General features: G+C 53.6%; 6 protein-coding genes, 1 long non-coding RNA gene and 1 other non-coding gene across 17 annotated transcripts; 5 read left to right on the top strand and 3 right to left on the bottom strand.

Annotated features, from left to right (window-relative positions):
- Positions 1–20,179: 20,179 nt before the first annotated feature.
- NPPB (natriuretic peptide B) lies at positions 20,180–21,852 on the top strand. The gene is made up of 3 exons (XM_027568758.2): positions 20,180–20,584; positions 20,835–21,090; positions 21,657–21,852. The coding sequence occupies exons 1-3, from the start codon at positions 20,462–20,464 to the stop codon at positions 21,671–21,673; spliced, it is 396 nt and encodes a 131-aa protein (XP_027424559.1). The 5' UTR covers positions 20,180–20,461; the 3' UTR covers positions 21,674–21,852.
- Positions 21,853–30,184: 8,332 nt separating this feature from the next.
- On the top strand, positions 30,185–31,968 carry NPPA (natriuretic peptide A). The gene is made up of 3 exons (XM_027618773.2): positions 30,185–30,479; positions 30,583–30,909; positions 31,653–31,968. The coding sequence occupies exons 1-3, from the start codon at positions 30,360–30,362 to the stop codon at positions 31,662–31,664; spliced, it is 459 nt and encodes a 152-aa protein (XP_027474574.1). The 5' UTR covers positions 30,185–30,359; the 3' UTR covers positions 31,665–31,968.
- A 1,708-nt stretch (positions 31,969–33,676) lies between these two features.
- CLCN6 (chloride voltage-gated channel 6) lies at positions 33,677–64,109 on the bottom strand. Of its 3 annotated transcripts, none has more exons than XM_027568319.2 (23): positions 63,842–64,109; positions 62,988–63,047; positions 58,973–59,038; positions 58,552–58,617; positions 56,157–56,223; positions 53,228–53,334; positions 52,522–52,648; positions 51,826–51,893; positions 50,528–50,586; positions 49,579–49,711; positions 48,829–48,942; positions 48,324–48,490; positions 47,670–47,796; positions 45,059–45,185; positions 44,611–44,764; positions 44,347–44,506; positions 44,147–44,253; positions 42,760–42,946; positions 41,762–41,919; positions 41,400–41,556; positions 39,409–39,516; positions 39,155–39,280; positions 33,677–36,706 (listed from the first exon to the last, which is right to left on the bottom strand). In XM_027568319.2, the coding sequence occupies exons 1-23, from the start codon at positions 63,926–63,928 to the stop codon at positions 36,626–36,628; spliced, it is 2,613 nt and encodes an 870-aa protein (XP_027424120.1). In that variant the 5' UTR covers positions 63,929–64,109; the 3' UTR covers positions 33,677–36,625. The 3 variants fall into 3 exon arrangements, 2 of the variants coding, with proteins under 2 accessions (XP_027424120.1, XP_027424111.1); XM_027568310.2 differs by lacking the exon at positions 33,677–36,706 and adding an exon at positions 38,640–38,981; XR_003515383.2 differs by lacking the exon at positions 33,677–36,706 and having other exon boundaries at positions 39,186–39,280; positions 41,400–41,522.
- A 99-nt stretch (positions 64,110–64,208) lies between these two features.
- MTHFR (methylenetetrahydrofolate reductase) lies at positions 64,209–78,546 on the top strand. Of its 6 annotated transcripts, none has more exons than XM_027614153.2 (12): positions 64,209–64,314; positions 66,731–66,976; positions 68,721–69,019; positions 69,787–69,897; positions 72,355–72,548; positions 73,261–73,511; positions 73,805–73,939; positions 74,149–74,329; positions 74,607–74,789; positions 75,621–75,722; positions 76,636–76,755; positions 77,062–78,545. In XM_027614153.2, exons 2-12 carry the CDS (start codon positions 66,744–66,746, stop codon positions 77,302–77,304), a joined length of 2,052 nt encoding a protein of 683 aa, XP_027469954.1. In that variant the 5' UTR covers positions 64,209–64,314; positions 66,731–66,743; the 3' UTR covers positions 77,305–78,545. The 6 variants fall into 6 exon arrangements, with proteins under 6 accessions (XP_027469954.1, XP_027469972.1, XP_027469937.1 ...); XM_027614171.2 differs by having other exon boundaries at positions 64,294–64,314; positions 66,734–66,976; XM_027614136.2 differs by lacking the exon at positions 64,209–64,314 and adding an exon at positions 64,429–66,462 and having other exon boundaries at positions 66,734–66,976; positions 77,062–78,546.
- On the bottom strand, positions 78,532–97,994 carry C4H1orf167 (chromosome 4 C1orf167 homolog). Its single transcript, XM_027614184.2, is given in 22 exon segments — positions 78,532–78,691; positions 78,693–78,763; positions 79,243–79,353; positions 79,651–79,786; positions 80,005–80,164; positions 80,250–80,337; positions 82,191–82,446; positions 83,029–83,418; positions 84,341–84,485; positions 85,385–85,593; positions 86,291–86,445; positions 86,556–86,742; positions 88,379–88,565; positions 89,137–89,312; positions 90,970–91,156; positions 91,580–91,674; positions 92,993–93,129; positions 93,805–94,012; positions 94,497–94,540; positions 94,735–95,950; positions 96,321–96,355; positions 96,953–97,994. Coding segments are annotated over 22 exon segments (4,389 nt in total). The 5' UTR covers positions 97,019–97,994; the 3' UTR covers positions 78,532–78,561.
- A 4,443-nt stretch (positions 97,995–102,437) lies between these two features.
- LOC113937615 (angiotensin II receptor associated protein) lies at positions 102,438–120,960 on the bottom strand. Of its 2 annotated transcripts, none has more exons than XM_027622177.2 (5): positions 120,808–120,960; positions 112,832–112,866; positions 111,138–111,243; positions 110,105–110,279; positions 102,438–108,622 (listed from the first exon to the last, which is right to left on the bottom strand). In XM_027622177.2, exons 1-5 carry the CDS (start codon positions 120,832–120,834, stop codon positions 108,507–108,509), a joined length of 459 nt encoding a protein of 152 aa, XP_027477978.1. In that variant the 5' UTR covers positions 120,835–120,960; the 3' UTR covers positions 102,438–108,506. The 2 variants fall into 2 exon arrangements, with proteins under 2 accessions (XP_027477978.1, XP_027477969.1); XM_027622168.2 differs by having other exon boundaries at positions 102,439–108,622; positions 110,084–110,279; positions 120,808–120,959.
- On the top strand, positions 114,721–120,794 carry LOC113937624. 2 transcript variants are annotated; one of them, XR_003524658.2, is made up of 4 exons: positions 114,721–114,841; positions 115,010–115,104; positions 115,796–117,333; positions 119,877–120,794. It is a non-coding gene; the product is annotated as an uncharacterized LOC113937624 (long non-coding RNA). The 2 variants fall into 2 exon arrangements; XR_003524657.2 differs by lacking the exon at positions 115,010–115,104 and having other exon boundaries at positions 114,734–114,841.
- Positions 120,961–126,128: 5,168 nt separating the features above from the next.
- LOC113917517 lies at positions 126,129–126,311 on the top strand. Its single transcript, XR_003518261.1, has one exon. It is a non-coding gene; the product is annotated as a small nucleolar RNA SNORA73 family (small nucleolar RNA).
- Positions 126,312–130,686: the final 4,375 nt, after the last annotated feature.

Below are 130,686 nucleotides of genomic sequence, written 5' to 3'. Positions count from 1 at the left end.
TTGTGCGGAAAACTGCTTTGTTGGGGTGCCTGCCTGGCTCAGTCGGTGAAGCATGTGGCTCTTGATCCTGGGGTTGTGAGTTCGAGTCCCACGTTGGGTGTGGAGTCTGTGGAAGGAAGGAAGGAAAAAAAAGAGAAAGAAAAAGAAAAAGAAAGAAAATTGCTTTGTTTCCATGCTATAGTGATTAGCCAGCCTTCCTCCTAGCCTGGCCCTCAGCTGCAGACACACCTCTATCTATCCATCCACCCGACCATCCATCCAATCCTCCCTCCCTTCCTCCCTCCCTCCCTCCCATATCGCCCCCACGCCCCCACGCCCCCACGCCCCGGGGGCCAAGGAGGACTTACTCTGGGGATACGGTAGCTGCTGCTACTGTATGTCCAGCAGGGGGCGTTGAAGGCTCTCTTCTCACCTGGGTGACGCAGCCGGCTCCGTCATCCTCGCTTTGGGAAGGAGCCAGTGGGTCAGACTTGGGAGGAAGATGGGCTGTGACTCAGCCAGAGGCCAGACTGGGCTCTTCCCCACTCCCTACCTCAGGCAAGCAGGTGAGGCAGGGGAACTCTTCTAAGAGATCTTGGTCCTTGTGTGGGAGTCTCTAGGCAGTGCAGGAGGGCCCGTCCCCCTCTGGTCTGGGATAAGCTGCACAGTGGTCGAAGCCAACCTCTTTTTGTCTCCACTGAGAGTCACGCTTGGTGCATTGGAAAGGGCATAGAACTTGCAGCAATACGGACCTGAGTTCAAATCCCAGGTCTGCCTGTTGAGGGCTGTGTGACCTTGGGCAAGTTGTTGGATCTCTCGGAACCTCAGTTTTACTCATAAGTAAAATGGAGTAACAATGCCTAATGCTCAGGTTCGCATCAGGGCTAAATGGGTCCTGCCCCCAGGCAGAACTGAGGAGTGGGACAAGGAAAGTCCCAGAAATTGCCTCCTCAGGTGCACTTACATTCACACTAATATCTGTCCCCCTCTTCAGGGGACCGAGCTGGGGCACATCATCCTGATTTTCCAATCATCCCTGTTTTTTTTTATAACAGGGCTGGAGGGAAAATTCTACTTCAACAATACTTGCTTTTCTAGAAAAAGCTTGGCAAGACGAACATCATAATGTCTATATGTGACCTTAAAACTTAGGAGAAAGATCGGGGATTTTTAAAAAAAACAACAAAACCGAGTCCTACAGGTGGGGGATTTTGGTTTATGTTTCTGAGCAGGGGGCAGCAGAATGTCAGAGGCTGGGCAGAGCCTCCAGCGTTGGGGGGAGCAACAAGACCCATGCCCTGAAGCCCACAGTATCAATGGGCTGAGCTGGTGGGGAAGGTGTGTCTTCGGTCCCAGTGGTGGCTTCCCTTGGGTCTCCTTTCCAGCACCAGCAACACCAGCTGGTTTCCAGTAAGGCAGGGTCTGCAGCAAATCAGTTTGCTCCTGCCCCATGGGATGGATGAGTCCAGTGGGAGCCATCTGTGCTGCCCTTCCCCCATGGGGGATCTTCAGTCTCGGGGCTTTGGAACCCCAAGAGGCAGGCAAGCCCCAGGGATGAGAGGACCCTCTGGGGGGTGAGGAGCCGGGGTGAGGGAGACACAGGAAGCCTCCAGATGGGGAAGGTGGCCTTGGAGGTAAGGTGGGTCCCAGCCTGGAGCTCCTGGGATTGACACTGGCATGTGCCCATCACTGACGCCCTGTCCATCACCTGACCCTTCTTTTCTACATTCCACCAGCCAGACCCAGGGAGGGTGGGGCTGCCTTCCAAGCTGCAAAATCTTCGTGTCACATGCCCCATCAGCACCTCCGCAGTCTTATCGCCATGCTTAGCTTTTCTGGGGTGCTGAGAGTGTGGAGCCGGAACTTCAGGTAACAGGGTAGGGTCAGCTTTCCAGACAGTGGCTCCCACACAGAGCCTTGAGCTCTCCAAGCAGAAAGAGCACCCTTTTGGAATCAGAGAGATCGATTTTAAATCCATGCTCTGCCACGCTGTGTGATGTTTGTAAAGTGCTTTACTCACCCAGGCCTCGGTTTTCCTCATCTGTCAGATGGACGCAGCCGACCTGCCCAGTCTGCTTACAGGGTCGGGGTGATAATTACATGAAACCATGTGCTTTGTAAACAGGAAACACATAAGCTCACAGCCCAGTGCTACCTCCCCAGCCCTCCCCAGGGCTGGCTACCACCTGCAGACACGTTTTGTTAGAAACTCAGCAGTCAGGAAAGATGTTAAAATGTTTGGTCAAGATTAAAAAATCAGATTTTTGCAGGAGATTTTGAATTTACTGCTGCATCTGATAACACAGGTGCAGTCGCCCAGGAGAGTACTCAGGAGCACGGAACTCTCCCTCTGAACAAGGTTCTCCAGGTCCCTACAGGTCTCCGCGCGCGCCCTGCTGTGTCCCCAGCACTGAGGTCAAAGGTCAAGTGCTGTTTGTCACCTGGCTGGCTTTGGTCCTTGCACTACCCATCTGGCCTGGTTAGATGGGTTTGCAACAATGGCATTATTTACCCAGGAAATATCATCAGTCCCTCTGGTCGGGTGTTTTGTTTTGTTTTGTTTTGTTTTTGAGAGAGAGAGAGAGAGAGAGAGAGAGAGCATGAGTGGGGGCGGGGAGTGGCAGAGGGAGAGGGAGAAGCACACTCTCCACTGAGCAAGGGAGCCCCACATGGGGCTCCATCCCAGGACCCCTGAGCCAAAGGCAGACACTTAACCGACTGAGCCATCCGGGAGCCCCAGAGGAGTGGCTCTTTATCTACTTTTATCTACATTGCCTTTCCCTTTCCTGAAGGTCAAGGCTGCTTGGATGAACCTAACACTTGGGGGGTTTGAAGGAGCTTCCCAAGGCCCTGAAGTGCTCTGGTCTGGCTGAGTGGAGCGGCCTGTCCCGTCGGACTCAGTGCGTTGCCTGCTTCCCTGACTCCACCCTGGTCCACACACAGCCCGGGAGCCTGGGACTCGGAGCCCCAGGAAGGAGCTCCCACCACTCACAATCTCTCTGGGGAGCCCCTGGATGTGGCATCTGGGCTCTGGCTGCAGTGAGAGGAGACTCAGCAAGGCCCACTCCGGTTTCCTAGTTTGTGATGTGTCTACTCCCAGCAGGACTGTGGGTCCAATGGGGAGTGCCCCGGGAAGCCTGCTGAATCATGCTTCCCAGCCGCCCGTCACAGCCTGCTGGTGCTTCTTTAGAAAGCTCTTCTGCCTCTGAGCACATGGACCTGTTCAGGAAAGGGCAGCTGGCTGAGCTGGGCACGCCCCTGCCTGTTTCCTGGAAACACCTTCCTGGTCTAGGTGTGCGCCGATGTACGACTCTCTCCCTTGACAGGGCTGCCACCTCCTTCCTGGGATGCCGCCTGGATCTTAGAACTTTGGAGCCAGCCGCCTTTATCCAGCATTAGTTTGCTGTGTGACATCAGGCAAGCAGGATGACCCCTCTGGCGGGCTCGCTTGGGAAGCCTCGAAGAATCTGAGTAGGGTACTCTGGGACGGGGCCTGGGACAAAGGCAGTGGGGACAGGGCTGTTTTGAAGATCCAAGGAGGATGTCTGGGTCGTGACACCATGTGAACAGTGAAGCCAAGGCTGAGGGTCAGATGTCCTGAGTTCAAATCCCCGTTCCACCCCTTGGCGGCCCCACCATCCTGGAGAAAATAACAGCATCCACCTCAGAGGATGGCGGAGAGGATGAATGGAATCATGCAAGCAAGCACTTGGCACCACAGTAAGGGCTCAGGAAATAATAGTAATAATTGTTATTAATGCAAGAATGGCAGACCCTACTAAAGGGACAATAGGGGCTCCCCTGGTTCAAAGGATCAGCGGACCCACACTCCCTGCAGGTAGAGACTGGGGCGTGGGGAGTTAGGCAGGCTTGATTTACGGGACGGTGGGGACCTGAGTTTGGGTCACACTTGAGCATGGCGGGGACAGGGAGGGGGCAGGAATGAGCCCCCTGGCTGCTGCCGCACCCCGGCCCGGTGGGCGCTTTGAGCTGCCCTCTCCAGAGGTCAGTCCTCTGGGTTAGGTCACAGGGAACCCACAGCAGGGGACCTGGGTCCCTCCAACGAAGCCCATACAAGGCTTTGCGCCTTTGCTTACAACCCCAGATCACAGGGACGCAGGGGGTTCACCTTCTCCAAGGAAGGGGCAGGGAGAAGAGGGAAAACAGGGAGCTATTTCGAGAAGGTGTCGAAGGCCGGGACACTAAAATTAGACCCTTGGTTCCTAAAAAGACATTGGCGCCAACCAAGACCTTGGAGAGGGGCTCTTCAGCGTGGAATGTGACCCCAGGAAGCACTCCTGCGGGCCTGGGCAATGAGTTCAGCCTGCGGGACCAATGGGGCCGCCCAATGGCTAGTGGTCATGGGCACCTCTCCCCGCAGTGTCCCCGCCTGCCAAATTCTGGAGCTGGTTCCAACCGCTTCCTGTCTGCGTCAAGTGAGCATGAAGGCGAAGGGGCAGGGCCTCCCATTCCCAGTGCTGCCTGACCTTCCCAGCTGTGTTTTTCCTTTTATGACTGTCCCTTTGTCTCCTGTACTTTCTGCTGCGTTCTGGGTGTGTGTCGGGGGCGGGGAGGGGGGGCAGGGTACTCAGGAGAACCAGCTATCTTGGAGCCTGGTGCTCCAGGGGCCTAGCTGGGAGTGTGAGCCAAAGAGAGGCCTGGGCTTCCAGCCAGGTGGGCCCAGACCTCTGCTCTAATCCCCAGCGTCAGGAAAGCCCCATAGCCCTGACTTACTTCCCCTGTCTCCTCCTCAGCCCCCACGCCTCACCCCACCCCTCAGATATCTGGCCTCACAGGCAGCTGGTGAAGTCCTATGAAGCCGCTTCCTGGATGGGGCGCAAGGAACCCTCAGCCCCACCACTCTGAGCTGGCGCCTCTCTCCCTCTCCAGAGCCCTGGCCTGGGGTCCAGGACTTGCTCATTTACCTTTCCCCGTGTTTTCCATGGGGCGGAAGGTGGCACATGGGATCCTGTCACCACACACATGGGAATTCCTTTAACTCCTGCTCATGGCCCTCGGGCTAGAATCTCGAAGGCCCCACAAGGTCCAGCCTGCTTCCTCTCTCCCCACAGCCCAGCCCCATGGCAATCTCTTCCATTCTCCAACACGTCACGTTCCTTTGATGGAGCCTGCCTCCCTGCTCTCCCTCTCCTGTCACCTTGCCCAGCCCAGCCCTCTCACACCTTCAGAAAGACCTGCCCAGGCCTACACCGGGTCAAGTCTCTTTTCTGTCTGTGTCCGTAGGGCCCTTTCCCCTTTGCTCATGTTCCTCATGCCCGTGAGCTGTGCTCCCCACCAGGATGGAAGCTCTGTGCACACTGCTCCCTGCTGCAGGCCCGGTGCTTGGCCCACAGAAGGTGCTCGAAAACACATGTTGAATGGTGCTGAGGTGGAGCCTAGAGGGCAGTGCCCTGGTCGCTCTTGGGCAGCAGGGGCCTAGAGACCCCGGGAGGTACCTAGCCATGCGCCTCTGGAGACGGGCTGCCAGGGCGAAGAAGAACTGGGCCCCCAAGGGAGGCCGGAGTGGTGACTCGGCGGGGAGGGGTGCAGCTGGAAAAGGGCCTGGGGGCATTGTCCACAGTGCTCCCCACAGTGGGGACTCGTCACTTACGGGCCCACCTGCAGCCTGGGTTCTGGACTCACAGAATAGACAGAGCAGACAAGCAGGTGGGTCTTCGATCAACACTCAGGGAGACTGATGGAATTTTTGAAGCGAAAGTGGGAGAAAGCCATGAGGAAAATGACAGGCACGTCTTCCCCAAAGCCCGGCACGCTAGGTTTCCCCGGGAGTCTCTCAGATTCGAGGACGGATGAGGTGAACCCAACCTGAGGTGAGTCCTACCGCCAGGCCCGCCTAGAAAACATGGGGAAGTCTCAGAAAAGATGTGTTCGATTGTCCAACCGTATCCAATTCAGCTTTAGCCGGGTCACTTTCATGACTCCGTCTAAGACGTGCTTGTTTAGGGAGTCCTGGCTTGTGTCCACTGCCTGATTCTTCACACCAACCCATTTCATGCTCAAAAGCATCCTGGTTTGGACTTTGTGACATGATTATGCTAGGAGGTCTATCTACTAGGTCTATATGTCTGTATAGAATTGTCTCTAAGATCATGTACTTTAGGCACAATTGCTTAATGATTTAAGCAACAAAGCAGAAAATGCACAGTGCTGGGTGAACATGCATGTGCTGGTGTGTGGCTGAGCAATCCATGGACAGGGATAGAAGAAATGGATCAGTGCACGGATCAGCAGCAGGCCCGGGAGGATCTCTTGGGGGCACCGATCCTTGGCTGCCCTTCCACCTCTTCTGAGAGGTTTCTCTAGCTCTCCTACCAGGACGGCAGACACGTCCGTCTTGTAACGGATTCTGGTGGCTTGGTGGCAGTCATCCCAGGCTCAGCTAGCGGAGCCTGCCGGTCTACCACGTGCGGGGTGGAGGTCATCCTGCGTGGGGCAAAGCCATCCCGTGTGATGGCCGCTCAGGCTCTCGTCACTCTTGCACACTTTTTTTTTTTAAGATTTTATTTATTTATTAGACAGCGAGCGAGAGAGAAACAGCATGAGCGGGGAGAGGGTCAGAGGGAGAAGCAGGCTCCCCGCTGAGCCGGGAGCCCGATGTGGGACTCGATCCCAGGACCCCAGGATCATGACCTGAGCCGAAGGCAGTCACTTAACCAACTGAGCCACCCAGGCGCCCACGCTTGCACACTTTTGCACACCGCCCTCGGTCCCACATGGGGCTAAGGAATCCCCGGAATGTGGCAAAGCTGCTTACAGCACCTCATGCTCCGCGTGTGACCACCCACATGACTCGCTCAGGAACTGAGTGAGGGGAAGCGTGCCAGGTGGGCCCCAGCACCCCTCTCCAGACTCCCCAACGTCTTGTGAGCCCAGCTCTGAGAAACACAGAGCGAAATTTAAAGGGGAAACCACTCTTCCTGGAACGGTAGGACAAAACCATCATAATCATGGTAATCGTGGTCACAAGAACACCTAGTTATTGGGGGAATGCAATGTGCCAAGCGGTTTATTGTAGGCAGCATTTCACTTAGTCTTCGGGAAAACCCCATGAGGTGGGTACTATTGTTATACCCATTTCACAGATTGGGAAACCCGAGGCTGGCAGACCTGGAGTGATTTGCCTAAGATCACACAGCTGGTGGGCAGTAGAACCAGGATTTGAACCTGAGTCTGTCATTCAGACCTCCAGAGCCTGGGGTTCTACTCCTAATTACTCATCTATTAGTTTCTACTACCTGTGTGGCCCAGACGAATTATTTCTCTACAGTAACAAAACAAAACAAAACAAAACAAAACAAAAACCCCAGCACACCTTGGGATGGTGCTTACTTACACTGATTTATTATTTATTATTATTTAGTATCATCATCATCATCATCATCATTTAGTAGCATTATTTTAGGTGTTATGAGCAGCAACCAAATGAAGCTTCTGGAAGCTGAAGCCCTATTTCAAGGTTGGGTGCCTGCCCAAATTTCCCCTCTTTATAAGGACACCAATTATATTGGATTTTAGGACCCACCCAAATGACCTCACTTAAACTTGATTATCTCTCAAAGACCATTATCTCCAAATAAGGGAATTCTGAAGTACTGGGATTTGGTACTCTACCACGAGTGGAGTGACCAAGGTCATGGCAGTGACCTTGGGTAAGTCAGTTAACAGCTCCGAGCCTCAGTTTCCTTGTCCATGAGATGAGGTTGGAAGCGATCCTTTCCTCCCCACATTGCTGAGTAGAAAACACCACAAGGAAGGAAAATGCGGGGGCGCCTGGGTGGCTCAGTAGGTTAATCGTCTGCCTTTGGCTCGGGTCATGATCCCGGGGTCCTGGGGTCGAACCCTGCATCAGGCTCCCTGCTCATCGGGGAGCTAGCCTCTCCCTCTGCCCCTCTCCCCTGCTTGTGCTTTCTCTCTCAAATAAAGAAATAAAATCTTTTTTAAAAAGAAAGGGAGGAAAAATGCTGGTGCACTGCCCAGCTCCTAGTTGGTGTTCAGGAACACAGCAGCTGCTACTTCCTATGGTGTTCCTGGGGTGAGCTCGGCCAAGAGGCTGCAGGGACAGGAAGTACCTCGGGGAGTTGCTGGCGTAGTCTGGCCTTGCCAGGGGCATTTGATGCCTGAGGGCAGGGCCCTGCCCTGGCGCTGGCCCATGCCCAGGCTCCCAGACGGTTGCTGGACTTGGCTTTTGCATCTCTGGGTGAGGGATTTGGAGGCCCCACTGCCAGGCTTACTCCCCTGTTGTCCAGCTGGGGTTCCTCAATCTGGGCACTGTTGACATTCTGGGCTGGGTCATTCTTTGTCGTGAGGGCTGTCTTGTGCATCGTGGGATGTTTAGCAGTTTCCCCGGCTGCTACCCATAGACGGGGGAGCACCTCTTCCCTAGTTATGACAACCAGTGATGTCTTGGACACTGTCGAATGTCTTCTAGGGGTCAAGACCCTGCTGGTTTAGCTGGCGGCCTTAGGAAAGGCCCTGATGCTGGTGCTTCGTTTGGGATCCCACGCCCACCTCTCTCGAACCACTGACCCTCCCCATCCCCCAACCAAGGAAGATTCTGGACATAGGGGGTTGGCCTGCATTTGGGGCAGAAAATCTCTAGTGCCGTGGACCCACTCCATGTCCTGAATGAACCGTCCTTCCCAATCCTGCTACTGCCAACCTGGCTGTCTGGGGTCACCTCAAGGTGACTGTGGCCTAGCCTAGGCGCGGTGGCCAGGGCTTGGCTGTAAACAGGCAGCAGGAAGCCCAGAGCAGGGGTGGGCCCAGGGAGACTGTGCCAGAAGCAGGTGTGGACAAGCCTGCTGACAGGCCAGACTTATCAGGACCAGAGGCCCAGGCTCCAGAGGAGCAGGTCGTGGGGCTTTATCAGCAGTTAGCGCGACAGAGTCTGCAGCCCTCCCGCGGGCCAAGGGCGCTGACAGCCAGGAGCTGGTGGGGCACAGCCTCCCGGCCTCGGGCCTCCCGGTTCCCAGCACGGGGCGCAGGCGCACTTTGCAGGGACGTTTGCAGGGAAGACAGGATGGCCGGCGGGGGAGACAGAGGGAGATGAGCCTTGCTTTTTTCCCACTTGCCTTCAAAGATTGAAGCATGTGTTTAGAATTTCAAAGCTGATGCCTGCTTGCTGCAACAAGTTATTTTAAAAGGGGTGGGGGGCACGGGGGTGCCTTCGGGGAGAAAGGAGGAGGTGAGCGGGAGAAAGGCAAGGAGAGAGTGGGGGAGCCGCACCAGGACCAAAATCCGGGCTCTCTCCCACTTCCGCTGCCAGCCGGCCCCTGGAAGAAACGACCAAAGGACCAAAGACGCGCTGGCTCAGAGCAACACGGCTCTGGAGGCCAGACATCCGAAATCCCCATCACTGGGCTGACAGTGAGTTGTGGGAGGCCCTGGGGAGAGTCCATTCCTGGCATCTTCCAGCTCCTGGCTTGTGGCCGCAGGGCTCCAGCCTCGGCCCACGCGGTCACACAGCCTCCTCCCGTTCCGCGTGGGCCAAGTCTCCCTCGGCCTCCCTTTTGTAAGGGCGCCTGAGACAGCATTTGGGGCCCAGCGGATGGTCCAAGCTAATCCCCCTACCTCAAGACCCTCCATTTAGTCACATCTGCGACGTCCTTTTGTGCCCATGGAGGGTGACACAGGGTGCAGGGATTAGGCTGTGGGCATCTTTTGGAGGCCTCTTTTTTTTTTTTTTTTAGATTTTATTTATTTATTTGACAGAGAGAGAGAGAGAGAGAGAGAGACAGCGAGAGAGGGAACACGAGCAGGGAGAGCGGGAGAGGGAGAAGCAGGCTTCCCGCGGAGCAGGGAGCCTGATGTGGGGCTCGATCCCAGGACCCTGGGATCATGACCTGAGCCGAAGGCAGATGCTTAACGACTGAGCCACCCAGGCGCCCCTGGAGGCCTTTAATTAGCCTCTCTCGCCCGCTGCCTTTCTGCCATTTCTCAAACACGTCACCCCTTCCTTCTGCAAGCCCTCAGCTCTCCTCCTTCTGCCTGGATTGCTCTTCCCTGGACTCTTGGCTCCGTCTCATTCTTCGGGGCTCTGCTCCAACGTCACCTCTGTGGAGAGAACTTTCCTCGTTGCCCCCTGTGGCTGGCACGGAGCAGGTGCTCAAGGCAAAAGTGTTGAATGAAAGAGAGGGACCTAATGGTCCTGAAGAGGGAGGCTTCCTGAGCCTCCTGAGCCTTGGACGCGTCCCTGAGCCTTCCCTGCCTGTGTTCTCTCACATCTGGGCAGAGGCTGAGCCCCTGGCCCCAGCCTCCCCAGCACCAGGAACGCCGGGTCCATGTTGGTCAGGGCCTGAGGCTTCTGGCTGCCGCGGCCTAGGTCTCTGGGGACAGGGCCTTGGCCTTTCCCTGGCCAGTGCCTCCAGACAGAGCAGGCTGGGTGGGGAGGGGTGGCACCCATGTCTGCCGCAGGGCCCCCCACCAGCCAAGCTCACCCAAAGGGCAGCCCGGCCTGGCAGCACCCGCAGTCCACACCGCCCAGGCCTGTCCTTCAGGCCTGTCTTCCCTGCTTGTCCCGAGGCCCCTGAGGACTGAGTGGTGGGCAACAGCAGACCTGGTTGCCACTACTCACCCACCAGGGCCTTTGGGCAAGGCATCTACCCTTTCCATACCCCAGCATAATAAAAATAAAAGGCAATGTTCATGGAGTGCTGTCTTGGCTCCAGGCTCTGCTCATTTCTTCCTCACTCTAAGTGAGATGATGAATCCCTTCAGTGTGGAGAACCACTCACGGCCCCCGGCATGTGCTCAGTAACATTAGCCTGGCTCCCAGGGCCCCTTAGAGCGCTCCTGGTGTACATATCTGAGCACAGGAGGGAGGGAAAGAAGGAAGGAGGCGGGGGTGGGGGGGAAGAGGGAGAGAGGGAGGGAGGGAGGCAAGAAGCTGGCCTCATACCCTGGAATGATGGCTTTACCTCTCTGGCCTCAGGGTCTCTTTCTATTTAAATATGGGGGTTGGCAATGGATGATTTTCCAAGTCCTCTTCATTCATTTTTGTACTTTTGAGGCTGAGAGCATCTGAGCTGTCCTGGTCGCAGAGGTCAGCCCAGGGGACGTGAAAAGTAGCGCTTACATCCACAGAAGGGTGTGGGTCCTACGAGCTTTGCTCTCAGGGCACAAGTGGGCACCTCTGTACAAGTGGGCTGTGTGGTTCTAGAAGGAAAGACTGTTGGTCGCCTTTATTCCCTAAATGCTCCCACCCTGGGGACATTCTTGTCACTCTCCTGCCTCACCAGAATCTCCTCTCGGGTGGCAAGTGCCTGACCACCCCCCTCCTGCATACCCTCCCATCAGAGCAATGGGGGTGAAACACTGCCCAGTTCCCAGGTTGCACCCCTGGATGGGTCTGCACCTCCATGGGCAGTCATCTCTCTGGCCTCCGCTTCGGGAGGTGGGCAGTGGGAGGTGAGCACGTTAGCCTCCAAGGAATCACTCTGTGCATGGGGGGTAAGCTCTGGGCATTGGGGTCACAGAATTAGAGACGGATAGAAGTCGAACCTTGGTTGTGTCACTTTGCTGTGTGTCGAGACCAAAGGACTTAGTGTATTCACATCCCGTGCTCTGTGAGGAGGGGAGGCCTGTGTCCCTTGGTTCCTGTTTGGTCTCAGTGCTTAGACAGTGCTGCGTATAGTAGACACTCCATAAACAGTTGCTGAAGGGATGAATGAATTCCTTACTTTCCTCATCTCTAGAAGAGAGACCCTGACATCTACCTGCATTATCTTATACCTGTATTAGTTATCCGTTGCTGCGTAACAAAGTAGCCCAAACTTACTGACTTAAAAAAATAGGCATTGATGAGCCCACACGTTCTGTGGATGAAGAATTTGGGGTGGCTGAGCCTGGTGATTACCGGCAGGATGTCAACAGGGGCTGCAATCTCTGAAGGCTCGACTCGGGCTGGAGGATCACTTTTCCTGCCCCCCAAAATGGGTACAACTGATCTCTCGGTAGAAGTTATATATAATAATTATGTTATAAAGTTCTAAAAAGAGTAATAATAATTCTAAAAATAATGGGCATGATTGCTCATTTATTTTATTTTTTTAAATAAAGATTTTTTTTTAAGAGTTTATTTATTTATTTGACAGAGACACAGCAAAAGAGGGACTACAAGCAGGGGGAGTGGGAGAGTGAGAAGCAGGCTTCCCGCGGTGCAGGGAGCCCGATGTGGGGCTCGATCCCAGGACCCTGGGACCATGACCTGAGCCGAAGGCAGATGCTTAATGACTGAGCCAGCCAGGCGCCCATGATTGCTCATTTAAATCGAGTGTTTACTTTGTGCAGGTCAAAAACATCTTACATATATTATTTCATTTAGTCTTTCAACCACCCCATGAGGTAAAGGCAATGGGGGGCTAAAGGAGCTTGCCCAAGTATACAGCTAGCATGTGGTTGTCAAGTGTTGCATAACAAATCACCTCAAAACCTAGTGGCTTAGGGCAACAGAAATTGTTTTATTCTCTCTTATGGTTAGGGAAGGGCTTGTGTGGTTTCGGTATAGGGTCTTTGATGCCACTGTGGACAGATGGTGGCTGGAGCTGGAGCAGGTGGGTCTAGCCAGGCATTTCTCTCTCTTCACATGGCTTCAGGGATTCAGAAGCTGCTTCACCTTCCATGACCCAGCCTGTGAAGTCAGTGTTACTTCTGCCATAATCACGAGCCTGGCCAGGTTCAAGAGGAGGGAACATGGACCCCCTTTCAATGGGAAGGAGAGTTAAAGTCCCGTGGTAGGAAGAGCACGTCACGTGGGAGATCTCGTGGCCATCTGCCACAGTGGTAAGAGGTGGGACTGAGATCCAATGCAGGCAGGCTGACCCCCAGAAACCGAACCCTACCTTGCTCCACTGCGTTGTCCCATTAAAGGCTAAGTCCCCCAGATCCCTCGGCATAAACCCGAGGACACGGGAGCCCAGACCCAAGACCCCTCGTAAACACAAGATGCCCGTGGGTTCTTTGCTATGGTTGCCACAACACGGCACCGCAAACCGTACGGCTTAAAATAACAGAAATTGATTCTCTCCCGGTTCTGGAAGCTGTAAGTCTGAGATCAAGGTGTTGGCAGGGCCATGCTCTCTCTGAAGGCTCTAGGGGAGGATTTCTCCGTGCCTCTTCCCACTTCTGGTGGCTGCTGGAATCCAAGCTCTCCCCCTGCCCCCGGTCTGTTTGCATGTGTCTCTTCTCTTCTTCTAAGGAGACCAGCATGTTGGGTTTAGGGCCCACCTTATTCCAGTATGATCTCGTCTGAACCAATTACATCTGCAAAGATCCTATTTCCAAATAAAGTCATATTCTGAGGTTCTGGGTGGACATGAATTTTGGAGGGGGTGGGGACATTGTTTAGCCCAGAACAATGCCCCTGTCTGATTTTCCTGTCACACCCTGGCTACTTTTCTAGTCCCTCACATCATTCCCTTTTAAATGGGGGAACATGGCTCCACCCACGGGGACAGGTCCCCAGACATGTCCAGGAGGATGCAGCTAGCTCCAGAGGGCCTGGAACTCTGAGCCTGCATGGGGACTGGGGACGGCCCCCTTCACTGGGGAGGAATGTCAAAGGAGAAAAGCCAGCCCGAAGACTTTGGCGCCCTGCCAGCGCCTTCCCCACTTCCCACGGTGGGAATGTCACGGAGACACTTCCCGCACACCCGGCCCTGCTCCTGCCTGACCCTCCGCAAGCACAGAGTGTCCTCTCCTCCAACAGCTCTATTAATATCCCTCATGTGGATGTTCTGGGGCGGCCATTCATGATCTCGGCCTCACGTGTGCGCCCCACTCCAAGCCATTCATGAGTGTGACCCTCTGGGCTTGGGTGGCCCCCTCCCTCTCTCCTGTGCCCTTTCTCTGTTTTCTGCCCCTTCCCTCCCTCCCTTCTCTTCTCCATTTTCAGAGCCAGCAGGATCTAATCCACTAAGTGCTTGTTCTTCGGCGTGACCCCCACTGAGTTAGAGGCTGCTGCGCTCACATTGTACTGGAAGAGCACAATGTCTGCCTGGGGATGTGCACTGTGCAGCCCTCCGCAGGGACTGCAGTGTGAACAGCGCCCCCTGCAGGTGTGCGAGCAGCAGGAGGAAGCCATTCTTTCCCTGCGTGTAGAGTCCCCTCTTTTGCAGACACGCCCACTGCTTCAGTGAGCCTCCCTGACTCCACTCTCCTGACCCTTGGTACAAAGATTGTCAGCGGCTATAGTCCTGTTGGGGGAGGGCAGGCAATCATCAGCACTGAAACCCCCAAGTATGCTCATGCTTTCAATTCAACAAATCTTTCTTGAGTGTTTAGCCTGAGTAAAATTTCTAAAGAAGTGGTTCTCAACCAGGTACAGTTTTTCCCCCACAGGACATTCGGCAATGTCTGGAGACACCTTTGGTTTTCACAATTTGGGTGAGAGGGACGTTACTGGGATGTCGAGGGTGGAGAACAGGGATGCTGCTAAGTATCCTACAGTACACAGGACAGGGCCCCTGACCCCAACAGGGAATGGTCTGGCTGCAAATGTCTATAGGGCGGAGGTTGAGGAACCCACATCTAAAAGGACAAAGGACAAAAAGCCTACACATGTAAAGATTTTTATAGCCACCTTATTTTTTTAAAGTAATCTCTACACCCAATATGGGGCTCGAACTCACGACCCTGAGATCAAGCCTTGCATGCTCTTCCGACTGAGCCTATAGCAGCACTATTTAAACTAACAAACAAGAAATCTAGGCATTACCTATCAAATTAGAAAATAATTATATTAAGAATATTAAATTCAGGGGTGCCTGGGTGGCTCAGTCGATTAAGCGTCTGTCTTCAGATCAGGTCATGACCTCAGGGTCCTGTGATTAAGCCCGCAGGGAGTCTGCTTCTCCCTCTGCCCCTCCCCCCTCATGTTCTCTCTCACTCTCTTTCAAATAAAAAAAACTAAAAAAAAAAATTAAATTCAGTGGATTATAAAATGACCATTTAAAAAGATAAATGCCAGCTCTTTGGCAACATTGAGAACTATATTAAAACTTATATATATATATATATACAAATTCCTCAAATGATTGAACATAGAGTTCCTATATGACCCATCCATTCCATTCCTAGGTATATACTCAAGAGAGATGAAAATGCATGTCCTTGCAAAAACTTGTGCCTGAATGTTCATATTGGTATTATTCATAATAGCCTAAAGATGGAAGTAACTCAAAAGGTGGATGAATGGATAAACAAAATTTAGTATGTCCACACAATGGAATATTATTTGGCTATATGAAGGAATGAAGTTCTCATCCATGCTGTAGCATTTATTTTTAAGTCATCTCTACACCCAGTGTGGGGCTCAAACTCACAACCCTGAGATCAAGAGTCACATGGCACCACCAGCCAGGTGATCCCTCTCCATTTTCCTTTCTTAGCTGATGTTTTTCTGCCAGAATACTGTGGGTTGTTATTTGCCTTGAGTTGAAAAATGGTTTGCATTTATCCCTGTACATTTATTTCTCCTTTTAATTTATGTAAAGTTTTTGCATGCGATTCTCAATTCTTTAAGAGATGACCAATTTTGGTTTTCTACTGTCACGTGAGAACATTTGGCCCCAGCAGTGAATCATTGTGGGAGAGAAATAAAGTGCTGCAGTAAATCAGAAGAATAAAATCAGACAGCGTTCAGCACTTTTGTCTGCAAAGGCTCCAGACCTTGGGCTTTTACTAAGGGATGTCTTTTAGCCTCAAGAAATATTTCTAAGAAAAAGGCGTGCAGTTTCTTTTGGGGACTGGGTCAGTTAGGGAGCTTTGGGATGGAAGTGACAGAAATCTAACTTAAATTGGTCTAGGCAAAAAAGTGGGGGGGGGGCAGATTTATCAGCTCGCATAAATGCAAAGGCCAAAGTAGATTAACTTCAGGCATTTATGAGTCCAGGAGCTCCAATGATGCCACCAGGATTTGGCTGGAGGGACAAAATGAGTACAGGCCTTTCTGGAGGTAGGTGGGAAGGAATCTGACCCATTCAGATTTCGTTTTCCTTATGAGGTTATAGAAATGAGAGGCAATCCCTCCATTACACTCAGATGCTTCAGATGTTGCTTGTGAGGCTGGACACAGGATGGGAAGAGTTAATAGCTATTTCTTTCCAGGCTACCAAGCTCAGCCCTCCCTCTGATAACCATCAGTTTGGAGATTCACTTGAAGGGCAGAGAAGAGCTGCACACTCCGGCTGGTTTCCAAAGCACCCCCAACACACACACACACACACACACACACACACACACACACACACCCCTGCGCGTGCATCTGCATTGATGCCATGCTGTGAAGTATCTGATGGTCCTTCTGTAGGTGTTGTCTGGCTTTTGAGAAAGTCTACAAGTCATAGAAGATTGAAGTACTAGTGGGGGTTGGGAGCTGGTGAGCAGACCTAATCATGAACTAGGGGCAGCTGATGGTTACAGGGCTTCTGTGCGTTGAGAAATCCTCGTCTAATTCCTCCATTCTACATAAGGGGAAACAGAGTCCCAGAGCAGAGAAATGACTTGCGTAAAGCCATACCATGAGATAGCAGTGGGCAGAGACATACCACCTGCTGACTCCTTGGGCAGTGCTCCCTGCTTCCTCCTTCCTCTTTCCCTAGCGGTCAGTGCTCTTGTGTTGCCCCTATGGCTGCCCATGGCTGGAGGTCAGAGTCAAAGGGGAGCTGTAGCTCTGCACACTTGTCCCAAACCTTTCTTTTTCTGCATGTTCTTCTGCCAATAGCCTAGATACTAAAGACCAAATGTCTGTGTTCCCTCCCAACAAATTCATATGTTGAAACTTATTTCCCAAATGTGAAGGTATTAGGAGGTAGGACCATTGGGAGGTGATTAGGTCATGGGGGTGGAGCCCTCACAATGGGATTAGTGCCTCTGTAAAAGAGAACTCAGAGAGCTCCCTTGTCCCTTCTGCCATATGAGGGTGCAGAGGAAATAGCGGCTTATGAATCAGTAAGAGGGCTCTCATCAGACACTGAATCTGCCAGGACCTTGATCTTGGACTTCCTAGCCTCCAGAATTGTGAGAAATACATTTCTGTTGTTTATGAACCACACAGTCTTTGCTCTTTTGTTATAGCAGCTCAAACGGACTAAGATACTAGTTGTGGTAGTTGATCAGTTAAGCAGCCCCCACCTCTGCCCAGAATGCCCTCCTCATCTTCCTTCTCATGGCTCATTCATTCTTATCCTTCAAAGCTTTAGCTCAGTACTACCTTCTCCAGGAAGATTCCCCCTCAACTGAGTGTTCCTACTATGCTTACAGAGTGCCCAGGACTCACCCATATCCGTCACCACATCATCCTGTGGGGCTGGGGGGTCTGTGACTGTGTGTTTCTCCCTGCACTGTGAGCTCCCCAAGAACAGCATTTGTCTTGTTCATGGTGTCCCCACCTCCTAGCAGAGGCTTAGTTTTACCTGAACGGTCCCATTCCCTCCTCATGGCAACCCTGTGATACAGACATGAGAAAACATGAAGAGAGGTGAAGTAACTTGCCCAAGATCACATACATAGCAAAAGGTTGAGGTGGTGTTGAATGCAGGCAGTCTGATTCCAGAGTCTAGACTGCAGACCGCTGTGACCCCAAACCTTTGATAAAGGTTTGTTGAATGAGTTAAGGGGCTTATTTCTTTCTCTGTAGCCAGCACCTAGCACCTGAGGTTTGACCCTGGTAAGAACCAATACTGCTACCACAGCCACCTTTGCTTATTAATTATCAGGCGCTACGCTTAGCATTTTACATACACTGTATTAATTTCGTGTTACTAATGAAACAAATTGCTGTAAACTTAGCGCCTTAAAATAATATAAACTGATTTCCATCTAGTTCTGGAGATCAGAAGTCTGAAGTATGTTTTTTCAATGGGCGAAACTCAAGGTGTTGGCAGGCAGGCTGTGTTCCTTCTGGAGGGTCTAGAGAAGAATCCATTTATTTGCTTTTTCTAGCTTCTGGAGGCCAATTACACTCCTTAGCTCATGACCTCTTCCTCCATTTTCAAAGATGCCAGCAGTAGTGTAGACGCTTCTCTTATCTCTGACCTCTGTTTCCATCCTTCCGTTGTCTCTTTCTGACCCTGATCCTCCTGCTTCCCTCTTATGAGGACCCTTGTGATTACATTAGCCCTCCCCCAGAATCCTGGATAATCTTTCCACCTCCAGATCTTTAACCACAGGTGCAAAGTCCCCTTTGCCTATGTCAAGTAACATAGTCACAGGTTCTGGGGATTAGGATATGGACATCTTTGGGGGAACATTGTGCAGCCTACCACATATACCATCTCATTTAATCCTGGTGCAGTAATACTGTGACATTGATGGTCTGATTAGCTCCATTTAATAGGAGTGGAAAGTGCGTGGCGTACAGTAGGCACTTAATAAATGTTTGTGGGGATGGGATTTGGTGTGAGAACTAATTGATAATATATTGTTCTTCACTGGACAGAAGGTCCCGGAGGATATATTCAATCCTGTGCCTTCCCTAAAATTTTTTCCACAATCCCTTCTGCTGGGGCAAGCGGAGGCTCTGTCAGAGTGCTTCGCACTTAATTATTTTCCCTGGCCTGACTGTTTCCCTAGTGGGATCACAATCTCCTTCAGTGCAATTATATTTCTAATTCTTTGTCTCTTTCCATAATGCCATGGGCTTTCACAGACATCATTTTCTCCCTTGTAGTCCTTGAAAGGGGGGAGCATATGTCCATTTTGTGGAAGAGCAAAACAAGGCTCAGGTTACATGCAGAACCATTTTTTAATAGGTGCTGGTTGATGGACTCTGTCTTGCTCCTAACACTTTTGCCATTCAGCATTAGGGACTCGACGTTCTCAGCAGCCCCTGACCCTCTGACTCAGCTCTGCACTGGACTGGATTTTCTTGTCTCTTTCACTGACACTTAATCTTTGGATATTCTTTCTCTGGTGCATGTGCGCGCACACACACAGCTTTCTGTACCTTCAGAGATGACAGTGGATTAATCTAAATTTTTCTTTTAGTAGGAACCCCTTGCAATCACCCTGGCAGTGATTAAGAGAGTCAGCTCTGGAGTCAGACTGCCTGGGTTGCAACCAAGCTTTCCCACCTGTCAACTGAGAAATCAGATTAATTCCTCTGAGCTCAGTTTCCTCGTTTGAAAAATGAAAAACAGTAACAATCTTTTTCTCACATATCAGGCAGATGCTATTTTTCTAAGGTAAGATTTGCTTTGAGGTCACAGCTTCTGCCCCTTGCTGCCTTTTCTTCATCACCCATATCCCATTCTCTCATCCTGCTGCTCGTCCACCCAAGGCATCTAGAAGGGGTGGTGACATAAGTCATGTATGCTTTAGGGGGGATTTAATCTGCTGTGTCTCTTTCCAAGGCCATTTTTCTTTGCAGCCTCATTTGTAATCACAGGCAGGAGGTCCAGACCATCTGCTAATAGGAATTAGGTCATGGATGGTCAGATGAAGGAGGGCACTGGGGAGGGGCACTCTTCACACTTCTAGCGTCCCACCAAATAGATAACCATCTTCCAGTCATCTTTGCTTTTTCTGTCCCATGTTGGCTTGGTGGGGGAGAGGAGGTGTTGGCACCTGGAGGAGATGTGATAGACGGCATTCCTGGGTGACTTCATCTCTGGGCCCTGCCTCTCAAAATTCCAGCCAAATCAAGCTCTACCGTTTAAGGGATGGAAGCCGGGTCAGCATTCCAGAAGTTCCTTGTCATGCCCAGGCTTTTAATCAGATGACATTGGAGAATGTGCATCCTAGTGCAGGCAGCTGCGAGAGGGTGGGGAGGGGTCTCAGACGTTCCCTACTCCATGCTTGTCTTTCTGGCCAGACCTGAGTGGAGGAGAGCAAGACCTCTTGGCGCCGGGTTTGCTCGGAAGGATCAGCACCACGGACAGCGGTCAGGGCTCCGGGAGACCCGCGGCCCCAAGGGTTGCAGAGAGCCGAGCGCGTGCCGAGTAACAGGCAGGCGAGGGGAGGGAAGACGCGCTGCGCTGGTGGGGTGTTGGCTGGGGCTCTCCTGGCTCTGAGTCACCCGGTGCGCTCCGCACTTGCGTCGGGCATCGGAAAGCTGGAGTTGTCTCTGCCCTCTCCGGGAATGGTTGGGGGTGGGGAGGAAAGGCCCCAGGAGTGCGGCAGGAAAGGAGGAAGCGGGAGGCGAAGGACCTGTTGAAGTCCCCCGCGCGCTCCCGCCCCGCCCCCCCACGCCCCGGGCAGGCCCATTTCTATACAAGGCGTGCTCTCCCCAGCCTCCACCCCCGGCGAGTGTGGTCGCAGGCGCGGAGGGGCGCATTCCCCCGCCCTGAGCTCAGCTGGCCGGAATGCGGCCGATAAATCAGAGATAACCCCAGGCGCGGGATAAAAGGCCGACGTTGCCGAAGGATCCAGGAGAGCGCCCGCGGGCCCGAAGAGGTGAGACGTGACCCGGGACGCAGCGCAGCAGCGGCAGCGACCATCTCTTTCCCCACTTCTCTCCAGCGACATGGACCCCCAGACCGCGCTATCCCGGGCCTTCCTGCTCCTGTTCTTGTATCTGTCGCCATTAGGAGGTCGCTCCCACCCGCTGGGCGGGCCTGGCCCCGCCTCGGAGCTGTCCGCAATGCAGGTGAGCCAGTGCAGGTGAGCGCTGCCGCGTTCGTGAAGGCCACTGTGGGTAGCAGCAGGTCACGGGTTCTTAGCTACTGTCCCAAGAGGTCCTCAGTATCCCTTGGGAATTAGTGATAAGGGAACCAGAAAGTGATGGAATTGGGTGCCAGGACTCCATACCCAAGGCGGTTGGTTCACTTGGGTCCCATCCAGGGCAGTTCCACCCAGGTGCAGGTTCCTGAGGCTCAGGCTATCCCCACCCATTGCAGGAGCTGCTGGACCGTCTGAGGGACACAGTTTCAGAGCTGCAGGCAAAGCAGATGGCCCTGGGACCCCTCCAGCAGGACCACAGCCCCGCAGAAGACTGGGAGACCGGGGGGGATCTCCCTGCGGGGGCCCTTGCGCCCAGTGACAATGTCCTCCAGGCCCTGAGAAGATTACGCAGCCCCAAGATGATGCGCAAGTCAGGGTGCTTTGGCCGGAGGCTGGACCGGATTGGCTCCCTCAGTGGCCTGGGCTGCAATGGTAAGCCCCCTCCCTGCACCTTGGCTCACCCTCCCCCATTCCCTTGGGTTCAACCATTGGAACCACTTCTGGGTTTGCTGTCTCCAGGGACCACACCCTGAGAAAAGGACACTTGGACATTATTCTCTCTTGCTGACAGTCCTTAGGGCCAAGGAGTGCCTTTCTGGAAATATTAAACGTGGACATCGTCGTCCATGAGTCCCTACTCCCCTTCTAGCCACCTCCTGCCTCTCTTACCCAAAGGGGCAGAATCGCCTTAGGATGGAATCCAGTCATTGTCTGGCACCCTCTCCTTGGAGCAGAAAGAGTCCTAAACATTTTCCTCCTGGTTTCCCCTAACCTGTCTACAGCCGCAAAGGCAGAGGGCAGGATCGTCAGGGCAAGGATGATTCCTGGTTTACAGATGAGGAGACTGAGGTTCAGAGAAAGGGATTATTCCAAAGCCTCAAACATCCAAATTGACTGAGGCTGGGGGATGGTGGCAGGCATGGCCCGTGGGGTGGGGAAGCTCAGATCCTGCCTGTCTCCCACCTCACGCCATTATCACCCTTTCTCTCTTCCCACAGTGCTGAGAAGGTATTAAGAGGAGGTCCTGGCTGCAGACATCTGCATCTGATTCTTCAACGGCCCTCTGAGCCCCTTTGAAGCAATTCTTATTTATTTGTATTTATTTATTTATTTATTTCAATTGTTTTATATAAGACAATTCTTACCTCCGAGCACAAATTTTCCATGGTGAAATAAAGTCAACATTATAGATTCTTTTGAAACTGATTTGTCCCAGTGCATTAAAAGTAATGCATCATTTAAAAAACAAGAACGAAAAATACCTAAACCCTTTGTTTTCTTGAAGGTTCCAAAAGTGTCTTAATGGTGGGGTGGGGACATGGCATCGGGGCTGGTCAAGCAGGGTTGGGGGTGCCTCTCTTCTCTTGAAGGGTTTTTCATGCTCTGAAATGTCTATAAATACCTCAAGTACTCAAGGCACTTTGCAGAAACTGCTTTTCAAAGCTGGTAGTTGCTCCCCGGGAGTGGAAATGGGTCCTGATATATTCGTGCAAGCGAGGGTGTGTGTCAGTGTTTGCTTACTAGTTTTCCCTCTGACTGGAATTCTGCCATCAAAGGTGTTCTACCTTGGTGATGGCTGTTTCCAGGAGGTCCGAGCTAAAATCTCAGAGATCAGGGGCAGTGTGTGCATGTGCATGCATGCACACGTGTGTGTGTGTGTGTGTGTGTGTGTGTGTGTGTGTGTGTGTCTGTGTGTGTGTGTGTGAGAGAGAGAGAGAGAGAGAGAGAGAGAGAGAGACACTGGCTCATATGCATCTCTAAACGGGACTGAGCTCTCCATTCTGCCCTAAACCTCAGCTTCCAACCTTCAATTCCTGATGTCATCCTGGCAAGACCTTTAAAACTCAAGAGTTTAGTAGCATTTTCATTTCCTAAACCCAGAAGTTTAGAAGTGTCTGACAAAAGGCCCAGCATTTTAGGGTGCCCCTCTTCTGTGGGCTCCACATCTTCACTTCCTCCCTGCCTCAGAGAGCAAAACCTCTCATGCTAGGGCAGAAAAGGAGACAACCACCAGAGCCCTACTGTGTTGCCTCATTCAGCAGGGAGTCCTATGGTGGTCACTGCCCTATATTCTATGGGCCCCCCTGCCCCATGCATCCTGCGTCCCAGGCATCCCCGGCCATGCTCCCCTGCTTTCAGGCTTCCAGGCCTCAGCTCATGCAATCCCTTTTGCCCAGAATGCCTTTTATGATCCTAGCTCTGCAGAAGGGACACGATTATTCTTATCCCCACTTGATGGATGAGAAAACGGAGACCCAGAAAACCAAAGCCTCCTACCTGGCAGCAGGCGGCCACACCTGTCAGCCCAGAGATGTGAGTGGAGAGCCGAGTGACTCTCAGGCTGTGCTCTCTCCCTGCGCTCCTGGCCTTGAACTTCACTCTTCCGACCTTTCTGCTGTTCTCAGCCAATGTTTCTTCGAGGGAGGGGAACCGCAAGTGTTATTTCTCATTTCAACTCAGTGTGGGCTGGAGGTTATGGATAGCCAATGACATCAATTAAGATTTTTTAAATGAGATTTAGGAGTGAGTTCCTTTCTAATAAAACGGTGAGCCATCTTTGTCTAGTGTGTCTGACCCAGGGAGGGCCATGGGGACTCAGTGTAGTGAAATTTCATTAGGCGTCAGGTGCCTCATTAGGCACCAGGTACAGTTCTGTTGACTCACAACAAATCTATGAAGAACTCTCATTATCCCTCATTTTAACCGAAGGGGAAACTGAGGCACAGGGAGGTGATGTAACTTGCTCAAGATCATGCAGTTAGCAAGTGGCAGAGCCAGGGTTCAAGCCCACACAGCCTGGCTTAGCACCCAGGCCCCTAACCACAACACCACCCGGCCCCTCCCAAGTCAGTGAATCAGGCTTGCTGGTGGGAGGGAGAATTGCCCTCCTAATGACATCACTCAGCTCATTTGCCTGTTGTTAACCTCTCCCCTCTGCTCAGGTGATGAAGGCAGACCCCTTCCAGAGCACCCACTCCCCACATCCAGCCAGCACTCCAGATTTCTTCCCAGTGAGTCTGGTTCGTCCATATGTAGGGCTCAGGTGGTAGAGTCTGTATGTAGGATACATCTATTTCTTGGACATTTTCCCCCAAGCAAAAGTCTAGGCAAGAGGACTCCAGAGAGAACTGCAAGGGAGCCAAATGTGTCTGCTGGAGGATGGGCATGGGTAGCCTGATGTACCCCACAGAGCCACATCTCACTGAGCTCCCCATGTGTTCTGTGTTTGTGGGAAGCAGGGCACACATGCTCTGTCTACAGATGCCTGTTAAACCCCGCCCTCCCTGACCTGTGACCCTGGCCCCTTCAAACGTTCCCCAACATAGCTATAGCCATGGCCTTAACCTCCCTGACTTCCCTATTGTCAACGTCGTCCAATGAAGCTGCCAGATTATGTCTCTCCATAGATGCTTGGCGCTATGATCTTCCCAGAAAGAAGTGTTGGTGAGCCTTGACCCAAGGCTTCAGAGCTGGAGAGAATTTCAGTAGAGGGTGGACGAGCTTTGCTGGGTGCCAAGTGTGGAGGTTATAGAAGCCAGGACAGCACTGGGACCGAATGCTTTCTTTTGTGCTGCCGACTCTGCACCTGTGACATTCTCAAGGAATGCTGAGCCCTTCTCCATCCCTCTCGTGGCAGCTTTGACCCTTCTAAGCATCTGTGGCAAGAAAAAAAGAATGTATTTCTCCTCTTGCAGAGCCAGATCTAAACAAAATCACAAACTTGGCCCCCTGTCTTTGCTCACGTGGTAGCTCTCAGCCTTCCATCTCGGCCTTGGGAGGATTTTCGTGCACTCCCTTAGCTTTAAACAACCAGTCCTGTTTCACTAGGTGACCCATTTCTCCCATCGGGTCAGGAGCCAGTCCCGTGCACCTGCCTGGATGTTCTGGAACATTTCTACAGTCAAACTCCACACCTGCCCTGGGACACTGGCTCCCACTCTCACGTGCTAGTCTCCGGTCCTCTGCCTGCTTCTATCCAGCAGCATTGTGCTTTGCTGCCCAGTGAATTTTTCTGGCAGCCAAAGCCCACTGGGCTCCCCTCATGGCAGGCAGGAAGTGCTGGGTAATTGACATCAACCAGGAGCAGCACTCAACCAACATCTTGCAGTGGGTGGCACTTAAAGACCCAGCACCCTTGATTCACAGGTGGCAAGCATCTCACACCTGTTCTCAGGGTTCTCTGCAGGGAAGGGGGCTTGAGCTCCGCTTGGTCCCAGTGGTCACTGATTTTCCTTCTTTCCCCGGTCACTTCCTCCTTCTCCTGCTGATGTTTCCTGGGATTGTGTCCAAAGTAAACTACATAGGCTTGGATCCTTCTCTCAGGTTTGAGAGAACCTAATCTAAGACACTCCCAAATAATTAAAGCTTCTCCTGGGGCTCCGCCCTTAATGATTAGAGCCCTTGGAATCTTTGCTGACTCTATTCTCTGGCTGAACCACCCAGGCAGGCACAGTGTCCACTCCACCTTGTTCCTAGCCTCTCCTACACACAATCCTTCACTTCCATTCCTGCTTTATGCCCTCACCACTCATGCTGACATCCGCTCACCAGCTTTCTAACTGGCCTCTCCACTCCAGGCTCCTTCATCTGGTTCTCCCTGCATCAGGCGAGAGACCTGAACCTTCATGTTTCGGCCGGAGGGTGACTCCTCCTCCCTGTGAAGACCCCAGGGAGGGCAAGGTACAGCAGCGGGCACGCAGATACATACCTTGGAGGGGTGGGTGGGTCGGAGAGGGACTGAAGGCAAGCTCATTCATTCAATCATTTGGAAAATTTTTTCTAAAGTATCAGGATGTGTCAGCTCTGGCTTGTGCTGGAATAGCACAACAGTGAAGTCCTGCAGCTGACAAGTGCACTGCGTCATACTTGGCCCGCATCTCTGACTTTCCAGAAAATGCAGCAACGGCTGCATTGGCTGCATTAGCAAGAGCTGACCTGAATCTCAGGGCTGCCGGCTGACCCCCTGCCCCACCTCCATGTACCACCAATCCTTGTCCACCAACAGGCAGGATCAACTGGCGAGGAGAGATTGCCAAGGCAGTTCACGAGTGGATAGAACCTCAGGTTTCCCCAGCTACTACCTGAAGGAGCTGGGTAATACAGCCCAGAAGGGAAGGGGAGTTCATGGCCTTGGGGCGGGGCTGGGGTGAGGGTGGCCTTGGCACTTTGACCAGCGAGAGACAGGAGTTAGAAAGGAGCCCACAAAGTGTTTGTTATGGATTGAATTCTGTACCCACATGATATGTTGAAGTTCTAAACCCCCAGAACCTCAGAATGTGACCCTATTGGGAAACAGGCTCATTGTAGATGGAATGAGTCAAGATGAGATCAGACTGGAGTAGGGTGGGCTCCTAATCCAATAGGACTGGTGTCCTTACACGAAGAGGAGAGAGAAACACAGAGAGGGAGGACAGCCATGTGACGACAGAGGTCGAGATTGGGGTGCTGCATCTACAAGACAATGAGCGCCAGCAGGTGCCAGAACCTGGAGGAGGCAAGGACATCTCCCCCCTTACAGGGTTCAGAGGGAGCGTGGCCTTGCTAACACCTCGATTCCAGACTTCTGGCCTCCAGAACTGGGAAACAATATACTCCCGCTGCTTTAAGCCCCCCAGTTTGTGGCACTGTGTTAGAGCCACGCTGGGGATCGAACGCAGTACCCTCACCCTGCTCTCTCCTCACAGACTGTTCTAAGGTGCTGGGCTCCAGGAAGCTCTCTGGGGATGTCCAGCATGACCCACCAGCCACTAAGGTGTTTTTGCAAAGCTGTGGCCAACTTGGGAGTGTATCCCCTTCTGTTTGCTCTCCCTTTTCTCCTACCCTGTGGGGGGCAGTCTCTGAGGGGCCCCCAATACCCTCCCATCTCCTAGTACCCATGCCGTTGGGATGCCACTTCCAACATGAGGTTACAAAGAGTTTACATAATCTTTCCCTGTACCAGAGGAAGTCAGTTGCACTTCTCCGGAGCGGCCCACGTGTTGAGGAACTGACACCTCCAGCCAACGGTCGTCAAGGAGCTGAGGACTGTCGGTAGACACAGGAGTGAACTTGAAAGCAGATCCCCCAGCCAAGCCTTGAGCTGACTGCAGCCCCAGCCAACATCTTAACTGTAGCCTCCAAGAGCCCTGAGCAAGGGGACCCCAGCTAAGTAGGGCCAGATTCTTGACCCACGGAATATCAGTAAAGGATGTGCGTTATTTCAAGTTGCTAAGGTTTGGGGTCATTTTTTACACAGCCATAGTTAAATAATGCACTGTCTCTTTTCCCCTCGCTCCCGCTTCCCTTGAACTGAACCCACCCTCACCCCCATAAAGATTGAGCAACTGAACTTTTGCCTTGGGCCTTGTTTTCTAGGGAACTTGCCGCCAACTTCCAGGGCCAGGGACCTCCTTGTTGTGCCTAAGAAACAGAACATCATTTCCAAAGTCAGAAACAACCATCCCTAAATGTGCATCAGGTTCTTACCGATTTCTCCCAAGTGGGGCTTCTGCGTTAGACCATTTGTGTCCGACAGAATCATACCGAGGACACGATGGGTTTCTTATACCAGTTTTGCACTTGTGTTACATTGCTGGGACCTCATGGCTCCCAAAGCTGCCCGCAGCATCCCCATGGAGGATTCTAAAACAGAAACTCTGAGATGGAAACTAGAGACACCTAAGTTCTGGATTCTCCCACCCATCTGCGTTGCTCATTCCGACATATGACTAAGACAACTTCTTTCCAGTGATCAGGAAATAAAGGCTTTTGGCTTTTTGGCTAGTGGGAGAGGTGGGGTGGGGGGTGGATCTGGTTTTCTGTGCCTTTAGCTTTTCTTCTGTCTCACTCCTCCAGGCTGGCTTCTAAAGGCTGCATTAAAGATCAACTCCTCCACACACACACCCCCACCCCCACCCCCACCCCCAGGTTAAGCAGGGGCATGGAAAAGAAGGGAGTTTACATCAAGCCATTTTCTGTTTCAGGTGCAAATCAAAGGCTTTGCTAGGATCGGGGTAATGCTTGTATTTGAGGCTTTTGTTCCTACTAAACTTCGGGCAGGAGGTGGTGTTGGTTCTATGTGAAGTCCTCCGGGCAGCAAATCTGAATATTCTTTTTCTTGCCGCTTCCCCTTCCACAAACAAAAACAAAAACAAAAACAAAAAACCAAAACCCAAACCACACCGAACAAAAACCTCTGGCCCGTAGAAGAAACTCAGCTGACATTACCGCCCTGCTTGGATTTCGGTCTGGAAGAAGAACAGTGACGTTAATAAAAAGAGCTGGGAAAATTCTGAAATTCTCTTTCTGAATCCTTGAATAGCATTTCCTCTTCTCCTCGGGCCACCGACAGAACCACGACTGAGGCCACCTGCCACGAAGCCCTTCTGGAAGTCGCCGCCCGCATCAAAAGCCTGTCTGAAAGGGCATTTCCAGGAGACAGGCCGTGTGACGCACACAGCAAGGAGCATCAGTTCCCCAGTGTGGCTGCTCACCGAATCCTCTTTGCTAATAATAACCCTGCCAACTGAGCGATTAAGCTGTGAGCACATTCCAGGGACTCATCAGGATATGAGGGGTTTGGCCCCCAGAGCTCCTATTCAGGGTTGCATCTACTTTGGTTTTCAGGTTGAGTTCGGCTCAACCAGATAAGGCTCCTGGAGAAAGGAGAGGCCTCCTTTCTCCTTCTGTCTTAGAATAAAATCACCCCAGATACGTCTCGTGACTTTTGGCTACATACTGCTCTGATTTCCTGCTCTCCCACAGAAGAACAGCCTCTCCACCTGATCAGCCAGGGAGTGGGCGCAGCCGAGAAGGGGTCTCTCTCGTCAGGCTAGAGCTGGGCATTCCGCATACATTTCCCGAGTCCCATGGAGTATATCGAAACACTTCAGGTGTGTCAACAGGACATGGGGCTTGGATGACCCCTTCCTTGAGGTAGTCCACACACACACACACACACACACACACACACACACACACACACACACTTACCAAGCACCCAAAGCTACGGCCCCAGGAAGGGGGAGGAGGAGGGAGCTGCTCAGAGGCCACCTGGGAGAGTGGGGGCAGGGGTGTGTTCGGTTGGGAACTGCACAGAAAGGGCTGGTAAGGGACCATCACGCTAAGCAGCGGCAGCAGCATCTGTGAGATGGTTAGGAATATGGGCAGCGGTGTCAGACCTGGGGTTCAAGTCCTAGCTCTGCCTGAGTGACCTTGAGCAAGTGACAGCCTCTGTCTCAGTTCTGCCCCTCTGTGAATGGGAGCAATACCACCCACCTCGTGGGGGTGGTGCTGACAATTAGGCAATGCACACAAAGCCCTCAGTAGAGTGTCTGACACATTACAGCTGGTCAATGAAGGCAACCACGGGTATCATCCTGCAACTAGATAGCATTTCACAACGCGCTCACGCATTACTCGCTCACCTGACACCCTGGAGAGGTGGGTAGAGCAGGTTTTTACAAATGGGGAAAATAAGGCAGTGATGATGTGTGTAACTTGATTTGTTTGGGGCTGCAATGCGGGTCTCTGGACCCTTCAAATGTAGTGTTTGCCACACAGTACATGCTGCATCAAATAGCAGGCTAACAGGGAGTGTTGTGCTTAGTGAATGGGGGCCACGCGTTAAGTGTGGATAGACTTGCTGCCTGTTATTTCTCCCCAGGGGCCAGGAAAATGGAGGCCTCTGTGGCTCATCACTCGCCTGGCCTCGCAGAAGTTACATGGAAGGCCTTAAGGGAAACTGTGTGCCACAGTCACTTCCCTCTTACTCCATCAGCCAACTCACCAAGGGAGCTTTTCCGGGAGGGTTGGGGGCATTAGAAGCTTCAAATTCAGAGCTTGAGTTTCTACAAGCAGCGAGGTGACGGAATGAAAATGTTGGCATCTCTAAGTACCCTCCTCCCTCCACACTGCAGAGAGGAAGGAGGAGGAGCTTGGCAGAGAGATGATTGTGTTTCTGAAACTTTTCTTGGTGTTTATGTCTGGGAGCTGAATTCTTGGGACATTCATCACATTTGGTTCCCGGCTGGCTTAGGGCTCTAAAAAATAACTCCCTCTTCACCTGACCACTGCGAGTGACTGCCAGGAGGGAGGGCAGCCCAGTTGGAGGGAGAGGTCTGCCCTCATGGCTGATGAGTCAGGTGCGAGGCCAGCTTGAGCATCTGGACTAATTTGTCCTGAGCTGCAGGCTGCCTGCCACTTCCTCCCCACCCGCCCTTATTTGGAGCCCCTGAGAGCTGAGCCAAAACCCAACTTGGGGAGCTGGGCGCTGGCCAACCGTCACCCTCTGCCTCCCTGCATGGATCCTGTTGCTGAGGAGAAAGAAGCCCCAGGCATCGCTGTAAGATAACCAAGGACTCTTTTTTGCTCTTCTCACACCTTTGAAGTGGGAACCTCTTGAGGCAAATCAACAAGAATGTGGCTCTTGCAGCTGAGGGTCCGGGGCTGTTGGGGCTGCTCAAGGTGGAGGGGCAGTGACAGGCTCTGCTGGACTGATAGCTTTAAAAGGCCATCTTCTGCTGCTCTTCATTCAGCTGCTTTATCACTGCAAGTGACAGAATGGGGAGGGTTCCGTCCCTCTTGCGCTCTTGGAGAGCCGGGGGGCTATAAAAAGAGGAGGTGCAGGGCAGCTGGGAGACAGAGCCGGACGGAGGCTGAGAGAGGGAAACGAGAGGACAGAGAGGCAGCAAGAACCAGGCCACTCCTTGAGCGACGCCAGCATGAGCGCCCCTACCACCACCGCAAGCTTCCTCCTCTTCCTGGCATTTCAGCTCCTGGGGCAAACAGGAGCTAACCCTGCGTATGGCTCTGTGTCCAATGCAGACCTGATGGATTTCAAGGTAGGGCCAGGACAGGGGCCACAGTGTGGGACCAGGGGGCTTTGTGACACTGTGCCAGTGAGTGAGACCTCTCCCTTTCCCCCTGTGTGTTCCCTTTGTAAAGAATTTGCTGGACCACTTGGAGGACAAGATACCTTTAGAAGAGGAGGTCATGCCCCCACAAATACTAAGTGAGCAGAATGAGGAAGCTGGGGCGGCTCTCAGTCCCCTCCCTGAGGTGCCTCCCTGGACGGGGGAGGTCAACCCAGCCCAGAGAGATGGGGGCGCCCTTGGGCGGGGCCCCTGGGACGCCTCCGATAGATCTGCCCTCCTGAAAAGCAAGCTGAGAGCGCTGCTTGCTGCCCCTCGGAGCCTGCGGAGGTCCAGCTGCTTCGGAGGCAGGATGGACAGGATTGGAGCCCAGAGTGGACTGGGTTGCAACAGCTTCCGGGTAAGAGGAGCTGGGAAAGGATACGGGATGGGGAGGAAGGAAGTTGTGGTTTCACTGAGACTCAAACCTTGTCAAAGAACACCACTAGGGCATGCCTTCTGCAGTAAAGAGACCAGAGCAGAAGTTTACTTCCAAGAAATGTTTGCCTCAACTTGGGCCGATGACATCATCCTCAGCTACAGGCTGCCAAGGAAATGCTAAGGAAAAAAAGTTACTGCCATGAGCATTGGGAACTTAAAATGTTCATGGGGCCAAGACCCCTTCATTCTGCTGATTGGGAGTTCATGTTTCTCCCCAGAACTGTCAGATCCCAAAGGATTAAATGATAATGACCAGGGTTGGGGCATCTGGGTGACTGTCAGTTGAGCGTCTGACTCTTGGTTTCAGCTTTGGTCATGATCTCATGGGTCATGGGATCAAGCCCCATGACAAGCTCCACACTCAGCGGGGAGTCTGCTTGAGATTCTCTCTCTCTGTCCCTCCCCCCACTCACCCACGCATGTTCACGCCTGTTCTCTGTCAAAATAAATAAATAAATAATCTAAAAAAAAAAAAAAGAAAAGAAAAGAAACAGCCAGGGTTGACTTGTTACTTCTAATGAGCAACTTGTGCCCCAGTTCATGAAACTCCTAGGGTTGTCAGGCTGGAGTGGGGGCCGGTGGGAGGTGAGCATGGTCCTGTGAAGTTGACTTTTCCAATAGGGCCAGGTCACCAAGCCAAATTTGTCTTTGTTCTCTTTGTAGTACCGAAGATAATGGCCAGGGAGGAAAAGGCGGGCCAGGCCCTGAGCAGATTTCGAGAGACCCTCATCCCTTGGGGTCTCACACTCAACTTTGTCCCATCTCATTGCCATCAAGTTGAGCCGTGACGAGCACCGTATTCAAGCTGCAGCCTCTTGGCAACATTTCTCAAATTTTATGCTAAATGTAGATAAAGTGGTTTAACTGTGGCTTCCCCACCTCTCCCATCCTATGCATTAAATTTTAGGATAGACACTCCACCTGTTATTGAAAGCGGTTTGAAAAATGAATAAACTTCAGCACCACGGACAGAAGCCAAAGGCTCAGTTGGTGTGCTTGCTTTCTTTTCCCAGCCTGATAACCCGGTTTACCTTTTGTCAGAGAGAAGAAGGCTGTTTCTTTCTTCTTCCTTTTAAACATAGTAAGATTTATTTTGGGTTGCAGTTTTGGGTTCACAGCCAATTAAGCAGGAAGTACAGAGATTTCCCATAGACCCCCTGCCTGCACACATGCAGAGCCTCCCTCACCAGCAACATGGCCCCCCGAGTGGTGCCTGTGGTAAGCAAAGTGAAGAAAGAGACGTTTGTTTTGTTGACAAACTGTGCGTTTGGGTGCCTTTTGGGTACTCAGACGTAATTAAAAAGTAGCCACCAGCTTTTTCTAATTCTGGTCCCAGGTGCTTGGACGGGGGGGCCGGGAGCGCTGGGGAAGATGCCATTTCTTTGTATCTGCTTCTGAAAAGCAGAGAATACCAGGCACCAAGTTCACCCACAACAGGGAGCCATGCTGTAATCTACACATCCCCCTCTCCACGTCAGAATCTATGACATTCCTCCAACCCCCTCCCCCTCTGGCCACTGACACTTTGACTTCTCTGGCCCTTCCATACCCTGTCCCTTCCTCCCGTAATGCCATTTATCCAGTGCTCCTGAGAACATTCTACACAATCAAGGCTCACGGAGAACACTGTTATGAACTGAGCTCTGCACTGGCAGCATTTTGGGTATAACTATTGTAGTACAAGACAATTTGCCTTGGTAGGCAGTCGTGTCTCTGTCCCTGGATTGTAAACTCCTTGAGGGTCAACGCCTGTGCAGCCACCACCGCAGCACATGGCAAAGTCCGTGCTCTGTAACGTCAGCCCAATCGTCTTGGTCTTGTACAGAGATCAGGAAAAGGGGGAATAAAGAAGTCGTTCACTCTTTGCAGGGGGAGGGGGAGGCCAGAAGTGAGTTGATGAGTGGAGTGGGTGAAGGACCTCTAATCTAACCACTTCCAACAAAAATCTTCTCCACGTGGGCTTTGAACACAGAAGGGCGGAAAATCAAGAAGCAGAGAGACTTTATAAAGACAGGAGCAGAGACAGGAAAGAGCATCCAAACTCGGCTTCCGAGGTCCGGGGAGTGGGAACTGCTAGGAGCGAAGTGTGGGGAACTGGGCCGACTCCAAAGGGGTCACTGTGACACAGTGGGTCCCCCCACAAATAGAACGGACAGTGCTGAGTGCACAGGAAGTGTCCCTGGAATTCGGGAAACCCGGGGACATGTGGAGGGGAAGGCACAGACGGACACCATTTCTAGGACTGGTGAAATGGCAACTTGAGGCAGATCATCCGGAGACCAAGAAAATCCTGTTTCTGGCAAAACAGAAGCCAGAAATTGCTTGTACTTCTGGTTGGCTATCAGGGAACCTGTTAGTGGGGCAGATTCCTAAACACAGCGCTGTCAGATCACACACGGGTCCTCCATCTCCTGCCAAGGGTAGCGGCAGCTGAGGGAATAGGTAGGTTTTTACGGGAGAACAACATCCGTAAACAAGATCACATGGCGTTGATTTTAAGGGAGAGACAGAAGACCGGGAACTTCGTGATTTTTGCTAAGGACTAAGTCGGTAGCATTCCCCTGGGAATGAAGTCAAAGATTTGGAAGGAGACCTCTGAGACCGTAAATCTACTCTCCGGCTCTGCGAGTTTTACATAGTAGAAAGCGAGAGTAAAATGCAAACCATGCACCCCCGTACAGCAAGCGCCGTGGAGACAGATGAAGACATTTTATTCTGACATGTTACAGTTACAATGAGAACTTCCAAGTTCCAAAAGTTCAAATAAAAATAGAATTTTGCAAATTAAAAAAAATACAACATATGTACACAACAGAATTAGCTAGTATTACTATCTAAATCAACAGTGCGTACAGAAAGAAGCCTGCCACGCTCGGGAGCCACGGGGTAATACTGCACATCGACGCTACAGGGCCCAGGACGGCGCTTCTGGCCTTTCCAGAGGCTTTCTTTCTTTCCGACGGTCGTGTCAGTACACAATTTTGCATCAGAAACGTCATATAGTTGGTTGCGTCAAGCAAGCAAGCGTCCATCCCAGCCAGGAACCGTTCGTTAAACAAGGTCATGAGCAAATCACTCCCGACTGCCAAGGTCCCACAGCCGGGGGTGTGGGGTGGGACTCTGGCTCCCTACCTCTCAGGCTCCTCCGCTGGGGAACGTGAAACACCAAGCAGGAGACGGCAGGCACACAGCAGGCACACAGCAAACCGTCTCTAGCCGGCCCCAGAGCCCCCTCTGGCTTGCGCGCGCACGCATGCGTGCGTACCCCATCACCAGGGGGCGACGGGGCTGGTAACAGGTGGGATGTGGACAACGTGGGTTTCTAACTATCAGAGGAGTGAGGCTTCCAGTTATTTGTTACAAGTGGGGCAGTGGTTGTCTTTGGGCTTATCTGGCAAGGGCAGACACCAGCGGAGGACAAGAAGCAACGTGCCTTTCCAGAGAGGCCTGAGTCTGGGACCTCACCGCCGTGCAGTCAGTTCACGGGGAGGGAGGTGCGTTCTGCCAGCCACCTCTGGACTATTCAGGGGTAATGAAGTATCTGGGGACTGGATGTGCATGAGGGGTAAATTCCGACACCATCGCCCAGGGCAGCCCGGAGGCAGGCAGCTGGTGACCCCAGAGCCCTGGAGGCCAGAGGCTGCCCCCACAGGACCCTAGTTCACTGAGGGGTGGGAAGAGGGGATTCCGTTTCTGTGATGGGCGGTCCCCACATCCTCCTGACTTGGGCAACTGGTGTCCCTCGTAATAAAAGGAAGGAATAATGTGGCCAAGCTCTGAAGGCTGCCTTAAAATAAAGTGGCAGCGGGCTGAACACAATCACATTTAGAAGGGCTTGCCTTTTTGGTCCTTGTGATTTCCCCAACGACTTATTGGGGGTCTCCTCCACATTTCACAAGTCAAATGCATCCAAGGAAGCTGAAACATTTAGAAGTCAAGGTATTTTTGGTCAACGAGATAAGAAAATAGGAAGGATGGAGTGTGGGGGGGGCGCCGCAGTCAGGTGGAAAAGATCCTGAAGCAGCCCCCTCACTTAGGGGAGCAGAGCGTGCTGAGCACAGGGCCTGGGCTGGCCACGCCGAGATGGGCGCCCACCTCCAGGCCACACGGCAGTCCTGGCAACAGAAGTCAGGCCGGAGGCAGAGGGTAAGGGGACGGCATTGTCGAGGGCAGGCCATGTTCTTGGGGAACTGCCACAGTTGACACACACAAAAACCCAACATAAACTTAAATGCAAATAAATGCCATCTTGAGTCCCAAAGCTCATCTGTCACAAGGCTGCATAGCGATGGGCCTAGGGTGTGGATGCAAGTAGGGGGAGAGCAGAGGTTAGGAGGAAAGTAAGGGCAAAATACTCAACACCAAGTGTTCGCTTTGGGGGCCCGGTCAGAGGGGGCCCCCCAGCCTGGAGAGACAGACGGGTTTCCTTCCCGGGGTTCACGCTTGGGCCTTGGGGCACGTGCTGGTGGCTGTCCCTCCCAACCCAGCCTCCTGGCAGCACAGTTTCCATGTCTGGGCCCTCAGTGGGCTGGGGATGGCTAGCAGCAGGGGGGTGAAACAGGCGTGTGACGGGGACACGCCCTCCTCCCTGGAATAAGCCATCTGCGCTGTCCTAACCCTGGCTTCTGGGCTACATCACGTGCCTGTAGTGCTCACTGGCCCAGGACTGGCTTCTGTCTGTCTCAGAGGTAACGGTACCATTCCCCAGAGTTGGGTCGAGCAGTTTTATTACGGGGTGCCCTGCTTTTAGCTAATGGTCGGGCGGGGGGAACACCTGGGCTGTGGCTGCCTCACCAGAAAGAACACGTAAGAACTCACGGGTCAGTAACTCAGTGCAGAGGGGAGGAACAAGGGACAGACCACGGAAAACACAAGTCACCAGGAGAGAAGCCGAAATGCTAAAGACTAGAGCGGCTGTAAGTCAGAGCGTCTTGTCAGGCTTCTCCTTCAGGGATGGTCCGTGGGACTTGTGCTTCTGGAGGGTGGCGCTTCCAAGGAGGCTGTGACCACGGGGGCAAGCCGAGAGCAGCAGCTCCCCCAGGAAGCCATGTTTCCCTTCAAACGAACTGGTGCGCCTGTCCAGAGTCCCGACGCAGGAGGGCCCCCCGGAAACATGGGTGATCTCAGTGGCTCAGTCCCTAAATTTGGTGATTCGCTGCATTTTGCAGCTGACCTTAGCCCCAGCACCTGCCTTGGCCAAAGCCCCTCCTGTTACAGTTGAAGGCAACAGTTGGGTTCCCTAGGAGAGCAGCAGGAGGGAGCAGGAAAACTGCTCTGGGCATCACTCCCCGGTGGCCAAGGCCTGACGCCCCCTCTGGTCCTGGCACGCGTGGGGTGGAAGGGCCTGGGGCTGGGGCCCATGCTGGACGGCAGGAGAGCGGGGAGCAGGAAATAGGAAGATACTTGCTGAGAAAGTCAGACAGGCCCAGGCTCTTGTGGTTCAACACCATCCCCGGGATGGCTGACCGGCAAAGTGTTCGATGATTGGAGGCTTCTGAGCGAGCGGGTGAGTGGGAATCTTCCGTGTCCTGGAACAGCCCCAGCCGGCCGTGGCGACGGAGCACAAGCGAGCCGCCTCCCCGGGCAGCTCCGGGACAGGGCAGGCTGGCGCGTGGCGGTGAGGCCGCGCTGGGCCGTCAGATGGTCTGGTAGTGCTGCCGTAGCCGGGCCTGCAGAAATTCGTAGGTCAGGTTGTGTCGAGTGATGATCCCAACGATCTAGGACAAGGAGAAAAAGACCCCCGTCACCTGCAGAGCAAACCCGCTGGGGCAGGAACGGGAGCGGACAGGGCTGGCCCTGTGCGTCACCGTAAGCAGAGGCGACAGAGGCCCGTCCTGCAGAGCGCTGGGACGGACGTGTCAAGCTGGCCACGCTGCACACTTCAAGGCTACCCAGTCTCCAGACGACAAGGAGATCAAAAGGTAACTAGGGCTCGTCACCTGGAGGCCAATGGGACAAATTCAGCTCCAGGAGAAATTTTAGTCAGGCCAGCTAAGCTTTGAATTTGAATGTCTTTTTCAACAGGGCACACGCTCACTAGCCTTCTCAGTTCCCATCACCTGCCGCTTGCTTCAAGCATGTGTGTAAGAGACATCATGTGTGCAAGAGACCCAGCCCAATGCAGGCTCCCAAGCGGCTGAGCCCCCACGACCCCACTGCGGCTCATAAATACCATCTCTCGGCACTACCTGAGTCCTTGTGATACGGTGACTTATAATAGGAAATACAGATTTGGTCTTCATCCTAGTTCCTGCACAAAGCTCTAAAAACTCTTGGAATTAAGTGATGAGTAAGAATGGCGTCCTTTACCATTCATAATGAGCCTCTTTCAACCATACCTGAGTTTATGTGAATGATAAACTTTTAGAAAGTCCCTAAGGATGGAAGCTAGTTGCCAGGGCAACGAACCATGTGGCTAGAGGACTGGCTCTTCCAGCCCCAACCCCCATCTGTGGGCCGGGAAGGGCCAGAGGTTGAATCAATCACCCGTGGCCATGATGTGATCAATCCCACGTACGTACACAATGAAGCCATCAACAAAGTTCCTGAACTATGGGGTGTGGGGAGCCTCCACGCTGGTGAACACAGAAGGTGCCAGGAGGGTAGTGTGCCAGAGAGGGTGTGGAAGCCTGGCACCCCTTCCTACACACCTGCCCCCTGCATCTCTTCCATCTGGCCATTCCTGGGTCACATCCTTTCACGGTACACCAATCAGCTGGTAAGTAAACTGTTTTCCTGAGTTCTAGAAGCAGATCATGGGAACCTCCAATTTACAGGCACCTGGCCAGAACCACAAGTGACAACCTGCACTTTTGATTGGCATCCGAAGAGGCAGAGGGGGGGCTGTTTTGGGGGGCTGAACCCTTAATGTGTGGGATCTGATGCCATCTCCAGGCAGATGGGGTCAGAAGGGAGGGATGCTGTGGGAATCAGAAGTCTTCACAGCTGTTGCAACCGCCGCTGCTCATGTCTTAGTGACGCCGGTGCTGTGCACCAGAACCTGCATTAGAACCTCCCGTGTGCTTGTGTTTCAAGGAACACAGTTGGACCCACTGTAACTATGCCCACAGAAGAGCAGGCCGGGCCAGGCCAGTGTTCTGCCGGAGGTCCCTGTCTAGAGAGGTTTCACCTCCTGGAGGGCGACTTGGTGACAAACAGCAAAAGCCTTAAGAGGATGATCATGGCAGTGACGTTTAGCTACATGTCCCCCAACAGAGGACGGCTGGATGAGTCAGTGGACAGCCAGCCAGTGGGATGCCGTTGAGCCCATTAAAATACCATAAGCGAACGTTTCCTGCCATGGAAAGGCATTTCCTACAGATTACACAAACCACGAGAGCATTAAACAGTACAGGTAGTGGCAACACTCTCATTAAGACCAGACACGTAACAGGGCGCCTGGGTGGCTCAGCCAAAAGCGTCTGCCTTCGGCTCAGGTCATGATCCCAGGGTCCTGGGATCGAGTCCCACATCGGGCTGCCTGCTCAGCGGGAAGCCTGCTTCTCCCTCTCCCACTCCCCCTGCTTGTGTTCCCTCTCTCACTGTGTCTGTCAGGTAAATAAAATCTTAAAAAAAAAAAAAAAAAAAGACTGGACACGTAAAATCTCTACTTGTAGATGCAGAGGAAAAAAGACAAAGGAACTCCCTCTGTAGAAATAAGGGGTTGGTATTTATTTTTTGTTTGTATTCTGCTTCTCTATTTTTTTTTTTTTAACAACCACGCAATAACTGTGTAATGAGGAAAACAATGGAGTTCTAACAAAAAAGAAAACCGGGGAAGTCTGCAGCACTGATTACTAGTTGTAAGCAGTTGGATCTTTTAAAACTCTCTAAGCATTTTGCTTGAAATTCTCTCATTTAACGTCATAGATGCCCAGCAGGGGTGGGGAGTGGACCCCTCCTCCAGGAGGCACGGGGCCTGACGAAGGTGAAGAGGAACACTGGGGACGACTGCCCTACGCTCTTCCGCAGCAGCTGTGACCCTGGCGACACCTGCCGGCCGAGCAGAGAGTGTACGTCAGAAACACACGGGAGGCAGAGGGGGCAGAAAAGCTTTTAGTCCGAGAAACCCTGCTGGTTGGGAAGCCCTGACTCGCACGCAGCGGGGACAGGGTCCTTTCTGGAAGGCAGGCGTGGCTGCGGGCACAGTGGGAAGTCAGACTCACCTCTCCCACGGCGTTCACCACGGGCAGGTGCCGCAGGCCCATCGTTCTGAACAGGTTGAAGACTTGGGAGACGTGGGTGTTAGGTGAAACAGTAAAGGGCGCAGGGTTCATGTACGGGGTGACATCCTGCAGAGAAGAGAACACAAGTCACCTTTGGCCACCTGCGCCCTACCCAGGATGGGGCGTGAACACACGGATGAGCAGCTGCTGGCTCCTCTCCGGGGGCCCTGCCCCAAAGGGACAGCCCTGCTCACCACAATCATGCGCGGGTTTAGCAGCGTCAGGTCCAGGTCGTGGATGTCGGGGTACCGCGGGTAATCCTCAGCCATCTCGGCGTAGGAAAGGCGCGGCTGGCTGGCGCTCTGCAATCCCAACCGAGACAGGTCCTTGCACCCAGCACGGCAACCGGCAGGGGCACACTGAGAGCCCCTCCCCCTCTATGTCCACACCACTGGTTACGGTGTCACCCGGCGTGAGGCGGTGCAGAACTGGGGGCTCTGCCATGAGACCCCTGTAGTCTGAGGCCAGTTCCCAGCCAGGACTCGCCGTGCCCCCCTTGGCGAGTCTCCTAATCTAATCCTGCTTCTCCTCGTCTGTAAAATGGACATGGTCTCAGGTTGACATGTGGTCCTCAAAAGACGTGTCTGAGTCCTAACCCCTGCACGTGTGCATGTGGCCGTGTGGAAAACAGGGTCTCTGGAGATGTAAGCAAGTTCAGATGACGTCAGACTGCACTAAGGTGGGCCGTAAGTCCAATGACTGTGTCCTTCTAAGAAGAGGAGAGGACACAGAGGGAGAAGACCACGTGACAACGGAGGCAGAGGCTGGAGGGACCTGTCTACGGTCAAGGAGTGCCAGGGATAGCTGGTAGCCCCCATAAACGAGGAAGGCAAGGAGCGATCCTCCTGAGAGAGCAAGGCCCTGCTGATGTGTGGACTTCGTACTCTGACCTTGAGAATTGTGAAAAGAAGAGATTTCTGTTGTTTGCAGCCACCTGGTTTGTGGCAATTAATTGGACACGGCAGCTTTGTTAACATCCCTGCATCCCGAGGGATGGTAACAAATCTTCTGGATTTCCCCTCGGCCCTCACGGGGCACCTGGGCCACCACCATGGCTCTCAGGCTGGGCACAGTGGCCACAGTGCTGATGGCTGCTCTGTCCTGACGGCTCTCCCTGTAACTCCTCTCTCCACACACTGCGCTTCCCCGGCCCCAGCCACCTGCCCACCGGCACCCAGCTCCCAGCGCTTGGTCAGCTCAGCTCCAGCTACTTTCTGCCTTCAGGCGAGGCCTCTGCGACCTAGCCCACATCACCCCTCCTGTGCCCCACACACCACCTCCACCCGCGTCCAGCCACCGACCACACCTCCAAGCCCCAGCCCCTCCCCCTGGGGCCTTCCTGTCCCGCCCCATGCTAGCTGCTCTTCCGCAGGCCAGCAGGTCCATGAGTGACCGCAGGGCTGGCCTCCGCGGCCAAGAGCTGAACCAGGAGAGTCCGTTTGGAAAGTAGGCCTCTGGGCAACACTGTCACGTTCCCTCTAAAGGGGGTGAAGTGTGTGGGGATGAGCGGGTCTTCAGGTCACTATAGGGACCGCTTTGAACAACACACCCCACCCACCCCTGCTTATCTCTATAAAAACCAAATGAAGGGAAGAAAAAAAAAAAAGAAAATTACAAGAGAATTAATGGGAAGAACATTTAAAAACAAAAGCATATAAAAAAGTTCACTTATACCAGAAAAGCGTAGAAACTATATTAAAAGTCTACAGGCTTGGGACTCCTGGGTGGCTCAGTCAGTTAAGCGTCTGCCTTGGGCTCAGGTCATGATCCCGGGGTCCTGGGATGGAGCCCCACATCGGACTCCCTGCTCAGACTCGGGGGAGTCTGCTTCTCCCTCTCCCTCTGCCCCTCCCTTGCTGTGCTCGCGCACGTGTGTGCTCGCTCACAAATAAAATCTTAAAAAAAAAAAAAGAAAAAGAAAAAAAAAAGTCTCCAGGCTGAAAGGACACTTGAGAGGCACGGCACCGACTAAGGGGAGGGGTGACTGGGGCATTCCCCCACCGCAGTGCCCCCTGAGAGGTGCTGAGAGCAGCAGAGGGAGCCGTGGGGCTGCACATACCGCAGGATGGCCGCCCGCCGGCACACGGGCTCCCCAGGTACTAGCTCTCATCCCCGCCGAGGCACAGGGACTGTGCTCCTAGCACCCTCGTGCCTTCCCGAATCCCGGTGCAGAGCAGAGACTCACTGATTGACTTTCCGAGTAACAAACTCCTCGGACGAGCAGGGTGACGAGCTGTGACCGCAGGATCAGGCCGTGGAAGGTCAGAGGGCGGAAGCGCTCCTCCATGGTCCAGTCTTCGCTCGGGGACTGGTCAGGGTATAGGTTGGGGTAGGGAGTGTATCTGTTACATAAAAACCAGACGCTGCCTAGCATACCCTCAGCAGGATTGCATCTTGCTTCCCCCCCATGGCCCCGAATGGCCTCATGGCCCCATGGCCTCTCCAAATCCCCCAGAAGCTCGGGAGCTGCCTCCGAGCAGTGCGCTGGCCCTTCGTGAGCCCCTGCAGGCGGGTGTGTGCGGCGGGGGGGGGGGGCTCTGCTCTCACCTTCGCTCCAGCATCTGCTGCAGGAGGTCCTCCTTCTCGGCTGGCTCCTCGGAGGGGAGGTGCTCATCACACACGTTTCGTAGCTCACTCGACGGGTAAGACTTCATGGACTGGCTCCGTCGGCGCTGCTCGCCAGCCCGGGTCAGGATGCTGGATTTCTGTGCGTGGGGAGGGGTGATGGGGACAGAGGTTTCTACCAGGCAGGCCAGGGGTTGCTGGCCCGGGGCACACCACCACGGCACCTACGCAGCTTAAGGATTCAGGTGACAGTGGCGACAAGCACGTGCTCACACAGGAAGTGCAAGGCATCTTCGGAGTGGCTCAGGGGCTTGGGGTTGAAGGGAGTCTCTCTGAGCCTCTGAAACCCGCGGTTTCTGCCAGCCCAACTTCCCTACTCCTTTGATTTGGGAACAGCACTTCAACTCTCCAGGTGAACCCCTCTCCTGCGTCATGTCGTGGTGGGACTGACAATGTACGTGCCCCGACCCCCAGAGCTACGGGGGCTTATGGCCTGAGTGAGGGCCTCTCCCTCTGCCTGGATTTCAACTCAGGAGCAAGGGCTAGTGCCCGTGCCCCCCAACACCCTGCAGGGTGTCTGCGAGTTGCCTGCGTGCCCGGCGGGAGGCCTCTGGCCCTCCAGCTCCCGTCGGTCCTGCACCTTCCAGCCGATTTCTTTTTCTTAGGTAAAGCCAAAGTCCATTTCTGTCACAGGCAACTCGAGAAACCTCCTGATACCACTTACACACCATAATGATGCCGATTAAAACAAAAAATCCCTCTGCACGCTTGCTGGGGTGACAGTGGACACATGTCCCGATGGCCTAATGACGTCCACACTCGCTATCATGTTTACACTTGCTGCCGCACATAAAGAAGAGGTGGATTCTCCCTGAGAGCTAACCAGCGCCCCCAGCTATGGGGTGTGGCGGGCGCCAGATCAGCGTGTGTGTCAAGGAACTGCTTATTTCTCGCCCACCATTCCTCTCGGGCTGCTGTACCTTGAATTTGATGTTGTTGCTGATGAGCTGGTTGCCCTTCATGAACTCCTTCTCATTGCCCCGGTTCTCCGTGACCACTGGGAAGGCGTGGTGGACCGTGGTGCGCAGGATGCTGACCAGAGACTGGATGCGGGTGTGCGGGTAGACGTAGGTCAGGTTGGGCTCCATGATGTCACTAGCTCTCAGTCTGGGGGAGGGAGGAAAGTGGTCCTGCCTCACAAGAGAGCCCGCAGTATCCCAGGAGCGAGCCCTGCATCTCCTGCACGGCCCGGATCACCAGGCTCCCTCCTCTGAGCCAGCTCTAGCAGTTCTTTGAACACACACGTTCCTCTGTACTTCTATCCTTGTGCAAATGCCCTTCCCCATGCCTGGATCGCCCCTCCCTGCTCTGCCAAACTGGTGGGCCTTTCCTCAGCTCAATACAAGATGTCCCCTTACAGAAACCCCATTTACTTGCCCGGGTGATTAGCCATCCCCTCCTCAGCCCTCCATAGCACATTCCTCGTATCATCACTGAATTGTTTTTTTTTTTTTTTTAAAGATTTTATTTATTTATTTGAGAGACAGAGAATGAGAGAGATAGAGAGCACGAGAGGGAAGAGGGTCAGAGGGAGAAGCAGACTCCCTGCTGAGCAGGGAGCCCGATGTGGGACTCGATCCGGGGACTCCAGGATCACGACCTGAGCCGAAGGCAGTCGCTTTAACCAACTGAGCCACCCAGGTGCCCATCATCACTGAATTGTTAATGGTACTACTAGAATTAAAAAAAAAAAAAAAAGTTTGGGCTGTTCCTTTAAACCAGGTGGCAACCCGCAGGTGTCAGGCCAAATCTGGCCTCTCCTGATCATTTACGTATTATCTATAGCTAGTTGTAATGCAGACCACGTGGCCTGCAAAGCTGCAAATATTAACTATCTGCCCCTTTAGAGAAGTTTGCTGATCCCTCTGTTGGACCATAAAGGCCTGTGGGGTCCCCAGACACAGAAGGCCCAAACCATTTGCAGGCTGATGGATAAAGCAGCAACTATGCCTAGAATAATCCCTGCTGATGGCATGACATTTCATAGGGCATGTGTGAGGCAGGCTGGTCCTCACTCACGGGGCTTAGCAGACCCTTAGCGGAAATGTGCAGTCATAACGCAGACCTGATCGAGACCTCCTGTCAGGTCCAACCAGAAGGCCACAGGAGCCACATCAAACCACGCAGCAGCCGCCGGCCTCCGCCCCCCAGCTCCCTGACACACCCAGCTGCTTCCGGGAGTTATCTACCGGTTCACTGGACTCCCACCCCAGAATCTTAATCACCACTTCCCACCCTGATGCACACACCCCTCGGGCCCGAGGTCATAAACTCTGACACTAGAACAGATGGAAGGCATGGTCTCACTTGTCCATTTCGGCCTCCGTCTCCCATTCCAGGAGCGGCACACCTCGCAAGCCCACGTGGATGTCATAAATGCCCTTGTTGAAAAAGTCCCCTGTCCATTTGGCCACCTAAGACACAAAACAAAGACTTGAAAAAAGGCTGCTGGGGGGGGGGTGAACTTGGCCCTGCACCGGGGACAGGCCTGGAAGGGGAGCACTCACCATCAGAGTGATCATAATGGGGAGCCCATAAGTAATCTCGTTGGTAGATTCAATGAGGATGACCGTGAGACTGATGGTCATGCGGACGACCCCGCCCAGGAAAGCTGCGGCACCGATCAGGGCAAAGGTCCCCGAGTAGATGTGGCCCAAGCCGATGTAGCTGGGCAAGAAAGAAGCTGAGACTACGGCTTGGAATCACAAGGTTCGCACACTTGTGCCCACGCACACCTGGGCACGCTCACACGCGCACACACGCACACTTACCTTTTAAGGACATTGGCAACTAAACGTCCAAAAGCAGCTCCACACAGCAGGGAAGGCACAAAAAGGCCACTTGGAACTGAAATGCCGTAGGTCCAACATGCAAGCAGGAAATAGAGGGCGAAGAACAAGGCCAGAGTGACGGGGCTAAAAGTACCTGCAAGGCAAGAACCCACCTGAGTCCCACGACCAGATGCCACCAAGGCCCGCCGGGCTGCTCTGGCCCCTTCCAGGTCCTTCCACACCCCAACCAGTTCACCTCCAACACTGGAGGCAGAGACTCCAGCCTTGTCTGGGTTGCTAGTACAAAGGAAAACTATTTTGCTCAGAATTGAGGGTAAGCCTGGCTGTGTCTGTGGGCCAACAGCAGGGGCAGAGGAATCATCCTGTTCCCTGAAGGAAAAAAAAAAAAATCAATCACCTAAGAACAGGCAGGCTCACGGATACTCACTATCCTGGTGGAAAAGCTGAAGGATGGCAGACTCCTGGGGATTGAAGAAGAGTGTGGCCATGTCGTTGTAGGTCTCGTTGGGACAAAAAAAGGTCTTGGTACTTGAGTTGACATCTTCTGATGTGACCTAAGACACAAGAATCGGAGAGTCAGTACGAGGTCATTATGAAGTCAGTATACCTGACCAGGGCGCTCAAAGTCTTGGAGCGGGAGGTCTCCGGTGAGGTCGAGAAAGTCTGGCTTGTAAGCTTTACCCGGAATTGAAAACAGGTGGCAAAAAATCGATCTCTAGCCAAGAGCAGCCAACTGTGATACTATATTCCTTACGCTTTGAGAATGAAAGAATCGGGACGAGGGCTCTTGAGTTATGACAATGAAATTCATTGTGGATCCGGCTCTGCTTCCTCTCGTGGTTCTCATGTTGTTAAGTGATACTGCTGGAAGCCTGGCCCGAGAGCCCCACGCACTGTGAAGTACGGAGGAGGACCGCCACGGGAAGTGGGGCAGTGCCCCTCCTGGCGGAACCTGGCAGGGAGGGGCTGCCAAACGAGAAACGTGTGTGGCTCAGGAACGAGGCGACCATGAAATGACCCACGCATGCAGTGTTTCCCAAACTATGTCGGGAGGAACCCTGGTCCTGAGGGCTCCCTGGAAAGAGTCCTGCAGTCAAATGTGCTGAGATGCATCGCAGCCTTGCTAGAGATCAGGGAACCAGCTGAAGGCAGAGCAGAGGCTCCAGCATCAGACGGACTGGCCTCTGACTCTGCCCCTCTCCAGCGACCACGGGAGGTGCAGCTCATCCTGGAAGCCTCACCCGTGAAATGTGAGTAATGCCGAGCTCATGGTGTATACCACTAGCTGAGAGATCACGGTCAAGACCTCACTTCGTGGGGCGCCTAGGTGGCTTAGTGGGTTATGTGTCTGCCTTCAGCTCAGCTCACAATCTCGGGGTCCTGGGATCAAGTCCCGCATCGTTGGGCTCCCTACTGGCGGTGGGGGGAGCCTGCTTCTCCCTCTCCCTCTGCTGCTCTCTCACTTTCTCTCTCAAATAAATAAAATCTTAAAAAAAAAAAGACTCACTTTGTCTCCCGTTTTCTCCCCTGTAAAATGGGGATAATGATACCAGCCAACATGGCGGGGGCAAGAACTAAATGAAGTCGTGTCCGTGCGGTGCTTCCTGAATAGTTAGCACACACTAAACGTCCAAACACCCGTGACACTGATGGAACGGCGGACGTCCTACACAGTCCTGTGTTAGAGCGACTCATTTAATTCTGGCTAACCCATCAGACCACAGGATTCTTTTCCATTTGTTTGTGAATCATATGTATCAACGTCCCACAGGATGCACTGGTCTGGTAAGGAGGCAGCCTCCGGACTAACGAGGAACAGGGGTTGGCGGATATAAAGAGCCACATAGTAAGTATTTTAGACTTTGTAGGCCACACAGAGTTTCTGTTGCACATTCTTCTTCTTCTTTTTTTCTTAAAACACTCTTTAAAAAGGTGAAAACCATTTTTACCTCGGGGGCCACACAAAAACAAGCAGATACCAAAGGCCAAATCTGGCCCATGGGCCGCAGTTTGCCAAGCCCTGATCTAACCCATGCTGCTGTTCATGGACATTGCTGGGGACGCCAAAGGGGCAGCCATCCAAGACAAAGCTCCCAACAGCCCTGAGGGATGTGAGCAGCTACTCAGGAGCAGCAAGAAGGTAGGGTCCTGGGGCACCTGGGTGGCTCAGTCGTTAAGCATCTGCCTTTGGCTCAGGTCACGATCCCAGGGTCCTGGGATCGAGCCCCGCATCGGGCTCCCTGCTCGGCGGGAAGCCTCCTTCTCCCTCTCCCACTCCCCCTGCTTGTGTTCCCTCTCTCCCTGTCTCTCTCTCTGTCAAATAAATAAAATCTTAAAAAAAAAAAAAAGGTTGGGTACTTAGGGAACACTCCCGAGCCTCTACCCTAGAGGCCAGAACCATGCATCTGGCTGACCACATGCAGCTCTCAGACCCACTGGCTTGGACCAAAAAATTGCAGGGCAGAGTAAGCTCCCTCACTGACCCTGCTCTTTCAGTGAAAGGTTCTAGAAAATACTACATCTTCCTAAAAAGCAAGAAGGAGAAACGGAAAAAAAACAAGCCAGTAAATGACCTAAACCCAGTAAGAAAGAACCAGAAGATGCCAGAAAAGCCAGATCACAGATCACCCTGAGGCAGACACTCCTTTCTCCCCATCTTAAGGGTGATGCTCACAATCATGAGTGAGGGTGAGGCTGGTGGGCACCTGTCAGGGTTGAAGAGGTAGAAGAGTAAACTGGGGCTCATCGAAGAAGCGATGGTTGGCTTCCTGAGCTTGTCTCCAGTTAATTTTGTTCAACAAAACGAGAGAGGAGCCCCCCTCTATGATGGCCGTGACTCTTCATAAAAGTGAAAAAGAGAATGCACACTCTCTTTTCCGGGAAAAGGCTCCTACGGCGCTCTAGCTCTTAGCAATCTGATACAGGTGTGGAGCAACAAACAAACACATCTATTAGCTCTAAGCAGAGGCAAGTCATACATTTCTGGATTCTTCCTCTTTGGGGGTGTAGGACAAAGGCAGCAGGTGCACAGGGGTTACCTGGAGCTGGGATGAGTCATTACTGATTTGACCCGAAGCAGACATCTGTCGGCATTCTCCTAATACCATCGAGGCCATGAACACCACCACGGTGGTTACCACAGACACCAAGAGGCTCTCCAAGACTCTAGGAAGCAAAGCACAGCGGTTACTACAAGATAAAAAAAGACACCCCAGCCTCAGGAACTAAAAAACACAACCCTGTCTGCTCTAACCCTCACTGCCCCAAAGAGCATGCAACCAGCAGCCCCGAGTCAGTCAGGACACGTGCAGAGCTCGTCAGCGACTTGCTCCATTCTAGCAACTCGTACGTCAACAGTGGGTAGCCAGGAACGTGGGCTGCTACATCCATAGCACCTCTCTGAGGAACAAAATGGCCTTCCATTTTAGGTCAAGAGTCTCATCGACCCTGCTGACTTTGTGGCTAGAAGGCAACCAGCACCTTTGATGTAAATTAAACTCAGACTCAGCCTTTTGGCCCGTCTGACAAATAGAGGAGATCCACGACCCTGTCTCCATTTTTAGTCTCAGACACGAAATCAAAGCTGGCGTGAGAAGTGGAGTCCGTTCCCATGAGCATCTTCCTCGGGAGAGACGGCCTGGTCCACACGAAGCTCAGGGAGCCATGGCAGGCTGGGGGAGGCAAGCAGGTACCTGACGAGCTTAGGTTTCGGGTGCACGTTTCGCATACGGTATTTTGCAAGCCTCTTGTTCAGACAGTTGAATGTGGCTCCCAGGAGGCCCCCAATGACCCCCATCACGACGAAGAAACCCAAATCCATAGCTGTCCAGAGGTGACATTTTTTATCAGAGTCAGAGCACTGAGAGAAGGGGCAAGGGAGGGAGAAAGAAAAACCAGAGTGCCCATGAGAACAGGAAGGGACAGAAGCAGAGAAGACAGAAATAAGAGGCGAATCTGCTTTCCATCTAGGAGAGCCCAAGCAGACCCAGAAGCCTGCCCGCACCGAGCACTGAGCATGCACAGGAGACTCACGGGGCAGAGAGACCCCATTAGAAGCTCTGCCTACCCTGCTGACCACTGCTCTCTGGTACTTTACAAACAATTTTCATGGGTCAAGTAAAAACAAACAAAAAACCACAAACATAACCAAAAAAACCAGAACACCCAAAAAACGATGGAAGAAAGGACAAAACATACCTTAAACTCGCCGAAGTTCAACAATCCGGGCAATTGGAAGGAACCCCAACTTCCAAACTGAATCCCAGAACGAAAGAAGTTGAGGGTGAAGGTGGCAGACATGGAACAGAAGAGCTAGGAGACAGGGGACAAACAGGAGAATGCTCAGGAGTGACAAGTCCTACCTTCTGGGCACGGCCTCAGAAAACCCACTGCCCACCCCCCACCCCCCCCGCAAAAACCCGCACCTCCAAGGCTGGACACAAGAGACCTGGTAGCCACTGCAGTGAGCACTCCTCGGGTGTGAAAACTGCGAACTGGGCTGTGAGAACTTTGTATTCAATGGCCTATTGTGAGAGCGTCTTTATTTAGAGACTGTTGTGGACTAGATCATGTGCCCAAAAAAGGAACGGTAACTTCAAGACGAGGAACATGCTAGTTTGAGGGAGGAGGCCAGATAGGGTTCAAGTCCAGCCTCTGCCACTGCCTGCCTCTGACCCTAGCCAGTCTCCCGTTTTTAGGCCAGATGGTTCATCAAGGGAGGACAATGGCAGTTTGATGTGTGGATGGGGGGGGCCTGGATATGAAACGTACAGAAACGTCCATGGTTGGGAGGTTATGGGTCCAGAGCAAAGGAATTTCTAATAAAGTCAACCCTCCTGGTCTCATCAAAATGACAGGTGACCGTACCAAGTCAGAAATGTCCAGTTTAGTTTTGGGGAGAGGGGGTGGCTAAGTTTAGGAGATGCTTTCACTAAAAGTCGTCCTTACCACTTTCCACGTGAGCCCCTGGTTCCAGAAGGACGAGCCCTCTTCCAGACTGAACAGGGTGCCCCCAATGGGGGCCCCGAAAGCTGCAGCAACTCCAGCAGCCGCCCCTGCTGATACAAAGTCCCGCTTGTCTCTGCGGGGAGAAGAGAGAGGTGATTCACCCAAAAAAGAGTCCTCAGGCCGCAAAAGGCAGGTGTTCACTTCCTTGTCCACAAACATCATGTCTCATGACCCACGAACAGTCAGGGCTTACGAAGAGCAGGTGTCTGGTGAGGCAGACTCCCCAGCAAATACAGTTTCCCTAAGAGCCAGACACTCTCCTTAGTCGGAGGGGCCCCCTGACGTCAGTCTGCTCTGAATGTGGGGTCTCAGCCACCAGCTGAGGAAGCAGAGCCCAGACTTCTGTCAGTCCCTGCTGAGCCCCACTCTCATCAGATATTTCTCCCAGAAAGCCACAGCAGCAGTAAAAAGTGTCAGGAGCAGGTGACAGTGACTCACAGGAATCCCAGCAGAAGGTAGATGACTCTGAACCTGGGCCCCCGGTTCCAAAGGCCGAGCAGGGTGTACACATCAGTAACACGCACAAATCCCACAGGGCGAAAAAGTACCCAGAAGAGCACCTTCCAACCCAGAAAGGCAGCAGACCAAGTACATCACTTGGAATATAAAACACATTCTTGATAATACGCCTTGGACTTCCCTGGTCATGTTTTCAATACTGGACCATCTTCTTCATTGCCTGAGACGGTTCTAGGCCTTATGTCTTGACAAAATAGAAGCCACGAAGCCAGCCTGGCTCGCATGCTTATTTTCAGAAGATTCCAACCCCCCTCCACTCTAACAGGTGGGTTCCGCCCACAGCCCGCCCAGCAAGGCAGCCCAGGAGCCAGCTACGGTGACGGGAGTGGGGTCTGAGCGGCAGCAAACAAACTGGGTTGGGTTTCCATACCTGTCACTTCGGAAATAGGGGAAGTTAAACTGGATCTTCCGTAAGGAGATGCTCTGAAACTAGGGGAAGAGAAAACAGTGAGGTGGTGGTGGTGGGGGGGGGGGGGGGCGGGCCATAAGACAAGAGCTACAGGAATCCCAGGCACCAGAAAGTTCCCTTTGCTTCAGCACACCCAGGCAGATGTGCAAGAAGGAAGAGGCCAGAACCGCAACATGGGGGAAAAAAAGATGTTACTTCTGGAAGGAACTTCTTTTTCTGCCCCCCAGATTTCTAGGATCTTTGGAAATCACGTTTGGTACACAGTCAACAAGTCGGACAGAGAAAGGGGAAACTGCCGGCTGGCGGGAGGAACCGAAAGCTGCTGCAGAAGATGAAGTGGGCTCTGCTCAGGGGATGTCAGTACGGAAGGGGCCCAAAGAACCGGTGAGGGTCCAATGAGCCCAGCAAGTTCTCATGCTGCTGCCTCGTCCTCACCTGGCCTCCTTCCACCTCTCAGCTCACTTCCGGGAGGCCGGTGCCTGATGTGAAGGAGGGGACACAGTAACGAGAGAGACCAACAGACGGGCTCTGGATAAAAGAGTCTTCTCTCCTTTGCGCCGATAACCCACAGCCACAGTGACTCCCTCCCCTCAGAGCACCAGAGCTAACCGAGCTAACCGTCTACGAGGGGCGGTTCGGAGGAACAGAGACATCTCAAGCTTGCAGTTGGGGAGTCTGGGAAACCCAGAAGAAGGGGGGCTCTGGAGTCCTGAGCCAGTACTAAGCCTCGGTTTCCTCAACTGAGGACGCGGAGGACAAAGACAACCAACCCCTTGAGGTGGCTTTAAAGAAGAAAGAAGCTGGGACACGGAGAGTCTGGCCCAGAGAGCACGTCGGCTAACAGCAGCAGCTAGTATTCCTGGGCTCGTTCAAACGGCCTCACCATAGACCTGGGCCTGGTGCCATCTCGGGCAGTGCTTCCAGCACCCTGGGGTTTGGCCGCACGGAGGTGATCCATCAACTGCCTGATGGGCAGGTGCTCAGCACCAGGTGTGGGCGCACCAGGTGACTTTCATTTGAATAGACTTTCTCTGTCCTGTTGCTGCTCCGAGTACTCAGCAGGGCCTTGTTAAAACCTGGGGGTACCAGTTACCCTCTCTGCTGGGTGACGGAACGGTTTCACATCAACCCAAACGGACATCAGCTTCCAAGGCCATGTTAGGTGCTCCCAATGGATATGTTACAAACTCAACCATGGACACGGCCCTCCCCAGGGGCCCCCTCTGAGGGACGTATCCTCCCAGCCCATCAGCTCTTACCTGGGGGAGGCCGGCTCCCACCACTGCTCCACTGTGGATCATGGGGCCTTCCTTCCCCACAAAAAGCCCTGGGAACAGGTGGAAAAGGGGGAGACCATCAGTCAGCACAGAAAGCTGTCTTCGTTAGGAGACCTTTGCTAGGTAGACCTTTCTCTCGACAACTGTACAGCAGAGGTGATTACGTGACTTTGTAAAAGAGTCAAATACTCATCACATCAGAAAAAATACTCCTTAATATGAGCACTCAGAAAACCACAGCTTGTGGGCCAAGACAGGCCCAATGCCTGTTTCTATAGCCCGAGAACGAAGAATGGTTTTTACATTCTCACATGGCCCTATTTCAAATGGCTATATATGTTTAAGTACCTACATCGTATCTCCCATTTTGCTTCTTGGCCCATCAGGCCTAAAATATTTACTGTCTGGCTGTTTACACAAAAAGCTTGCTGACTTTGCGAAAAGCTAACTCCACAAACCAACTAAAGGGTCATTCCACTTCAAAACTAAACGTGTGTTAGTCAGATATCTGACTGGTAACTTACAGCGTCTACGTTATCCATCAACAAACAGGGCAGAGATCTGTTTGAGGGCAGGCCCTTCAAATCCAAATCTACTTAATTTACGTACACCGTGCTTCTTGTCACCTTCACCCCTTGGAATACTTGGAAGGCGAAAAGTCAGACAGACTCTCCTCACCTCCAGCCACACTGAACAGCACTCCAAAGACTTTGCAGAGCAGGGTCCGGAGACGGACAATCCCGGGCACCTTCACACCATTCAGATAGCATTTGATTTCAGGTATCCCGGAACCTGCTGCCACTGGCTGCGGGAGGAGAGAGAAGGATTTCCGTGAACTCGAAATCCACCAGCTCTGTGGCTTAGCCACAACAACCCGCTGACGAGGGGGAACTGACCTTCCTTAACAGCATCCGCATCACCTGGTAGGCCTGTTAAGACAGATGCTGGGCCCCACCCTGGGTTTCTGACTCAGCTGCATTCCTAACAAGTCCCGGTGATTCGGCGTCACCTGGGGGCCACGCATCTACCAATGCAGGCAGTCCACTTCCGGAGATTCTCATCTCATTCACTTGAGCAGGGTAGCAGCCATTTTTTAAAGTTAGTTTTGAAGTATTTTCAAGTTTTTTAGAGTCATTTTTAAAGTTGCCCAGGTGACTCTAATGTGCTGCCAAGGCTGAGAACCACCCTCCTAATCTGGACTTTTCCTCGGTCATCCTACCAGAGGCAGAAACCTTTACTTTCAGAAATAGCTCTAAGTGTAGGAGAGGCCACTTTCTGCAGGAATCTATATCCGAAGTCTAATTCAGCTTCCTGACATTCCAGAAGTGGGGATGGAGGAATCCAAAACGTCATCAGCCAAATGCCAACACCCACACCACCTCACCTCGATCAGGACAAGAATGCTTGCCAAGAAGACAAAGGTCAAGTTGAAACCCAAGAGCTCAAGGAGGGACAGGGCAAGGCAGCCTTTCTGGCTGCATTCCTCCACCGCTACAGAACCGGGGTTAAGGAAAACATGCTCGCCAGTCAGAGGCATTCCTACCACCACCAGTAGGAAATGGTGCAGCATCTCTTCTAAAACATGCTGGCTGCTTACTGCACATCTTCCTATTCTCCATATGTAAACTTAAGAAAAAACCTGTCTGATGCGCGCCTTGGTGGCTGAGTCAGTTGAGCGTCAGTCATGACTCTTTGATTTTGGCTCAGGTCATGATCTCAGGTTCATGAGATCAAGCCCCACATCGCTTCCATGCTCAGTGGGGAGTCTGCTTAAGATTCTCTCTCCCCCTCTGCATGCCCCCTCTCAAATAAATAAATCTTAAACAAAACAAAACGAAATAAAACAAAAAACACCTGTCTGAGAAGTCTTCTATATCAGGAACCATTTTCTAAGTTTATTTTTATTTATTTTTTAAAATATTTTTTGATTTTTAAATAATCTCTACACGTCCAACATGGTGCTCAAACCCAAGATCAAGAGTTGCATGCTCCACTGGCTGAGCCAGCCGGGCGCCCGGGAACTATTTTTAAATTATGAAATATGGATGTGGAGAACAAAGGCAAAAGAAATGTAGAAAAAATTAAATCTCCTTACAACTTGCAGCCCATTGGCTAATACTTGAGGCAGGCAGAGTGACCTTCCTCAAGGAGCTCAACTGCTTCAACGTTACTGCTTTACTAGAGGCAAACTTGACATTAGCCCAACCTCCAGGATCCTGTAAGTCATCTTTAACAGATGAAAATCCCTTTGGAAACTTCCTTTATCTCTACCCACCCTCCCCAAGATACAGGTTGGCGATCATCCTCCAAGCACATGGCCCACTGATACCCATCTGAAGGGTCTCATGACAAAGGTTTTACCAGGCAGTACTAAATAACCTTAAGAGCAGCTAGCCCCTCAAGGTCCTGTAAACCTTGCTTCCCAAACTCCTTAAAGACTTAACACTATCCCTAATCCTTCCCAATTTAAAAGTATGTAATCAGTCGCTCCTCACAATCCCGGTACAGCTTTTTCTGCCCATGGGCCCTGTCCCTGTGCTTTAATAAAACCACCTTTTTTGCACACCAAACGTCTCAAGAATCCTTTCTGACCATTTGCTCCTGCACCCCAACATTTCAAATCAATACTTCAAACATCATAAAAAGCAACAAACGCCCTTCCCCCCGCATCCCTCACTTTAACAAATCTTGGTGTTATGTCACATTTGCTCCAGGTTTTAAAAATTAAAATGTTAGATACCATAAAAAAAAAAAAAAATCCTGTTTCCCTCCCTCTCTCGCCTGGGAAAAACCACTAACCTGAAATTATAGTGTCCCTTTTTTTTAAGATTTTATTTTTAAGTAATCTCTATGCCCAACGTGGGGTCTGAACCCCCAACCCCGAGATCAAGAGTTGCACGCTCTACCAACTGAGCCAGCCAGGCACCCCATTCCCTGTGTATTTTTAGACGTAGCCATTTGTTGTATGTGTTTCTAAAACTAAAATAATGGGATTGCATTTTATACACATTCTACACTTTTTTCTCTCCTTCAACATCAAGTTTCTGAGAATTAGTCATGTTGATATACACAACTCTGGTCCATTCATTTTAACCTCTGCATAAAACTATACCGTATGAACACATTACAATTTTTCCATTCTCCCATTTGGTGTGATTTCACCTTTCTGCAATCACAAAGCCGTAACAAACATCTTTGTACATGTCCAAGGTCCGAATGAGAAAGAGGGACTCGGGAGTCAGAGGAGGTGTACTTGCTATCTATTTAATTTGCATCTCCTTGGTTAGTGGTGAGGCGAGCCCTTTTCTACAGGTTTATTTATTGACCATTCCATTTTCCTCTTCTGAGAATTGCCCGTTCACACCCTCCGCTCATTTTTCTATTGGGCTGTTTGGGCTTTCTTCTTACTGAACTGCAGTTCTTCTGGTGTTCTAGATACTAATTATTTGTCTCTTCAATGTACGGTGAGTAACCTCTCCTAGGCTGTGGACTTGTTTTCCACTTTCCTTATGGTGTTTTACTGTTGTGGCTTGGGGTTTTTTTGTTTGTATGAAAAACAAATTTACTTTGACATGGTCAAGTTTACGGATCTATATTCCCTTTCACTTTGTGCCTCCTAGAGTTTTAAGGAAACTATTCCCTACTCTTGACATCACATAGTCTCTCAGAGTTTTGTTTTGCCTATTTACATCTTCAATCCATCTGGAATTAATTTATGGTACAAAGTAGGAATCTTTATTTTTCCAGATGGAAACCAATGTCCCTGCATCTTTATGATGTCCATCTCTTCCTCACTGACTTATAACACTAACTCTGTCATTCTCCCGACTTCTCTCTACGTACAAGCCAATTTCTGCTCCTCTGTTATCTTCCATTGGCTTAACTGGGAATTCCTGCACCAATATGACATGGTTTCAATTACTATATCTTAAATTATGACATTGAATAGGGCAAGTGCCATGCTTGTTCAAAACTGTCTCAACTACTTTTGGCCCTTTACTCTTCCCAACAAATTTAGGAAGAGAAATTTCCAGTTCCATGAAGAACTCTATTGGAGTTTTGCTTGGAACTACACGGAATTTGTAGATGATTGGGAAGGACAGGCATCTTTGTGGTATTTGTGCCTTACCAACCTGAATACAAGTATCTCTCTCTTAAAGTCTTCCTGTTGTGTCCTTTAATGATAATTAAAAACTTAAGCCAAATGGTTAATAAATAGCTCTTCACTAGATCACGTCTCCTATTCTCTAGACAAGAAAGCAGGGTCAGAAACCGCTGACGTCTGGGAACACCAAGAACCGCGGAAAGGATACATGTCTGTACCACTCCAAACTTGAGCTGGGTGAAGAGGCGTACGAAGAAGTCCACAAAGAGACCCACCTGCGAAGAGCAAGCGAAACATCACACAGCTTTTCCCCACTGTGGCGCAGGCACTTCGCTCGAAAGCTGTGAGCCCCCCTGGCCTTTCCTGGTTGGCACATGCACCCACGTCACCAAGAGGCAATGAGTGAACAGGTTTCCTGCTAGTCACTCTGACGGGCCAGGAGATTCCCTGCCAGCCTTGCTCCACCGCCCCTCCAGAGGACAAAGGAAGAGGGCACAGCTAAGCTGAGAAAAGGAGAGTAAAACAAAGGGAAAGGCTGCAGGAAAAGATGTGAAACCAAGGAAGACTGTCCCATAACTAGAGAAATCACCCGGAATCCTGTGAGGGGCTACTCAGCATTCTCCATAGGCAGTTTCAGAAGAACTCCAATAATATCTTCCGTGATACTTAGCTGAATAAGCACATAGCTTAAGATAATACTTTGAAAAACAACATTTACTCAGGTGTTTATGGCTTTTGCATGTTTGTTATTAGTATTTATACTTTATAAGTCACTATTTTGATTTGCAGCCAATGGTTACCCTGGTAAGTAAGAGAAAACCACTCATATTCTACCAGCCCACTTTAAGCCCCACGTCTTTGCCCTGGGCTTCATGGGGAACTGGAAAGGCTTGTGATTTGGTGGATTCAGGATCAAAGGCTTCAGGCCTCTGGCCTTCCCTCAAGCCAAAGCCCAAAGGCTCTTAAACACTGAAGCAATAGGTTGTGACAGATCGAAGGATAAGAGAGCCAGTAGCAAGAGGAGCTGGTTGCTAAGTTATAAAGGCAAGTCTGCCTCCCAGCAGCGTGAGGGGACGTGAGGGGACTGGTGGAAGTTGCTAGTATTGATAAATGGCGGTTCAAAAGGAGTGTGATGTGAAAGTAGCAGAAAGACTAACAAGTAGATGGCTCATGATTATGCTTATTACAGGGAAATTTGCAACCAGAAACATATATGGGAAAACAGACACTCTAAAATTTCAATATAACAGTTAAATCAACCCAAGTTCCCCCCATAATAGAATGCTACCAAAGAGGCCTTCTGAATGACATTTGTCTTAACTAGAAAAATGTTCCTTGACCTCTGAATTTACTGCAGTAAAAATCTGACAAATGCCAGGAAAATAAAAATTGGTCAGCCTTTGTGGCTAGATTATACTAAATGCGTGCTTACATTTTATGGGTATGACATGCAGAATCAAGAATGAGACTTGTAGTCAGTTCCAGTGAGATAAACAGGCCGCCGCTTAGGAATATATATTATCATGTCACGTGCTGAATGTTTGTGTACCCCCCCCCCCCGCAAATTCATCTGTTGAAATTCTAACCCCTACTGTGATGGCATTAGGAGGTGGGGCCTTTTAGGAGGTGATTAAGTCCTGAGCGTGGAGCCCTCGTGAATAAGATCATTGGCTTTATGAAAGACCCCCAGAGAACTCTGGCCCCCTTCTCCCCTGTGAGGACACAGCCAGGAGCCAGGAAGCAGGCCCTCGCTAGACACAAATCTGTTGGCACCTTGATCTTGAGCTTCTGGCTTCCAGGACCGGGAGAAACAAACATCTGTTGTTTAAGCCTCCGGCAAGTCTTTGGTATTTTTATTACAGTAGCCCACATGGACGAAGATAGCCCATTTGAACACTGTAATGATAGAAAATAAGATGTGACATGTATCATTTTGACTGTCTGCTGACTTTTCCAGTTTCTCTTCCCCAGCTTTAAGTGTGGTTAGGTCAGCAGTTAGGGTTCCAGGCCTTGTGCTACTACACAATTTGGCAGTGTTTCATAATCTTTTCTTGTCTGTGATTCATCTGTGAGCAAGCTGACCCCAGAACCCTGTGCATTCAGGCATATTCCTCTATCCACAGCCACCAGCTCTACCTTCTAGATAAAACACGCAATGCACTGGAAAGAAGCCCAGGACAGCACCATAAATTCACTGAGATCAACGGTATCCTGTTTATCGGCATGCCACACTAAAGGAAAGGGTGTCATGGTTGGTTTTGTTCCACTATTTTGCTTTTTCCCTACAGAGTGACCTCAATTTCCATGAAGTAATCCTCTGATTATGTTGTCCACCTGACAGGACCATATCATAAGAGCTCGGTCCTGACCAAGCCTTTGAGTGCTTTAAAGAATACCAGTGTTGTAGGGTTCACTTTCATAAAGCGAAAGCAAGAGAAGTGCGGAAAACAGTGTCAGGATTATTGTGTGGGGGGAATAAAGAAAAAAAGAAAAAAAGAAAAGGCAGTCTCTGTTATCATGACCATGACAGAGGGCAATGAGTTGCCCTCTGACCCCCCAGGCCCCCACCCCGTCCACCATGCCCCCATGCCCTGCCTGCTCACCAGCCCAGTGCAGATTCCAATGGCAAACACCATCATCCACTTCACCGCCTCATACCTGCGACCTTTCTGTTCACACAGGGAAAGACAGACTCAGTTTGTTATATGGTTTTGTTGGCAGCAGGGAAGGAGCACATCTTGGGACAACCAGTTTTAGGCTAAATTCCAAAGAGACAGCAAGCATGGTTGTGTCTGGGTTTGGCAGGTGCTTTATAATGCCAGAAGGATGAGCTCTAAGAGCCTGGGCCAGGTACACCAAGAGTGGGCACTCTGGTTGGCAGGATGAAGGTCTAAGGAATAAATGCTGATATCTCACGAAAGGGGTTAAAAGCCATGGGGTAAGGCTATCTACAGGAGCATTTAAATGGGAAAAAGAAGCCATTGTAAGATCTATTCAGTCCCAAGAGATCAATACGGGACTCACCTTATTGTCCATGGTCTCCAAAACTTCCAGGTACGGGTCATTGATACAGCGATCATAATCCAAACTCTGACAGAGAAACGTGAGTAAAAAGGTCACAACCAGATAGGAAGAATTACTGAAACCTGGAAAGGTATAAGCTTCACATTCCTGCTACTCGAAGTGTGGGTGGGCAGGGCAATGGACCTGCAGCCCCCCGGGGAGGAGCTGGTTAGAAATGCAGAATCTCAGACCTTCTGACCTGACTCAAGGGAGTCTGCACTTGACACACATGAATGTTTCGGCAGCGCTGGCTGCTGTAGATTCGTGCTTTGGGAAAATCTTTCAATTACCTATCTTTGAACTTCCTGCTTCTGCAAAACTTGAAAAGACCTTCAGCTACCACCAGTGTTACCCAACTTATCCCATTACATGTGTAAAAGTTTCAATCAACCGGAACCAAATTGATTTAGAAAATCAGTTAATTATAAGTATCTTCTGTAGTTAGCTTCTATGAGAAAGAGGTTAGTCACAAGACAAACCAATATGGAGCCTATTTTAAAAAGCAACTTTCAGTTCATGTTAGGAAAAGGCACAGACTTGACACAGCTCCTAAAATTACATCTATAGTAGTGTTCCTTCAACTCTCCTTCACGGAACACAGCTATCCTGCAAACAATCTGCCTGTGTGCCAGAGACATCTTGAGAAACAATTCAAAGGAACTAATTTTATTTCTTCTGTGTTTTCTAAGAGAAGCAGGAGTCTGGCAACAAAGGAAAATGGTCTGCTGTGTGTTCTCTCCTTCCTAAACCTGTTGCAACCTACACATCAGCTGGTGAACAAGCTAGACACCGGCCTGGTGGCCACACTCCGTGCAAGACTTAGCAGTCAGCCAAACACAGGCGTGACATCTGATAGTTTATTCCATCTATATCTATACCCAAAGTCCAAATACCTTTTTAAAAAGGGTCCTGGTGCATCAGCCGGCAACTTTTTAAATCAATGATCAAATATCTAAATATAGAAGACCATATAATAATAAGATAATTACGGTGGGTCCCACAGAGACAGATGTTTATTTTTTATTTTTTTTAACAATTTTTAAAAAAAACCAAAATTTATATAGGGGTCCTGCAGGGCTGCTGCCCAAGGTATTAGCCAAATGGCGTGTGGCCACAGGGGTAAGCAGGGCTGAAAGGCAGCCCATGTTCAACCAAGGAAGGGCACCTCAGTGCTCACACAAGCAGCACCCTCAATGGGCCTTGAGCTAGGGGAGTTGCTGTGGCCCAGAGGGAGAGGCTCTTTATTCTAAGTCCTCTGCTCTGAGGGATGCCTTTTTCTAATTCAAAAGAGCAACGCAGGCTCTGTGACCTGCATGAAAACATGGTTAACAGCCCCATCCCACAGATAGAGGGTTACTGTTAACTCAAACCATCTAGAAAGAGAACGGATGTCAAACCAGGGATTCTAACATCTTGTAAGACCCCCAACTTATCAGTCAAGTAGGTGCAGTCAACTCTTAGTAAGGCAGGAAGGAGAAAAAGCACATTTTAGAAAGATTTTCAACAGATGGGTTTTCTAGTTGATCCCTAGTAAAATCCGAGCAGACTTTTCAGAGTAAGCGTCTAGCTAAATTTGCTCTAATACAAAGCAAATATTCTGAAGAAGCTCATACTTGAATATAGTTAATTGAGAAATATTAATGACTCACATGAAACAAACGTTAACCCATAAGATTTACGTAAGTATGCATATCAAGTGAAAGTAAATGCGTTACAAATACAAAATTTAGAAAAAGGAGCAAAGGAGACTTGGAAACAGCAGGGTCAATGGAGAAGAGAAGCCAGGTGAGCTCCAGGGAACAGATGAAGGCTGCCAGAAAGTTCCAGTCGCGGTCACACAGTCAGGGTGACACCACAGGGTTCAATGAGGGAGTGTAAGGTGACAGCACAATATGGGGCTTCTTATACTAATTCTTGCAAACCTCTCAGCTATGTGCAAGGAGAAAAATATTTTAGAAATATGGGAAAATACATCAGTAGATACTGGGCTTTTTGATTTTGATTCATTAAAAGCATTCCCATCAGTGTAGCATATTAAACTATACCATGGTAGGACAATTTTCAGAGCAAATTTCAGAGTCCTAAAAATATTCTGTCAAGTAAACTGCAAGGGAAAAAAAGATGAAGGAGGAATCTACAGATTATAAAAAATTTTAAAGGGGGGCACCTGGTGGGCTCAGTTGGTTCAGCCTGCAAACTCACAACTCTTGGGGTTCTGAGTTTGAGCCCCATGTTGGGGGTAGAGATATTTAAAAAAAAAGTTGAAGGAAAATTTAAAAGATAATCAAACAAATGCAATGTGAGTACCTTATTGGAAACTGGATTCAAACAATAATAATTAATAAGAACAATAATTTAAAAATTACAGGACATTAAAAAATTATACCACATTTATAAAACAACTGGAAAATCTGAACACTGGATATTTAATATCAAGGCATTATTGTTAATTTCTTAGGTATGAAAATGGTATTGTGTTGTGCTAAAAAAAAAGTCCTCATCCTCTAGAGATGCATGTTGAATTATTTATGGGTGAAATGATGTGATGTGTAGAATTTTCTTCAAAATAATATGGGAAGGAGCCAGATGAAACAAGGTTGGGCATGAGTTGAATGACTGTTGAAACTGATGAGTACAGGGGGTTTCAATATACTATTCCGTCCATTCTTCTTTATGTTTGAAATTCTCTATAATGAAAGTTTTAAAAAAAATTCCATGTTATACTAATAAATCCTAATAGTTCCACTAAATTCTACAGCAAAAGATAAAATATTAAAAAAGAAAATTAGTCTGAGTATGTTATTGCCCTAAAATACTGAATTTTTAAAGTCTACATGACTTTTTTTTAAAGGTTTTATTTATTGATTTGAGAGAGACACAACAAGAGCATGAGCAGGGGGGAGGAGGCAGAGGGAGAGGAAGAAGCAGGCGATCCCAGAACCCTGGGATCATGGTCCGAGCCAAAGGCAGACGCTTAACCAACTGAGCCACCCAGGCGCCCCTCTACGTGACATTTTCAAAGATGCATTAAACATACAAGATTAATCACGCTTCCTGGAATTGCTCAAAGAAGCAATTAAGGATGAAGAAGAAAAGATAGTCAAGACTCGTTCACCATAGAGAAAAATCAGATTGAATAAATTGTGGCATAATAAAAGAGTATTCCTCTATTTAAAAAGATATCGTAAAAACGTATTAGCAGTACAAAAATTGCTTTCAAGTTGAGGAGAAAACATGTGAAAATAGCCTATGTAGCAGAATCTCGCTTCTGTTATTTCAAAAAAGCAGCAGGAATGTAAGCATGGAAAAGGATATTCAGTAAGGTTCACAGTTATCTTTTAATGGGTGGGGTTATGGGTTTTTCTCTAGCTTCTTTTTGTAAACGGTTTAAGAATTCTCTATCAGAACCATGGCTTGTTTTTGTTATTTCAAAAATCAGAGAAACATTATGAGGAACTGACTAAATGATAAAAAAGGAAACTTGGTTTTACTCCAGCAGCACTAGCCTTACTAAACACACACACACACTCTTAGCATCCCATACGTGAACCAGAACTACAATCAAGAGCACTTCAGAGGAAGCTGCTTGGGCAGGAAACAATCATCTGAAAAATAAGTTCTCTAACAAGAGAAGGCAGGTCTCCTGTCCCAGCCCGTTATGAGCACACACTGCAGTGGCTTTCACTCTGGGTCTCTAGCTGTAAAAGCAAATAGTTTAATGGCAAACATGCCCTATCTAGGTTAAGGTGCCACAGATCTATGAACGCAGAGAGACACATCAGACCCTGTTTTGGGGTCATGGTGAGAAAAGGGCTTGTTAAACAGTCCCTTTCAGAGAGGGAAATTACCTCTTACTCATTCACTCCCTGGGAGAGACAGTCGAAGAGCATCTCTCCTCAGAATCCTAACGCTTCTGTCTGAAGTGCCCAGCTCACTCACTGCTCTTGTTATCCCAGGCAGCAACTAAGAATCTCACCTCATAGTCTTTCCTTGGAAGGATCTCCTCCTCCTCCTCCTGCGTTTCTCCAAGGATGGTCTAGAAAAATGGATCCACAAAATGGTTAAAAGGTTAAATACTTAAATGGTTAAAAGTAGAAAGAGAGTATCTATTGAAATTTGTTGCTAATTTCCAAATCATCTGGAACTATTATCAAATGGGAACAAGATCTCAAAAAAAAAATTGGGGGGATGGGGGTGATGTCGGTGGCTATCTATAGTCACACAGCTGAGCTCTTCGTTTCTACTGATACGTTCTCCAAATAACCACTCTTGTCTTCAGGACACCTCAAAGATCTCCCATGCCAGATAAAGGAGAAAAAAAATTCAGGTTCCATCGGACAATGTACTGAATCTGAAAACAGAAGGGAGGGACCTGTCAACTCTGGGACACAGCAACTCAAGTTTTCCCAGGGTCCTTTGCAGAGGGAAGCTGGATTATCAATGACCCAGAAAAGGTGAGGGATACAGTGAGAAAGGGCTGGAGAAACTAAACTAGCTGCTTTGATAAGCACAAGGTCCAGTGAAGGGGCTCACTCTGAAAACGCTCGTTTCATTCAAAACTCCTTTCACATGGAAATATAAGAAAACATGGACGGGATTAACTGCAGCGGGCCTGGATTCTCCCTCAGATCCCAGGGAGGGGTTATGAAAAAAGACCCCAGACTTGGGCACGGGAAGCGCGGCAGGTGCTTGGAGAGCCTAGGATGCGGTGCCCGGGCCCCACCCGCTGCCACCTGAGGCCCCAGCTCGGCCTGGCCCCACCCCCGGCAACGCCTCTCGCCGTCCCTTGGCAACTGCCCTCTCCCCAGCTGGGCTCCTGCCGCTCCTTACCAACTCCTCCGGGGTGCGGGTCTCACGCTCACCGCAGCAGCAGCACCACCTGCAGCAGCAGCACAGGGACCCCCTACACCCCGCCATCTCCCTCCTTTACTGCCACTCTGGAACCCTCCGCCAACCCCCTCCCACCCAGAATCCGCGCCTCACGTGACTGGCCCCGACAGCGTCACGTGGTCCTCTCGAACTAGGGACGGAGACAGGGAGTGGCTGCAGACGGGTGGGGCGAGGGCCCGCGTCACATGACGGTGGAGGGACCGCTTCCAACGAGACCTCTGGGCGCGGCCATGTTGGGGACGGAGCTTCCGGTCGCCCGCCCGGATGGTTTCCGCCCTCTCGTCCCGCCTCCCTCAGCAACCTGACACCTGCGCCGCGCCCCGCCCCCGCGCGCCCCGCCTCCCGCACGCGCCCACGCACTGGTCAAGCAGCTGCTGCGGGCCCGCGCGCTCTGAGTCACCCGCGACGGCAGGGTGAGTGGAGGCGGGGTGTGGGGTCGCCAGGGAGGGATATCCGGGAAGTGGAGACCACCCACCCGGGGGCGGAGAGCGAGGGAGGGCGGCCCGCCCCTCGAGGTGGTTGGGCTTCTGCCCCTCCGCGCGAGCCCTCCGGGGGGGCCGGTGCAACCTCCGGTGGCTGCGACCCCCAGGGACCTCCGGCCCTGAAGGGAAAACTCACTTTCAGCCCCCGGCCTGGACGGAGGGGACACCGGGGCAGGAGGCGGCCCTGAGGCGGGGGTGGAGACCCAGCCCCTTGGGACCGGGTCTGGGCCCGCGTCCCCGCCCCCACCTTGACCCAGTGACCCGGTGACTCGATTCGTGGTCTTTGAGCCGGCTGTCGAGCCGGGTGCCGGAGGGGTCTTTCCGGCTCCGGCCTTTTAGACCTGCCTCCCAGCTGTAGCACCTGTAGGCGGCTGGCGCAGTCTCCGGCGCCAGTGCAGCCGGCTGCGCCCAGGTGGGCGGGTGGGTTTCGTTTTCGTGCCACGGTGCTTGGCACAGATTAAGCAAGCGGTCAGGAGATGGCAGAGGGTTAGTTTGAGAACACGGTGGCAGCGCTTGACCCGTTGGCGCTCACTGAGTGCTGGTTGTGAGGACTGCGCCGGGCATGGGGGATGCCACAGGCAGGATACTGGGCCCTGGTCTCAGGGAACTGGGGGGTTGGAGAGGAGCCAGAACTGTGAATCCACAATTACAACCCAATGTGAGAGTCCATCTTGAGATGGGTAAGAAGGGATGCGAGAAAGGAGGTTGAAGAAAGGCACGTATTTGGCACTTACTAGGAATGCAGTTAAGTCTTTTTTAAGTAAAACGGAAGAGCAGGTAGTTCTGCTTCCTCCCCTTCCCTCGGTTTTGTTCCAGCAATCAATGAGCCACTCTCTTGAATTCGGGAGAAGGGTCAGCCAGGCTGGTCTTGATATTCTTCCTCTCCTTACTCCTGATGGCCATCCCTGCTGAGGAGCTGGAGTTTTAGGTCAGGCTCAAAATGGGCATCCCAAGGAAGAAAAATCGTTGGTACAAGTGTTTTTTGTTGTTGTTGTTGTTGTTTTTTACTTTGGCCTTGACTCCTTGACTTTGGACCTACGAGCTTGTGTTGTGTGCGTTTCAGGGGAGAGGAGTAGTGGAGTTCATCAATTTCTCAAGAGTCTAGGACCCCAAAATAGTTAACCCCGGTTTAGCTGTGGCTGTTCCCTGAAAGGAATGAACTTGGCCTGGTTGTTCCTCTGATGCCCCATGACACCACACATTGGATTTTCACTACTAAAAATGGGTGTTTGCACATTGCTGTGTAAGAGTTGTGTTCTGTCTTGTTTTTAAGTATTTGTCTTGTTTTCTCCACCGAACTGGCCAGTGACGCCGTGCCCTCTGCTGGCCTGCCTGTGGTTGCCATGGCTCAGGGCTTCGTATGTGGTGGCTGTGCAGTCACTATAATTAACTAACTGGCTTGGGTGCTGGGTGTAAGGAGAACAGCCTGGAATGCAGGCACAGATGGGACAGCTTTTGTTCCGAGTAGGACACAAATTCATGCCCTTAATTGAATTTGGGTCCGGTTACTTGTGGAATCCAGCCAAATGTCAAGTTCTAACCCATGACAGGGTCTTTTTGGAGTAGCACGAACTCAGGAGAAACCTGGCTGCTCTGTCATGCCCACACTCTTTCCATCCTGCATGCAGACAGACTGTTTCAAGTAACAGGAGATGTTCCAGGCAGGGCCAGGCTGAGCTCTGCCTTCTTTGGAGAGTAATCCAGTGACCCTGAACGTCTGTTGGTCTCCTATCCACCAACCCCTGCAGTCTCCAATCAACATCCCCCTCCTTCAATCCGGCTTCTGCAACTAGAGCCTCAGCCCTCCCTCTTGCCTGGAAGCCTTGCCCCCGCCCCCTTGCGCAGGGCCCCAGCTAGTCTAGCTCTGGGCTCTTGCCTTGTCACAGCTTCCTCTGCCCAGAGGAACACACTCGCTGGGAAAGTTTCCTCTTATTTCTTCCCCACCCACTCTGGGTCCCAGCTAGCAGAGATGGACCATCCAACACCCAAGGTTCTCCCAGCCAGACCCCGTGGCCCCTCCCTAGGAATGTGGGCTTTGGAGACCGGCAGGGTGAGGTTCTCAGTGCCACCCTCCATCAGGTAGCTGTCACCGAGGATCCCTGGGCTGGAGGAGCATGTTTCTGTGCCGGGTGGGGCTGGTTTATTTGGAGCCAGGGGCTGTGGAGGGCGTAGACAGTCACAGCTGTGGTATGCGGAGTCACTGGGTGGGGGCATTGTCACCCTTACCCTCCCTGGCCTTCTTCCTGCTGGAAATGCCGCATCTCCCTTGACCCTGCCACTCTGGGACTTGGCTGCCTACCCTCTGATGCTCCTGCCCGCCCCCCCCCCCCCCCCCCCCCCCGTGCAGCAGGAACCCGGCCATGGTGAACGAACCCAGAGGGGATGGCGGCCCCCCTCCCCGCTCAGAGGGCAGCAGCAGCGGCAGCGAGAGCTCCAAGGAGAGTTCGAGATGTTCCACGCCCGGGCTGGACCCCGAGCGCCACGACAGACTCAGGGAGAAGATGAGGCGGAGGATGGAATCTGGTGACAAGTGGTTCTCCCTGGAATTCTTCCCTCCTCGGACGGCTGAGGGAGCTGTCAATCTCATCTCAAGGTGAGCTGATGTAGTTGGGGAGTGGGGTCGGAATGAGGGGGCCCCTGGGCGGGGGGAAGGCAAAGCCGCAGCCCTGCTGCCGGGCCACACTCTGACCCGGCAGGAAAAGGCAGCCAGAGGGGATGGAAAAGAGCAGGGTAGACCGCTGGAGCTGTAACTTCTCAGCTGTCAGCAGAAGTCCCTATAAGCATCTGGGATTTTTTTTTTTTAAAGATTTTATTTATTTGAGAGAGAGAGAGTGAGAGAGAGAGCATGAGCGGGAGGCAGGGAGAGGGACAGGGAGGCAGGGAGAGGGAGAAGCAGACTTTATGCAGGGCTCGATCCCAGGACCCCAGGATCATGACCTGAGCCAGAGGCAGACGCTTAACTGACTGAGCCACCCAGGCGCCCCACATCTGGAATTTTTAGACACATTCTTCAAGGAGTTAAAAAGGTTGATTCTCTGAGACCGCATTCTTTGGCAGAACTTGGGGCTGGTGCATGAATACAGTTTAGGAAGTCATAAAGCAGTGGCTTGGAGAACATTTCAGTGAGTTAGGAATTCAACTTAAATGCCTCTCAAAATCTAGAAATGCCAAAAGAATTAACGTTAGTGCCTTATGAATTGCGGTTCTTTTTTTTTTTTAAAGTTTATGCATTTTACCATCTGCGTTTTTCATGTGTTGCTCTGAAAGTTTTGAAGTTTAAAGGCACAAGGATGTTTATTTTATTTTTTTTTGAAGATTTTATTTATTTGACAGAGAGGGAGCACAAGCAAGGGGAGCAGTTGAGGGAGAGGGAGGAGCAGGCTCCCCATTGAACAGGGAGCCCCATGCGGGGCTCGATCGCAGCACCCTGGGACCTGAGCCGAAGGCAGATGCCCAACTGACTGAGCCACCCAGGCGCCCCAGCACAAGGGTGTTTAATACCATGTTACAGCCGTGATACCATGGTCAGACAGGCGTGTGTGCACACCTGTGGCTCTTGAGTCTCGTTCGGGAATCGTGGCTGTGTTCTAGAAGCCTGCTGGCTGGCACCACAGTGGGGGGAGGGGTGTAGCATGAAAGAAACTTGTGTCTGCTGACCCTTTCTTTCCTCTTCCTGGAGTGAGCCTCTGCTTGCCACTCTGAGAGTTCCCTGTACCTTTGTCGAAATGTCTTAACTCACCCGAGATGATACATATGCAAGCACTTTGAAAAGGCTGCAGGGCTGCCCTCTCACAAAACGGTTGCGTTGTTGATATCACTTATCTCTGCAATAATAATCATCATCGGGGTGCCTGGGGGGGCTCAGTCTGTTAAGTGTCTGACATCGGCCCAGGTCATGATCTCAGGTCACGCTCAGTGGGGAGTCTGCTTCTCCCTCTCCCTCTGCTCCTCCACCCCCCTTCATTCTCTCTCTCTCTCTCTCTCTCTTTCTCTCTCTCTCGAATAAAATCCTTAAAAAAAAAAATCATTATCATAACAGGAGCTCACATTGAGCGTTCAGTGTATGGAGCCATCTATCGTAATATTTTCATAGTGTTGTTATCATGAAGTAGGTAGTGTTCTCTGGCGGGTTTTTAAAATGAGAAAACCGAGGCTCAGACAGATTAAGTAAGTTTCCCAAGGTCACACAGCTAATAAGTAGCAGAGCCCAGATATGAATATAGATCGTCTGGTTACGGCCTGCCTGTGATGTCTCCCTACCTCCCAGAGCCCGTGGGAAGGTGGTGAGGGGCGGTGTGCTCTCAGGAGCCCCTCTTCAGAAAGCAATTTACCTACAGGTTTGATCGGATGGGGGCAGGTGGCCCCCTCTTCATAGATGTGACCTGGCACCCAGCAGGGGACCCTGGCTCAGACAAGGAGACCTCTTCCATGATGATTGCCAGCACCGCCGTGAACTACTGTGGCCTTGAGACCATCCTGCACATGACCTGCTGCTGTCAGAGCCAGGAACAGATCACAGGCTACCTGCACAAGGCCAAGCGGCTGGGACTGAAGAACATCTTGGCGTTGAGGGGAGGTGTGGAGGCAGCCCTCTACTCTCTGGGATCTTGCTTCCTCGAAGGCCTCTTCTGTCCCTGTAACGGTCCTTTATGTTTCTCCGGGCCCCGCACTAGGCACGCTCAGCGTGCCCTCCCGGCCAGTAGGGTCAGGAGGCGTGGTGGGTAGTGAGCGCTGTCGGTACCGCACAGATGGAGCCACTTCTTGACCTCTTGACCTCAGCGTAGGAGTTCAGTCAGGAATGCAGCCTTGCCTGATAACCCTCTGCTCTGGCTACTTACAGCTTCATCGATTGCTGGCCATGCCCAGCTCCGGGCCCAATCAAAGAGCGTGGTTCTGGCATTGATCCCAGGGGTGAGACAGCTCCTCATGCCTCTGGCACCTGTTGTCATCACGCCCCCGAGTGTGGGAAGGGGGACGGGATGGGTGGGATTCTGTGGCCTCGCGCTCCCCGCAAGGACTCGCTTGAGTTGAGTAGAAAATTCTCCCGGGAGGCAAGGGATCCGAGAGGGTGGGAGAGTGAGCAGTGGGGTTGGGTGAGGGTGCCTGAGCACCCCCAGATCTGGGTAGGGAAGGGGTCTCAGATGCTCCAGGCTAACCCCAGAGCAGCAGCTGTCCCCTGCTTAGCGTGGCCAGCACACTGCCCGCGGAGTCGGGGCTTGGTATGTGCTCGACAGGGTGGCTGCTGTCTTCCCGGCCGCCATTTGCCAAGTGCCACGCTGGGAGGAGCAGACACACACTTGGAGAGGAGCCCACTGCCCCGGGTGTGGGGTAGGAAGAAGGAACACAAAGGCCGTCTGGAGTGTGGGTGAGACCCAGTGACCGTGGCCTCTGTCACCCTTGCAGACCCCGTGGGTGACCAGTGGGAAGAGGAGGAGGGAGGCTTCAGCTATGCTGCGGACTTGGTGAGGCACATCCGAAGTGAGTTCGGGGACTACTTTGACATCTGTGTGGCAGGTGAGTGGCTGGGCCTTCTCGGGGGACAGGGAAGGGAAGGCGTGACACGCCCCGAGAGGCACAGAAGGCCCGCTGGCATTCAGTTCGGGACCCGGTGACCCAGGGCGCCACGGGCCTGCGCCTGTGCCAGGGGCAGGCGGCTCAGAGACGCATCACACAATGCCCTTGCTCTCATTCTGTCATCCGCCCCTGCCAGGCTGCCGCCAGCCCTTAAGTTTTTATCCCTCTGCCTTTCTGTGCTCTTAGCTTGCTTCCCAGCCCTATTCTTCTTAAAACAAAAAAAGGATGTTTGTTAAGACTGGGGGTGGGAGGCCAGGGGATTTCAGAACCCCTGTCGGAAAATGGTACTTGACCTCATGAGGCCCTGGACCCAGAAGCAGTGAGACACTAAGGCCTCCCTCCTGTCTGGAGCCACAGAGTTCCCCCCGCATCTCTGCCTCCCACTGCACACGTGCTCCACGCTTCCAGTATTCCTGATATGTACACTTTTGCACACACATGACCAGCCGCCTGCTCCTGAGTGACATGGCCACTTCCAATCAATAGTCCAGACGGACTGACAGGTATGAGTCAGTCCAAATTCTCAGAAGAGAGCATTGGATTGGCTCAGCTCCAGTTCCATGGGCTACAGCCAAGAGGCAAGGTTCACCTGCTCGAAATGGATGAAGTGGCCTTCCCTTTTACCCCCACTCGCTGGGATTGGGCCTCAGCTTCTTGAGCCGGGGCTTGGGTATGGTGAGGCAGCATGTGCCAGGGATGCAAGAAGTCCAGGGATTAACTTGACACACCATCTCGGCATGACAGTTTTTCTCAAAATTTTCTTGGGGAGAATCCTATCATTTTTACACTAATTTTTATATTAAAACAAACACGGCTACGCTCTGGAGTAGCATATCAAAGTGACGTGAATTTTAAAATCTAACCCATGTGGCCTCAAGGAAGTTAGTTGTTGCCGGTGGCTTTGAACTTAGTCCCAGGCCCCCACGTGCATATCCACTCTTCACAGCCAACGGGGGCATTTAGGTGAGTCTGGGAGGCCCTGATGAGTTAGGAACATAGTGAGCATTTCCCCCCGTTCAAGCATTCACTGCTTACACGGGCCACCATTTGGTCAGTAAATTGGGGAACGTGCACGCGTGCAGTAGGCATTAGGTGGTTGTGCACGGAGACTGGCTAAGCTGTGAGCTTGTAGGTGCTGAGGGCTCTGGGGTTTTGCCTGTCATAAAGTGGATGAGCAGGACGATTGGGGTTGAGAAACACGTTGGCTGTGACAGAAAACATAGTAAACGGGGCAAAATCTAAATGTAAGCAAATGCTACATGTGTTTGGTGATATTGAGGTTTTAGAGCTATAGTTTCAGCTATTAAAACCTCCTTGTTTTTGAAATTCCTGCTGGAAAAATAGCTTTGTTATTGAAAGTGAAATCGTGGTGCTCAGTCCTACCCCTTTGCCCCCTGAGACAAGAGTTTTTATATTCATTTTTGATGACTTGGGGTTTCTCAGAACAGAAGGGCCTTATCACAGCAAAGCAGCTTGGGTCCCCAGCAGCCCGTCTCAGCGTCCTGCCCCGGGCTTAGGCTCAGGAAGCTAGCGCTCTCCTATGGCTTCCTGAAGGCCTACAGTCGTCCTTTGCAAACACCAAACGTGGCTGCCTGCGAATTCAGTCGCTCGGGGAAGGAAGCAGTCATAGGGTTACTTACTCGAGCTAGTAAGGAGCGCACGTGACGTGTGGTCCTGCCTCCCAGGCAGTTCTGGAATCCCTCGGCCTCCCCGGCTCGAGGTCTCCAGGAGCTTGTTACTTGGTGGGGCCGCTCGTTCCCCCAGTGTTAGGCAGCTCTCTGGGACCGATCCTGGTTCTGTCGTCAGAAGCAACACAGACTAGGACTGGTAAGGAACTTGACAGTTTTCCCTGTGACAGACCTTTGGCCTTTTGGAAGTAGTTCCAGTGTTCTCTTCATTCTCCCCTTCAGGGGAAACATCCCCACTTTCTTCAGTTCTTCCCTGGGTAACATGGTTTCTAACGTCCACTCTCTTGGATCCCTGAGTAATTTCCATGTTAAGTTAAAAGTACGGGTTTGAATCCAGTGCCCAGACTCCAGCCCAGGAGCCCAGGTGCTGCCAGACCCGTGCTGAAGGCGACATTTTCTCTTTTCTGTGGCCATAGCGTGCCGGCCGGATTTGCCCGGCTGCTTGCCGTGGACCTGAGGCAGGATGGCATGGGAGTTTGGTGCCATCCCCCCAACTCTTGGGCAGGTGGCCCTAGGCCACCTCTCACCAAGGGTCATGTCCAGAGCGAGAAGCGCAGCCACTCACTGTCTTGGCCTGTCTGTGCTGCGGTATTGCAAGGGACAAGCCCAGAACCTCCGAGACAGAGAGCTCTCTGCTCCCAGCTTTCTGGTCTCTTCCTCACTCACCTTGAGCACGTGGGAGCCAGCCTACTGTCATCCCTGTCGGCAGGTTACCCCAAAGGCCACCCCGACGCAGGGAGCTTTGAGGCTGACCTGAAGTACTTGAAGGAGAAGGTATCCGCAGGAGCCGACTTCATCATCACCCAGCTTTTCTTTGAGGCTGACACATTCTTCCACTTTGTTAAGGCTTGCAGCGAGATAGGCGTTACCTGCCCCATCCTCCCCGGAATCTTTCCTATTCAGGTGAGGGTCCCAGGAGGGCCGTGGACTCCCTCCATCCGCCCCCTAGCACAGGCCAGGGCCCTGGGGTGAAATGCCAATCTCTGATGCTCAGTAGACTTCCCTTCAGGCAGATGTTCCAGTCCTTGCAACATGCCACCCCGCTTTGGTCACCTCTAATCCACCCCCCCTGCCTCCGAAACAGCAGTAGTGTCTGTTGGAGGGGCTGCCGATAAGTGTCTCTAAAAGGGATAATAACTCTCATTGTAAATCTTGGTAAAATCAATGCTTTCCAAACTTGACTGTCCTCAAAATCATTTGAAAAACTTTTTTGAAAGATAGATTTTCAGGTCCCCTGTGTGGAGGTTCTGATTTAATAGGTCTGAGGTGGGGCCTGGGAACTTGGATATTACTTACTAAATTTTACAGGTGGTGCTGATGGTCAGTGCAGCTTGGGAGCCACTGGCCTTGTGGCCCCCTGGGTTCTCAGTAAATACACGTAGGGGCGGAGGGCTAGCTTGGCCCGAGGGCGGGAGTGCTGTAGGCAGCTGCGGTACTGGGTGGAGGAAGCGGGACAAGGTGGGGTGCTCCTACGATCCGGACTGGCTTTCCTGAGTCACTCGGTGTCCCACTGCAGTTGGCCGGGAGGCCTGGTGGGGACGGAAAGGGCGGTAAGTATCTCAGGGGAGAGTCGGGCTGGGAGATGGCACCCCACAGCCCCTTGTGTCTCGTACAGGGCTACCACTCCCTTCGGCAGCTCGTGAAACTGTCCAAGCTGGAGGTACCGCAGCAGATCAAGGACGTGATTGAGCCAATCAAAGACAATGATGCTGCCATCCGAAACTATGGCATTGAGCAGGCCGTGAGCCTGTGCCAGGAACTTCTGACCAGTGGCTTGGTGCCAGGCCTCCACTTCTATACCCTCAACCGTGAGATGGCCACCACAGAGGTGCTGAAGCGTCTGGGCATGTGGATTGAGGACCCCAGGTGAAGCCACTGGCCCCGAATTTGGGTGTGGGAGGCACAGAGGAAAGTCAGATGGGCAGGAAAGTCAGAGAGAGGTCACAGAATGAGCATGCCCTAGCAGTGCTAGCCACCACGGCGGTACAGAGGGATGTCTGCCATGGCCAGCCGTACACTTAGGGCTCTGTCTCAGTGGGAACTCCATGCACAGTCAGATCAGAGAGGTCAGGCTGAGTGGTGTCCCCACCTCCCCTCCCCTCGCCCTTCCTGCTTCCTCTAGCCAATCCCTTACTCATTCTGTCTCCATTCTCACCCAGGCGTCCCCTGCCCTGGGCTGTCAGTGCCCACCCCAAGCGCCGGGAGGAAGATGTACGTCCCATCTTCTGGGCCTCCAGACCAAAGAGTTACATCTACCGCACGCAGGAGTGGGATGAGTTCCCCAACGGCCGCTGGTGAGCCGCTGCAGGCAACCCACTGCAAGTGTATCCTGTTTCTTGGGAGGGAGGCAGAGGGAATTTGCCTGCTTATTGGCCTGCTTTTTGGGGAGTGGGGTGGGACAGGATTCACAGGAATGTCCCCTGGGCGGGTGGGTGCAACTGTCCCTCCGTCAGGAGCCCCAGGTCAGGAGTGTGCCTTGCCCTCTGGGCACCTCCTCTGCCAGGGGCAATTCCTCCTCTCCAGCCTTCGGGGAGCTGAAAGACTACTACCTCTTCTACCTGAAGAGTAAGTCCCCAAGGGAAGAGCTGCTGAAGATGTGGGGGGAGGAGCTGACCAGTGAAGAAAGTGTCTTTGAAGTCTTTGCCCGCTACCTCTCAGGAGAGCCCAACCAGCATGGTCACAAGGTGAGTAATGCTGGGGTGGGGTCCCTGGTCATATCCCCCGCCCTGTGTCCCTGTGGGCCACACCTCGGGGCTGTGACTCACACCGCCCCCGCCCCACTCAAGCCTCCCCTCTCTTTGTCTGAATGTGGCACCTCAGCAAAAGGGAGGGTGGGTTGGGAAGTCCCTACCTGGGGCGCCTAGAAGGGCTGACAGACGCGCCGGTGGAGCCCGCGAGAGGGCGGGAGCCCAGGGTGTCTGGTGTGATCGTGGCCCCAGCCCAGCTCACCCTCTCCCCCAGGTGACTTGCCTACCTTGGAATGACGAGCCCCTGGCTGCCGAGACCAGCCTGATGAAGGAGGAGCTGCTGCGAGTGAACCGGCAGGGCATCCTCACCATCAACTCTCAGCCCAACATCAACGGGAAACCATCCTCCGACCCCGTTGTGGGCTGGGGCCCCAGTGGGGGCTATGTCTTCCAGAAGGTGCGGCAGGGACATACAGGGCTGTTCCACCTTGGCCGGCCCCCAGAGGTTCCCCAGAGATGGGGACAGAGAAGCCTCCCTCCCCGGGGTCTGTTTATGGTGAGGGGCAGAGGATCAGAGTGGACGTTTTTAGGCAGACCTGGGTATGCAGGTTCCTTGACTGCTCTGAGCCTCAGCTGTCTCTTCTGTAAAATGGGGATAGATCTCATCATGTTCTGGGGCCAAAATGCTTGGCACGTGGGAAGAACATAGGAAGCATTCACTAAATGGAACTGTAATTGGTGTCCCGAGTTGACACCTTTCTCCCAGGGCTGCTCTAGTTAAAATGACATTCTAGAACTGTAGCCCGGGCACTCTGGAGTTTGAGAGACCTGGGTTTGAGTCCCAGCTCTGCTGTTTACCTTCAGCGCAGCCAGGTTGCTCAACTTCTCCGGACTTAGTGTCCTCATCTGTGAGATGGGGGTAATGGTGCTCCCCCTTCAGGCTCTGAACCCGGCCTCATCCCTGACAGGCAGTTGGCACTCGAGAAGCCCTCGGTGTCCGTGTTAGCCTCCAGTGAGTGGGGAGGCCGGGATGTGTCAGGCCTCGCTCCCGTGTCTCCGCTTACCAAACGGGGCCTCCCATCCGGCTTCTGAAGTGGCCTTCCATGGGGCCTTCCCTGGTTGGGAGAAGGGTGGCAGGTGCCCCTCAGACCTGTCCAGACCAAGAAATCCCACGTACCTGCTCCCCTCCCCCTTGCTTGCATTCGCCCGCTCTCAGGTCACGATTCGATCCACGTGGCCACACTAGCCCCAGTGTCTCAAGTCCTGCCACACGTGTCTGCTCTCACAGGCCTACTTGGAGTTCTTCACTTCCCGAGAGACGGTGGGGGCGCTTCTGCAGGTGCTGAAGAAGTATGAGCTCCGGGTTAATTACCACATCGTGGACGTCAAGGTAGGCCGGCTCCCGGGCTTTACGCTGCTCAGCAGGCCCAGGGTCCCGGGACTGAAGGCACTGTGTTTACCCCTCCCCTCGGTGAGCGCTGAGCACCTAGCCCGGGCCAGGCATGGTGGAAACGTATACCCAGAGCCAGGCCCCTGCCCTCAGCTCAGAGGGCCCCCGGTCTAGGGAGGGGCCCCGTCCATGGGTAATCACACATCTGGTTGCACATTTAACAGTAAGGTTCAGTATAGGATGCTGGGGACCTAGGAGAGGGATGTCTAATCTGAGAGGTCAGGGAAGGCTTGGAGGGGTCCTGTGCGGTTGGAATCTTTGAGGACAAAGGGAAGGCTTCACAGGGAGAGGGAGAAGGTTGTGCAAAGGCGTATTGTCTGCACGGCCTTCGGGGACTGCTCAGTGGGTTCAGAGCAAGGCTAGAAGTACTGACTGGCCTGCTGGGAATTTGGTTTTCCCCTGGAGGCGAGAGGGAGCCTTTCTGCGCAGCAATGGCTTGGCTCCATGTTTTGTCATAGACAGGTCACGGTGGACAGGGGTGTGGATAATGGGACCAGAGAGACTAGAATCAGAGCCCCGGTGGCAATCTGAGTAGCAAAGAGCGGCCTGGCTGGGCAGACACGGCAACAGGTCCGCAGATCCATAGAGTGACCCTGCAGGAGTCAGCAGGAGCCACCGGATGTGGGGGCTGTGATGTGGGGGATGTGGAGCTTGGAGCACAGGGGGGAGGAAGGAAGTACCCAGCCCCTGGCCTTCAAGGAGCTGCTGGGCTAGGAGGGGCTGGTGGAGGGGTTGGAGCAAAGCCTGCTCCACCCCTCACCCCCTCCCCTGTGAGTTCCCAGGCAAGAAAAGGACTGCAGTGTCTAGGCCCGGGTCTGCTCTGACCCCTCCCTCCCACCCATCTGCCCTCAAGGGTGAAAACATCACCAATGCCCCTGAGCTGCAGCCCAACGCAGTCACTTGGGGCATCTTCCCTGGGCGAGAGATCATCCAGCCTACAGTGGTCGATCCTGTCAGCTTCATGTTCTGGAAGGTGAGGGGCCCAGGAGCCCAGGAGCGGGTCTGCCCTGCGCACCCTGCAAACCGTAGGCAGGCGGTGCCATTGGGGCCACGCCTCCAGGGCTGGGGGGGGCGCGCTGCCTTCTGGGCTGTGCTCTGACTCTGACTCAGGGTGTTGATTTCTGGGCTGGGGGATGGGAGGCGACTTTGGCAGTGGGCCTTGTTCTATTTCTGGAAATGTCCTGTTGAGCAGCTTAGAAGCCCTGGGGGTGCTCAGCACGGAGCCCTGACCCAGGGGCAGCTCTGTTCACCTTGCCTGCCTGTGTGTGTGTGGGTGCAGGACGAAGCCTTCGCCCTGTGGATCGAGCAGTGGGGCAAGCTGTATGAGGAGGAGTCTCCGTCCCGCATGATCATCCAGTACATCCATGACAACTATTTCCTGGTCAACTTGGTGGACAATGAGTTCCCTCTGGACAACTGCCTGTGGCAGGTGGTGGAAGACACGTTTGAACTTCTCAGCAGGCCCACGCCGGAGCGGGGGGAAGAGGCTCTGGGATCCTGCACCGTCGTGTCCTTGCCTTGAGCCCGCTGGCGTCCTGCCTTCCTCCTCCCCAGTCCTGGTTTTCCTGGGGACCCCTCCTCTCTTTCGTTTCTCCCCAAGTCCCAGCTGCCACTCCTCATGTGGTGATGGCAGCTGGACTGGTGTGAGGCTTCCGGGCTCTGGCTGGACTGGAGCCAGCCCCGCGAGGGAGCCTGGTCTTCCTTGCTCGGCCTAGAGTCTGTGCTCTGTATGAGGAGCACCTCCCTCCGCAGAGGACCTGGTGGGTGGAACAGCATCCTCCCTGAGAAGAAGAGGGGGTGTTTGTTGCTGACTGAGCCCCTGAACCAGGGCAGTTCCTGGGACCTTGCACTTCGGACCTGCGGGGACAGCAAAGTGAACCCGGGTGGTAGGCACTTGCGGCACTGCCCAAGAGACCAGCCAAGCAGAGCCCCCTCCCCCCCCCCCCCCCCCCCGCTCATCTCAGAGGTGGTCCTGCTTGTGGCTGGAGGGGCAGACCCTTGCCCTGTCCACCTGCTTGGCAGGCCGCACGCCAGGCCTCCGGACAGGCCTTGGCCTGAAACCCGGTAAGGCAAGCATTTCTTGCCCTTGTCTGCCTGAGAGCCAGTTGGACTTTCACTTTTCTACTGTGCTGCTTTTCCGTATTCTGGTGGTTCAAGAGGGAAAGTGCCTCGTAGAGGTTAAAGGCATCTGAACCCTTGTACTTGGTGAAGCCCTTGGCCTGCCCTTTTTCCCGCCTGGCCATGGACGGATATCCTGCCTATTACTGTCAAGGGCAAAGCCGAGGCTCAACTGAGCAGGACTGATTTCTTCCTGGCTTAGTTTTTTAGATGGGACCTCTTAGTGCCAGCTACCTCCTCCCGTCTGCTCGGCCTGTTCCCGAAGCGGTCTGCCTGGCACCGCTCCCCAGGAGTCAGCCCTCGAGCCCCACTGCCAGTGGCCAGTGACTGCTAGATACCTAGAAGCCATTCCCTGTCCTGGTCCCGGTCCCTGTCAGCTGGTCCTCGCTGGCTCAGCAGGAGGAGAGTGGGGGTAGGTGCCCAAAGAGCAGCCTGATGGCAGAAGAGGTGGGCACAGTCACGGGTGTACCCTTTTGGCTTCCTTCTCAGGGTGGCTGACCGAGGCAGAGGGGCGGGCCTTAGGAGACGCTGAGCAAGAGAAGCAGCAAGGACTAAGGACCGTGTTTTATTGTCCTTCAGAGCTCAGAGAACTGGCCCCTCTGTGACCAGGCTGCACTCCCCTGATGGGTGAAGCATGGTTCCTTCCTTAGGGAGGCTGGGCTCAGTGTTGTTTTTCTTTCCATGGGAACAAGTCACAGCTGCGGCTGGGTCCCCTGCTCCGCCTCAAGTCTACCACACGGGCTCGAGCAGCTTCCAGCCTGCTCCCAGGGTTCCTGATGCCCACCTGGCTCAGGTATCAAGCTGCTGGTGGCTCCTCTCTTCCGGCCCCTGGCTGCCAGGTGCTGGCGCCACTTCTCAAAGGCCTGGAATTGGGGAGGAGGAAGGAAAGGCTATTTGGCTCCCTCCTGGGTCTGCTGTATGTGCTAGGCTAACACCTGTGCCCTGTTCCTTCTCTCCCCAGAGGGAATAGGAGACGCCACCACCCCCCGCTCCACCCCAGCCAGGCCAGCCCGCCAGCCAGCTCTGCCCCAGGCCTAATGCACAGGCTCAGAACAGATCTGACTTACGGTCTGGGAACCTATGCTCAGAGTGGGGCGGATAAGGGAGGGGGCACTTAGGGACCCATACCCAACATGGGCTAGTGTGAGTGGCAGCCATGCTGTGGCCAAGCCTCGTTCCTACACCAAGTGGCTGGGTAGGACTGGCCGAGCGCATGATCGCCAGCTAAATCGGGACCCAAGCTGTGTCTTCTCTAATGGAACTGACTCTGCCCCTGAAAATGGAGGGGCCCCAGCTCCGAAGAGCTGCTGGGAGGTGGGGGCCACCCCCCCCCCCCCGGTACCTGGGAAAGGACCCGGCCACCTTCTTGCTGCTGTAATCGCTGAGCCACCCATAGCCGCAGGGCCCGCTGCCGCCACACACGCCAGGCCCACTTCAGGTGCCACTGCCTCAGCTGTGGGGGTGGGAAGTGAGAGGCCCCCGGCCAGGCCGCTGCTGCCCCCCAGCCCCTCTGCCGTGTCTTCCCTCTACGGCTTTGCAGCACCAGGAGGAAGGGGCTGTGACGGCGCGGGCGGGGGGTGTCCCTTAAGGTGCGTTAATGCAGATCCTTGCACCTGACCCCAAGCTTTCAGACTTGATCCATACAGAGACCAAGATGTTTTGAGAAATGTCATTTCTAGCGGTTAGGGTCGGGGACGAGGTGAGCTGCGAGATCAGCTTGAGGCTGGGGGGGGGGGGTGCCCGCACTCACCAGCGTCCGTGCCAGCTGCTTGGCGCCCTGAGCATCTACCCAGTGCTGCCCCGGTGCGGCCAGCTGCCTGGCCCGCTGGGGGCCCCGCAGCCGGCAAATTGGTGCCTCACAGTGCCAGCGCTGCAGGTACTTCCTCCTGGTCGGGAGAGGCCCTGGCGTGCACCCCGGTAGCCAAGAGCATCAGGAGCCCCTCATGACCGGGAAGAAGGGCAGAGCCACGGACCCCCCCGGATCCTCCAGGAACGAGCACTGGCTCGAGAGGGTCCGGCCCCTGCCCCGGCTCAACCCGGCCCCCAGATCCTGCCCCCGAGCCCCGCCCACCCCACTCACTCCCGCAGGTGCAGCTGCTCTTACCCCAGCTGTCTAGCGGCCTTGCTTTGACTTTTGAGGGCTCCGGCCTCAGAGCTGCCGTCCCCACCTGGTCTTGTAGGGGGCCAGCCTTGAGTCTGGCCGGCGCATCCAGGCCGTTGCCACTGGCGCTGGAAGGCACCGCAGAGAGGGGGCTCTTTGCTGCCTGGGAGAAGAGGTTAACAAAATCTGTACATAAAAAGCATTTCCAGGCTTGTGAGATGTCTGGCCCCAGGGGCAGGTCTCCTTACTCTGAGCCCAGGACATTTCTGTCTGCTTCCTATGTCCGCGGTGGCAGTGGTGCTGGCTTGGGCTGGGCAGTGTCCCGAAGCCGTGGGTCTGAGGGAACAGCCAGAGAGGAAAACCTGAACCCCATGGGCCTGGACCCCCTGCATCCCAGGCAACCTGGCAGGATTCTTCGTGTCCTGCCCCTGACCAGAAGCAGGGCCGCCACCTCTTGTGTGGCCCCGAGGCTCCCAGAGGAGGCAGGGAAGGTGCCTGGGAGGAGTAGGGCCATGGGCACACACCGCTGCCTCTTGCCCCATCCTCCCAGCGTGGTTGGAGACTCAGGCAGAGGGGCGGACCCGGTCCACACCGGATGCGAGCTCCCGCGTGCCCGTGCAGCCTGTGAGGAGGCCTCTCCCCACCCGGGCTTTACAAAGTGAGATTGCCTGCCTGAGGCCCCTCGTCTCAGCAGCTCTCTGACTCCAGAGCCCAAGCCCAGCCACTGCTCTCCCACGGACCAGGGGCTCTCGAAGGACTTCTCTGCCCCCAGGAGGCATAATAGCAGCTTGTGTGGCTCGGCGAGGGCCGCCTGGGCGCGTGTGTGCGTGCGGTGGACGGGGGGGCCCTGGGCCAAGCACCGCAGCTGTCCTTCCGGCATTTACTTTTGGTTTCGGTGCGCCTCTGTTCCTCCCGCCGGCGCAAGGGATCCCGCCTGCTGTGCTGATAAGAATGGAGTATTTGTATTTTTAAACAGACTGAAAATAAAATTGTGACACAGATCTAGAAATAAAATACTGAGCCCCCAGAATCTGTTGCCATAGCCCCCATGTGTGAATATGTGGATTCTGTAAATAACCAAAGTTAGGCCCTTTCAATTCCGTTTTAAAAAAGTAGGGGTGCTTGGGTGGCTCCGTCAGTTAAATGTCCAACCCGATCTGGGCTCAGGTCATGATCTGAGGGGCGTGAGATGGAGCCCTGCATCGAGCTCCGTGCTCAGGGCGGGGTCTGCTTGAGAGCCTCCCTCCCTCTGCCCCTGCCCCTGCTTGCACTCACATGCGTGTGCTCTCCCTCTAAATGGAATCTTAAATTTTTTTTGACATCTTTTTTCTAAGAACCTTTCTAGAATCTATTACATGCTTCCTGGCCTTCTGAAACAGGATTCTAGATGATTCCAGTTCATCTTTAGGAACACTGTGTGGACTGCCAGTAACTCTGCGGCTGTGTGTCTTCCAATGACATGTCCCTAGACTGCAATGTGGTGTCCCTTCTTGTGCCTGCCTTTCATTGTGGCTTCTTCAGTCCTGTTTGCCATTAAGCTGTTGTCACCATTTGAGGGTGTCAGAACTGTCTTTTTTTTCCCTTTTAAAAGTTTTATTTTTAGTAGTCTTCACACTCAACATGGAGCTCGAACTCACAACCCTGAGATCGAGAGTCACGTGTTCCACTGACTGAGCCAGTCAGGCACCCCAGAACTAACTGCTTCTGGTTCGGAGAGAAACTGGTGGTTGTCTTTGGGTGGAGGGAGTTATGAAAGCAACATTTCCTTTGTACTTCCTGATTTTCGTGTAGTGAGTGTGTTTAATTTTTCCAGTAAGGACTAAAAGGGACTTGGGGAACAGTTGTTCCTATCCGCATGTACCTGACTCTAGGTTGCACCAGGGTACATATGAGTTCAGGTGTCTGTCTCCCTAATAGACTGTGACCACGGCATTTGTCTTTGTGGAGGACCTGTGCTGGGCTGGCACTCAGTAGGTGCTCAGTAAATGTTTGCTGATGGACCCAAAGATGGCAGTCTTCCAGAGCCAGGAGGCTGTTCTAGAACCTAGTAGGGGTAGTGTCCATAAGGCCACTGGGTCCCCCGGATAAGCATCCAGCCACGCTTACCACCACAGGCTGAAGCAAGCTGATTCTGAGGCACTGGCCCTCAGGTCATTTTTGGACCTCCCACCCTGCCTAGGCTGTCTCACCTGCTTCCATGGGGCTGGAGTGTCGGTCAGCGCTAGGAGGCGCCCTCTGTTGGCCACCCTAGGCCACTGCCTGAGGTCAACTGCACGGGCCTCCTGGGCCTCCGCCTGTGGTTCCAACCGCATACTGAGCAGTGCTGCCTGCCACTGGGCCCAGTGGGTCCACAGAAGGCGTCTGGACCCAGCCTGCTGGAACTGGGTGATGGCGGCTCGCTGGACACGGCCCCTGGTTGTTGACTGGGCCCAGGCCTCTAGGACCCTGGGAGAGAGAGGAGCCCACATGTGTGGTGGGCTTTAGGGGGCCCTTCCCAGCCCTCGCCAGTGCCCTACTGGGCGGGGACCTCCGGGCTAAGCCCACACTGGTGCTCCTCCCCTCATCCCTCTTCTGAGGAAATCTGGTTAAAAGAGGCCCAGAGAGCAGCAGAACATCACACACCAGGGACAAGCATCTTGTTGAGGCGACAAAGAGCAGGCAGTCCTGCTGCTACACTTTGCCTCGCCCTCTCTCACAAGAGCACTGTTTAATGAGCACCTGCTGTGTTTCTGACTCCTGAGCTGAGTGCCTGCCTGCATTCTCTCTCTAAGGCAGGCCTGTTATTTTCCTTTGACCTTCAAAGACTTGCTCAGAGAGGGGTTGCACTGCTGGAAAGTGCAGGTCTGGACTTGGACCCCAGGACGAGCTGCAGTGGCTGGGATCGCCTCTCCCTCTGACCCCAGCCTCCTGAGCCCTGTCGCCAGCCACCAAATACCCTCTACCTCTGCCAACAACAAGCTCAAGGCCTCAGAAACAGACCGAGCTGGAAGCACCGTGTGGGGCTGCCCTCTGGCCATGGGCACCCACCTGGCGCTCAGCTTCTGGGCAGCATGGGCTCGGCTGACCCGGTGTAGGCGGGACTCACGCACCCGCTGTGTCCGGCACAGGGCCACTCTGCCTTCTGCCAGGTGGTGGGCCTTGTGGCGCTGGCCCAGAGCTGCTTGCCATGCTACGAAGGCCTGCTGGGCCCGGGCCCTGCTCAGCTGCCTGTCTGCCTGGCCCCCCTGCACGTGGCTTCTCCAGCGGCCCACGGAGGCCCGGGCCACACGCCGCTTCCGTGCCCAGGCCTTGGCTGCTCGGGCATCCTGCCACGTGGCAATTGTGGCCCCCACGGCCTTTCTCAGGCCATCCTGAGAGGCTCCCGTGGCCGGGACCACCCCTGTATCTCTCTCAACTCCACACCAGGCCTGGAAGTGGCTGAAAAACAGGAGCAGAGGAGAGGCCCCGCTGGCTTTCAGCGTCAAAAGTCCCATTTATTCCAAATCGCACCTGCAGATGCCCCCTCAAAGTGTCCTAGGTTATATGTGGCTTTGCATACACAACCCTGTGCCTTCAGAATGTAGGAACCGATGTGTAACGGGTCAAAGTGCCGGCTTTGGTTCAGGGCTTCCACACGAGCAGACAGACTCAGGAGGGCAGGTGCTCCCAGGAGGTCGTGGGAACATAGCAGGTGTGGGGTCAAGTGCCAGTGCCACCGGGGGGGGGGGGGGACGGGGGCAGCCAGTTCTGGTCTCCCCTCACAAGCCCACTCGGGGGCAGGAGGCTGGTGAGGGGAGCACAGTGCCCACTCCAGGAAGGGCCAAAAAAAAAAAACCATGCCCACTGTTCAGCTGTATCTGTTCAGTATCTGCTACTCCGCCGTCAATGGCTGGCTGCCCATGCGGGGACACCGTGAACATCTGCAAATTTATAGCTGAACGGTGGGAGGAAGCATCATCTGTCCCCGCTGTTTTTAACAATGCACGAATGAGCTATATACATTTTACTAGAACGTCTCTATTTAGGTGAAGAGCTCACTCTTTTGGCAACTGTATAGAGTAGGACTTGCCTGTGCTCAAACAAGACATGGGCAAGACACTGGAACACACGTTATGGTGGATGTTTGAGGCGTGGACTTCCCCCATCTTTCCCGTGTCCTCTCAAACCAAAGGACTGACCTGGCCAGGAGTTGGAGACCTGGGGCTCATCAGGGCATCAGGTGGGCACCCCTCGAACAAAGCAAGTAAAGGAAGGTCGGTGGTCATGTCTCTATGGCTCCCTCGTTAGGTCCCCTGGGTTGTCTCTCTGCTTTTTCCAGAGTGGAGATGACCCTCACCCTCCTACCCCCGGGCCCACCCACCTGTGCAGTAGAAGCTGCTCTGGGGGGTCCACTGGGTGTCTCCGACCAGCTGCTGCCTGCCGCCAGTTCTGGAACACGGACCTCCTCAAGCCCCGGAGATGGACCTGCACCCACCTCTGATACTTTGCATGCAGGAACTGCTGCCCTGTGGCCAGAGAGATGCTGAGATGCCCCCGGGCGTTCATCCCAGCCTTGCCCCTCAGCCCTGGGTAACTGTGGGCCCCTCCTCAGCCAGCCCTTTGCACTCGACCCAAGCAGGGGCAGAGGAGGCCCCCAGGGTTTAAATGCTTCGGTTACAAGTGTCCTGCAATGACCAGGCCAACCCAGCTCATTGTTTTTCATTTCTTGGAAATGTTTAGGAATCAGGAGAATTCATGTAAAAATCTAGATTTCCAGCTTTTCTTTGAAAACGAGATCTGGCAACCCTGGGTCAGCATAACTGGGCAGCGACTGGGCTGGAGAAGCAGCTGTCCCCAGTGGACAGGACATGAACTTTCCAGAACGACCAGGTCCCCACCCGCCAGCTCATTGATACGATGTGTTAGTATAGTGGGAAGCCTCGAAAACGGCCCCCAGTGATCCCCACCTCCTATGCTGGGCTCTGAGGGCACCATGACTCAGTGCTCAGGCCCATGACTCCTGAAGGCCAGGTGAGGATAATGATGATGACGATGAAGACAAAGATGATGATGATGACAGTAACACCTACTAGGAGCTGGGTTCTGAGCCAACACTGCGTGGTTGGTCTCATAGACTCCCCACAATCACCCTATGAGGAGGGTACTGGTGTGATCCCCATTTTACAGATGAGTGAGCTGAGGCTCAGAGAGGTTATGTAGCTTGTGTAAGGTCCACATAGCCGGGGAACGGATGGGCAATGTCCAGGCCCCTGGGTTCTGCTCTGCCCCCTCCCTGTCCTGGGTGTGCCCTGTGGGGGGGCTCCCATCACTGGACTCTGTGCTGGAGGGCACAAAACCCTGGGTCTCCCTGATGGACCCGGCCCTTCCCTCCCCTTCAGTGACCCGGAGCCAGGCCCCGACTCACTCTGCCAGGAGGAATGCCAGCAGTGCAGGGCGCGTCGAACCAGCATGCGGCCCCGCGCCCGAACCCACTGCTCCACCTCTCGCCCCTGCACCAGCCGCCTCCGCCACAAGCCCAGCGCGGCTCTGCAGCTCCGGTCCCAGGCCCAGCCAACAGCCAGCTCTCTCCGGGCCCCTCGGGCCGTGGCCCAGTGGCTCCAGCCGAGGAGGATGCTAGGAGGGGGAGCGTCCACCCTGAGGATGGTCAGTGCCACCCCGGGCTCCCCTAGGAGCTCGAGGGGATTCTTCTCCCTATTTCCCTCAGGGGGGAGGGTGGCTTGCTGGGGGGGCTGGACTGCTCAGATGCTACTCCGAGTGTCACAGTGACAGGTTAGGGATAAGATGGGACCTCGGACCCCAACCAAGTCCTGAGCTCAGCCACCAGTGATAAACATTGCCATGAACTGAGTGCTTACTCCGTGCCAGGTACTGGGCTAGGGGATTGCGTGCCCCTACCTTGTTGATGCCCATCGGAGTGACTACTGTTAGCATCCCCATACAAATGAGAGACGGAGGAGACACAGAGAGGTTAAGCAACTTGCCCAAGATCACGCAGCTAGCGAGGGGCAAAGCTGGGATTAGAACCCAGGCAGACCGACGCTTGAGATTGTGCTGCAGATGAATAGATGAATGAGCCACAGCTATGAAGTCTCTGGGAGACATGACTGGCAGGCTAGGAGGGCAGGAGAAGTCCAGAGGACCCGGGTCTGGGTACTAACAGATTGGAGCGTGAGAGGGGAGCCCTCTGGGAGGCAGACCCCAAAGGGATGCTGCTGTGAAGGTCAAGGAATCAATGGGAAGGGAACTGGGAACAGGATGTCCACAGAGCGGCGGGTGGCATGGCTCACCCGCCATGGGGAGGGGTCCCTACCGCCTCTGAAGAGTACACCGGTGCCACCTCGCTGCACCCCGGGACTGCTGGGCCTGCACCTGCCAGAACAGCAGGCACCGTGCCTTCTGCCGCTGCTCAGAGGCCCACAAAAAGCTCAGCCGGAGGGTCTCCAAGAGGGCAGGGGCCCTGGAAGCCTGGGGAAGCAGGGATGGAGTCCTGGATCCCTGGGCCCCTGCCCTGCCCCACAGTTTCCTCCCACCTGTCCCCCACCCGCCCTAGCCCATCCCCACCCCCTGCCCCTCACCTTTTCTAGTGAGCTTCGGGGTGGGCTGCAGCCCAGCAAGGGCTCCCTTCCCGGGATGCTGCCCAGGAGCTCCGGGGCCAAGGTGGTCCTGGCACTGTCTGATGGGGTGCTCGGACCCCACGCCTTCAAATGCCACCCCCTCAGGATACGCCGAATCATTTGCTGCCGCATGCCCTGGAGGAAGGAGCTACAGGAAGGGGCAGGTGAGTCCCTGGGCCCCAGCCTCACCCCGTGGCTGACGGGGCTGCCAAGCAGGTGCTATCCCCGGCTGGGTCTCTGCCAGAGCTGATCTGGAAGGGGGCCTCCCCTGCCAAACACCAGGCCACATATGGGACTACTGGGGGCTCTGAGACGTACTCATGCCCACTGGGGTACCACCCCCAGAGATTCTGACTTAGCAGTCGAGGTGCGGCCTGGGCTTCCTAACTTTTCCAGAGCTCCCGGAGTGACTCTCAACAAGTATCTAAGGCTGAGGCCACTGCTACCTATGCCTGCATCACCTCGCGATCCTCGACACACTCCTGATGGGAGGGGGAGCTGAGCCCCAGACCCAAGGACCCCAGACTCAGGAGACCACATGTATGGTCACATCAGTACTTCTGCCTCTGCTTGGTTATAAAGATAAGGGAACTGAGGCCTGGTGGAAGGTCATTTCTCCAAACTCCATATAGCAGAAGACGTGGGATCCAAATACTTATTTTAGATCACAGGGCAGCCCTAGCTCTGTTGTAGGAAGATACTGTTCCCTGATGCCCAGAGGCTAGAGGATGGACTGGAGGAGGGAGAGCTACATTCTGAGGGACCATGGTGAACTGACTTCTCTGGGAGTTCTAAGGGCTTCATTCAAAGAGACGGAGGGTCCAAGTGGACCAAGTGGGTGTGGGATGATGGATACTAGGCATGTAGCTTGCTCGCTTGCTTTCCTTCCTTCCTTCCTTCCTTCCTTCCTTCCTTCCTTCCTTCCTTCCTTCCTTCCTTCCTTCTTTATTTGAGAGAGAGAGAGCACGAGTGGGGGTGAGGGGCAGAGGGAGAAGCAGGCTCCCCACAGAGCAGGGAGCCTGACATGGGACTCAATCCCAGGACCCCGGGATCATGACTGGAGCCGAAGGCAGATGCTTAACTGACTGGGCCCCCCAGGCGCCCCAGTATGGGGCTTTCGATGACAGAATTCTTATCCCTGCAGCTGCTGGCTTACATTCCACTTGAGGTCTCAGCGCAGCTGGCCCCTCCTGACCCCCATCGCCCCCCTCACCCACAGCCATCAGCCTGGACTCTGAGTCCCAGCAATGACTGTCTTGTAGAAAAGTAACAGGGATCTTCTTGCTCCTAATTCACCGTGTGATTTGGAGCAAGCTGCTCGGCCCTCTGAGCCTCAGTTTCTCTAGCTGTATAACGAGGCAGACGGGCACTTACTCACTTACATTATCTATCACGCCTCTAACATGCCAGACCACGGTGAGGCAGACACGGTTCTTGCCACTAGGGGACTCCCCCCCTAGCCTGGAGAGAAGCAAGCAACCTCTCCATCAGGTTCCAGCTACCCTGGTAGGTAGGGGTCTGTGTTTGTGTCCCCGACTACCCCATGGCTCCCACAGCTCGCTGTCTGCCTAACCACTGTCTCCAGGCCCCTGGGCCATCTCCCTCAGCCCTGCACCTGCCTGCCGGGTACCGCAGCATGCCATGGTCCCTGCAGGAGCCTCGGGGAAAGGCAGGACCTGGCCTATTCCCCGTGGGACACTTCCCAGGGCTGAGCATTGCTCACATGCCCACCCTGTACGTAACCCTTGGGCCCAAACCCAGGTCACAGGCTCATGGACACCTACTCCGCCCTCTGGCGCTGGGAGAGCCTCATCCTCCAGAGCAGCAGTGCCCGGTGCAGGGCCAGTCTCCGGCAGGCTTCCTGCAGGGAGCCCCCGCCTTGCTCCCGGGGCAGCCCCTGGGCCTGAGCCACTACCCCCAGGCCACGGGCTGTAACCACTCCAGGCGCTGAGCTGCAGAGGGCCACGTTCCCTGAAAGGCAGTCAAAGGATGAATCAGCCGCGTCCCCAGTGACCTCCTTCCACCCAAAGCCCTTGGCGGCACCCATGGCAATCAGGGATGGCGTGGGCTGCTGCCCCAGCCTGCCTCACCCCTCCTTAGGACCTCCCCTCCCAGGCACTGCCCTCCTCCCACTGCCTCCAAATCCTCCCCTCCAAGTCACCTCAAAGAGCCCATCTTCCCCTATCAGATTTTTTTGGGGGGGGTGGGGGACAAGGGCTGTGTATTATCCCCCAGACCAGGAGCTTCCAAGAGCAGGGATCACATCCCCTTCTAGTGGAAGATGGAACGAAGTCTCTTGCCTAGAGAAGCTCCTGACCTAGAGTGAGGATGGGGCCCAGCCAAGGCCTGCCCACTCCGGGGACCCCTCCAGAACCCTGCCGGGCCGTCAGACCGCACCCCCCAGAATGCTCTGCGTTCTACCACCTCCCAACACGAGAAGCCATCAATTCCACTGGGGCCCACCACAGAAGGAGCTTAGGTGACACTCTTTGCTGGGGTGGGAGGGAAAGGGAGCCCCTCGGCCTGCCACTTGCTCGCTCACCCGCCTTCTGGCAGCAGAGGGACAACCGGGTCACCTTCGCTCCATCTGAGGCCCGGAGCTGCTTCATCCGCACCCACTGTTGCAGACATAACCTCAGGCTCCCTGCCCGGCGGCGGGCCAGGCCGTCCCGGGACCGGGCGGCTCCTTGCACAAACTGTTGCCAGGCCCCAAAGCACCTGGGGAACCGAGAGAAGGTGCTGGTACGAGTCGTCCGTGCCACTGCTGAGGACTCGGACAAGCCACTTCACTCTCTGACCCTGTTCGGGCCAGCATGCCCTCACCGCCGGGTGCCCGGATGGCCTCCGCAGCCTCCTGCCTGGCCTCCCGCATCCACTCGGGGCCCCTCCAGGCACTGGTGGCTCAGTGCCCAGAGTGATCTTTTTCAATCTCAAATGCGGTCATCTGGCTCCCCTGCTGAAAACCCCCCGCCTTGCGCTTGGGACAGAATGTCAACTCCTCGGCACCGCCTACAAGGCCATGTGTGATCTGGCCCTGGCACGCCTTTCCATCTTCATTTAACCCACCCTGGGCTGCCAGGGTGTCCTTTGAGTTTCCCACACTCCCCTGTCACAGGCCTTTGCCTGGGCAGTTCCTTCACTCGGCGCTCTCCTGCTGGCTCTCCCTCAACAGGCCAAGGGTTCATCCTCACATCTCCGTGGAACCATGGTTGAGCTCAGCAAACTTCGCTCAAAGCTCTCCTAGGAAACTGCACTTGGGGGGGCGCCTGGGTGGCTCAGTCGGTGAAGCGTCTGCCATTGGCTCACTCAGGTCATGATCCCAGGGTCCTGGGATCCAGCCCCACGTGGGGCTCTCTGCTCAGTGGGGAGTCTGCTTCCCTCTCTCCCTCTCCCCCTCCCTCCTTCTCTCTCTCTCAAATAAATAAATAAAAATAAAATCTTTAAAGAAAAGAAACTGCACTGAGGGATGCAGGCAGCAGGATGTAGACCCGGGAAACTCTACTTGATCAGCAATCTGGTTTCCTCCACAGATAAATTGCAAAGAAAAAAACTAGAGGGGACCCCAGAGCTCAAAAACACTTTAACGACTTATCGACCAACTTTAGCATGAGGACTTTATTTAGATCCTGGTTCAAACTATAACCGAATGTGTACCTGTAAAACAGTTGATATTAAGGAATTAATGTTCACTTTTAAGCGTGATCATGGCACGGTGGTTATGTTGTTGAAAAGAGTCCCTAACTTTTAGAGATGCTACAGAAGTATTTACGGGTGAAAAGGTATGATGTGGGGGGCCTGCTTTAAAATAACATAGGGGGAGCATTTGGGGTACAGATGAAACAAGGTTTTCAAGAGGTGATTTTCTTTTTTTCTCTCTCTTTTTTTTAAAGATTTTATTTATTTATTTTAGAAAGAGAAAGACAGCATTGGCGGGAGGGGCAGAGGGAGACGGAGTGAGAGAATCTCAAGCAGACTCCCTGCTGAGCGCCGAGCCTGACACGGGGCCCGATCCCAGGACCCTGAGATCATGACCTGAGCCGAAACCAGGAGTCAGACGCTCCACCGACTGCCCCACCCAGACGTCCCCAGGAGGCGATTTTCTTGAAGCTGGGTGATGGGGACGCTGCGGGTTAGTACCTATTTTCTCTACTTTTGTGTAAGATGTAAATGTCGCATCATAAAAAATTAACACGGGAAAAACCCTCTTATGGATCTGCGTTCCTTCCCCTCACGACACTTACTGGCGCACCCTCTGTGACTGCCGTGCTTCCGGGAGCGGGGTTGGGGGGCGGCCGGCGCCGAGCTTTGCTTAGGACCAAATCCCTCTGCCTCAAGGAAGGGGTCCCCACTCCCACCTTCTTCCACTTCTCCCTACCTGCAGAGCCAGGCTCTCCGCTGCTGAGTGTCCAGCGAGGCCACCCTGGGTGCGTCTGCAGCAGGAGAGCACCAGGCTTGGGTGTGTCTCCCCCTCCTCTGAGTCCTCAGTGTGACCTGGGAGGCCTCTCCCTGGAGCCCCCTCTCCTGCCTGGCCCATTCCTTCCGATGGCACCACAAGAGGAAGACTGTAAAGCAAAGAGAGAGAGTAAGGAAGCTCAGGACGGGAGGAGGCTCTGTCGTTCCCCATCTCTGGGCCTCAGTTTCCTTGTGAGTGAGTGATGTCTGAGGGACCTTCCGGTTCGAACACTCAAGCTTCTGCAGGAGCTGTATTAACATCAACGGCACACAAATACAGGCTGTGCACCTTTCATACTGTGTGCCCTCAAGCTGGTCACTTAATTTCTCCGTGCCTCACTTTCCCCATCCGTAAACTGGGCACAAATCTTTGCCCAGGTCCCGTGAGGCTCAAATGAGATCGTGTCTGGGAAACTGTCCAAGGAGACGCTCAGTAAGCACTCATTTGCTCAGGAGCCCCAGCCCTGCCCAGTGTGGGTGCTCGGGGCCAGCCCCGCTCCCTCTCCCCTGCTTTCCCGGGGCCCACAGCTCACCAGCCAGTTGTTGTAAGACCTGCAGCATCTGGTCTGCCCCATCGCCTCCGGCTGGTTTCGGCCAGGCTCCTGCCTCCTCCCTCGGACTCCCTGGACTGTGAGTGAAGTTGCCCAGAGAGAAACCGATGCCCGGGGTCAGGCTGAGGGAGAGTGCACAGTCCCAACCTGGTCACCCGGCCACCAGCACGGCAGGTGCAAATGTGCGCTCAGCCGCCCCTACCCCACCTAGTTCTCTCCATATCGTCCCTGATTATCGAAGTGATCTGGGGGGAGGTTCTGCTTTTGTTTCATTCCCTCTCGCTCTCTCTCTCTCTCTCTCTTTTAAAGCTTTTGTTTATTTATTTGACAGAGAGTGAGCACAAGTAGGGCGAGTGACAGGCAGAGGGAGAGGGAGAAGCAGGCTTCCCGCCGAGCAGGGAGCCCGACATGGGGCTCCATCCCAGGACCCTGGGGCCATGACCTGAGCCGAAGGCAGCTGCTTAACGACTGACCCACCCAGGCGCCCCTGTTTCATTCTCTTCAATACTATTTGGACTCTCACAGCAAACAAGTATTCAAACAAATGGCATTTGAATAATTATTTTAAACACATTTGTTTCATTTACAAATAGAAACAAAACCCATCATTTGCTGTAGTGGAAGACTGAGGGAATGGAGAGGAAATAGCCAACTTGAATTTCACTGCTCCAGAGATAAGCCCTAAGGCTTATTTCAGCATGTTTTTTGGATGAAATATTTATTGATTTTCATTTTGAGCAATACACAAAAATAAAATACACAATACACGAAGCTTAACTGTCTTAGCCACCTCTAAGTGAGCTGTTCGGTAGTGCTAAGTAATTGTACGACGTTTCACTGTTTTTCCTTCTGTATTGTTTCATGTGCATGAAAAATATCTTACACACCATTTTTTAGCCTCCCCCCCCATCTAACATACCAAAACCATTTCTCCTTGTCACTAAAAATTCCATGCAAATACCCATGAAACTACTTCTAGAAAGGGGGAATACACGGGGAAGGGCGGGGAAAGGTTCAACTATTTGGGAGTGTTTTTTTCAAATCAAACACGCATTACTGTTACAATTAGAAATAATGCCAATAAAGATATTGAAACGAAAAATTTTAAAAAAGAATGGGGAGGAATTTTTAAAGTCTTGATGAACATCGTATTGAATGGTTGCTCAACCATAATTTTCTCCCTCACCGTGGGGCACTTAGGCTGTTTTGAAGTTTTTATAAGCAATAGAAATAATGCCGCCATGGACATAACTCTTGCACAAAGCTTTGTCCACATCTGCGGGTTTCGTTTTCATTCTCTTGTGGGGGGAGCGGGGAGGGGGGACACTGAGGCAGGAAGCGGGGGAAGGGAGGCCACCAGCACTGCCCAGGGGCCATTAGGGTGTCCTGCACTACCTGTTTCTCCTGGTGGGGTCCACCTCTGGCTCCCTTCCTGAGGGGCCTTGGCCTTGTCCTGCCCCAGAGGGTGGGGGTCCCGGCCCAGCCTGGACGTGCGGCTGCCCCTGCTTCTGCTGCAGAGTCCGGTTTCGCCACTGGGGAAGAGAGAGGGAGAGAAGGATGTCAGCAGCAGCCTCAAATGTGCCCCAAGAGGGGGCACCAGGGTGGGGCGCAGGGACAGAAATGTCTGACTCCAAAGCCTTCGGTCTTAACCTGTAGACTGCCCGGCCCCTTTGGGAATAAATGAATGAATGGAGACAAGGAGCCCAAGACGCAGCATTTTCCTTGGGAGGCAAATCCTGGAGCTGGGCCCTCTCAGAGGACCCCTTTCCCAAGGAGGAACGAACACAGACGTGTCCTGGCAGTCCTGGCTGGCTAACCACAAGTAAAAGATAGCAACCACTCATACGGTAGAGCACTTGCTGTGTGCTAAGCAGGGTTCTAAGTCCTTTCTATTTATTAACTTAACATCCCAGCAACCCTGAAAGGTAGGTACTATTATTATTATCCCATTTTGGAGCGAAAGAAACTAAGGCTCAGAGAGGTTAAGTAACCTGCCCAAAGCCACACAGCAAGAAATCATGGAAAAAGGAAAATAGCGGAGGCAGGATGTGAACACAAGCAGAGCTGGTTCAGGTGTCTGGGTGGCCCTCCACCTGCTCTACTGCAGCTCACTCAGGAGGTACAGAACAGGTGCCCCAGAGGAACCCCCTCCCCAGACATACCAGCTTTTCATCACTGCCCCATGGCCCAACCAGGAGGCCCCTGACCTTCTGGAAGCTCTGGGCCAGTAAGGCCTGAGTGTGTCGCCTCCACGCCACCTCCAGCTGGGCCTCCCGGAGCCGCGGAGCCCGCCCAAGCGCCCTCAGGCCTCTGCGTAACACCTGCCGGTGGCCCAGGGCCTCTGCTGCAGCCGCTGTCTGCCGTTCCTGCACCAAGTGCCACCAGGCTCCGAAACATCTGGACAGCCACTGCCGGCTGGGGCCAGACCGGGGCTGATCAGGGGGGTGGGCCTGGCCCCTGGGCCCCAGGAAGCAGCTGGGGGCCGGGCACCACCCAGGTCACCTGTCCAGCCCTGACGCCTCATGCTGCCGCAGGAAGACCAGCTGCAGACTGGAGGAACTGCCCTCTGCTGGTGGCCGGCCCCGGGGAAATCCCGGACAAGCAAGCTCCTGGAGCCACAGAATGCCCCCTTGATGGCCAAGAGTGCCAGGCAGCCTTAGAAGTTGCAGATTCCCAGCAGCCACAGCAGTTCCCATGTCCCTGGCCTTAGGGCCTGGGAGGTCCCTCGCATTCCCCAGCAGGGACAGGGTGAAGGAAGTCCCCTCCCCCGGAAGCCCTGCGTGGATCTGCCACCAGGGCCCGACCTCCATCAGGGGCTGGTCTCCACTGGCCCAGGCAAATGGGGGAGCAGCTGCCCCAGGAGGGTGGCCGGCCCCCACCCCCCAGCCCATGGCCTCACCGGGCTGTCTCAGACGCCAGGCTCACCACGTTCCGGGCTTTTTTCTTGGAAAGCAAAAGGACGTGACACAGTTCTCAGGCTGAGGAGTGAGCAGGATAGGACACCCCCTGCCCTAGGCCTCCTTTTCCGGGGGGAGGGGGTGTAACAGGGTAGTGGCAACCAGCTGGCCACGAGAGTTCCTGGGAGGAGCCCTCCTGGGGTCCCCCAGCCCCCACACCCAGCCTCCTCTGGCCTCTACCTGCAGGGTGCTCCTTGCTGGGGCTGCGTCCGGTGGGCAGGAAGCCATCTTCTCTTCCTCCTTGCTGACCTGTTCCTGCAGAGTCACCTCCCCTCCCTTCTGCCCAGTGGGGACGCCCCGGGCAGCACGGGAGCGGGCCGAAGAGCAGAGTCTGGCCTCCTTGCTGCCCGCCCCTCGAGGGAGCCAGGGGTCTCCCCTCTGCCCGCTGCCATATGTCGGCCCCGGGGAGAAGTTCTCTCCTTGCCTCAGGGGGTTGGCCAGAAGGACCCCCTGCTTAGGGTCAAGGAAATCCCCAGGCAGGATCCCCAGCGTGGTCTCCAGGGACGCAGGCTTCCTGTTTGCCTGAGAGTCTGAGAGGCCAGCCTGGGTCCCTTGTGTCTCTGGGAAATTGGCAGTTTCCCTGAGACCTGGCAGGTGTTTCTTCCTCCCATCCGAGGAAGCAAGAACAGGTTGGCTGGGCTGGGCGTGGGCAGGGAGTACCTGCCCACTGCTGGGTTCCTGGAACGCCTGGCACCCGAGACGGACGACTGCGTGCTCCAGGTGTCGCACAGAGGCCAGCAGCTGGTGGATGGCAGTTTGGGATGGGCCCCGAGCCTGGCTCTGGACAGGGACAGTCAGGTCTTCCAGGGTGAGGGGCTCTCCCCTGATCCTAGAGGGCCAGCTCCCCAGGCCACACCAGGGTCTGGAGCCTGGCCGTGTGTGCCCATTGAAAGGGGCAAAGCCTGCAGCTGGCTGGACGTCTGGGCTGAGGGAGTCTGTGGCCAGCAGCCGGGACTGTCTCAGGCTGGAGGATGGGCAAGCCAGTGATCCTTGGGGGCGAGGGTGGTGTGGGCACAGAGGGGTCACGTGGGGCCAGAGGCGGGGGCTGATGGGGCTTCTGCACTCGGCCAAGCTGGTCCCCCTCATGCTCAGGTTACTCTGCTGGATGGCGAGCTCTCGGGCCCTCCCCTGGGGCCTGCCGGCCGGGGGCTCCAGGTTGCTCTGCTGTTGCAAGCTTGAGTTGATCAGCCGGCCAGTTGTGTCCTTCAGGACAAGGCTCAGGCTGGGGCTCAGGCCAGCCAGGTTGGTCTGGACTCGGCAAGGCTCCTGGTGCAGCTCGGCCCCTGGGGAGGGTGTGGCGGCAGGCCCTCCCCTCTGGGCCTGGTACGAGCGCGCCCACCGGCCAAGTCCACTGCCCAGGCCGACATCTCGGCTCTTCAGGAATCTCTGCTGCTCTAAAGAGAGGAGAGACAGTTGTGCCCTGGCGGGGCGGGGTGGGGGGAGCTGGTGCTCAGTGCTCGGGTGGGTTGGGGGGTGCTGGTCAGAGACAGGGCCCCGGGTGGGAGGGGGCCAAGGACTCCCCCAGGGGACTGAGTGGTGGTCTGACTCAGGCTGCAGGGAGCAGGGCTGGGGCGCAGGCGGGGTGGAGGGCAGAGGGAAGCCGGGGGTCAGGAATGAGGTGTTGAGGGCATCCCAGGTGAGAGACGACAGGGCAGAGATCAGGAGTGGCAGGGACAGAAGAGGGAATTCGGAGACAGATTCGGATCTGCTGTGGAGGCTCAGAAGGGGGTGGGGGGATGAAGGGAAGAGCCAAGGATGACGGATTTCTGGCTTGGGCGGAGGTGATGGGGGAGAGCCCCGGGGGGTTAGAACAAGACCCAACACATCCCACAGCTGCAAGGGAGCGGCTCTTGGGGACTAGTCTCCCGAGCCCCCAAGGCCATTCCACAGCGGAAGACTAGGCTTCCTGGCAGCTGGGGAAGTGCCTGGGAGGACCTAGTATCTGCAGTGGACCAGAAGACTTGCAGCTTTGAAGATAGGAACTAAAGTTCAGAGAGGTTTGGCAACTTGCCCCAGTCACACAGCTAGAACTTGGAGAAACTGGCCTGTGAATCAGAATCTGAATTTGTTCGGGGGCTGCTTCCATCCTTGGCTATACCAGCTCTGTAGCCTTCTCGAAGTCCCCAGCACCCGAGCCACTAGCCCGGCACAGACCGCCCCCGGGGGTGGGGGTGGCGTCCCTTCTCAGCCAGGGGTCCCAGCCAGGCCCACTTCTGGCCTGCCTCTTCCTGACTCTCCCTCAGCCCCCGGCTAGGAAGACTCTGTCCCGGTCCAGCTGGCCCTGTCCAGCTAATCTCTGGAATTAGTGAGGCCCTGGGCTGGCCTGACGGGAAAGGAGCTCTGGGCCAATAGCTGCTCCTGCCACATCCAACCCAGACCCATTAAGCCTCTTGCCTGGCCTCAGGGGCGCCACAGGCCTGGGGGGCACATTCTCCTTGTAGTTGGCATCAGGTCTCAGCTCCATGGGCTCCAGGGCAAAGCCAAGGCGACAGTGTCCTTGGCCCACACCACAGCCGGGCTGGCCTGTTTGATCGGATGGGTTCTGAAGGGTAAGAACAGGATGCCCGACTCCCACCGAGTCACACCCCAGCCCTGGTCCACAATGCACCCTTCACCAGCAACCCCTGGTTGCCCTGGGGCCCAACCCCAGCTGTCCTGGTCAGGCCCCCGTACCACCCCCTTTCCTTTGACAATGTCTCGTGTCCTCCAGCACCTGTTCCTTCTAACACTGACCACAGGCCTCTCTGTGGCCCCTGCTTCCTGGGCAGCCCTCTCAGGTGGGGGCTCTCTCAGACCACTAGGCCGGGGGAGGGGGCCCTCTTTACTTCCCGCCCCCACTTCCCGCCTTCTCCCCTCTCTAGAACACTCCAACCCGAAGCTCCAGGCACGCCCCAAAACCAGCCCATCCCCTGTCCCCTCATTCCTTGCCGGTTTCAGCTCTGGCTCACTGTCCCAGTCTCCAACACACACCACAGTTCTTGACCATCTCACCATCCACACGGCCGACACCTCCCACGCCTGGTGAGCGGGGTCCTTGATCTCTCTTCCTTTCCCACTATCTTGCCCTTTGTCCCACCTCAGCCACCTGCTCCCATGGTGTCCCCAGGTTTGGTCATCCTACATAATGGCACCCACTCCATAATTTCAGCTCCAGGGCCCACCCCATCCTCTAGTACCCGATTCGGTAGTCTTTCCCCCATCAGACCCCATCCTCTGGCCCTGCCACCCTCTGACTGTCCCTTGCTGCTTGCTTTCTCACCCCTCCTTCCACAGTTTAACCACCCAGCATAGAAGCAGCCCTTGGCACACCCTCACCCTGGCCCCGCAGCCCTCCTCACTCTGCACAACGCTGACTAGTGCCTTTCACCCTACTGCCACACTGAAAACCTCGCTCCAAATGACCACCTTCCATCCCAAGCCGGGGCAAAGGCTGCGGGAGAATCAGACTCTACTTCCCTCCCCCTCCCTCCTGATGCCAATTCACACTTTCTCCTCTGTCCTCAAACCCCTGCCACCACCTCCCCTCCCCTCCCCCGCTCCAGCGGACCTTGCTTTCTGTTGCACTCAACAAAATGGGGAAATCGGAAGAGAAATGCCTTGCGTTCCTTTACCAGCCAGCTCCCGGGTCATAGCCTCCTAGACCTTCCCTCATCCTGGGCGGTCCCGTTCCCAGCCCGACCCTCCCCAGCACTCTGGGGGCCATCCCGTCTTGCCTCCCCAGGGACAGCGCCCAGAGCCACCACTGGCCTCCGAGGTGTCATTCTGTGAATCAGGAAAAGCACCCGTGACCCCTCACGGCCCCACAGCGACTCAGGCCTGAACCGGGGTACAGAGCTTGGGGGATGGGACACAGGCTCTGATGTCCTTGCTCCAGAAACTACCCCCCCCCACCAAAGCTTCCCCCTTTTTTACTGAATCATTCTTATGAGCACTTAAGGAGGTGGTTATTTCTTCCAACTTTAAAAGACAGAAAACAAAACCACCCCAAAAACCCACCACCACCACCCTTCTTGAGCCTCCAGGTTCCCGCTCATCTCTCCCACCCTCACCACACCCAAATCCCAATTCCTCTCCCATCTCCACCTCTGCCGACCTCACTGCAATCGGCTCCTCCCAGCCCCACCTGCCCAAAGCTGCTTTCCTCCAGGTGATCCCCGAGATGCCATGCCCCTAGCCAGCCCAGAGCCCTGGGCTTTCTGGAGGCAGTAGCCGCCGTAGGATGGGGGTCACTCACTCGTCCTCCTGGGAGCCCTTGCTTCCCTGACTCCAGGATGCCCCCTTCTTGGGTGTGGAACCAAACTAAAGTGGAGTCACTTATGTCAAGGACAGAATGGAGATGGCCAACGTAGGCGCATAAAGGACACTTAACCTAATCTTACAGGAATTTACAGCTCTTCTCAGAAATCAGCTGAGGACACCAGCCAATCCCCGACCACCAAAGTCTGTTCACGCTTTCTCAGGACTTCCTCGTTCCCTTGGAGTCCCTTGAATCCTAATAAGAAAGACCATTAGCTCTAGACCAATCAGCTCCAAAAGCCAGATGAGTTCCGCATTTATCCCATAAAAACCCCTTGCTCTGTGAGCAGTCGGAACTCATTGCTCCCGTAGACCTGAGTTTCCTGGCTCGCAGGATGAGAGCCTTGCAAAGTCTGACGCAGTCCTTCTGCTTTGTTTTATTCCGTGTGCAGAGTGTGGGTTTTGATTGGGTTCCCTCCCCTCCCTCCTGCCTGTCAGCTCCCTCCCTGTCACCTGGCTGGCTCCTCCTCTTCCGAGCTCTTGCCTTCAAGGCCCAATAGCTGTTATGTAAGTAAAGTCCTCTTGGAACCCAGCCACCGCTAGTGATTTATGGCTCTTCTCTGGCTGCTTTCTTGATACAACGGCAGAGGAGTCAAAACACAGACCTCATGGACCTCGATCGAAGCCTAAAACATGTACTCTCTGGCCTTTAAGAACGTTTGCTCACACCCTGTCCTGTGTTATCTGGCCCCCCGTTACCTTACAGACCTCACCCGCCTTGTCCCTCTTGCTCTCTCCGCTCCCAACACACCAGCCTCCTCGATGTTCTTCAAAAGTGCTGTGCACATCCCCGCCTCAAGGCCTTTGCACCTGCTGTTCCCTCTGCCTGGAACTCTCCTTCCCTCTCTCCTTCAAGGCTTGCCTTAACCACAGCAGGGAGCCCTTCCTTGACCATTCTCCCCCACTGTAGTGGTGCCCTGATGAGGAAAACAAAAGCCAGAGAAATGTAGCTTAAATTCCATCTCCTTACAGCCTGCAGCCCACTGCCGAATACCTGAGACAGGTTGAGCGTGACCTTCCTCAAGGAACTCAAGGCTGCCTTCCTGTAGATGTTTTACTAGGGACGAAAAGCAACCTTACCTTGATGACAGCCAGGCCTCCAAGGTCCTGTAGACCCTGCTCTCAGTGCACAAAAATTCCTGAGAAACCCACATTATCTCTACCCCGACTTCCTCCACAAACTTAAAAGTATATAATCAGTCGCTCCTCACAATCCTGGTGCAGCATTTTCTGCCCGTGCTTTCATAAAACCACCTTTTCTACACTGAAAACATCTCAAGAATTCTTTCTTGACTGTTTGCTCCCAGGGCCGCACATCAAATCACACTGTCCTCTCTTTACCCTGCATGATTTTTCTCCATGACTTGCCACCACCTAACAAAGTAAAGAGAATACAGCTTGGTCCTCTTCCTCCGGGGGCTGTGAGCCACTGTCTTTTTTCCCCTGGAGTATTTCCAGCACATGGACTAGTACCTGGCCCATAACAGGGGCTTCTACGCTGTGCAAAATGAGCGCCCGGACCATGGTAAACGCCATGCAGCCTTTACCATACACCCTGCCAAATAGGCACTGCAGCCCTAAGCATTAGGTCCCTTGTTTTAGAGATGAGGAAACTGGAGCTTTAAGGGGCTCCCTGCCCAGCCCAAGCCCCACAGCCTGTCAGAGGCTGTAGAGGGGCCAAGGGACTAACTCCACAGCCCATGCTCAGAACCAGGACAGCCCCCCCCCCGCCCCCCCGCAACTCCGCCCACCTCTTTCCAAAAGAGACAGGAGACAGCTCAACCCACAGGATCCCTTCCTAACTTGGTGCCCCCACCCCGTGCCTGGGCGTGCAACTGTCCATCCACATGCTCCTTACAGCACCGCCCCCCTCCGTCTGCCCCCGGCCATGCCACCCCCATCCCTGTCCAACTAAGGACATCAGAGCCTCCCTCCTCTTCCCACCCAAAGAACCGGCGGTCAGTTTTCCTGGCCTCCTGGGCCCGTCCTCTGGCGTCTGTCTTCCTTCCGTCCTCCTTCACCCCACCGGGCTTGAAACTGGAGAGGACCTCGGGCGAGGGCTAACGACCCAGGCGGGTGGGGTGGGGGGACCACAGAGAACGCGCCGCCTAGCGGCCGCGGAGCCTGGAGATGCACGCGGGGGCTCCACGAGTCGGGAGCGTGGCCGCCGCGTGGGCAGCGGGCGGGGGCGAGGGCGGGGGCGGCCACCCGGGCGCGCGGTCCTCCGTGAGGGTCCCGGCCCCACTGCGCATCCGGTGGCGAAGCACGTGGCCTTGTGCAAGCTTCTTGCACGTGCAAGATAGATGACGCGGCTGGCCATCGGGTCCCCGTGAAACTGCCCGGAGTCCACCCTACCCACTCTTCCCGCGTGGCGGCCTCGGCCCAGTCACAGTGCCCTCTAGGCTTTTTCCCACCTGCCAAGCCTTTGCCCACGCTGTTCCCCATGGAGCCCTGCCAAGCCTTTCCACCCTCGGTCCAGATTGTATGCTTTCCCCGTTGCAACCGCGAGAGGAAAGAGCACTTGACCTGGGGTCAGAAGACCTGTGATCGCCATCCGTTCTGCTGCCGAGTGCCTTACGCAAGTGCCTAACTTCTCTGACCTTCTCGTCTGCAAAAGGGGGATGGTAACACTTCCTCCACTGTCTCACCGGTTGCTGTGAACATTTAATGAATAAATGCCAAAGAGCCTCCTAAAGTCTAAAGCAATTCTTGAAGGACAGGGGTAATTATTAACTTCCTTCCTGAGTCTGTGTATCTAACATCTCCTCCTAAATCTGGTGGATCAAACTTTTTGTTATTTAGATCTTGGTGCTCTTTTATCCCAAGAAGTTGATGCCATAAAGGCAAGCTGGTCGATACGAATCTAGCTACACCAGCTCTTTGCCTGATTTTTTTTTTTTTTAAGATATATTTTTAAGTACACCCCACGCTCCATGTGGGGCTCGAACTCAGGTCGCGAGATCAAGAGTCGGGTGTTCCACTGACTGAGCCAGCCAGGCACCCCTGCCTGGTTTAACATTTTCCCCTCTTGTACTCTCAGCCTTCCTGTGTCTGTATATTTTAGGTGTGTCTTTTCTAAACACAATAGGGCTGGAAGTTTCTAGAAAATCATTTACAAAGGTATGATCATGATGTGTATATATAAAACCAATCTTCTTTTTGTGTTTGCCAATGGTCCAAATTCATGTTTCTTTTTTCTCTTTTCTTGGCTTTTTAAGAATTGATCAAACAACAACAAAAGAGTTGATCAAGGCTCTCTCCCCCACCACGCACACACCCAACACTGTCTTGGAAATTACACATTCTATTTCTATTCTTTCAGTGGTTCTCCAAGCCATTAATTTGGCCAAGTCTAAAGTTAATCCAGTGTTTACCCTCCTTCCAGACAGAAAAGGACTTAATAACACTTTGTTCCTGGCCAGCTCCCCCTGAAAGGTACCAGTATAGTTTTGAACACTAAACCACATGTTTACTCTCTCCTTTGTGTGTCAGATCTTCTTTATGGAAAAATGTCCTTCTGCCACAAGGAAGATTGTTTAAATGTTTCTGGATCAAAGGTCTGTTGCTGATAAAATCTGTTGTCATTTCTCTGAATAGGCCTTTATTTTCTTCATTCCTGAAAGATAACTCACAGTACACAATCGTAGGTTGGCGGTTGTTTTTCACACCACTTTGAAGATACCATTCCCCTGTCTTCTGACTCCTTTTGTTGTTGCTGAGGCATCAGTTGCCAGTGTAATTGTCATTTCTTTTAGGACAACATCTTTTCTACCTGCTTGCTTTGGGGATTTTTTAATTTTTATTTTTAAATTAATTTTTTAAAGTAATCTCTACGGTCCAACACGGGGCTTGAACTCACAACCTTGAGATCAAGGGTAGCATGCTCTACCAACTGAGCCAGCCAGGCGCCCCTGCTTTGGGGATCTTAATGTTCATCTTTGGTGTTCTGCACCATCCATTCTATATTTGTGTTTTGTTTTTTAAGATTTTATTTATTTATTTGTCAGAGAGAAAGAGAGAGAGAGAGCACAAGCCAGGTAAGTAGCAGAGGGAGAAGCAGGCTCCCTGCTGAGTAAGAAGCGCGATGGAGAACTCAAGCCCAGGACCCCGGGATCATGACCTGACCGGAAGGCAGATGCTTAACCGACTGAGCCACCTGGGGATCCCTCATTCTATATATGTTATAAGGCATTTACTATGTGCTGCAACTGTGCCAGCTGCCAAAGATTAAGCAATGCTGAACAAAGTGCCAATATGGTAACTATAAATGTGGATTTCTTCTGTTTGGGGATTGCTTGGCTTCCTGAATCTGAGGTTTGGTGTCTTTTCATTTTGGAAAATTCTCTGCCATTATTCCTTTGAATGTTTGCCTCTCTCCCAGGGGCTCCTTCCGAACTCCGATAGAGTTATATCGGAACTTCTCATGCTATCCCTTGTTTCTTAACCTCTCTTCTTTTCTGCTTTTTGCTCCATTCTAATTCCTTCAAATATCTCTTCAAGGCTACTGATTCTCTCTTCTGATGTATCTGTTCTATGAATTAATCCATCCATTGAGTCTCTGTTCATTTGTGTAAGTTCTGTTTTTTCCTTTTAAGTTCTACCTGGCACCCCAGTCTCCATTTTGTCACATTCCAAAGTCTCCACGTGCCCTTGGCCATGTCTCCTCTTTGTGGGCCCGTGTCCCGAGCTGTGCAATAAGGTGGATGTAGGAGAAGAGTTTCCATACTGTGTTTTGGGGGCCCTACCTCAGAGTGGCAGGGGTGGTGGTGCTGGTGCTGCTCTGTCAGACCCGCTCTGTTTTATACCCTGTGTAAGATTTCTTTTGAGCCAAGGTTTTGAAATAAAAAACATCTGAAACTGCTGGGCTTCTGGAGCTCTAAGCTCCCTTCAAGTTCAAGTCTGTGAATCTGAGTGTAGATCTTCGATATGATAATGTTTTATAATGTTGAATCTGTCAATAGTTTTTAGATTCATAGGTATGGACACAAGCCCTCGACTACCTGGAGGACTGGACCCTCAGGGTTCTGCTGTGGCCAGTGAGGAAAACCCGTTTTACTTCCTGACAATTTTTTCAAAACTTGTGGGACGCACTCAATAAATTATTATAGAATTGATGATAAATGAATACACGAACGGATGGTCAGACAGACTGGTGATGGGGCTCAGGACATGCTACCTCCAAATTTTGGCACTGTGGCATACTGAACATCTTAACCTGAGTGTTTGAAAAAATGGCAGAAGGAAGGAAGTCACTCTGACCCCATCCCTTGTCCTTTCCTGAAACAGGTCCTAAATCTCTGCGTGAATGGTATCCTCCCTGTACCACGAGGAAAGAGGACATTTTTATTACTAGAGACAGGGAATTTCTAGACAAGAAATCTGTATAAACAAACCTTGTTAATCTAGCCCTATCTTCCTGGTTACTTCTTCACCATTCACTACCGCAGCCCAGACCTCTTTGTCTTGTCAATTCTTCACACATTTATTATCTCTTTGTGTGAAAGGTATAAAAGCTCCTTATTCTTGTCACTTCATCAGGCCTTCCTTCTCTTGTGAAAGTTCTTGTGTACATGTAAAAGTTTGAAAAACGTACATGTTTTTTTCTCCTGTTTAATCCTTGTCAGTTTAATTTTCAGACCCAGCCGGGGACCCTAAGAGGGCTAAGGAAAACTCTTTCCTCCCCTACACCCATCACCCCCTCCCTCTCTCTGAATAATTAACATGGTAACACAGGTAATGAGAAATGCTGATGTTACACATTTTCAGACTTCACTAATCCCTGAGTCAACACTGTGAGTATCCCCACTTTTCCGATGAGAAAACTGAGTCACAGTGAGGTTAAGAGATTGTCCCGTCTCTTACACAGCCAGTCATGGGGTGCCAGTAGGGATTTGACCAGGGCTTTCTGGCTCTAGGGCCACTTTGGAGGGAGGCTGGGAGAGTTGGAATTTCCAGGCTGTTCTGGAGACTCCCAGGATGGGCCTAAGGCAGGGGCTCCTGCAGGTACGGCTGGCTCTGGTCCAGTTTTGGCCAACAGGAAAAGACCTTGACCTCTCCTGGGACAGGGGCTTGTCTCTGGCTCCCTCAACTGGAAGGCTCAGCTTTGTGAAAACAAGAAATACATGATCTGGGAACTAGACTAGTGGCTTCAGTCCTCACCGGCAGGAGAGCGGAGGCAAGAGGAATTTGCTTCCTGTGGTCGACAAGTTTCTGATCAGCAGATACCATAGGCTGAAATACAGAGTACTTCCAAGTGTCTCTAAAAGCTGGCCTCCCAGTGGTGAGAAGGTCTGGTGGGAAGGCCCATTTCCTCAGTGTGACTCATCTGGCCTTTCCTGGAACCTGGCCTTCCTGCCACCTTCCTTCCCAGTCGGTGGCAGCTCAAGCCCCAAGCTCCTCAGGCCCCAAACCTTGCAATCGTGGATTCTTCTTTTTCTCTTGCATCTTGTCCACGAGTGAATCCTGTCGCCTTGCCTTCAGAATATATCCAAGAGCGGCTCTGTTGGGCGAGGCAGTCACTTGCATGCTGTCTTTCAAACCCACCCGCTGGGTGACAATGGGCCTGGAGGATGGAACACTTCCTTCCCAAGAGATAAAGAGCCCGCAACAGCCTGTGCTGACCTTGTCACCTCGTGTGGGAATATCTTCCCCTATTTCAAGCCCAGGGTTTGCTCTTTTGTTCTGCTTACGCATGCGTGTCATGTGGCACCTGGCCAACCCCACTGCTGCGTCTGTCCTCCGCAGGGAGGGGAGTGTCCTTCCACTCTGGCAGGAGAGAGGGGAGAGTAAGCCAACTGCCCTGTGTCAGTTACTGCTGGCCACGGGGGACCGCCACCCGCCACCAAGGCTGATCTGGTCTTTTCTCGGCGTAAGGCGTTGTCCAGCCAGTGCCTGACTGCACTGCTTTCCTTAGAGCCCGATTACTGTGACAGTGGGCAGAACTGCCTGATGTCCTTCCCTGGAAGGGACAATCGGTGCATGGTGTTCTGCTCAACAAGGCCACTTGTCACCACCCCCATCTCTACCTCCCAGCCCAAGCCATTGACACTGTCCTTTTAGAGTGTGAGTCAGATCGTGTCCCATTCTGCCCAAAGCCCTCCAGCGGCCCCCCATCTCACTCAGAAAAAGCCAGAGTCCTCAAAATGACCTACTAGCCCCTTGCTACCTGGTCCCTGCTGCCTCTCTGACCTCATTCCTTCTTCCCTCCCTTGGCTCCAGCCACTCCGGCCTCCCGACTGTGCCTGGAAACAGGCTGGCCGGGCCTCCCTATGAGCTGTTCCCCTGCCCGGAACCTCTCATGCCAAATGGAATCTCCTGGTGCTTGGGACTTTTTCTCCTTGATTCTGGTATCCCCAGCAGCTGGAAGACTCCTAGCTCCCATAGGCTCTTGGTTGCTTGTTGAACGAATGTTCGAACGTCAGTTACGAGACCTGCCGTTTGGAAAGGGGGCACCCCACTGGTGGCACTCTTCTTGCAGAACAGCCCTCCAGCTTCGGGGGCCACTGGGCCTGCCTGGTTCAGGGAGCCAGAGTAGCCTGGGAGGTTAAGTCCCTGTCCCCCAACTCTGGAGCAGCCCTTGGCCAATGACCAGAAAGCCCAGCCCCCGCCCCTGCTTTGCACCAAGCCAGACGCTGCATTCAGCGTCTGCTTCTGGGGACCCCCACTTAAGACAGGGGCCTTCCTCTGCCCTCCATAAAGACCCGATCAGACTCGAGGGTCTGGGACTAGGAGGAACTGGGGTCTCTGAATACACTCTCCCCTCTGCTTGACACAGGCTCTATTAGCTGTTCCCCCACTGTGCCCCCCCCAATTTTTCATTCTCTTTGGAAATCTGACATATTCACCACATACACACAGGAGGGCGCACAGCGCAAGCCTGCTGTGTGCCAGGAACTGGTATAAACAAGAGCACCGGAACTTGGGTTTTTAGTCCCATGCCCCGAAGGTCACACCTCTCCCCTACGCAAGGCTGCCTCAGCCATGACCTTGAAGGGTCCTTCCTTCTAGTCCACACTTCTGTTATTTCACTACATATACGTTCATGAACGACATATGATATTGCTTGGAGGTTTTTAAATTCATGTAAACGCTCACATTGAAGATGCCATTCTACAGTCTGTTTTGCTCACAATAGGGGGACCCATGTCAACAGAACTGGATCTGGTTTATTCACGTGAACTGCTGAACCATATCCATAGAATAAACGTACCACGGGTTATCTATTCGTCGCCTTCTGATGGTGAAACTGTTTCTAGCTTTACTGCAGCTGCAGCCACTCAGCGTCCCTTGGTCCCTTCCCAGGGGTCCCTTTCGGAGCTCTTGCCTCCTGACAGAGGACTCTTAATGTCTGTTCCCTGAGAGCAGGCGCCAGAGTTGAGCCCTGCGGCCTGCGCTCAGCAGTACCATGTACCGAGCCCTAGGAGGGTGGTGGGGTTGTGCACTAGGCCTTGATCTCTTTGTGCCAGGGACAAGCCGGGATGGCCTGGGAGAACCCAGGCCTGTGAGGCCCTGAGGTCAACACTTGGTCCAGTCGATGCAGATTAGGACCCTGGCCATGGGACGCTTGGGGCTTCTGGATGGGTGCTGGTCCCAGTCAGCCCTGACACCAGGACATGGGGTCTGCCAGGAAGAGGTCGCCCCTTGCCTACTGACCCCACATCATCACAGAATCAAGGAGCAACCCACCAACTTTGCTGTGGCTCAGGGAGCTTTCTGAGGGCCAGGCACTGCACACTTCATTCGCCTCATCACCCCTGGGGCAGGCATTAGCTCTTTTCCAGAAGACACTGAGGTCAGAGACATTAAGCTGCTCAAAGGTACACAGCCAGAAAGTGGCAGAGAGGGAAGGAAACCAATACCCAAGTCATCTGATTCAGAGACATGGATGCCCATTAGCCACACCAAACAGCGCCCTCCTCTGCTGGGGCCTTGGCTAGGCCAAAGCTGGGGAGTGAGCCCCTGCTTCCTCCTGCCACAACAAAATGGGTGGCTAAGCCCAGGTTCCCTGCGGGTTCAAAGGAGAAATCTTCTCAGGAATGGCAGGTCCAGGCCCCAGCCCGGCTGGGAGATTAACCATGGCTCAAAACACACCCAGCTACCGATTCCCCAAACGTGAATGCCATGGCTGTGGGAAGGGCAGCTGGAGGCCGCGGTGGGTCTCAGGTGCTGCAGACACCTCCTGCCTCCAGCCCCCAAGGTCCCTAAGCACCAAGTTGCCAGGCAGTGAGAAGCACAGGGACCTCACTCCCATGCTGGGCTGCTCCCAGGACTGAGCATGACCCAAAGCTCTCAGAGCTTCTGTGGGCAAGGTCAGTAAACTATGGGCAAGGACTGGCTCAGGCATGGTTGGACAGGGGCTACACGGAGCCGCTACGGGAGGTGAGGAAAGAGACCACGGTTCCCAGCCTCAGACCACTGGGGTGGCTTGAAGGGAGAGGAGGCCTCAGGGAGTCTGGGACAGGTGTGCACGGGGCTCCGGGCCACTCAGGGCACTTGACTAGGGAGATGGGCAACAGGAGAACACAGTCCGAGAAAGGGGGGTGGAGGTCAGGAACATCTCTAGAATGCCACCCAAGGCACAAGGAGGGCGATGCGGCCTGGGCTGTCGATGGGGTCTGCTCCATTGGCCCCTGCGCTGGGGCCAAAGCAGACTGGCTTCAGTACCCTTGCGGGGAGTGACCCCTGCCCTCCGAGCCTACAAAGGGGTCTGTGGGCGCCTCTGGTGAGTCAATCGTCTGGTAGTCACTGCGCTCCTCTGATGGTCCAAGGAAACCTGGGGGTGGGGGGGATGAGGGGCGAAGGAGAAAACGAAGGGTGAGGACTCAAGGCAGTCTACTGAGTCCCAACCAAGATCCACCCCACCCCTCACCAGGAAGGCACTGGGACAATGGCAGGGGCAGCAGCGCCCCCCACCCCCAGCTTTTAGCAGGTGTTCAGCCAATCCTCCCATAACCCTCCAGAGCAGGTATTTGGGTTGCCCCCACTTTACAGACAGGGAAATTGAGGGTCAAAGAGATGAACTGACTTGTCCCCAGTATGGCGCTTGACGCGGAGGACACTAAATTTCAAGCCAAGGCAGCACGGGCCCAAAGCCAGTGCTCTTGGCCATCACACTGGGGCCTTCCCGGAGTAGCATGCATCTGAGCAGAGGGACGCCCAGCCCTGGCCCACAGGCTCCTCTCCCGGGCAGAGTGGACCCTGAGCTACTGTATCCAGAAGGCCCAGAGCTGGCACAGTTGCATAGCCCAGAGCGCTGGGCTGGGGGTCCTAGGTAGGGGGGAGGGCTCTAAGTGCCCACGCTCTTTGCTCCCCTCTCTGCCCTGCACACTTGACCCTGAACAAGTCCCAGGGGCTCTGGGCACCAGCTCCCTCATCTGCCCACTGGAAGGAATGTGAGTGACTCCCCGCAACCCCAGGGCATTGCTGAGATCAGCCCTGGGGAGGCCACAGGTGCCTTTTGCCCTGGCCCAGCCGCCCCTCTAGGTGGGTCATGGGCCCCTCTGGGCCTCTCTTCTTGGGAGGGAACGGTGGAAGACCACCCCCACCCTCTCCCCACCTCTCTGGAAGGAGATGAGCAGTATGTGAGAGAGAACAGGAAAATGGCCCAGCCGCCAGGAGAAGGAGGTACAGCTCAAGAGGGTGTGGGAGGGGCAGTTGGTGGGCCAGGCTGAGGTGACCAGGATGTCAGCAGGGAAAGCACCGCAGTTCAGGGCCAGCTTCAGCCGAGGCTCCACGGTCCATGCCAGCAGCCCCCCTCCCTTGGCCACCCAGACCCCACATGGCAGGAGGGGAGGCTCTAGGCATGGGGCTGAGAGGAGGGGCTGGCCCCACCGATGCCTACCAGCCTCAGGCTGCAGGCCGCCCAGAGCTGCCTGAAGGACTGGGGCACACCCAGCTGCATCCATGCTCAGGTTGAGACAGGGCTCTGGTCCTGCCCCCAACCCTGCCTGTAGTCTGATGCCCAGGAAAGCTCACAGCAGGCTGGGATGGGAGCCCTGGGCTCGTGCAGCAGAGCCCGGAGCTTGCAGACCTTCTAGCCTGGTGGTCAGTGTCAGCACCCACCTCCCCCACCCCGACGCCTTGAGCCCTCGTCCCCCAGGGCAAGGCCAGCTCACTTGGGCAGGGGCTGTGGGTCAGGCAAGCCAGAGACAGGGGAGATGCGGGAGATGGCGCCGCCAGCACCTTGGCCGGCGAGAGGGGCAGTCAGGGAGCTGGCCGGAGGTGGTGGCCTCACCAATGTGGAGCAGGAGCTCACCCCCACGCTCCCGGTACATGTGGTAGACGAAGCAGCAAGACAAGGGCTTGAGGAGCAGGCTGAGAATGGCCATGCCGGCACCAAAGCGCTCTGTGTCCGTGAAGCTGGCCCTCTGGTAGAAGACGCTGATGTGGACGATGTCCAGGAAGATGGTGGCCACCAAGCCACTGAGGAACTGCAAGACAGGCCAGGCGCAGGGCCCGGGGGGGACCATGTGCCATCAGGGTTTATGAGCACCCTTATGCTCCATCATGGCTCATGGCTCCCTTACCACAAACACCAGACTGGAAGCTCCGTTTGTGCCCTCCTGTGTCCTTGGGCTTTGCTGGAAAACAGATCAGCAAGCAGGCAGGGCCTGGTGGGTGAGACGCCTGAGCGAGGACTACAGCACCCAGCCCAGGGATCTGGGGACCCAGGTCTGGACCTAGCCTGTGGCCACGATGGGGCACAAGACTTGGTTCTAGAATCTCCGGGTGAAATTGGAGTTCACCTGATCTGTCTGCACCACAGGGAACTCCCTTCTTAGTCATCCTGACAGGCCCTGCTGGAGGGCTGGCTGCCCCCCGGGGCGCAGTGGGTGCTGGGAAGCTCCCCCATGGCAGAGCTCAGCGGGGCTGTGTCCACTCTGACCTCACAAAGTACAGCAGTTCCCTCTTCGTGGGGCTCCCAGCCCCACCGCTCCCTGCTAAAAGAGGGCCCTAGAGGCGGGTTATCGGGGACATGCTCCAGTGCCCTCGAGGAGTGGCCGAGCTGGGGCACTTGGGGGCCCCCGCCCATGCTTCTCTTGGGGGAAGGCACTGAGCAGACTCAGGGCTCCCGGAGCCAGGCAGGCCGAGAGCCAGGCCAGGCTAGTGAAGACACACCTGGGCTGGCAGCTGGGGAGGGCTTCTTGACAAGACTTTAGACATGGAAAACAAAGGGTGGGGTGGGGGCCCCCTTCCTTGGAAGAGAGGATTGGGATGGGCGGGGGGGGCAAGAGTGGGGGCCACGGACCACCCTGAGGCCAGTCCCCTCGCTGCTTCCCCCACCTCACCAGACTTATGGCGTCGATGGAGTCCCGCTGAGCGACGGCCCACACACCCACGGCCAGAATGGTGAAGTTGGCCCAGGGATAGGGGCCCGAGAACGTGATGCAGCCCCTGTGGGGAGAGGCACCAGAGTTAGGTCAGGTTTCTGGATTCTGAAGTGTTCCCTACAGAGAACGCGTACAAAGCTGTGAAGCGCAGAACCTGACTCAGCTTGATAGTCTTTAAGTCAGCTGACTTGTTTTTTTTTTTTTTTAAGATTTTATTTATTTATTTGAGAGAAAGAATGAGAGAGAGAGAGAGAGAGAGAGCACATGAGAGAGGGGAGGGTCAGAGGGAGAAGCAGACTCCCTGCCGAGCAGGGAGCCCGATGCGGGGCTCGATCCCGGGACTCCAGGACCATGACCTGAGCCGAAGGCAGTCGCTCAACCGACTGAGCCACCCAGGCGCCCTGACTTTTTGGTTTTAAGAAGCTAGTGCAGGGGCCCCAGCCCAGACCACAACTCAGAATCTTGGGGAGTATGACTGAGAAATCTGTATTTTGACCTTGCTTCCCAAAGTCATTAGCCATGACTTTCACTGTCTGCATTATTCACAACCATTTTACACGTGCAGCACACTTCAAGGTCTGCAAAATGCACACAGAAGCTCAGTGGTTTCCAGTCCTGCTTTGGCAGGGAAATCGCCCCACAGCTCGGCAGGTAAAACAGACAGTAATAATGAAATCAAGCCTGCAATGCTCAAGCGTCCCTCTGTAACAGGCCCGGGGGAGTGCTGGATGAGCACAACATGCTTCTCCCTCACAGCCCCGGAGGGATGTGTGCTATCCTTATACACATTTTACAGATGGAAACTAAGGTCCCAAGAGGTGGGCCATTTGCCTAAGGTAACCCGGCTGGACCACAGCTGAGCCAGGACCTGCCCAGGTCCATCTGAATCCCTAGTCTGTCATCTCTGGGCAGGAGTGTGACATAATAGGGTCCACCCCTAAGCACGTGACCCCACCTTGTGTCTTGGGTCATAAAGTATCTACTTGCTGAGCTGTGGAGCCAACCCACAGAAGGTGCTCAGCCCAGTGGCTGGCTCCTAGACACCCTCAAGAAATGTTAGGGGTTATTACAGTCTCTAAAACTCGGCTTTCACCTTCCAGTGACCTTACAGGGTAAATGGGAGGGTCAGTAATGCCCTCATTTTATAGGTGAGAAAATGACTCAGGGAGTCTAAGTGACTTATCCAAGGTCACAGACACACAGAGCTCTAGCCGGCATCCACCCCATGGCTGCCTCGGGGAGTCCAGCAGGCTATGTGAGACCGGCCCCCTGGCTTTAGCACCTCACACCTTCCAGATACAAAGGCCTTGGGGAGGAACCAGAGTCATGCCAAGCCCCCAAAGGGGCCTGGGCAATGTCTGGAGGAGGATCTGAGCTGTGGGGACTGCCCTGGGCCAGCCACCTCCCCTAGGATGAAGGCTTGAAGCTTCTGGGGTCCGGGGGCGGGGGGGGGGAGTTATGGCCGAGGCCTCTGGAAACTGCCTGCCCCTCAGACATTCTTGGGACATGGGGATGCTGATGACATTCTTGACAAAGGTGCTATTTAGTTCTGGAACTGGCCAGGAGACACATGGATGAGAGCCTGGGGGTATGTGGACCCAGATCCTGGGAGACAGCTGGACACAGAAGTGGACATCTGTGGAGTCACTCACCAGGTCGTCAGCAGCCAGTGAACCAGCAGGATCGTCTGGGGGAAGGAAAAAAGAGCTATGAGTGAGACCACCGTCTGGGGAGGGGTGGGGAGAGCTTCTGGGGCCAGAAAACACAGGAAGCCCCTGTCTAGCACCTAACAGGGCTTTATAAATATGTTTAAACAACAACAACAACAACAACAATAAAACACCAGCAGCAGTGAGCGAAGCAGGGGTGAAGGAGGAAGAGTGCAGGTCAGGCCAGGAGGAGCTGCCATGTCACTCTGCCCTACTCCCTTGGGGCAGCAGACACCCACACCCCCTCCTGCTTCACAATCTGGTCTGGCCTCAGAGGATATACCTGGACAGGAAATGGCTGGGGGGGGTGTGGGACTCAAACGAGGCTGGTTTCTCGGCACACCAGAGCTGGGGTACAGTGTGGGGCACAGTGGTTGTCTGCTACCTGCATCCGAGGAGCAGGAGAGCACCAGGGGGCAGGAGGGGAAGAGCAGGGGGAGGGTAGCGGGAGACCAGGGGGAGAGGCGGGCCTCGAGGGCCTCAGCAAGGAGGGTGGATTTTATCCTAAGTTCATGGAGAGAAGCCACCAAAGGCTTTCTGCAAGCAAGTAACTTGGTAGGGTTTAAGGAAAAAAAAAATCCCTCTGGCTTTTTTCTAGATTTCTACACCACTCTACCCCTTTCATTTTCCCCTATGTCCTTAAAATCGCAGCCCCCTTTACCAGAACTTGTCTCTACTCCTGGTAATCAAAAGGGCCCCGCTTGGAAAGCAAATGAAGGAGGAGGGAGCAGATGCTACGGGGAGGGCAGGGCAGCTGTCAGCGGGAGCTTTGGAAGTAGGAGGGCGCTCCTGCTAAGGGACAGGCAGGGACCAGCCAGGCAAAAGGGAGGAGAGCAAGGTGCTCCAGATGTGGCAGAGGGAACATAAATGGGGAGGAAGAGGGAGTGGACCCGAACCAGCAGGGGGGCCAGGAGCCCCAAGTCAGGAGCTTCCATCGGGGTCCCAATGGTAGATGGGGGACCTTGAAAGAGTTACTCAAGGGACTGGGGGGGGGTCAAGCTGGGAGGGGGGATGCCAAGAGCCTGGGGAGGGGGCAGTGTACCGGCCTGAGTGTGAGGGCAGACACGGCAAGGGTGTGCAGTGAACTGTCCAGGCTTCTGGACCAGTGAAAGGGCAGAAGTGGGGATTGCCACCCGCAAGAAAGAACTCTGGCTACGGAGGGAAAAGCACTTCGAGAAGAGTTACTATTTACTGCACACCTGCTCTGTGCCAAACACCTCACGCCACCTTCTTTGGGCCTCACGAGAGCGTCTGGAACAGACACCATGATCATTCCCATTTTACAGATGGGAAAACTAGACTCCGGGGAAAATTAAGTTGATCTAGATTCCACCGATGGTAGGGTGAAACTCGAGTTCAAGTGTAAGTCTGACTCCGGCGCTCCCAACCTTCGCAGGGTCGGGGGGCCCGGGCTTTCAGCGGAGGGCAGCCATTGGAGCTTGTGACAAATGTGGACATTTTCTGCACGTGGGGGGGAGCCGAAACGGCCGGGACGTTCCACCTTGACCCCAGGGCCCACTGCGAGTGAACCAAAAGGGCTCTGGTGCCATGGCCGAAAGAGAGTCGTTAAGCTGGGAGAACAGCTCTGCAAGGACCAACGCTCCTGCCTTTACCGAGCAGCCGAGCCCGAGAAAGCCACGTGTGTACTCTATGGAAGGCTGGCGCTAGAAGGGAGCTTCGTGATTGGCTACCTCTGCCGTGGAAGGGAGCTTCGTGATTGGCTACCTCTGCCCTGGAAGGGAGCTTCGTGATTGGCTACCTCTGCCCTGGAAGGGAGCTTTGTGATTGGCTACCTCTGCCCTGGAAGGGAGCTTTGTGATTGGCTACCTCTGCTCTGGGGCGCTTCGTCGGTGTGGGCACTCTGTGCTCTGTACGTGGACGCCTTTAATCCTTCCAACCCCCAGAGGTGTCCCCAGAGGTGCCGTTTACAGTTGAGGAATCTGAGGCTCCGAGGTGAGTGACTGCTGCCCAGTGGCAGAGCCACGGCTCAAACCTGACCGTGAGCCCGGTGTCGCCTGAGCACTAGGCCTCTCTGGGGCTGGGTAGGTGTGCTCCTCCCGTTACAAAGATGGGGAGATCGAGGGAGAGGAGGCTTAGTCTGCCATGGGTTTCTTTTCCCAGAGGCTCGAGAGACATGATCAGATGGTGCTAAATTTCTCAAACACTTCACCCGGCATCGCTGGCATCTGCTTGGCACCCACCCTGGGGGCTCAACGGTGAGTGGGACAGCTGTGTGGCAGAACTTTTATGTCTCACCTGCTGATCAGATCATCGTCTTAGGAGTGAGGGATCCAGTGAGACCTTCTTTCTGAGAGAGAGTTATAGTAAAAGAAAAGGAGCCTCGGGGCGCCTGGGTGGCTCAGTCGTTAAGCGTCTGCCTTCGGCTCAGGTCATGATCCCAGGGTCCTGGGATCGAGCCCCGCATCAGGCTCCCTGCTCGGCGGGAGGCCTGCTTCTCCCTCTCCCACTCTCCCCGCTTGTGTTCCTGCTCTCGCTCTCTCTCTCTGTCAAATAAACAAATAAAATCTTAAAAAAAAAAAAGAAAGAAAAAGAAAAGGAGCCTCATTCTACAATGGGGTGGGGTGGGGTGGGGGAGAGTGGGGTGGTTAGGAGGCTTCTCTGAGGGAGTGACATTTAAGCCAGGGTAAAAACGGTGAGCAGGGGGTTCACTGGGGGCAGAGATCAAAGAAGAGCATTTCAAGCAGAAGGGGCAGCACCTGCAAAGGCTCTGTGGCAGAAGGAAGCATGGAACATTCTGGAAACTGAAAAGAAGCCCATGTGGCCGGACAGAAGACAGTGGAAGACAGACAGGAAGCTGGGGGGTGGGCAGGGCCAAGCCTGGGGGTTGTGGGGAAGAACTCTGATCTTTATCTCAAGAGCCAACCAATACCCCCTCTGTCTTGACAGGAAACCCTGCTCACAGAGGGAAGAAGCCCTGCCTCAAAGGCCACAGCACGTGACCAGCCACAGTGGTCCTGGTGTCTGGCTTTCAGACCGAGAGCAAACACCGAGGAAGGGAGCACAGGGGAGGCAGCTCACATGACCACCTTCCTCCTGAAAATCAACACCTGAGCCTTCCCGGCTGTTGGCTTCTATTCCAGAAACCGTCTTCCTTTCCAAGTGCTCTGGTTCCCACATTCAGACCATGCACACAGTGGGTCTTTAACACATGGGTGCTTCTTGGCCCTGCAGAGCCCTGCTTGATGAAGGGGAGATGAAAAGCTGAGACCCAGAGGCCAGCTGAGATGCAGGCAAGCCTGTGGGGAAATGGCTGTGTCACCTGTGAGACAAATATTTTGCCAAGCGCCAGAAAGACCTGTAATATGCAGTGAGCACCCGCCCGAAGTCCAAAACGAAGCCATCTGTTTGGGAAGAGTGCAACCTGGAAACACTGAGGACCCCTAAAGACATACTGTGTCCCCTCCATGTGCCGTCACTTTTGTTTTATAAATGGTTAAGAAACTTAGCACCTTTTGATCATGTCTCTTAAGCCCCTGGGAATAGAAACCCCCAGAAGACGAATCCTCCTCTTTATTAATAGTTTCCCCATCTTTGTAATGGGAGGGCACACCACCCAGGCCTACAGAGGCCTGGTGTCCAGAAGAGCTCCAACCAGAAACCGAGCCAAATGGGCCCAGCTCTTCCTGACACAGGAGGGAACAGTGACTCATCTCAGCACAAAGAACTGTCTGCCAGCTGCTGGGACGGTTTCTGGTAACCAAGGGGACACTAGGGATTCTCAGGTACTGCCCGAGAGACTGGGGAAGGCAGGCACTGGGCTCTGAGAATGCGCCTGGGCAGCCCACCCTGGTTGGGCAAGAGCAAAGAGAGACCGGAGCTCCTGGACTCTTCATACAGTGCTCGGCGCCCAGGAGGCTGCCTGGCTCTTCCCCAGAAGACCGGGCAGGGGAGGGAGGATGAGCCAAGGCAGCCGGGGGTCACAGGATGCTGGACTGGAGGCCTGGGTTCTGTTCCAGGGGCCATGTGCCTTTGTGTCTGTGCCCAAGGTTCGTTCTCTGTGAACTGGAGGCAATCTTTATCCCCCGCCCCCATATGTCCCAGTGGGGTGCCTCAACCACAGAGAGGTGTCTGACAGTCACTGTACGAATCCACGTAACAACCATAAGTACCCGCATGGAACACGCATCCTGTAACAGCGCTAACAAGCTAACAACACACCTCCTGTAACTGACAAGGACCTGCCTGCCATGTGTCTGCACTGCCTTGAACACTTGGCCACTGTGTGGGGGGGACTATTCATATTCTCTTACTTATGAAGACACTGAGGCAGCGAGAGATTAAGTAATCGGCCCACAGTGTGATACTGACAAACGAGAGCTCAGATGCAAGTGTCCGATCGCTCTATCTGGTCTTTTTCTGCTACTAAAAATGTAATGCCCCACCAACTCCTGGACCGCGGGATCCTCCTCTTATCACCCTAGAAGGTAGCGTTTATTTTTATCTTCTTTTTACAGTGAGTAAACGGATACTCAGTTAAGAGACCTGCTTAAGGTCACAGGGCTAGTAAGTGGCAAAGTCTGTGCTATGCTGTCAGGATCTGGAAGAGCAAGGGAAGGGTGGGTGGAAATGAGGAGGTTTAACCAGAAGGGAAGGCTAAGGGGAAGCCAAGGGGTCATGGGCACCAGGACTTAGACCCTTCATGTGCCACTAGAGGGCCCAGGGGCGAATGGGATGGGGGGCGAGAGACTTCCAGGACAGGAGGTAGACAGACCTAAGGCCAACAGACAGATCAATATGGGGAATATAGTTCTATTAGTCCTGTGGAAACACTCAGCAGCCTGTCACATGAGGCAGGAAGGTCCCCAAGGGTAGCTAAGGCTAAGAGACCTAAGTCAGGAATGCCATTCTAGGGGGGCAGAGTCAGCCAGTGGTTAACTGTGTGGGCAATGAAGCCAAATATGCGGATCTGATCCTATGGAGCCGGAGCTCCATGACTTGGAAGCTGTGTGATCTTGGGCAAGTCACCTGACCTCTCGGAACTGCTGTTTGCTCTTCTATAAAGTAGGGACCATCACGCCTATGTCATGGGGTTGTTCTGTGGATCTAGTGGTCCAGGGAGGTGGAGAGGCCTGTGAAACACAAAACACAGTGCCCGCCAGGTAGTCAGCCTTCAGTGCGTGGCCATTCTCATTGCTACCATTAGGAAGTCGGCTTCCTGAGTCCTTAACCCTAAGGCTACACTACTCCCTGGACCCTCCTCCCACGGCCTTTTCTCACAAAACTCCATGGGTTTCTTTTCCCAGAGGCTTGAGACACATGATCAAATGGTGCTAAGTTTCTCAAGCACTTCACCCGGCATCGCTGGCATCTGCTTGCCACCCCACCCTGGGGGCTCAACGGTGAGCTCAATGGTGAGCAGGGCAGCTGTGGCAGAACTTTTATGTCATGGGAGACACCTCCTGATCAGATCATCGTCTTAGGAATGAGGGATCCAGTGAGACCTTCTTTCTGAGGGAGAGTTATAGTAAAGGAAGAGGAGCCTCATTCTACAACGGGGTGGGGGAGAGTGGCGTGGTTAGGAGGCTTCTCTGAGGGAGTGACATTTAAGCCAGGGTAAAAACGGTGAGCAGGGGGTTCACTAGGGGCAGAGATCAAAGAAGAGCATTTCAAGCAGAAGAGGCAGCACCTGCAAAGGCTCTGTGGCAGAAGGAAGCATGGAACACTCTGGAAACTGAAAAGAAGCCCATGTGGCCGGACAGAAGACAGTGGAAGACAGGAAGCTGGGGGGTGGGCAGGGCCAGGCCTGTCACGATGTCATTTCTCCAGCTCAGGACTTGCCTCACCGATGGGACTCAGGTAGGGACGGCCCTTTGTGTGAAGGGCCTGGGGCAGCTGTTTCTTTCACCTGGCACCACTGACCACTCCCAGCAGGGCTGGGCACAAGCAGGATTCAACCAAATGCCACGGACTAGATGAAACGAGGGAATGCAGGTCCATAGGTGTGCATTCTCCCAGCTCCTGAGGGGCCCTGATCTCAGAACATCCCACTTAAGTGCCTACAAACAAGGAGACGACAGCCGCCCTCCCTACGGTGGCCAGATTTAACAACAACAACAAAAATACAGAACGCCCAGTTAGTTTTGAATTTTGGTTAATAAGCCCTTTGTTAGTGTGATCCAAATACTGCCTAGGATATACTTATGCTAGAAAATTATTCACTGTTGATCTGATATTCAAATTCAATGGGATGTATGTTCCCTAGCAACCTTGGCCCCTAGGGCCTCCCAGCACTTACTGGTCTCTGACTGGTAGCAGCTAAGACCTTTGGAAACCTGGGGTCCTGTTTTCTAAGCCAAGGGAAGGTCCCCCCGTTTCACTCTGGGGCAGAGAACACTAGCACAGCTCATACCTGTGGGCACACTGGGCCTGTCAGGCCCATAAAGTTGCCCAAAAAAAAAAAAAGCCCCAAACTGACGAAACCCTCCCAGTGGATGGAAACCGTCAAGGCCAAAGTCAGCCCTAACTGGTGGTCAGGAAAGGGTATGGCTTTGAAGTCTGACCCCAGTGGGTTCAAAGCCTAACTCTGCCACTTAATCCCTGTGGGACTTTGGCAAGTTACTTATCTGCCCCGAAGTTTGCTCATCTGTAAGAAAGGCGACAATATCAGCTTTCTCCGAAGTGGCTGTGATCAAATGAACCACCTGGCATACCACAGATGCTCCAGGAATGAGGGCCCCCTGCCCTCTCCATTCCTGCAGCTCTGTCCCTCGCCTGATGCTCTCTTAGCCATGATTCTAGGCAAATCTCTCACCAGAGAGAAGGCAGTGGGCACTGACTCCACACTGCCTGGGACACAGTGAATGTTAATACCAACAAACCTCGGTTGCCCTCCTGTAAACCAAACTGGCTGGAAGCTTCTGGGAGGGAGATGAGATTAAGGGAAATCTGCCTCCGTGAAGTCATAACGCAGACCCCGTCTAATAATCCAAATATGGATTGTGTTGTTTTGTGGTCCTCTGTCTCTCAGATTCCTTCAGTGCTGGACACCACGTGTGCTAAATGCTTTGTCACTGATGAGTAAAAGGGCGTTCCTGGATATAGTTTCAAGGGGGGACAGCACCGAGACCCCAAATGGCAGGTTTGGGCCAACGTTCACACCTTCCAGCCCAAAGCTAAAGGCCCCAGCCCCTCTGCTGTCAGCGCAGCCCAGAAGCGGAGCCCGCCCGCAGGGCCAGGGGCGGGGAGAAAATGAAGAAGCCACTGGCATCTGGAGGAGCTGAGGACATGCCACAGGAAATGAAGACACCCCAGGAAGCCGCGCAGTGCTTTCCTAACGGCACAGAGTTGGGGTTTTCTGCTTCTAAGTAACTTCTATTGGAGTTCCTGTTTCCTATGAAATAAGGACGCTGGATTTATAAGCTTTGGAAACCACTGGTCTGGGAATTTCGGGTTTTCTTAACCTGATGAAGCCAACGAAGCGGCGGGGCGGTGCTGGGCGTGCAGATGAAAGGTCTAGCCCCCTCTCTGGGCGACCGGCAGGTGACCGCCGCCGAGACCCCTCGGGCTCTCAGGGCCCGCCCCCACCCCGCGGCTCCCTCCCTCCCTCTCTCCAGCGGAATTCTGGGCGCGTAGGCCAAAGCGATCCTCAGGTTCCCGGGGCTCGCGGCCGGAGGCGCCGAGGCTGGAAAGGGGAACGGGCGGCCCTTTCCCTCCCCTACCGCCTCCAGCTCCCCCTCGGTCTTCCCTGCTGGCCTTTCCCTGGATCCCTCTTCCCTGTTATGGCCGGTCGGCTCACCTCCTTCCCACCTGGGGTCCACGCTCTCGCTGTCTCCCTACCACCCCCTCTTGCCCCGAGCTCTCGATCCTCTCGCTTCTGAAATCCTTCTCGAAAAAAGCAAACGCCCCCACACACTCTGGGGCAACCCGCCCCGCCCGCGCCCCACCCTGCCCGTCGCCACCTTCAGGTTCACGGTAGGCAGCTCCATCCCGACCCAGGCGGAGGGCACCTGCGCGGCAGCCGCGGGGGCTCCTGGGCTCCGAACTCGGGAAACAAACTTGCCCAGCCCCGCCCCACTCGCGGCTGCCGCTCGGACTGCGGCGCGGCCCCCGGCCACGTGAGGCGGGTCACGTGACCCCGGCCCGGTTGCCAGGAGACGGCGTCCGGCGGCTTGCTCCCTCCGGGTTCCTAGCTCCCGCCGCCTCCCACGCGGTTCCGGCAGGCTGTTGGAGAATATTGGGATTTGTGTCGCAAAGGACGCAGTATCTTGCCTGGTTAGTATCCCAACAGATGGACCACCTGCAGCCGAAGAACTTGGGGGAACGTCCAGGTGCCAACAGCTGATGTCTCATCCCCAAGGGCACCCTCACTCCTCCCTCCTTCCTCGCTTCTAAGGGGAGACGTTGATGGTACCTACCTCTTAGGATCCTTTTGAGGTTAGATGAACTCATTCACGCTGAGGATGAAAAAATTATTCTGACACTTGCTGGAGCGGTAAGGGAGACTTTATTCAAGACCGTTGCCACCCAGGACAGTCAGGACAGGCACAGAGCGAGGGGTCAGCGGATGGAAAATACCAAGAGGAGATATAAAGGGTAGGGAGATTCTTGCTAAACTGACCCAACAGGATTCTTGCTAAAGGCAGGCCAGGACTTAGACACCAAAGATGGGGGATGGGGAACTTGATCAGATATGGAGGGTGACCAGATATCAAGGGTGGGGGGTGATTCTCACTCAACTGACGTAGTAGGAGTCTTGGTAAAACTGGATCTCGCAGTCCCAGCAAGGACAGGCTGGACAGAGAAGAGGGCTCAGAGGAACCTAACTAAAATTTGGTCAAGGATAGTGTCTTTGTCAAGGTAAAGTGCCCAAAAGTACCTGCCACTTAGTAAGTGAGCAATACACAGGAGCTATTGTTATTACCAATACAGAAGGTTATTATCGATATACTGGTTGGAGTCCACTTGAGTCTGTATACCAAAAGCTTTAGGAAAATCTAGCTGGAAAACCAGCAGAAAACCTATAGGAAACACCTCTCTGTGGAAGGAAGAAAACCAGAGAACAAAAAGATTTTATCTAAACACTGTGTGCCCCTCAATTGTAAATGAGAAGAATTGAGGAAAGAAAGAGCTGTCTTACCTGGCATCTCTCTTAGGCTGTTGACTACCCTCACCCCACCCCTCCCCACCCCATCCTTCACCCATAACCAGAGAAAATTCTCAGTTGGAGAACACCAGCTTTTTATTGGAGTCACCTGGGGTAAGGGTCCCCTTAGGGTTGGTCTGAGTCCTTGCTCTTGTCTCCAGGAGGGAGAAACCACATGGGAGGTTGAGAATCTGCCAGGGATTGGCGGTGGGGAGAGGGAGGGTCCTGAGATCGGATCAAGACAGGTGCTCTCTCCAGACACAAAGAAAGGGGGACATTTGCAGGGCTTCAGGGCCCACTGGCCTAATTTGATGCCCTGTTTGGAGATACAGTCCTCCAGCCCAGGGGACAGAGCACCCCAACGCCTGCCACTGGGATCTTGAGCTGCGAAATGGCTACACCTAGGTTGATTTTTGCGGAGTTAGCACACAGGAGAAGAGGCGTTTGAATCCTGGCTTTGCCACTTACTGGTGGAACTTGGGCAAGTTGCTTTGCCTCTTTGTGCTTTAGTTTTTTCATATGTGAGATGAGGACGATAACAGTTATCTTCCTCAAAGGGTTGTTAGGATTTGTTAATACACAAAGAAGCATTTAGAACAGGGTCTGGCAGATAGTAAGTGCTAAATTAGAATTGGCTACTATTGTCATTAAGTATTAGTTACTGTTAATTATTGGTTATGTGATACCTAGAAGAGAGTAATGTCTCAATAAATGGTGGATATTATAACATTATATTATTATTTGTCAATTCTCTTATTTTTTAAAAAAGATTTACTTATTAATTTGAGATAGAGAGAGGGAGAGCAAGAGAGAGAGGAAGCTCGCATGGGGGGTCCGGGGGAGGGGCAGAGGAAGAGAGAGAAGCAGGCTCTCCACTGAGCAGGGAGCCCCATGCGGGGCTTGATCCCAGGACCCAGGGATCATGACCTGAGCCGAAGGCAGCCGCTTAACAGACTGAGCCACCCAGGCGCCCCCCCCCTCCTTTTTTTTTTTTTTTAAAGATTTTTATTTATATATTTGGCAGAGAGAGCGAGAGCACAAAAGACCAGGAGCAGGAGGAGTGGCAAAGGGAGAGGGAAAAGCAGGTTGCCCCCTGAGCAGGAAGCCTGAGGCAGGGCTTAATCCCCTCACGGGGCTCAATCCCAGGGCCCTGGGATCATGACCTGAGCCAAAGGCAGATGCTCAACTGACTGAGCCACCCAGCGGCCTCTATCAGTTCTCTTCTAAGGAATAGTCCCCATCCACCTCAGATCCTAGAGGTGTTTCTTCCAAGCCTATAACTGTGTAATAAGACCATGATCACCTTAGGAGGAGAAAATGCAAAACAAACAAGTCCTAGATTAAGGCAGACATTAATTAAATACTTAATTTGTGGAAGACAATGTGAAAAATGATCTGTAGTCAATTCTCAGCAGTAAATTCTCACAATGACCCCATGGTGCAGGTACTATCCTCATCTTTGTTTACAGTAAGATGATTGAGGTTAAGAGAAGTTGGAAGGATTGCCCAAGTCACTGGTTGGTATGAAACTGGGCTGGGGACCGAGGCGGTCTGGCTCTGGGACCTTGACATTCGGCCCCTCAGCTCCACCGCCTCTATCTCAGGAAAATGTAGCCCAGGCTGGGATGCAAAGGATGGAGTGAGGCAAAGAAGGGAAAGACAGACTGGAGGAAGCACAAGGCTGGGTCTGTGGAATGTCCCTGCGGCTCGGCTCACACAGTGACGCTGCATTCATCCTGACCAGCTGGGGCGGGAGGCATGGGGGAGGGGGCACCAGACCCAGCTGGCTGGGGTTGGGGTGTAGCTCGCAAGAACAAAGGAAAGTGACTATTCTCAAGGGAGCCATGACCCAGTCCTGACTATGCAAGGACAAATGCGCCCCCACAAAGCGTATTCCACAAGGCTTTGGGGTGATAGCTTTCGTGAGCACACTTCTGGAATTCAAGTTTAAATTTATCATGTCCTGAGGTGCCTAGGTGGCTCAGTCATTAAGCGTCTGCCTTTGGCTCGGGTCATGATCCCAGGGTCCTGGGATCAAGCCCCGCATCGGGCTCCCTGCTCCGCGGGAAGCCTGCTTCTCCCTCTCCCGCTCCCCCTGCTTGTCTTCCTTCTCTCACTGTGTCATTCTCTGTCAAATAAATAAATAAAATCTTAAAAAAAAAATAAAAAAGAAATTTATCATGTCCCTCACCAATCCTGTCTGCCTCAGCCAAGTTTTATCTCTGTACCTTCAATACAGAAAGACATGCAGAACAGATTCATTCATTCATTCATTCATTCATTCATTCAGGTGATAGTCACTGAACATCTATTTGGGTAGATGTCTAGGAGCAGAATGACTGGATCATACAGCAGGTATCTATTTACCTTTTTAAGAAATTGCCAAACTGGGGCACCTGAGTGACTCAGTGGGTTAAGCATCGGCCTTCGGCTCAGGTCATGATCCCAGGGTCCTGGGATCAAGCCCCGCATCGGGCTCCCTGCTCAGCTGGGAGTCTGCTTCTCCCTCTCCCACTCCCCCTGTCTGTGCTCACTGTCTCTCTGTCAAATAAATAAATAAACTCTTAAAAAAAAATGGCCAAACTGTTTTCCAAGATGGTTGTGGCATCCTGTCTTATTTTCTTTGTAGCACTTCTCAATATCTGCAGGTATTGCCTCTCAGTTTACTTGTTTGCTGTTTATTATCTGTTCCCCCAACTAGACTGAGCTGTAGGAGGGTCTTGCATCCTCAGTGCTCAGCCCCATGCCTGGCACATGGTAGGCACTCAGGGAATGAAGCCAGCACACACCAGCTGAACACATATGTGGGCACCACTTCCCCCCATCACAGGCACTGGGAAGACCAGCCACCCGCCTCCGCTTGTCCTCAGGGTGCCACTAGTAGTCAGGCTCTGCCCAGGAAGCCACTCAGTCAGTGGTGCTGGTTTTAGAAAGGCTCATCTCTCTTTTTTTTTTGAAGATTTTATTTATTTGAGAGAGAGAGCGAGAGAGCACGTGTGCACAAGCTGGGGGGAGGGGCAGTAGCAGAGGGAGAAGGAGGCCCCGGGCCAAGCAGGGATCCTGACTCAGAACTTATCCCAGGACCCTGGGATCATGACCTGAGCCAAAGGCAGACGTTTAACCGACTGAGCCACCCAGGCACCCCAAGGCTCGTCTCTCTTTTCACATCTTTAATTCTCATGTGGTAGGGTAGCAACTGCTACTTTGTTAATGGAGAAATTGTTACAGTCTGGATGACTTAGCCAAAGTCACAATGAGCAAAACTTGCATGGGAGCCGTGTAAATAAAACGTGCATACCCCCTCAAAGTCTGCGCATGGATGCCGAGGATTTGGTGTCAGGCACAAGGCCTTCCTGTGGTACCGGAGATGAAGATGGGCGTATGTACCCGCATACTGCCAGAACAGTGAGGAACTCATTAAGGAGATACACCAGAAAGTCAATAGTAATGACTGGTTTCTAAATAGGCTTTCCTCAAATTCACTTGTATAGTACGGGATGGGAAAAAATGAAATCTCTTGAGAATGTTTTGAGGCATTGCAACGTGGGTACCCTGGGAGGTCCCTTTCCCAGTGATGTGGGAAACAAAGGCAAAAGAAAAATTAAATTTCCTTACCACCTACAGCCCACTGACAAGTCCTTGAAACAGGCAGAGTGACATTCCTCTAGGAACTCAACTGCCTCGGTGTTAATACTTTGCGAAGGGCAAAAGGCAATCTTAGCCTGACTCCCAGGATCCTTTAAGTCTACTTTAACATATAAAAATTCCTTTGGAAACTTCCTTTATCTCTACCCCCCAAGATACCTGTTGGCAATCATCCCCCAAGCGTAGGACCCACCGATATACATCTGAAGGGTCTCATGACTGAGGGTTTACTAGACGGTAATAAATGACTTTTCCCAACAATAACTAGCCCCATCAGGATCCTGGAAACCTGCTTCCGAAATACCTGGGAGACTTATGCTATCCCTGACCCCCTCTCAACTTGAAAGTCTATAATGGACCCCTCCTTGTGACCCCAGTGCAGCTCCTTTTGCCCACGGATCATGTCCCCAAGCTTTAATAAAACCATCTTTTTGCACAAAAGACATCTCAAGAATTCTTTCTCAGCCGTTGGCTTCGAACCCTAATGTCTTTCCTACATCACCTGGGTGCTGTCCAGATGGCGTAGGGGAGCACAGGGTTAAGCCCCATGATGTACAATCCTTTTCCCCAGTGTTGGAGATGAAGCTGCGTCTTGAGTCTGCACCTACATATTCCTGTGGCTTCTCAGAGCCCTGTGGACAAGGCCTGAGGGGACAAACCATGCAGGAACCATCTAAAAAGAAAAAAAAACATAGAACAAAAAGTAGAAAGGCTCCATCCCCACTCTCTTTCTGCCGGGCCCCATTTACTCCTACTCTTTACTTTGCCTCTAAATAAGCCAAAGAAGCTATGTTCCCACTTCCGGGGGAAGCAAAAAAGTTACTCATTCTCTGAGTTTTGTCCTAGGCCCCAAAGACCCGATAACACCTAACGGGAGCCAGATCCCAAAAATATGTTCCAGGGCACCAGCTTCCAACAAACCTCGGCCGATGCTGGCATCAATACCCCATCCCTTCGATGATTTATAAGATAACACCTGTTATTCACCATCACTCGTCTTTGATCTGACCCTACCCTGGATTCCGAAGGAACATATACCCTAGACTCCTTTCCAGTGGAAACCCCTAGCCCCAGCTGACGACAAGACTCCTTCTCCTTTCCGAGTCTCCCAGACACTCCGTCAGCTATACACTGTCACTCACACTATTCACTGTCACTCACGTTCTTGGTTAAACTCTGCTGTTACTTCCTCTGGCACACATTTGCTTTTCATCCTGCACAAAGCCAAGGACCCTCTTGGCAGGTCCTGCGGGACCCCCACTCTGGGGTCCTCAGACGCCGCCTGCCTGCATCACAAACACTGTCCCATCTCTTTCCCATGCTTGCTGGCGTCCTTTGGGTGAAGGTGTGTCTCCTAGCAAAGCGACTTGGGCAAATTAGGTAGCCACGCCGAGCCCTAGGGTGACGGGGGCACGTGAGATGATTTACATATATGCCTGGCCCGGCTCCTGGCACTTCCTAAATTCTCAGTAAGCAAATAGCTGCCCTGCTGCTATAAAAACAAAAACAAAAACAAAAAAACCCTACAGCATCTTGCAGCGTCTCGCAGCAGGTCCTGGCCCATGATAAATGCCGGTTGAACGGAAGCACCGGGAAAGACCCTTTTGATGGCGGGAAGATGCTCTTCCCCCTTTTCCTATTAGCAGAGACACCGTGGTTCACCCTGCCCCCTCACCCCCACCCCCAGCACTGCCACTTTGCATCTATGTCACTTCATCTCTCACTTAATCCCTCTGAATTTTTCTGTGCATCTTGACAATAAGGACAGCGATCATCAGTCCCCAGGGGGCGCTGTGTGAGGCACCAGGGAGGCACCGAAAGGAAAGGTTTTGAGATGCTTTCCCCCACCGCACCAACCCAGCAAACTTTGGTTCTCAATGCACTGGAGGCCCACAATTGCGATGGGGCCCAGCCACTTCCTTTCCCAAGTGGGTAAATCAAACTGGAAGAAAGAGAGCAGAGAACATCACCCAAACCCTGTTGAAAGTCACACGCACCTGTCAGAAAGCAGGGCCCTTGGCAAGAAGCTTTCAGAGAAAGGCCTGGAAGCAGAGTCGTGGCCCCTGGTGGCCCAGGGGTTCTTTCTGGGGTTTGATCTGGAGACCTGTCCTCCAGTGTTTGTGTCAGCTCGTCTCAAACATGCTGGCTCTGTGTTTCTTGGCCTAAGGTCTGGTGGGGTTATAGGGGAGGCCTGGGAGTTTTGTTGGTCAGTGTTGGCTTTTGGATCTACGGCTGTGGTTTTCTTTCTCTTCCCGAAGGCGAGCTCCCCTGAGCAGACGGCAGGGCACGGGGGCAGGAGCTGATGGAACCGAATGGAACCCTGTAGGACTGGGGTTGGGGTGACTCTCTTGGGCTCCCAGGCTTCATTCCCTGTCCTTCAGCCCAGTCCCTGGTGGATGCCAAGATACTGAAAGTATCGAATGCCATATAACTCGTCAGGAAAATCACCATGTCCAGAGCAGCATTCACTCAGAGCCAGGAAGGGGACACAATCCTGGGGCAGCCCGGGCCCAGAGGGAGTCAGGGTGGACGATTCTGCTACTTCTCTTTTCCTGGGTTTTCTGGAGGTGCCTGGACATTGCCGGGAGGTGGGAGGGACGTCCTCTCTAGAGGACACATTTGTTTTTGTGATTAGTCAAAACACAGGGGGGCTGATTCCGAAATATTTGTCCCAGTGGCACAGAATTCAAACTTACAGCAGCATCCATGGCCGACTTTTGTAGGCCCCACTCAGGATCCTTGAAGACTCCCCCTTGAGCTTTTAAAATGTAGCCCGTAATTCCCAACGTCCCTGTGGCTTTGCCACCTCATCGGGGTCCTATGAACATGACTGCGGGGTGAGCCCCGTCCTGGCCTCACCGGACACTTAGTGATCTTACCTTGTCCCTGCAGAGGCCTGCAGCTCACGTCAGCCATCAGAGAACACATCAGAATGCCCCATGGGGCTCTTGGTGAGCGTGGAAGAAGCAGAAAAGGAAGTTGTGTCCTGTTCTTGAAAACAGATGTTGTGTTCGACACCAGCCAGAGGGAAGGCAGACAGAAGAGGCTGGTGCCAGTATGCTCTGCCCTGTGGCTTTCATCCCCCTGGGCCACACTCCAGCAACCCACTTCATGTCATTGCGTGCTTGCGTGCGCGTGCGCGTGCCCAGGCTCTCATTAACTATGTGTGTCCTGCCTCCCACCGCCTGTCCCGGCTCTGTCGGTCTGTCCTGAGTTCGGGCTACCACCTCTTTGCCTGTCCGGCCTCCCATCTCTCCGCATGCTTGGGGCTGGAATTTCAAGGGAGGCATCTGAGGGCTCTGATGGCACCTTAGTGATCGCTCGGATACACAAACAAGGCCAGTTATGGCCCCCGGGCCCGAGGCCCGCAAGATGCCTATCTGCTGCGGGGCTTTATCCTGGTGTTTACTTTCACACCCTTCTGCTGGGCCAGCTCAGTGCCGATGGCTTTCGGGTCCAGTCTGCGGCAGGTCCGTGAGGGCTCACGTTCCTCGCTGGGGGACAGTAAGGGAGCCTGTGCCCCTGGTGTGGGAGACATAAGAGAAGAATGGGGAAGTGGGTGCCGGGACCAGACAGGGTACCTCCACAGGTTCCACCTGCTGGGAAGCCCCTGAGAGGGATCTCAACCCGAGGGGCTTTCTAGAAGGCGGCCTGGTGAGTGTGTGATCTTCGGTTCTGGCAGTCCAGGGCTGGGGCCTGCCCAGCAGAACTCCTGCCCCCTGCTGGCCCTGCAGCAGCCTTGGTGACCCCAAATGCACCATGCAGCTCCTGTGACCTGGGGTGTGGGTGGGGCGGTGGGGGATAGGGAGGCACGGTGACTGACTCCTGGTAGGTGCTCAGCAAACATGTGGCATTTGAGAAGCAACGTGAGATCGGTGGACATGTTCAGGTTTTGGAGTCAGAGAGACTTGACTGGGGTCCCTGAGGCTGCTACTGAGTGGCTGCACTACTTTGGACGAGTGGCCTTTATTTCTCAGTGCTTCGTTTTCCTGCTCTGAAAAGGGGGTTCTACGAGTTTCTAGCTACACAAGAGGAGGGTGCCTCCGGCTGTGGACGCAGCTCAATAAACGAGCTCACAGTTGTGTTTGGGTGAATGTATTCCCTCTCTCAACAGGCATTCTGCTTTGTGCCAGGCACTGACACAAGGTCAAGGCTGGGGCATGGAGAGACCGTTCCGGACCACAATGCCCAGAGCTGACCAGCCTGACCCGCTGGACGGACCAATCACCAGTGTGGTCCCCCAGGCACAAATATGTGGGTTTCAGGATATGCCATCATGAAGGAGTAGAATGAAGGGACAGGAACGCCTCTGTTTAGCCACTTGCTTACCCAAGTGTCTGTCATACACCTGCCCCCACGCCACGCCCACCAGGATTTCATGTCCTGACACTAAGACATGCGTGCCCACTTACATGACAGGCGGCGGTCGCCGCCGCCACCTGACACTCAGGCTGACAAAGGAGTGAGGAAGCCCAGAACGTCATGACACACCAAAGACAACTCTGCCCGTGTGCCCACATGCTGTGATCCAGAGCTGGGGAGCTGAGCTCCAGAAGCCCCTCTGTGATGACCAGTTTTCTGTCACAAGGTGGCCAGCTGCAGTATGTGAGGATTTAACTGCACACTAATCTAGGTGCTGCTGTGAAGGCATTTTGTGGATTTGGTCAACATCTACAAGCAACTGACTTCCAAGTAAAGGAGAGTACCCTCCCCCATGTGGGTGGGCCTCGTCCAATCAGCTGAAGGCCTTAAGAGCAAAAACTGAGGTCTCAGAGAAGAGATGTGGTCTCGAGGCTATAGTATCAATTCCTGCCAGAGTTTCTGGCCGGCTGGCCTGCCCTACGGATTTCGGACTTGCTGGCCCCTGCCACAGTGTGAGCCAGTTCCTTAAAATAAATCTGTATAGAGAGAAGATATATACAAATACACAGACATTTAAAGATACATAAATACAAATTCCACTGGTTCTGTTTCTCTGGAGAACCCTGGCTGATAGACCCCCAAGCCAGCTACCTGATCCCCTGAGGGCAGCACCCAGGCTGGCAGCAGA

The sequence above is a fragment of the Zalophus californianus genome, chromosome 4 (genome assembly GCF_009762305.2).
Source record: "Zalophus californianus isolate mZalCal1 chromosome 4, mZalCal1.pri.v2, whole genome shotgun sequence".
Classification (NCBI taxonomy): Eukaryota; Metazoa; Chordata; class Mammalia; order Carnivora; family Otariidae; genus Zalophus; species Zalophus californianus.
The sequence above is the reverse complement of the archived record's forward strand: the minus strand, read 5'-3'. Positions and strand labels throughout refer to the sequence as shown.

Excerpts from the sequence above, each read along its gene's own strand:
- NPPB (XM_027568758.2), top strand. The coding sequence starts at position 20,462 with ATGGACCCCCAGACCGCGCTATCCCGGGCCTTCCTGCTCCTGTTCTTG. Across the intron at positions 20,585-20,834 it reads CGGAGCTGTCCGCAATGCAG|GAGCTGCTGGACCGTCTGAG; the intron begins GTGAGCCAGTGC and ends CACCCATTGCAG.
- MTHFR (XM_027614125.2), top strand. The coding sequence starts at position 66,353 with ATGGACCATCCAACACCCAAGGTTCTCCCAGCCAGACCCCGTGGCCCC. Across the intron at positions 66,977-68,720 it reads GCTGTCAATCTCATCTCAAG|GTTTGATCGGATGGGGGCAG; the intron begins GTGAGCTGATGT and ends ATTTACCTACAG. Across the intron at positions 69,898-72,354 it reads CTTTGACATCTGTGTGGCAG|GTTACCCCAAAGGCCACCCC; the intron begins GTGAGTGGCTGG and ends CCCTGTCGGCAG.
- CLCN6 (XM_027568310.2), bottom strand. The coding sequence starts at position 63,928 with ATGGCGGGGTGTAGGGGGTCCCTGTGCTGCTGCTGCAGGTGGTGCTGC. Across the intron at positions 45,186-47,669 it reads ATGACTCATCCCAGCTCCAG|GTCACATCAGAAGATGTCAA; the intron begins GTAACCCCTGTG and ends CTTGTGTCTTAG. Across the intron at positions 39,517-41,399 it reads GTTACTCGGAAAGTCAATCA|AGCGCCAGCCAGCCGCGCCT; the intron begins GTGAGTCTCTGC and ends TTGGGATTGCAG.
- NPPA (XM_027618773.2), top strand. The coding sequence starts at position 30,360 with ATGAGCGCCCCTACCACCACCGCAAGCTTCCTCCTCTTCCTGGCATTT. Across the intron at positions 30,480-30,582 it reads CAGACCTGATGGATTTCAAG|AATTTGCTGGACCACTTGGA; the intron begins GTAGGGCCAGGA and ends CCCTTTGTAAAG.
- LOC113937615 (XM_027622168.2), bottom strand. The coding sequence starts at position 120,834 with ATGGAGCTGCCTACCGTGAACCTGAAG. Across the intron at positions 110,280-111,137 it reads CCATCGACGCCATAAGTCTG|TTCCTCAGTGGCTTGGTGGC; the intron begins GTGAGGTGGGGG and ends CCTGTCTTGCAG. Across the intron at positions 108,623-110,083 it reads TGAGCTCCTGCTCCACATTG|GTTTCCTTGGACCATCAGAG; the intron begins GTGAGGCCACCA and ends CCCCACCCCCAG.